Source organism: Nicotiana sylvestris, chromosome 7, assembly GCF_000393655.2.
Source record: "Nicotiana sylvestris chromosome 7, ASM39365v2, whole genome shotgun sequence".
In the NCBI taxonomy this organism is placed as follows: domain Eukaryota; kingdom Viridiplantae; phylum Streptophyta; class Magnoliopsida; order Solanales; family Solanaceae; genus Nicotiana; species Nicotiana sylvestris.
The window spans coordinates 40,728,021-40,872,199 of record NC_091063.1 but is presented as its reverse complement, the minus strand read 5'-3'; the positions used below and the strand labels follow the sequence as shown (position 1 = coordinate 40,872,199).

At 39.2% G+C, this 144,179-nt stretch overlaps 5 protein-coding genes across 6 annotated transcripts; 1 reads left to right on the top strand and 4 right to left on the bottom strand.

Annotated features, from left to right (window-relative positions):
* The first annotated feature begins 31,612 nt into the window (after positions 1-31,612).
* On the top strand, positions 31,613-34,772 carry LOC104248366 (uncharacterized). The gene is made up of 8 exons (XM_009804617.2): positions 31,613-31,817; positions 32,715-32,931; positions 33,014-33,151; positions 33,307-33,385; positions 33,683-33,751; positions 33,903-33,978; positions 34,311-34,373; positions 34,460-34,772. The coding sequence occupies exons 2-8, from the start codon at positions 32,770-32,772 to the stop codon at positions 34,536-34,538; spliced, it is 666 nt and encodes a 221-aa protein (XP_009802919.1). The 5' UTR covers positions 31,613-31,817; positions 32,715-32,769; the 3' UTR covers positions 34,539-34,772.
* A 6,026-nt stretch (positions 34,773-40,798) lies between these two features.
* Positions 40,799-56,113, bottom strand: LOC104217617 (ubiquinone biosynthesis O-methyltransferase, mitochondrial). The gene is made up of 9 exons (XM_009767911.2): positions 55,814-56,113; positions 55,638-55,727; positions 54,578-54,656; positions 54,360-54,437; positions 52,674-52,722; positions 51,295-51,344; positions 42,009-42,158; positions 41,255-41,335; positions 40,799-41,154 (listed from the first exon to the last, which is right to left on the bottom strand). The coding sequence occupies exons 1-9, from the start codon at positions 56,077-56,079 to the stop codon at positions 41,029-41,031; spliced, it is 969 nt and encodes a 322-aa protein (XP_009766213.1). The 5' UTR covers positions 56,080-56,113; the 3' UTR covers positions 40,799-41,028.
* Positions 56,114-75,427: 19,314 nt separating this feature from the next.
* On the bottom strand, positions 75,428-77,245 carry LOC104217616 (receptor like protein 29). Its single transcript, XM_009767910.2, has one exon. The coding sequence runs from the start codon at positions 77,022-77,024 to the stop codon at positions 75,651-75,653; it is 1,374 nt and encodes a 457-aa protein (XP_009766212.1). The 5' UTR covers positions 77,025-77,245; the 3' UTR covers positions 75,428-75,650.
* Positions 77,246-78,747: 1,502 nt separating this feature from the next.
* Positions 78,748-88,684, bottom strand: LOC104217614 (serine/threonine-protein phosphatase 5). Of its 2 annotated transcripts, XM_009767908.2 has the most exons (13): positions 88,493-88,684; positions 88,223-88,392; positions 88,055-88,126; positions 86,265-86,415; positions 85,093-85,305; positions 83,856-83,964; positions 83,654-83,771; positions 81,865-82,012; positions 81,129-81,377; positions 80,469-80,594; positions 80,238-80,338; positions 79,334-79,408; positions 78,748-79,169 (listed from the first exon to the last, which is right to left on the bottom strand). In XM_009767908.2, exons 1-13 carry the CDS (start codon positions 88,569-88,571, stop codon positions 79,110-79,112), a joined length of 1,671 nt encoding a protein of 556 aa, XP_009766210.1. In that variant the 5' UTR covers positions 88,572-88,684; the 3' UTR covers positions 78,748-79,109. The 2 variants fall into 2 exon arrangements, with proteins under 2 accessions (XP_009766210.1, XP_009766211.1); XM_009767909.2 differs by lacking the exon at positions 85,093-85,305.
* A 4,000-nt stretch (positions 88,685-92,684) lies between these two features.
* LOC104217613 (uncharacterized) lies at positions 92,685-94,163 on the bottom strand. The gene has a single exon (XM_009767907.2). It carries the CDS (start codon positions 94,161-94,163, stop codon positions 92,685-92,687), a length of 1,479 nt encoding a protein of 492 aa, XP_009766209.1.
* Between the last annotated feature and the right edge of the window lie 50,016 nt (positions 94,164-144,179).

Genomic DNA, 144,179 nt, shown 5'->3' with positions numbered 1-144,179 from the left:
CTCTTCGAAACCTATTTGCACATAATTAAGCCATCAAAACTAAATCTCTCTAACTCAACCAAGCCACGAAGGTCACCAAAAACCCAAATGCATTGCCCCAAAATACCTGCAGAAACCCACCACATCATAAGCACCCAAAGAACTGATCATATACATTATCATGTCGATCCAACCTACTACTAAGTTGTCCTATTCCTATGAGTTCCTTCTGAATTACCTTCAAATTGATACTTCTCCTCGCCATAATACCACAATCCTTAACCAAAACTAACCACACGAGACCCTAGCATAAAATCACACTGCACTAAGGCTCATAAGCCGATGAATGCTCTCTTAAGAACCCCAAAAGTACCATAACCGAGATACCTACTATGAAGAGACCTTCTGTGAATTTAAAGTTGTTCATTTTACCTTTCTGATACTGAATGTAGAATCCATATAATATAGAAATATTGTGAGTCTTGACACCATCCAATGTAATTCTCAGTTTCTAGCCATGTACAAATACACAACATTCTCAATTGCCACATATAAATCTTGAATTCATTAGAACTATTCTCGAGAGCCATCCACTCTGCTCAAATCTCAATTAAACTGATCAAATGGATTGAACGACGTATGCCCATTTGCACAGCAACGCCGTAAGAAGTAATCCACACTTCTAAGCAACTGAGTGAATCCTTACTCCATACATTCTATATCCTTTACGAATAGAAACTCAAACGTCCCATGATTCCCATATACCTATATAGTGTAATACAACCCGTATCCAGAAATTCCCTTACTCAAGTCATCCTCGATCTCAACCCCTACAAGTCATAACTGATTCACAAGTATACCTTAAACCAAAATCATTACAACACATAACCGTGTAATCCACTTATCAATAGCAGACTCCCCCACTTGGCTCAAAGCTAAGGAATAAAACATCTAATAACTTACAATACCCATACTCTGTTGCTGCCAAAATCCCGTACTAAAATTCAACTAAATCCTTTATAAGTTCGTGTAACACAAACCATATAATACCTCAAATCGCACAAATATAACCCACTGGTAGAAAAGAAAGCCTCCACACAACATTACAAAATTACACATCCGTAGATTACCTCACAGGTTATAACCCACCTGTTTCGCCTCAAACTAACATCTCTTTATACCCTTTCATAGCACAACTACTATGCATTTACTTAATCTTCTTGAGTCTGAACTCACCAAAAAGGCATGAGAACCTAATTCATTTCAGAGTTAAACAACATGAAAGATCCCCCCCATATACTAATAACTCGAGGCTATACGTCAAATCAAGATGGAAATCGAGTACCCAATAGTCTTTTCTACACCTCAAGCAAACCCTTCTCGTCACATTCAAACCATATAAACACATCCCGCAGTCACATCATACCTATCACGTAGCCATACAACCGCAAATTCCACTAATAGGGGCACTACCGGGCATATAAATCCAAAAGCACGTGCTCACACAATCAACATCTTTGTGCTCAAGCTACAATCAAAACCCGGTCTCAAGTCCTCCAGACTGGCCCATCATCAATACACATAAATCACATCTCGCACCTCATCCAAGGAATCACAAGCCTTCAATGCAGAGTTGATACTGAGTGCTCATGTGCGCATAGAATGCGTGGAAGGAATTCAAAGGATTACGCTTCAAGCTGAATCGATGTTGCGCGATAAGGAAAGAAAAATGGGAGGTATATCCTAAATGTCCTATATCCTCTCGAAGATAGGTATGGACATCATTATACCGATCCGCAAGACTCTACTAGACACTTGCCATGACTTGTAGAACCTATGAACCTAGAGCTCTGATACCAATATGTCACGATCCAAAATCCACTAGTTGTAATGGCATCTAACCCAACCCGCTAGGTAAGCCAACTAATATCTTTCTAGTTTCAATGATATTTAACAGGATAATTAATCAAAAAAATTATCTAAATCTTATACATTCCCAAAGACTGGTAGTACAAATTATGAGCTTCTAATAATAGAGTTTACAAAGCTGATATAAAGTAAATACATCTTCTGTTTGAAAAGTACACAAACGGAGTTTTATAAATCTAAGGCTACCATGAATAAGGGGCAGCTGAGTCTGGATCACAGGTGCACCTTCAATGCTAGCTCTCACCATGCATAGTAACATCGACATCTGAAATCTGCACGCAATTTGCAGGAAGTGTAGTATGAGTACAACTTACCCCACGTACTCAATAAGTAACAAACCTAATCTTAGGTTGAAAGTAGTGATGAGCTGGAACAAAGGTCGGGTCAAACACCAATAACTAACAGCAGTTCATAACAATGTAACGCAAGTAAATAAAGAAGTATCTCAGAGATAACATGCTCAACCTTTTCATAATTTTCCGAAAAATAGTTCCACTTTTCAAGTATATCAGTGAAAACCCAAATCTTTTACCAAAAACTTAAAAAACATATGAGATATTTTGAAGACTGTAATTTTTCCCAAAAATTATTTCCATAATAAATAAGATGTTTCATTTCTTCTTTCTAGATAACAAGTGTGAAATACCTCACTATGCCCACATATCAATATGTGTGAAATTTCATGAATAACGTGATACCGTACAACACGAGGAAAAATGTATCTATATGGTGGTATGTCATGTGTGCATGTCAATGCCATGTATCTCAGAGATGAATCATGTACTCGCACTCTCAGAGTACTCAACCTCACTATCTCGCATTATCTCTTACCGTACTCAATACTCAACACACTTAGTCATCAGCACTGTACAATACTCGTTGCGGCATGCAACCCGATCCACAAACATATACATAGTTGACTGCGCTCATTGTGGGTGTGCAGACTCCGGAGGGGCTCCTTCAGCCCAAGTTCTATAATCCTCAAGGATAACTCACGTGCTGCACAGACAACTCACGTGCTATAATATCAAATCAAGATCCGCACGAACAACTCACGTGTTGGACGGACAAATCACGTGCCATAGTATCAATATCAGGATCCGCACAGACAACTCACGTGCCATAGTAACAATATCTCAAATCAAGCCCTTGGCCTCACTCAGTCATCAATCTCTCCAGCCTCTCTCTCTCGGGCTCACAATGTCATAAAACTAGCCTAAAAATAATGATATGAGGTATCAGTAAATAACAACAGAGATTGAGATATGATATGCATATGAATGCGTATGACTGAGTATATAAAGTAATGAAAGCAAATAACTCAACAACAGAAATGACCTTAGTGTATCCCAACAGGATAAGCACGTATCCTAGACATGGTGTCTAACATGGATCACAGCTTAATTACTTTATCACATGGTGAAAATACAGATATCAACAAAATAAGGCCATTATTCAGTGCCTTGGAAAAACGGAGTCACAATTCACAAGGTGCACACCCACACGCCCGTCACCTCAGCATCAATCACATAACACATAATTCAGGGTTTCATACTCTCAGCACTAAGTTTAGAAGAGTTACTTATCTCAAACAAGCCAATTCTAAACGTCGAACAAGCCAAGCGATGCTCCAAGAGTGCCATCTCATGCGTAGCGACCTCCGAACGGCTCAAAACTAGCCAAAAGACAACTAAAATACATTAAAAAATGCTAAAGGAACCAATACCAATCGAAAAAGGTCGAACTTTAATCACAAGCCCAAAATCGGCCAAAAAGCCCAACCCGGACCCGCACCTTAGAACCCGACAAAATTTATAAAATCCGACAACTCATTCAATTATGAGTCCAACTATACTAGTTTCACTCAAATTCGACTCCAAATCGGTGTTCAAAACTCAAAAATTTGCTTTATGAAATTTTAGACAAAACCCCCAAATTTCACTTTGAAATCATCAATCAAATGCCAAAAATAAAGATGGATTCATGAAATATAACCAAAATCGAGTATAGAACACTTACCCCAATCCATATGGTAAAAATTCCCTCTAAAAATTGTCCAAATTCGAGCTCCCCAACTCAAAATATGACCAAATGAACAAACCTTCCATATTAAGTAATTTTGCTTGGTTGTTCTGCCTTGTTTTGCAATCCAAACGATCCTGAAACTTGCTTTTAATACCTCCAATGGATTCCTTGTAAAATTTCAGTCAAGATAGGCTTTTGAATCACTCCATTTGACCTTATAATGAAGGAGATATGTTGGTTTCAATATTTGAAAATAATGCAGATTTTTAAATACGAAGTCAGTGGCAATTTCGTAATTACTCTGAAATATATGGCAACCCAATTTTTAGTAAAATGACCATAAAATCCCCATACGATGGCCAGATTTGACGATTCTTTTTGCTATGCCTCCGAAATTACGATATGGACTTAATTCTTCAATCAAAACAGAAATTGGAGCTCATTTGCTTAAGATGGTACCATTTATGCTTGAAGAAACGATATCGAAACATAAGAAAAATGAGCGCAACACAGCCCAAACCTATCTGAAACTCACCCGGGCCCCTCGGAACCCCATACAAACATATCAAAACGTCCCATAATATAATGCGGACCTACTCGAGGCCTCAAATCACGTATAACAACATCGAAATGACAAAACACACCTCAAATCAAACTTAATGAACTTTCGAACTTTTGACTTCCAAAAACTCGCGCCGAAACATATCAAATCAACTCGGAATGAACTCAAATTTTGCACACAAGTCCTAATACATCACACGGAGCTACTCATGCCTCCAAATTACCGAGCGAAGTGCAAATGCTCAAAATGACCGATCGGGTCGCTATAGTTATAGATGTCCGTTTGGAATTTAGAGTTTGAGAATAGCTCCGTATGGTGATTCCGGTTGCGTCCGGTAGTGGATTTGGAGGCTTGCAGGTCATTTTAGAGTTGTTTGGCGAAAGTTAGAAATTTGAAAGGTTTTGAGAAGTTTGACCGGAACTGGACTTTTTGATATCGGGGTCGAAATCCGATTCCGGAAATTGGAGTAGGTCTGTAATGTCAAATGTGACTTGTGTGCAAAATTTGAGGTCAATCGGGCATAGTTCGATAGGGTTCGGCATCAAATGATGAAGTTTGAAGTTCTAAAGTTCATAAAGCTTGAATTGGAGTGTGATTCATGATTTTAGCGTTGTTTGATGTGATTTGAGGCCTCGAGCAGGTCATTATTATATTTTGGAACTGGTTGGTGTGATTGGACAGGGTCCCGGGGGCCTCGGATGGATTTCGGATGGTTAACGGATCGAAAATGGAATTTGAGGAAGGGCTGAGGCAGCTGGGCACTGGTGTAATCGCACCTGCATGAAGAGAGCCATAGGTACGAGCCCACAGGTGCGGGAAAGGACTTGCAGAAGCAGATTTTGCTAGGGGAGGCGTGGACCGCAGATGTGGTAGAGTTCCGCAGAAGCGAGACTGCACCTGCGCACGTGGAGCTGCAGGTACGGGATCGCAGGTGCAAGCCACGAGCCGCAGAAGCGAAGAAAGAATGACAGGCCCGGGCACCACAGGTGTGGAGGTTTTGGCGTGCACCTGCGGGACCGCAGGTGCGAGGTAAGTGGTCGCAGGTGCGGGCATGGGTGCAGATGCGGTCCCTCGAGCTCGTAGGTGCGAAGCTTGGCCAGTAGGGGAAAATGTGCACTTGCGATGGCTTCTCCGTAGGTGCGACCAAGGCACTGCAGGTGCGGAAAAGCTGGAGGCAGTGAAGTTCATTTAATACGGGACTTAGACCAATTTTTACATATTTTCACTCACTCCTTGGGCGATTTTGGAGCTTCTTGAGAGGGATTTTCACCTAGCTTGTGGAGGTAAGTAATTACTACCTAATGTAAGTTAAATACATAGTTTGTGAGTAGATTATAACATGTAAGTTAGTGGAAATCATGGATTAAAATAAAAAATCTAGGGTTTTGATAAAAATGAGATTCTAGCACGTAAATGATTATGAAACTTAGTGAAAATCATATATTATGTTCTTAAGGTTATGGGTAACAATTTTCTTTGAAAATTTCCTGAATCCGGGCATGTGGGCCCGAGGGGTAAATTTTAGGAATCTTGCATTGAGAGTTGAGAAATTTCCTTAATAGTTAGAATATGAACTCTTGAGCATATATTAATTAGTTTTTACACTATTTGAATAGTTTTGGATCGTTCGGCTCCGATTTGAGGGGTTGAGCGCATTCTTGAGTTTGGAAGTAGGCCTTGGAATGAGGTAAGTCTCCTTTCTAACCTTGTAAGAGGGAATTAACCCCATAGGTGAACTAAATTATTATGTGACTCTATTTGTGGGGGCTACGTACACACGAGGTGACGAGAGTCTGTACGTAGCTACTAGCTATGCCTATGTCCGAGTAGTTTTAGGCTTACACCATGCCTTGTTGATATTGTTGTTAATTTATGTTTATTGTTTGTCTTGAGATGAAGCGAGATTGAGTTAGCTTATCAAATGTTTTGAAAGGAGTTGAAATTGAGGAAAAGTTGGGAACTTAAAGGTTTTTCATTTGAAATTCGTAATTAAAAAAAAATTGAGGAATACTTTAATAACTTAAGAAATCTGTGTGTAACCATGTCACATTTATGTTTCGCTAGCGGGGAAAATTTCCTTAAAAGCTTCACGTCGAATTGTCTTTATTTTGAAAAGAATTAAGAAAAGGATTATGATTTATTAATAAATTTATATTTGACCGCGTCGCATGTATGATTCGCAACCGGGGTAATTCCTTAAATTTATATTTGACCGCGTCACACGTATGGTTCGCGAGCGGGATATTTCCTTCTACTACTCTCATGGGAGCGGGTCGATCGCCTCGGTAGGTTAATAGATGCATCTATGGTTCGCGCTGTTCGACCCTCGTCAGTGCATAGTTTACTTTTATGTTGGATCGGATCGTACGCCTCGGCATTTCCTATATATATATATTATCCTCATGGAATCTTGCGTAATATTTGGCAAGAAGCTAGTGTATCTGAGGGATTTTTCCCTGAATTGAATCATGAAACTTCTTTGATAAAATCCACTATATCTATATATATGCCTCTATTACGGAGGGAACTTGCTAGTTGAGAGCTTGAGTAAAATTATAAAGAGGGGAATTGTACCACATATTTTATACGTGTGTGTTCAGTGGCCTTTTGGGTACAGCGGCATGGTTGATACAGAGACTTAGGTGAGCTGCATCTTATGAGACGATTCGCACCAGTAGAGTCTCCTTCAGAGTACTTGTATTTTTTCTTTTCTGTCCAAATTTGTATTCCGGACAGTTATTGTATTGTATTTTTAAATTCCTAGTAAATGTTTATGCACTTGTGACACCGGGTTTTGGGATGATTATGGGATATTCGGTATTAAGATTTGAAAATATTATTAATTATTTTGCAAAGTTCATCTTTTTACTAGTTAAATTGAAGGAAATTTATGATTTCAAAATATAAAAATGAGAATTTAATTAACTATTTAGTGTTGGCTTGCCTGACAGAGATGTCCGGTGCCATCACGACCTTTAATGGATTTGGGTCATGACAACATGGTATCAGAGCACTAGGTTTACGTAGGTCTCACGAGTCATGAGCAAGTATAGTAAGGTCTTGTGGACCGGTACGGAGACATCTATACTTATCTTCGAGAGGCTACAGGACTGTTAGGAGCACTTCCCTTCTTGATTCCTCATCGTGCGATTTGATTCCTTTGAGGCTTATGCCTTTGTTTCTTTCCTATTCAATCTTATGCGACGCGAATTGCTTGTTATAAATCGGGAATTGAGGAATTGTAATGGTACTACAGATGTGGTGCAGGATGTTTCTCCCTGCGTATTTGATTGGGCTATTGTCTTCGCCTTGCGGAAGGCCGTTCTACCGTTTCAGCTCAGTATCAGTATTACCTAAAATTTTAAGATTTGGCATTGATTTATATGACGATTTGTGCGTTGCTATCGCATAGTGTGGCGTAATGGTAAGATGCTTGTCTATGTGTCGAAGTAGTGAATGACTTGGAAGGATGTTTACTCAGTGCAAGATTCAAAGATCCAGTATTTTATTTTTGACGGAGGAAAGGCAACTGGACTATGAGTGTTCAGGTTGGGTCGATGGAGTAACAATACTTGGTATTTTCGAGCGCGGTGGAATCTGCATCTGTTATGTGGTGTCATCGTCGTTGATTGAAAATAAAGTGTTAAGTTTGTCGATGTTATGGTTTTCTTCAACTCGCCTTTGGAACAGAGTATTGTGAAAGGTGTGGGGGAAGCGACTGTCAGAGATCACAGTATGCAGATCGAATCGGTGTTCCTAATGTTGATGGCTCGAGAAAGATGATTTTCGGAAGGGTTTACAGCTAGTGGCGATCTATTAGTTCAGGTGCTACAGAGATGGATTTTGACTTAAGGCAATAACTGGGCAACGAAGGATGAGGAAGGACATGTAGGAGGTGCCTTGCGGTGGTTAAACTTCTAGAAGGCCAAATGTGAGAAGCAGGAGTCGAGTAGTTGCTTAAAGGATGAGTTTGCCAAAGTGGGATAGTGGCGGAGTAGCATATGGGTTCTGTGGTAGGATGACTATACACCTTGAGAAAAATGTAGAGAGATTTGGGATTCATGGTGGACAGTGACTAGGTCTACAGACTTAATTTGGAATATTGGCTATTATAGGGGGGATATTAGATACGATAGGAAGGAGTTGCTTGATATGAGGAAGGATATAACATGACTTTGGATTTGAATATGTCATTGCACCTTTAGTTTATGTCAATGGGGAGTGAACAAGTTTGTACAGCTGGTGAATGGGCACGGACCCGGGATGGTTTATTGGTTTCGTAGTGATTGTGCTCGGTGCAGCACCGTCGGAAGGTTTCGAGGAATTTGGCAGGTCGATGGCGCGAGGTCATGTCAGAGAAGAAGAATGAACCTTGGTGATTTCCAAAGTTAGGAAATAGTAGCTTCAAGCTAAGTGGGAGAGCCCCACTGCCTGTAATTAGATTGCATGGTTATCTACTTGTGAGGTTTCTAATTATTGGTATATAATTGGTGGGTTATTACGACTAAGGGAAAGGAAACATCAGTGGTGATTTGAGCAAAGGATTTAAGAATGTGTGCTATATTGGGCCTTGTTGGTTCATGTGCTAGCAGAGCCTTGGAATTGATTATATTCGGGACCAAGTCAGAGTGGGTAACTCACAACAACGGTCCTAGTGAATTCAAAAGTTAAAATGCGGTGCCTAAGGATTTCAAGCCCGTAGTATGGTTAAGAATCGAGTTTTTGCAGCGGATTATGAAAAAGGGGCTTGGAGTGTTCTATGTTATCTTCGGCTTGTAGTGTAGCATTTGGAGGAATGAGGGAAAATGACTTTGGATTTATAGAGGAAATTTTAGAATGGGTGTACCAGTTGAGGATGTGAATATGCGCGCAAGGAGGGTATAATGTGGTTCGTGGGATTTGAGACTGCATGGTCTCGTGATATAAAGTCACTCAGGATGAGTGCAGAATTGGATTAGTGATATTTTGAATGAAGTTATTATTATTCCTAAGTCAAGTCTAGAGTAAATTAAAAGAAGTCGGATCGGTTAGCAATGGTTGGATTGGCATGATGGTGGCAATGATCAGTTTCCTCAATGTGTTGAGTTACACATATGCTTTGTGGCGGTACGTGCGAGGCTTGACGACCGCCGTAATTGATTTTATTTGGAGGCATTCGAGTAATATGGCATGTTATGTGTAGATGTATCTCGGAAGAGTTATGGTTGTTTAGACCACTACTTGAGGTCGGTATTTTCTGCGGATATGAGAATTCAGTCACGTGTTGCCATGGTTCTTTTGAAATGAGTTGAGTAACAGGTTTCTGTATGATGAAGTTCTTACCCTATTAGTGATTCAGGAGTTATGATGCAATTCTTGTACTCTTGCGCATTGGCATAATTAAGTGCATCGAGTAGCATGGGATTTGAAAGTTGAGGATCAAGGTTGTAGTTTGGTGTCGACGAGAATGTCACCAGCTCAGATGAGCAGGGAAAAGGGATTCAAATGGTTAGAGTTGTAGACATGTAATTTTTTACCCTCCCCAAGATTTTACACTTTTGTATTTAAATATTTAGTTTAGGTGTAATATAGTTATTTTAACTAGTTTTAACCCTTTTACTTTATTTTATCACAAAATAAAAATTACAAAAATATTTCTTCTTTTTAGTTGCTTTTAGTTTATATACTTTTCGTAGTACCTTATTTTTATTTTAATATGATATTTAAAAATACCAAAAAAATAGGTTTGTTTTAACGGTTAGTCTTATTTTAATAGTTATTTTACTTAAATAGGATTAATTAGTAAATGAGGTCGTATTTTAGTATCGTTCACGGAGAAAGAATAAAATTTGGGCTCAAACAACCCATTTTAGGCCTAATTTTAGGATCTAGCCCATAATTCTCAAGCCCATAATTCCTAAGCTCATACCCCCCTAACCTAAAAATAACCCAAAACCTAATACTACTTAGAGCTATCGGCCGAAAATAACTCAAAAACGGGAGCACCCCAATTCCAAGACGAAAAAGAATGGCAGTCCTCTAATCTCCAAGCTTCTGCAATATACTTGATTGTGCCTATTGTAGTAACTGATCTTGAGAAATAGGAAAAGTAGTGTCAAATATTCACTACCCAAACTGTTGTAGCTAGATTAAGGGTGTGAATGTGGAAAATTTAATATTTCAATCACAATCAAGAGAAGAATGGCACTCACCCTTCTCGACGCCTAAGCCAACCACCTCCGTCCACTGTTAGATCTAGAACTCTTTGGGTAAACACACGCACACAGGCATAAACGGAGGCAAGAAATAGTGAGAGAACGAGAATAAGAGGGAGCCAGGGAATTTCAGTCCAAAACTCGAGTGAACAATAGCGAAGTTCAATCCATCGAGGTCGCCGGTTCAGAGTTCAATCAATAGCTCGTCGGGTATTGGTCCATCAACCGATGAGGTTCATAACGTAGTTTCTGCTCTTCAGCAGTGAGTTTTTGTGTATTCCTTTTTCTTCCATATTACGTTTCTTTTATTTGATTAGAATTTTGTGGTATTTCTTGAAATTAAATGGCATTTCTTTTAGAACTACTTCAATTCTAGTATAATGAGACCATAAACAAGTTTCTTTTGTTTTCTAATAGTACAAAATGATCTGTCATATTTATTTGGTGTGCTTTGGTTGAATCTATAGAAGGCAGTAGTGGAAAATCCTCCCGTGCAAAGAAAGATATTGTCAAATCTCTTTGGATAAATGCGGGAGTTTACTGAAGTTGTGCTAATTCTCGTTAATTAAAGTTTAGACTTTTTTCACAATAATTTTCCACAACTTTAGCCTTACGATAATCTTGAAGTATTTTAGGAAAATAACTTATGAATATCGTAGCTTGCTTTAGGCATGTTTAGTAATAATAAATCATCGTAACTATGGGTACGGTTCCCGTGGCATGGACACGATACGTAAATCTCAATTCGGGTGTGAATTTCCTGTGACCCATCCAAAATTTTGATTAATAATTAAAATAAATATGTTGTAAATCGCGGGTGCGTTTCACGTGACGCGATTCGAAATGTGTACCAAAACAACAAATGTACGACACTGTAACTTGTTCCAGAAATAATTCCATAAATCTTAAAAAGTGGTTAAATAAATAAAAGCGGTTATAAAGTTAAAAATGCACAATAGATTTAAAATATGTAATAAATTAGATAACGAGGCCAATTATTAATAGTTGAGCGACCGTGCTAAAACCACGGAACTCAGGAGTACCTCACACATTCTCCCGGGTTAACAGAATTCCTTACCCAGTCTTCTGTGTTCGCGGACTATAAATAGAGTCAAACTTCCTCAATTCAGAATTTTAAACTGGTGACTTGGGACACCATAAATTATCCCAAGTGGCGACTCTAAACTTGAATATAAATAATCTCGTTTCGATTATTGTTACTTTAATTTGAAAAACTCCCATACATCCTTTGCGGGGGAGAAAAAGGAGGTGTGACAGCTCTGGCGACTCTGCTGGGGATGAGAACCAAGAACCTCTGGATTAAGATTCAGAATTCGAGCTTAGAATAACTATTACAGTTGGCTTTTATTTATTATCCGATTTTTACATGTTTGAGCTTATTGTGCTAATTGCCGCTTTTTACCTCTTTGATATTATTTGGACTGTATATAAATTGTTACGAAACTCTCCTCTCTCTGAGTCTTCTAAATTATCTGGGAAGGGTGCACTTCGTGTAGCTTCTCTTCTGTTAGAGTCATATCCCAATTTTAGAACAAGGTTCGGACAAGTTGCAAAGCCGGTGAAACTTCTGTATTCCCGGTACGCTGCCCCTCGGCTCGAGCTGTCCGCTCGGGTAAGCCAGGTCTAGAACAAATAAACCCAGGTTTTAAAACATAGTATAGCATAGCCTCATGCCGGATCCCTACTAGTAACACTTGTTTGCATCACGTGCATTTGACTTAGGGGACTCAACACAGGGGTTGGGTCAGTCTAGGACAAGTGTACCCCAAAAAATAAAAGACCATCCTGATGCATCCTAATGTGCTACATGTTGCAATCTACAAGGGTAAAAGGGATTATTTGGCGGACCAACGAGGGTTGACGATAAATGAAAAAAAAGGGTGAAGTGTAAAAAATAAAGCAAGTAGGGCCCAGTTATGTTTTTCTTCACATTTTTTTAAGAAAAAGACAAAAAAAACATAAAATATCCAAAAGATTTTGCACTTTCCCATCATTTTCCAAAAAAAAAAAAGGATCACAAAAAAGGAAAAAGAAAATCCAAAAAGAGTTTACATGTTTCATCATTTTCACAAAGACAAAAATATATTTTCTCTAAATTATTTGTTAATTTTTAATTCTCGCCCGTATCCAATCTGCCCGAACTACGCATACTGATTCTCGTCTTTTGGGGGGTGATACGTAGGCAACCCACATAGGGTCCGGTCTTCCTAGTGAGTCTTAGGTTCTTGGCTTCGCAGGGTCTTAGCCAAATCTTACATTTTTAGCCACTTTTAGCCACATAGGTTAATTTTAAAAAAATAGTCACAATCATGTCTTGCATGTGTCCAACAGGAAAGGTTATTATCTCACATAGTGTTCTAGGTCTTTAACTTTATTCGGTCTTAATTTTCTCATATAGGTGTGAGTCTACTTACCGGAGTTTGAGCATGACAGACACCCCGTGACCATCCAGTCAGGATCGCTCATTCAGGAGTTGCTTAAGGAGATTTATTTTATTTTTTATGTTTTGAGTCTGTTCTTCATTTTATGTCGTCTTTCACTTTCTAGATTTGTACAGTAATGTCGAGTCTTTTGTTATTGTACTTTCTACTTTACATTTGAAAAGTGTGTTGTAACTCAAAAATCCAAAAAACAGAGTTTCACATTTTATATTTCTGTTAGAAGTATTCTTTTGAATACTAATTCTAGAAATAAAAAAAATCATTTGAGGTAGTTTTCCTTTATTGAATTAATATCTAGAACTCAAAATAAAATTACTTTTATATTTCCTTTTAGTACATTAAGACTAAAAATTAAAAAAAAAGGAATTTTCTTTTAGTACCTCTTTAAAAGTTTTCTTTAAGATCTTAATTCCAAAAATTCATAATGATTTTCTTTTGAGATTCTTTTTTGGCAAATTAATGAAAAATGAATAAAAAAATATATTCTTTTTATTTTCACTAGAATTTTAGGACATTATGCATAGAAGAAAAAAAAACAACAAAATAGTTTTTATCTTTTTCATTTCTCATTTCGAAGTTTTTCTTTAGAGTTTCAAATGAACATTCAAAATATTTTTCTTTGATTCATACTTTAGATTTCCTTCCTAAAAAAAGAATCAAAAAATATTTTTCTCTTCTAGAGTTTTTTCCTTAATAATTTCTCATAGAGTATTTGTTTCAAAAAGAAAAAAGAAAAAAAATATATGCTCGTTTAAGCTTGAGTTTAGAATAGGTTATAGAGCATTAAGTCTATAAAATTCAAAAAAAAGGATTTGCTTCTTTTATTGCTCTTTTCTCATCAGAGTAGTCATTAAGGTAAAAAAAGAAAAGAAAAAAAAAAGAACGTTAATTTGTTTACTTTATTCCCCATCTCCCAGAACTACGCTTGGTCTGATTCATGCGGCGTCATAATACATAGGCGATCCCTATAGGATTCGATCATAACCGTGAAATGAAAAGAAAAAAAAGGAGAGAAAACAAGAAAATTGCGGGGAAAGAAATAATGGCAAAACAAGAAAGGAAAAATGAGAGAATAAAGAATAAAGACAATAATCAAGCAAAGAAAAGCAGGAATGAAAATGAGAGAGAGAAAGAAAATTGCAAAATGAAAATTAGTGAAAGCCGGGATGACGCAAGCAGTCATTCAAATGCATAATAGAAATGGTTAATTGCTTAGGTGCATTGCATCTCCAATGTGTGGTTGCCTTTCCATTAAGCTCTAATCGCTAACAAGTTTGTTTGTTGTCATCAAGTACAGGCAGGTGGTTAGTTTGTTCGGCATTCTGGCAACCCACCTGTACAACACCAGGTCTAAAAACATGTTGATCATGGCTGGCCAAGAGCTGATGGTTGAGTCAGAATCTGAGTTGAGAGAAGAGGTTCTAAGGTTGAAAGGACAAATGGTCGAAATATACCAAGCATGGATTAGTGGGCGTCCCCCACCATCAGTTCCCACTAACTGCACTGAAATCCTTTTCACCATTCCGCCACTGTCACAAGTCCAGGATATTTCCTCACAACCTTTTCACACTCCACCCCCAGAACCACCTCATATCCCGCTCCTTTGACCACTCATGTTTTTGTAGCTCATTCACCTGCTATATTTCCTCGATCCTCTAGCGAGACTATGTTCAAAATCCCTGATGCCCAACACTATGCTCCAGAACCAATTTTCAAGGTCTCAAGTCTATACTCTTACGCTCCTCATTTTGAGCCTCCCAGTGAGACTACGAAGCCTGCTAAGACAGTGGAGCAAGATGAGATATCCAGAAAGCTGAAAGGGTTTAAGATGCCAAAGTTTAATTTGTATGATGGGCGTGGAGATCCAGTAGCCCATCTGAGGGGTTATTGCAGTGAAATGAGAAGTGTTGGTGGGAAAGATGAGTTGTTGATGGTGTATTTCAGTGAGAGCCTGACTGGGGAAGTTTTGGAAAGGCATACTCGTCAAGATGTCAGTAAGTGGCATACATGGGATGACATGGCTCAAGATTTTGTGCGACACTTTCAGTATAATATATACATTATCCCAGACTGCTCTTCCCTATCTCAGATGGAAAAGAAACCCGAGGGAAGTTTTAGGGAGTTTTGGCTCAGATGGAACTAACAAGTTGCTCGGGTCAGTTCTCCGATTGATAAAAAAGATGTTGTTGATTCCCGCCAACGACAGGATCCAGTGGGCATTCCTGCTAAACGCTTTCAGCCTCAATACCGACCCTATGAACATCCCCAAGCTCCACATAATCCACCCCAGTATTATCCTCTGAACAATGTTTGGCCATCTTTCCAACCATTGGGTCATTCCTCATGGCGAGCGCCAGCACCGCATAATGCACTTTTGCCTTCACAACATTTTCGAGCATCCAACAACCCTAGAAAACTAGGGCATGGAGGGAAACAAAGGCAAAAAGATAATTTCACGTCCATCGGAGAATACTACACCAACTTGATTGAAATGTTAAAACATTTTGGCCTGATTGAGCCGCTCCTCGGCTATACGTCGGACCCATATGCAAAAGGATTTGATCTTACTGTACGGTGCATATACCACTCTAATGTCCAAGGGCATAGCATTGAAGATTGTCGTGCTTTGAAAAGGGAAATAGAAAGAATGATTCAAGAAGGAATAATTGTGGTCCAAGGCAGTAATACCCCAAGTGTCACACATAATCCTCTACAGGTACATGACAACGCACAGATTGTTGGGATGGTTTGCAATGACGAAGGGATGGTCAAAGGAGTCAATGAGGCACTTGGTGAAGTTAATGATATTGAAATTGGTAATGGTCTTGGTAATATTGATGTGGAACTCAGTGGCTAAGATGCCAAGCTTGGTAATTGGAAAGACACTCCTTTCTTAGCTAGCCAGGGAAGAGTCTTGGTGGTTCATTTTGTTGTCATTTCTGTTGTCCGGGTTATTTCAGGGTTATAATCCGGATATTGTCTTGTGATTCAAACCCTTCTATCCTTTTATTTTGCCTAGTTCCTTTAGTCGTAGTAACTCATTTAGTGTTATCTAGGTTTATTCCAAGGTTGTACCCTAGTTTATTTTGCTTGTTTTGTTGTTCAAACCCTTTCATTGACTGTCTAATGCAATTTTCTGTTTTCTGTTATTTCTAGTCATTTTTGTTTAGTTCTCTTCTCCTTTTATAGTTCTTTTCATGCTGGTTCTAGTGACATGACATGCACGCATAATTCTAGGCTTGGTCTTAAAAGTTAGTTTAGTCATGAAGCAACGAAGTAATTTTGAAGATGATAGGGACACTTGAGGGAAATAAGTACAGATTTGGACATTTTGAGATCATTTGAAGCCCGAACCATGTGAAACTAGAGCAGATAATTTGGGAAGTTAATAGGGTGACAAGAATTCGTTAGGAGAGTGCATCCCGGACGATTTGAAGTAAGCAACTTTGAGTTCAAGTGCATCTCAAGTTACAAGATAAAGTCAAGAAAGTCTTCTCCAAATTGACGGAGGATATCCATTGTGAAAAAGGAATCACCCAACGAGGGTTCTGTACTTGACAAGGCGCTAAAGAAAAGTGGAAGGCATATCAGTGATATCAATGACGAAACCGCAAAAGAAATATTGTGCATGATCTTCAATTTTCATTTTAAGTTGCATGTGTTGTACTTGACATTTTCAGGGATTGGGAGGCTCTTTTTCAGCTACCTAAACACTTATACCATTTGATACCCTTTTGAGCCTGTACTAATTTCTTTGACCTCCCCTCTTTTGGAATCAAGTTAGAGTCATACGAAAAAAAAAGTTTATGTCCCCATAGGTTTATTTTAAAAGGTTCATTCCAAAAGAAAAATTCAAAAAAAAAAAGAAGAAGAGAAAAATAGAGATCAAAAAAGGGGAAAAGAAAGAAAAAAGAAAAAAAGAAAAAGGAAAATAGTAACAAGAAAGTATCTTTGTGAACTACGTTTGACCCGATTTTTGTTACCACAAGATACATAGGCAGCCTTATGGTTCGATCATATCAAATAAAATATTTCATAATCCCACGAAGTCGAGAGTGGGGCAATTTTTCTTAGTAACTCCATCAAAAGAAAAGAAAAAAAAAGAATCAAATTCCCTTATTTTAGAAATTGGGGCAAAGTTTTTCGAATGAATTCAAAAAGTTGTAAATAAATTAATCCCGTTGTCTTAGTTATTTTGAGCCTTTATGATATCCTTTCTTTCTAAACCTGTCCAAAAGCCACATTACAGTCCAAAAAATACCTTCCAGATAATCTTTGAGAGTGCTGAGTTTAGACATGCCAAGAGTATTTGATATTTTTACTATGGTTAATGCCTTGTCATCTGCAGAATCAAAGGAAATAAGAAGAAAAGAACAAAATGAGAGAGTTTTATTGATGAAAACCTTCACAGGTACCATAAGGTGATGGTGAGTTGAGAGAAAGAACAAAATGAGATAGGCTTGACGATGAAAACCCTCCGGGCACTACAAGTCAAATAAGGATCGTGAATCAGATAGGATAATCGGAGAATTGAAGCCGAGTTTCACGGTTTAGGGGGTATAACAAGAGTTGAACACTAGACTTGCTTGACAGATTAGGCCACTTAATCCAAAGGTGCATGTCATGGTCATTAGAGTTGGTATCCACATCTGATAAGTTTCTACTTTGTAGTTTTCTTGTTAGGAATCATCTCTTTCCGTTGTCCTTTACTCTGTTCCTTTTGTTTTGTTTACTTCCTCTTCCAGAGTCTGTTTGTTTAGAACAAGTGAGAAATGACTTCAAAATTTGCCACCAGCTTTCCAATTGCACAAATCGGGGTCTGGCTAGCATATCAAAATGGCATAAGTTAGGAAAGAACAGCATGCGCACTGAGTTGGTAACAATCAACATGCTTTGGAATTCATGTGAAATACAAAGGTTCGGTATATGTCAATTCATGAACAATGCAATAGATAGAGGGTGTTGGGTTTGGACGGATCAAAGGTATTTTCTGTGATAAGGTTGACAGAGAAAGTGGTTAACCAATAACAAGCAAGGTCTTTCAAATGGAAATCAAAGTTATCATGGCAAGTGAAGGAGCAATAGACCTCAAGGCCAAGGCCAGTGGCCTACGTCAAGAAAGAATAGTAAGCGCACTGAGTTGGTAAAAGTCAACGTGTTTTGGGATTCATGTAAAATACAAAGGTTCGGTAAATGTTAATTTATGAGCAAAATGCAACAGATAGAGGATGTTGGGTTTGAACGGATCAAAGGTATTTTCTGTGATAAGGGTGACAGAGAAAGTGGTTAGTCAATAAACAAGCAAGGTCTTTCGAGTTGAAACCAAAGTTATCATGGGAAGTGAAGGAGCAACCGCCCTCAAAGTCAAGGCCACAAACCAACCACCATATTTATAAACTCACGGGTTTTCTTTGTTTGAAACAGGGATGAAAATTGTGTCCAAATCAAAGCTTGGAAGTTTGAATTTTTTCAAGTGTCGTGCCCAAATTTTGTCAGCACAAAGATAGTTTGAGAAGAGGAAAGAAAAAATTGTTCGATCTGTAGGAACCCTCCATGAGGAAAAGCATGGTTCAAAGGCAAGGAATTTTGTTCGTTTTGCATAGATCTTCCAAGAAGAGAGCATGGCTCAGGTAAGTTCATTCTCGGCTTTTCAGGACCCTCCTGGATAATGGAATTTAATTTAAAATTTTCGGGACCCTCCTGGATAATGGGAGCTAATTTTAAAAAAAAAAAAGTTTTCATGACCCTCCTGGATAATGGGACTTAGTTGAATTCTAAGACCTTCATAGATAACAAGATTTAGCATAAGTTCTACCTTTAGGAAATATAAGTTAACTTTGAAGTTTTCACTCTTAAGATGAGATTTAATTTCAATTTTCAGGGCCCTCCTGGATAATGGGATTTAGCTTTTAAATTCTTAGGGCTTTTTTGGGTAACATGATTCGATTAACACTCACAGATGTGCCCAGATACAAAACTGGGGCAGAAAAGTTTCTTTTGTTTTGTCTGTTTTGTTGTAATCAGGCACCCACCTTGAGAACAAGGGAATACAGCTCAAGTTTTGGCAATCAGGTGCCCACCTGGAGAACAAGGGAATACAGTTCAAGTTTTGGTAATCAGGTACCTGATCAAGGCCAACCCTGCACTACTATTGAGTAGCGAGAGAGGTCGAAGCAGCTTTTACCCGATGAGGTCAGGATCAATTTCCACAAGAAGCCAGATATTGGAGTTAAATGTCTATCTAAAGTGGAGTTGTGTATTTGTTCCAAATTACACTTCAAAACATTTTGGGTTTTGATTTTACTTCTAATTGTATAATACTACGATGCTAAATTATGCTAAATAAAGCTAAGATTAGACTATTAAGAATTGATCAAATAGATAAAAGGCACTAGGGTAGTGACTTTCTCCTAGGTGGTTAATTAACGGATTCTTGAGTCTAAGGCTAGATTGTCATATTTGGGGAGTATGATATAACCATTGCACGATTCTACTCACTCTACACCTCTCGGTGGTTCAAGTGATTTTGCCCTAATTGACATTTGTGCAAGCAATTGAGGTTCAAGTCGGGTATTACTATCTCTAGGTTTAACCCTTTAGTTGGGGCTATCAATCTCTTAAGTACGCCCCAATTCCTCATTGGACTAATTTCATGGACTTAGGCTCTCTTTCTCAAGAAGAGCCAAAGTCTACTAGGCATAAACTAGTGTTTGCAACCACTAATTCACCATTAAAACCCTAATTAGCCCAAATATCAAACACCCATAGACAATCAAGCATCAAAACACAAGACCCATCAATTACACACACTAGGGTTGAGCCACAACCCTAGCTAATGGGTCTAGCTACTCATAATTAAAGAAGAAAATAAAGCAATAGATGAAGAAAAGCTCATAATACTTAATTGCTTAATTAAAGTTGAAGATTCAATGTTGAAATTAAGCTAAAATTACTCAAAATAGGTAAGAGAAACGAAGTCACGAGCGCAACTCTGAGTACAAAACTATCTGATGACCTAAAAATGGGAAAAGAATCTATTTATACTAGGCTGAAAATTCTGGATAAAATACCCTTGCGGGGCTAGTGCAGACCGCACAAAATCGAGTGTGGTCGCACTAAGGCTCTAGGCTTGAATAATCATCTCTCTGAACTTGGGCAATATGGACCGCACAAAGTCGAGTGCGGGCGGGGTGGCTTCTAGTGCGGTCCGCATGAAATGGATCGTGGACCGCATTGGGCTTTATCCTCCAAAATGCCACCTCTCTGAACCTTGGCTCTGCGTACCGGATGAAATCAAGTGCGGCCGCGGTGAACCCAATGCGGACCGCACAAAAACCTTTGTGGCCGCATTGCCTTATGGCCTGAAAAGTAACCTCTCTGAACTTCACTTTTGTGGACCGCACTGAACGGTGTGCGGCCGCACTGGCTTCTATTTGACTGAGCTTGATCTTATCTTGGTACTTGTGCAAGTTTCACTCCTTTTTGAGCTGGTTTTTGACACCTTGTCACCTTGTTGATCAAACCTGCAATCAAGCACAACTTGTGAGCCTTTAGGACTTATTTTGTACACATTTCTAATTAAAACTTAAGCAAGAAGGAGTGTAAAATGCATCACAATCCCTATTTATCAGCACCCACCTGGAGCACAAGGGAATACAGTTCAAGTTTTGGCAATCGGGCACCCACCTAGAGAACAAGGGAATACAGCTCAAGTTTTGGAAATCAGGCGCCCACCTGGAGAACAAGGGATACAGTTCAAGTTTTGGCAATCAAGCGCCCACCTAGAGAACAAGGGAATACAGTTCGAGTTTTGGCAACAAGGCGTCCACCTGGAGAACAAGGGAATACAGTTCGAGTTTTTGGCAATCAGGCGCCCACCTGTAGAACAAGGGAATACAATTCAAGTTTTGGCAATCAGGCGCCCACCTGTAGAACAAGGGAATACAGTTCGAGTTTTGGCAATCAGGCGCTTACCTAGAAAATAAGGGAATATAGTTCAAGTTTTGGCAATCAAACGCCCATCTGGAAAACAAGGGAATACAGTTTCAAGCTTTGGTAATCAGGCGCTCACCTGGAGGACAAGGGAATACAGTTCGAGTTTTGGCAATCAGGTGCCCACCTGGAGAACAAGGAAATACAGTTCAAGTTTCGACAATCAGATGCCCACCTGGGAAAACAAAGGAATACAGTTCAAGTTTTGGCAATCAGGCGCCCACCTGGAGAACAAGGGAATACAGTTCAAGTTTTTGGCAATCAGGCGTCCACCTGGAGAACAAGGGAATATAGTTCAAGTTTTGGCAATCAGGTGCCCACCAGGAGAACAAGGGAATACAATTCAAGTTTTGGCAATCAGGTGCACACCTGGAGAACAAGGGAATACAGTTCAAGTTTTTGGCAATCAGGGGCCCACCAGGAGAACAAGGGAATATAGTTCAAGTTTTGGCAATCAGGCGCCCACCTGGAGAACAAGGGAATACAGTTCAAGTTTTGGAAATCAGGCTCCCACCTGGAGAACAAGGGAATTCAGTTCAAGTATCGACAACAGGCACCCACATGGAGAACAAGGGAAGTCATTTCAGAATTCAATTCAAGTTAGAAGTAGCAGAAGTTCGCGGCAAGAATGCAAGTCAACAGTCCGAGATGATCAACTAAAGTTAGCCACAATGCAGAATAAAAAAAGAAGAAAAAAGTGAATCCAAAATGCAGAAGTAGAGAAAGATGTGAACTGCGCAAGACATGGCTAAAATCACGAGCATTGCATGTCCGGTTTTGATCCGAAGAAGAATGAACTAGCACCTACAGCTATCAAGCGTCAAGATTCAAATCTAAAGTCTGCAGGAAGAACCATTCAAGACTCAAGATCAAGCTTCAGAAGACTTATAGATAGGAGTCTTGTAACTTATAGTTGACAGGCTTAGCTAGTTTTTCATTTTTGATTTTGATGTAATAACAGGACTGCGGACCGGAACCTTGACGGAACGGCACCTCGACCGGCTCTCCACCTCAGTATACTCCATCACCTCATTCACTTTTGAACTACACGTGGCCTAATTCCTTTATAGCTAAAGATATGTAGGCAGCTCAGATACTGGGGCTCGGTCACATTCTCCTTTCTCTTAGTTTTTGGTCTCCCTAAATAGGGGTCGGGTCAAAAAACCTGTCTAGTCGTTCTTTGTCTGAAAATACTTTGTGTTTCCAGTCAAAGAGGGGTAGTTGTAGACATGTAATTTTTGACCCTCCCCAAGATTTTACACATTTTTGTATTTAAATATTTAGTTTAGGTCTAATATAGTTATTTTAACTAGTTTTGACCCTTTTACTTTATTTTATCACAAAATAAAAATTACAAAAATATTTCTTCTTTTTAGGTGCATTTAGTTTATATACCTTTCATAAAATTAAAAAAATATAAAAATATTACTTTATTTTTATTTTAATATGATATTTGAAAATACCAAAAAATAGGTTTGTTTTAATGATTAATCTTATTTTAATAGTTATTTTACTTAAATAGGATTAATTAGTAAATGAGGTCGTATTTTAGTGTCGTTCACGTAGAAAGAATAAAATTTGGGCTCAAACAACCCATTTTAGGCCTAATATAATTCTCAAGCCCATAATTCTTGAGTCTATACCCCTAACCTGAAAATAACCCAAAACTAATACTACTTAGAGCTATCAGCTGAAAATAACTCAAAAACGGGAGCACCCCAATTCCAAGATGAAAAAGAACGGTAGTCCTCTAATCTCCAAGCTTCTGCAATATACTTGATTGTGCCTATTGTAGTAGTTGATCTTGAGAAATAGGAAAAGTAGTGTCAAATATTCACTACCCAAATTATTGTAGCTAGATCAAGGGTGTGAATGTGGAAAATTTAATATTTCAATCACAATCAAGAGAAGAACGGTACTCACCCTTCTCGACGCCTAAGCCATCCACCTCCGTCCACTGTTAGATCTAGGACTCTTTGGGTAAACGCACGCACACAGGCATAAACGGAGGCAAGAAATAGTGAGAGAACGAGAATGCGAGGGAGGCAGGGAATTTTAATCCAAACATCGAGTGAACAATAGCGAAGTTCAATCCGTCGAGGTCGCCAGTTCAGAGTTCAATCAATAGTTCGTCGGGTATTGTTCCATCAACCGACGAGGTTCATAACGTTGTTTCTTCTCTTCAGCAGTCAGTTTTTGTGTATTTCTTTTTCTTCCATATTACGTTTCTTTTGTTTGATTAGAATTTTGTGGTATTTCTTGAAATTAAATGGCATTTCTTTTAGAACTACTTTAATTCTAGTATAATGAGACCATAAACAAGTTTCTTTTGTTTTCTACTAGTACAAAATGATTTGTCATATTTATTTGGTGTGCTTTGGTTGTAATCTATAGAAGGCAGTAGTGGAAAATCCTCCCGTGCAAAGAAAGATATTGTCAAATCTCTTTGGATATATGCGGGAGTTTACTGAAGTTATGCTAATTCTCGTTAATTAAAGTTTAGACTTTTTCACAATAATTTTCCACAACTTTAGCCTTATGATAATCTTGAAGTAGTTTAGGAAAATAACTTATGAATATCGTAGCTTGCTTTAGGCGCGATCAGTAATAATAAATCATCGTGACTATGGGTAAGCTTCCCGTGGCATGGTCACGATACGTAAATCTCAATTCGGGTGTGCATTTCATGTGACCCGTCCATAATGTTGATAAATAATTAAAATAAATATGTTGTAAATTGCGGGTGCATTTCACGTGACGCGGTTCGCAATGTGTACCAAAATGACAAGTGTACGACATCGTAACTTGTTCCAGAAATAATTCCATAAATCCTAAAAAGCGGTTAAATAAATAAAAGCGGTTATAAAGTTAAAAATGCACAATAGATTTAAAACATGTAATAAATCAGATAACGAGGCCAATTATTAATAGTTGAGCGACCGTGCTAAAACCACGAAACTCGGGAGTGCCTCACACATTCTCCCGGGTTAATATAATTCCTTACACGGTCTTCTGTGTTCGTGGACCATAAATAGAGTCAAACTTCCTCGATTCAGGATTTTAAACCGGTGATTTGGGACACCATAAATTATCCCAAGTGGTGACTCTGAATTTGAATATAAATAATCACATTTCGATTATTGTTACTTTAATTAAAAAAAACTCCCTTATATCCTTGTGGGGTAGAAAAAGGAGGTGTGACAAGAGTAAGCTGGTATTGTCTTTAGCGTCACCTGAGATCGGTGTCATGTGTAAGAGCTTTTGAGTATTGATTTGCGGATCCTTGATTCACTTTACAACATTAGTGCGGCTGGTGGTATGGATGTGCAGACTTGTTTCCTGATACGGAAGATCGTGGAAGTGTATCCACAGGAAGATGGTATAAGTGTGACACGTAGTCACTTAATTGATTAAAGATTGAAAACCAAGTATGGAGATTGTGGTACTATCATTAATGTGAGAATTTATTCCTAAAAGGTGCTAGGTTCATTTGGTGGTGGACTATGAAAGTTTGTTCCGGATTTGATGGTTGTCCTTGTATGTCATAGTAAAGATTGTGGTGAATCCTTGGAAGGTTACTAGCCTAGTGCGGTATGATCAGAATCGGCTTGAGGTCTATGGATGGATCTAAATGTGAACGTGGGTTCTATATCAAGCTGGATGTATTCATTTCAGCATAGCACTCCTTATGGAGGAGTATTCGGACATTGGATGTTGTTTCGTCGTCGGCTATTTCATGTAATACTAGATTGTGCCATGTGAGTTGTGAAATGGCTTGATAAATTTCATATGTGTTGAGGTTCCGCATAGCGATGGTGTTATGTGAGCAGGATGACTCTCGAGATTCAGATCATATATCGCACCATAGTTGTGCTTGAGTTTTTGTAGCATATGGATCTATCTGTCTCCCCAGGGATGGTATTATGCACTTGGCATGCTTGTGGCCGATATTCGGGTATTTTTATAGTAATGAGCATTCTAGCTCGGTAAGTATCTCCTTATATAGATTTTATGTGTAGATCGGGTGGCACGCCGCCACGGGTATGTTGTTTGTATCGGGTTGCACGCCGCAACAGTGTGATGTTGAGTACAGTCCCCTATATCTATTCTTGTGTTTTGTTTCCCATTTTCTGAGGAAGTTTCATAACATCCTTTCGGTTGTTCAATTAGTTATGTGGGTCGAGTGCTTCTTTCCAGAGTTCGTTCTCCTTATGTATTACGTTTGAGTTTGTAACTTGTTGGCCCATTGTGGCATCATATGAGACTTTTGGCAATGTCTGAGGTGGCTGGGTGAGACGAGATTATTGGACCTGAAATCAGTGAGATCAAATTTATATGAAGTATATTAAAGAGAAAATATAGTTATTTGGTTCATAATGAGGCAATGGTTCTTGTCAAGAGAAGGAACTCAATGAATTATTGACTCAGCAGTTGGTCATGAATTTCTACATATCTCTTATGTCGTAGCAGTATTGCAAGAGTTGGAATAGGACTTATATGAGTCATGAGGTATGTGTGAGCATCAGATTCGTGGAATGTTGACTATTATTATCAGAAAATGTTATTATGGTCATGTGAATTATGCGGTGCATGGTGTTAATTCAGCAAAGGTATGCAATCATGTTTTGGTACGTTGTGTGGTGATTGATATAGTGTTCGTATGTTGGAAACAGGCCTGGTAGAGAATTCCGGGTGTTGGAATTTGGCTCTAAGGCTTATTTGGCTTAGTAAAAAGGGAGAATCTTTAGATTTTTTCGAGCAAATGTGCTCAACTGAGTTGTGGTAGCACGGATAGGTGCACGAGGTGTTAGCGATTTCGGACAATTCCAGAACAGTTCTTAGCACGTTCGAGGACGAACGTACGTTTAAGTAGGAGAGAATGTAATGACCTGACCGGTCGTTTTGAGCTCTAGCGCATCGTTTGGCCGTTTAAAGCCATGAGCAGCTTCACTTTAGGCATTATGACTTGTACGCCTGGTCGGAATTGAATTTCGGGAGGTTCGGAGTTCAATTGAAAAGAAAAATTCTCATTTCGAAAGCTTTAAGCTGGAAGAATCGACTAAGATTAGATTTTTTGAGTAAACGGCCTGGGAATCGGGATTTGAAGGTTCCACCAGGTTTGTATAATGATTTTGGACTTGGGAGTATGTTCGGATCGGGTTTTGGATGACACGGGAGCGTTTCGGCGCCTATTGTGGAAGTTAGCATTTTGGAAGAATTTCATAAATTTGGGTTGAAGTGCATTTCAAAGTTATCGATGTCCGTTTGGAATTTAGAGTCTGAGAATAGCTCTGTGTTGTGATTCCAGTATTGGGAGCGCATCCGAAAGTGGATTTGGAGGTCTATAGGTCATTTTGGAGTCGTTTGGCGAAAGTTAGAAATTTGAAAGTTTTTGAGAAGTTTGACCGAAAGTGGACTTTTTGATATCGGGGTCGAAATATGATTTTGGAAATTGGAGTAGGTCCGTAATGTCAAATATGACTTGTGTGCAAAATTTGAGGTCAATCGGACGTGATTCGATAGGTTTCGGCATCGAATGAGGAAGTTTGAAGTTCTAAAGTTCATAAAGCTTGAATTGGAGTGTAATTCATTATTTTTGCGTTGTTTGATGAGATTTGAGGCCTCGAGTAGGTCCACATTATGTTTTGGAACTGGTTGGTGTGATTGGACGGGATCTCGGAGGCCTCGGGTGGATTCTGGGTGGTTAACGGATCGAAAATTGAATTTGAGGAAGGGTTGAGGCAGCTAGGCATCTGGTGTAATCGCACCAGCGTGAAGAGGGCCGCAGGTGCGAGCCCGTAGGTGCGGGAAAGGACTCGCATAAGTGAATTTTGCTGGGGGAGGCTTGGACCGCAGATGCGGTCGAGTTCCGCAGAAGTGGGACAGCACCTGCACGCGTGGAGTTGCAGGTGCGAGCTACGAGCCGCAGACGTGAAGAAAGAAGGATAGTCCCAGGCACCACAGGTGCGGAGGTTTTGGTGCACCTGCGGTCCCTTGAGCTTGCAGGTGCGAAGCTTGGCCAGTAGGGGAAAATGCTCACCTGTGATGGCCTCTCCGCAGGTGCGGTACCGCAAGTGCGGCCAAGGCACCGTAGGTGCGAAAAAGCTGGAGGCAGTGAGGTTCATTTAATACGGGACTTAGACCATTTTTTTTTACACATTTTCACTCACTCCTTGGGCGATTTTGGAGCTTCTTGAGAGGGATTTTCACCTAGCTTGTGGAGGTAAGTAATTTCTACTTAATATAAGTTAAATACATAGTTTGTGAGTGGATTATAACATGTAAGTTAGTGAAAATCATGGGTTTAGATAAAAAAACCTAGGGTTTTGATAAAAATGAGATTCTACGACGAAAATAATTATGAAACTTAGTGAAAATCATGTATTATGTTCCTAAGGTTATGGGTAACAACTTTCTTTGAAAATTTTCGGAATTCGGGCATGTGGGCCCGAGGGTCAATTTTAGGAATCTTGCATTTAGAGTTGGAAAATTTCCTTAATAGTTAGAATATGAACTCTTGAGCATATATTGATTAGTTTTTATACTATTTGAATAGTTTTGGATCGTTCGGCTCTGATTTGAGGGTTTGAGCGCATTCTTGAGTTTGGAAGTAGGCCTTGGGAGGAGGTAAGTCTCCTTTCTAACCTTGTAAAAGGGAATTAACTCCATAGGTGAACTAAATTATTCTGTGCTTCTAATTGTGGGGGCAACGTACGCACGAGGTGACGAGAATTCGTACGTAGCTACTAGCTATGCCTATGTCCGAGTAGTTTTAGGCTTACACCATGCCTTGTTGATATTATTGTTAATTTATGTTTATTGTTTATCTTGAGATGAAGCGAGATTGACTTAGCTTATCAAATGTTTTGAAAGGAGTTGAAAGTGAGAAAAAGTTTGGAACTTAAAGGTTTTTCATTTGAAATTCGTAATTTAAAAAGAATTAATGAATACTTTAATAACTTAAGAAATCTGTGTGTAACCGCGTCGCATGTATGTTTCGCGAGCGAGGAAAATTTCCTTATAAGTTTCACGTCGAATTATCTTTATTTTGAAAAGAATTAAGAAAAGGATTATGATTTATTAATAAATTTATATTTAACCGCATCGCACGTATGATTCGCGAACGGGGTATTTCCTTCTACTACTCTTATGGGAGCGGGTCGATCGCCTCGGCAGGTTAATAGATGCATCTATGGTTCACGTTGTTCGACCTTCGGCATTGCACAATTTACTTTTATATTTGATTAGGCCGTACGCCTCGGCATTTCCTATATATATTATCCTTATGGAATCGTGCGTAATATTTGGCAAGAAGCAGTGTATCTGAGGAATTTTTCCTTGATTTGAATCATGACAACTTCTTTGATAAAATTCATTATATATATATATATATATATATATATATATATATATATATATATATATATATATAGAGAGAGAGAGAGAGAGAGAGAGAGAGAGAGAGAGAGAGAGAGAGAGAGAGATGCCGCGGTTACGGAGGGAACTTGCTAGTTGAGAGCTTGAGTAAAATTATAAAGAGAGGAATTGCACCACGTATTTTATATTTGTTTGTTTCATATGTTTACTCTGTCTCATATTTATTCACTTCTTTACTGTACATGATATTATTGGACCACTAATAAGTGTCGAAGTCGACCCCTCGTCACTAATTCTTCGAGGTTAGAATGGATACTTACTGGGTACGCGTTGTTTTCATACTCATATTATATTTACTGTACATTTTATTGTACATGCACATATGTGTTCAGTGGCCTTGTGGGCGCAGTGGCGTGGTTGATACGGGGACTTAGGTGAGCTGCATCTTATGAGACGATCCGCAGCCAGCAGAGTCTCCTTCAGAGTACTTGTATTTTCTTTTCTGTCCAAATTTGTATTCCGGACAGTTATTGTATTGTATTTTTAAATTCCTAGTAAATGCTCATGCACTTATGACCACCGGGTTCTGGGATTATTATGGAATATTTAGTATAATATTTGAAAATATTATTAATTATTCTGCAAAGTTCATCTTTTTACTAGTTAAATTGAAGGAAATTTATGGTTTCAAAATATAAAAATGAGAATTTAATTAATTATTTAGTGTTGGCTTGCCTGACAGAGGTGTCCGGCGCCATCACGACCTTTAATGGATTTGGGTCGTGACATTCGCATACATGGATTTCATATTGGCAAAAGTGGAACATGACAAAAACTACTCATCTTTTCCTATAAATAGCAAGCTCTCTTTGTATAAGGATATCTAATCTTTGCAAGACAAGAACTAGTCCATGTCTTCTTTTTTTGTAGTAAAAATATTTCTAATTTTCTAAATATCTTTTTAGCGTTTATTACTCCATAATGGAGTAATCTCTTTTCGTTGGGATAGTTGATGAAGCTTGATATATTTTATAATACTATCTCAGTTTTTATATATTTTTGGCTTGAAACTTCTTATTCACATTTCATAATGTACTGGAATGATAGTTTTTAATTACTCTATTATCATGTCTACATATTTTATCTCTAAGTTATACTTATATTAAGTTTGTAATTCTCACGGAGCAAAATTAATATATAATAACTGATGAATAAAATAGTAGAGTGAAACTAATTTTTTAGTAGACTATTATTTCAAGTCAGTAATGTTATTTTCCTCAGTTTTAATTCTCACAGAGGAATTATTGTAGGCAAGATTATCGATCCTTAGTAAAAATATTCTCACGAAGTTTTTACTTTCTTTTAGCATAATTCAAGCAAGAAAAATATTTCGGTTTAAACGTCACTAGTCTTAAGTTGATTAATTAATATAATCCTCACAGAGTGTTATTAATTGGTTATTTCTTAGTGATCAAATATAATTGTATTAAAAATAAGCAATTATTCTTTAAAGAAATAAATGTAGAAATTGCGATTTTATTATAGTAATATTATCAAGTGAATTCAATAATTCCCATCTCTTTTTAAAAATTTTAAATCTTCCAAAAGTTATTTATTTTGTTTAAGTAATTAACAATTTTTAAACCTCACTCACTTTTCATCAATTTGATTCTCTCAATAGTAGTTAAAAAAATACAAGTTGTAGCATAGATTATCCAGTCTTTGTGGGACGATATCTTAAACTATAATAGAATTTGACAGAGTATGAGCAGGAAATTACAATACACATTGGCCTCGTCATGGCCCCCGTAGGGCCACATTGCCAGTTCGTCGTAATCACCACGACCTGCATAGCTCGCTCGATTGTTTCGACCACAACGAACAAAATCCACTCATTGACCACGCCAGAAGCCGGCTTCAATAAGCGGAGGGACTAACTGTATGGGTCAAAATCTGTCTTTAGAATATTTTAGCCGAGATAGTATTAAAGGAAGAGTTCTCAAGTCGTCGTTCGTCTAGATGGCCCAAGAAGCAGCGAAGTCTGTAGTCGAAGAGTCAACGAGAGTCGAAGTCGAGGTGTCAACAAGGGTCGAGGTCGAGTAGCGTTGATAGAGCTGTAACGGCTAATTTTTCAGGATAGAATATTCTAGTGAATATTCTCTACACGTTGTGCTATTAAGGTTTCTTATGAATATGTCCCATATAAATAGGAAAAGAGGCAATGGTAGGGGAATTATGATATTCATTTGTAAAGAACACACTTTGACTTAAAGATTAGGCTCTCACTTGCTAAGATACAAACATCACCTTTTCACTGAGATTTTTGTCCATACTTTTCCATCAGATTCGAGAATAACTCGAATATTCAAGGATTTGTCTATCATTCATCATTGTCCAGAGGAACATCCACTTATTCCTTCCTTTCTTGGGTGACTCATTCACTCTATTTACTTAAATGTCATTTATTGTTGTTCTTTATCATTAAATGCTATTTTGTTATACCTGGTTTCTAAAGTATTTATTGCATGTTATCGCCATTATTCGACCAGATCTACCTAATATTTGTTGCTTCTTTAAAAACTTCGTCTAGTGATATTATTATTAGCTAAGATTAACCCTTATTTCTATAAATTTAATTATTTGAACCAAGATCTATATTTTTTGGTCAAATACTCGCACCTATGCCGCCCCTCACCGCTTGCCATTCCTATACGCAGGAGAACTTTCCATACGCTAGAGTTCTAACATAATATGCTGCAAGTTTTTACGCAGGAGCTCCTAATTGAGCATATTATGCTGAAACTTTTTGTGTTTCAGTAAAATAATGATTATTTTTCAATGACTTTGAAAATGCTGACTATTTTTAGTTACTAGTCTGAAAATTGGCTAGCCCGTGCTATTTTCACTAATCCCGTACGAACTGTAAGCCAATCACACAAGGAGTCCGCTTCTTTTCTTCCAAAGCCCACCTGGAGACTGCTTTTTTACTAATTTGGGCCCGAATTTTTCAATCCAAATTCGAAGGCCCCATATTTACCTGCCAGCCACAGCGCGTACAAACACGTGCTCCAACCCCTTCGATATTACTTTAGGGGATATACCAACCTCTCATCGGCGCCTTCGTCTTCTTCCATCAATCGATCAATTCTTTTATTTTCAGTATTTTTCATGAATCCTCCGATGCATACAAGTTTGTAAAAATCATATTTGCAATTCAAATTCCTTTTTCCCAAGTTCAGATTTCAGATTTTTCTTTGTCGGAGTCCGTCGGCCGAATTTCAGCTCCGATACGTGCCGGTGAGTTTCAGTTCTCTTTTAGTTCCTGTTTTCAGTAATAATTTGATAATTCGATCCGTAAATTTATATACCTGAAGTTCTTATGCTTAATTCACGCTTATTTGATTGCAACTTCAATGTTATGCCTACAGCTTTGTGAAATTCAATGATCCAGTTGATTTGATCTGTTAATTATAATTACCGTTGACTTATAATCTTCCGGACGGTTACTGTAGGATTAATCGACGCCTTAGATCATTGCTTTATGTATAATCCACGAATTCTAAATTTCTGAAAATTTTACTCTCTCCATGTCAATTATGTGAACTATTTGACTGAATGCGGAGTTTAAAAAAGAAAGAAAGAAAAAAAGACAACTTCTCAAATACGGAGTTTAAAAAAGAAAGAAAGAAAAAAAGACAACTTTTGAAACTTATGTGTCCATTTGTGTGGCTAGAAAAACTTCTCAAGGTAAATTGTTTTCAAATATAGGAAGGGTCATTTTTTTGGAACGGACCAAAAAGGAAATATGATCAAATAAACTGGTAAAGAGGGACTATTTTGAGTCTTTTCTAGTATTTCCTAAAGCAATAATTTTTTAAGTGGAGTCAGAGGTGTGCTACATTACTGAGAGTTGCTTAAGTTTCAACATGTGTGGAATTATGGAGTAAGGAATATACAGAAGCATCGTTTCGTAACTTTTCATAACCTGTAACGTGAAAGAAGAAAATTCAACTATATATGTGCAAAAATTATTTTTTGGAGTACAGCAAGAAAAGTGCAGAAGGTTAGAGGCCTCGAGGCAGGAAGTAGTTGTTTGTCTGGACTCTAGCTTACTATTGGATCTACTAAATGTTTCTAAATTTGGATTATATTCTGCCAATTTTTTCTTGCTGCTGATTAGCTTTTCCTGTGAAGGTGTAACTGGCCAGAATAGATTGGAGCACTTAGTCGGCATAAACAACGTATAACAATGAGGCGTATGGTTCCTTCACTGGTAGATTTATGTGTTCAGACAGCTATAGATAATGTCAGATACCTAGGGGATGTTGGTGAAACAGATTCTCATCTACTAGAGCGCATTTTGCCTCACTGTTCTCTTGAACAGTTAATACATGTGGAGAATTCGACACAAGTAAGAAACTCTATGTTTAGGTTATCCTCTTGCCGTGTTACAGAGCAGGCTAAAAATTTTAACTTTTGAATTCTTCTTTCAGGGAAGAGATCTCAGTCAAGTGACAGATAGACTTTGGAAGAGGTTCTACCAGATTCAGTTCGGTGAGAAGAGCACCAATCAGGTGGTTGAGAGAATGAAGCAAAAGAAAGTAACATTTAAATGGAAACTGTTGTATGAGGTGATTTATCGTTTCATATCTTGTTCTCCCATTCCATACTTTTTACTCCTTTATTTTGATGTATGTCAGTATGTTTAGTATTAGATCGTATCTTTTTCTTATTGTGGTTATCAAATCATTCAACATTTACAAAAGGGTATAAAATTTACTTGCAGGCAAAGTCAAAAGAAGTGGAGGAGACTCAACAAAGGTCATTCGAAAGAATCAAGGAATTGTATCAAAAGGAAGATGCAAGTATGTGCTTTACTTCTGTTTTCTTTGTTCTTTGATTTGTTTTCCCAGTAAGTATTACCATCCTCTCCTAGTACTTTTAAGAATGAATTACAAAATTCAGTACCAGCTCAAGAGTATTTAAGCAAATCCCCTCAGGAATTTTAATTTGGTTATTATGGTGATAGGTTGTGTCGTGATCACATCTGACTATATCTAGTTCTTGAAACTTGCTTAGTTTATTTCTGTTGTAGTGGAGATATGGTATAAGTTTACCATTATATTTGGCTTATAGTCGGACTGTCTCTTTTGTCTTTGTAGAACGGCAAAGCCGACAAGTTCGAGTTTGCACAAAGGTTCCACCTTCTAGCAATAAAAGAAGCTTTTGGGGTACGCTTCATGTTTTCTTCAGATCCCTTTTCATTGTCAAAGTCAATACATAATGTTTATTGGAGAATGTATGGTATTTTGTCATAAGATACACCTTACAAGGTAATAAGTTACTTCTCTATTTGTTCCTGAGTAAATAGGTAATTTGTAGGTAGTGGACCTGGTAGCAGTTTTTGCAACACAAAGAGTACCTTGATGAAGAAGGCAAAAATAGAGTTTGTAAACAGGTAAGTTTGGCCTCCTTGGAACACATGGTTCTGATATTGTATTCATGCAACTATAGGCACTCTTTCCCCCACTCCATATTGGATATCTTTCCCAGTGTTGGTGTTTGTGTTCTTAAATTTGTCCTCAACTGTCTCTATGTTCATGGGCCTGTATCGAATGTATCTTCTTGGTCTTCAGCTTATATGCAGTTTGATTGGAAAATTTTGCGTTAAGAAGTTTAACATTTCTAGTAACTTGTATGTGTATTTGTGTGAGTTGCTCAATTAGCTCTGCTTCTTTGAAAGGGCCTCTTTATTCAGGTAGCTGATTCTGTTTCTGCCGTTTCTTACAGTCGAGAAGTAAAGAATCTCGCAGCTATGAAGAATAAGGCTGTGCAAAGAAATCACAGCCACAGGTAAAGATCTACTTACAGTTTTGATGCTTCAACATACTGTATTCTATTATTCTCTAATCTTCTTTTTAATTTTTCAAATTTTCCAGCCAAATTTCTCCTGCAAAAAAACCAGGTGGTTTTTCCTCTATGGCTTCTTCCTCAAGATCAAACTTTACAAGCCGGTAAGAGAGATTCTACACTGGCATTGAAAGCATCAAAGTCGGCTGTTGAAGAAAATGATGATTACTTTGTTTTCTGCAACATCAAAGTGCAATTCTGTATTTATTCATAAAACTTTTGCGGGCTTGAGTGTCATACTTTCCATTGTTTTCAATCCATAGTATTGCAAATAGTGCTTTTGGATTTCTTGTAAAATAGGAAATTGGAAGTCTGAGGACATCAAATAAAACTAGTTTCATATGAATAGTGTAAGAGGGGCGCAATGCGAGATGTTTTACCTGATATAGGGCAAGGCATGGCATTCGTCCCGATGCATGGTACGCCTTGTTAAGTTTTAAAAATTAACTATTCATAATTTAATAAAGTAGTAAAAGAATTCAAAATGTTGAAAATGTGTTACAAATATTTCAAATGTTGAAAATTTAACATATTATAGAAGCATGCAAACCTAGTACTAAGAGTATAAAAATACATTAAGGTACTAAATAATTACAACATCCTAACAAATCAAACAAACATTGATAAGAAAAAACCATAAATTATATAAAGATAATATTATCAGAGTGTACACCATACCTTCTTATGAGTAAAGAAGAATTCTCCTCGAACACTATTCCTTCAATATTGTTTTCTAGTCTGGGATGTAACCAAATTGCCAAAAAAAAAAAATGTGTTTTATCTCCAATTGAAACAACTTAAAATAACATTATATAACCCACGTGTTATATGCTCCTCAACAACGTGTTAAGAGTCAAGCAATAACTCTTAGTACTGTAATTCAACTATGGGTATTGAGGAGTCAAGAGTTGGCCAATTTAAGTTTACATTTATGGTTCTCGGGAATTGGTACCTCCCGTTCTACTGTTTTCCTTTTGGTTTTAGCTAAATTGATGTTACTTTAGATCACAATAGTTAAATCATCCAATAGGTGTACAGGTAGTCACTTGTTTCCTTCTAGTTTGATTTGTTGTCCATTGTGCACTAGCGAGTCTTTTGTAGATCTGTCGTAGGTGTAGTGGCGGCGGTCTGGGATGATAGATTAAAGGCATGTCCTCAGGTGGGGCAGAGTGTGGGGCAAAGAGTGGGCCCGGGGTCAGGGGGTGGGTCAGGAGGCAGGGGAGGTAGAGGGGGCCAGGGAGCCTATAGGTTGAGAATCGGGTCATGGAACATAGGTTCGCTAACGAGTAAGTCTATAGAGTTGGCGAAGATCCTTCAGAAGAGAAAGATTAATATAGCGTGTGTCCAAGAGACTAGGTGGGTCGGATCGAGGGCGAGAAACGCGGATGGGTATAAGTTGTGGTATTCTGGAGTCGTGAGGGGTAAGAATGGAGTGGGTATCCTAGTAGATAGCCATCTTAGGGAGTCGGTGGTAGAGGTCAGGCGTGTGAATGATAGACTAATGACTATTAAATTGGTGGTGGGTGAGTGTACTTTAAACGTCGTTAGCGCGTACGCACCGCAAGTAGGTTGTGATGAGGAGATTAAAAGGTATTTTTGGGAAGGGTTGGATGACATTGTTCGTAGTATTCCGCCTTCCGAGAGGTTATTCATAGGAGGGGATTTCAATGGTCATATTGGGTCGTCGGCAGGTGGTTATACTGAGGTGCATGGCGGCTTTGGTTTCGGGAAACGGAACGGAGGGGGCACCTCACTGCTGGATTTTGCCAAGGCATTCGATCTAGTGATTGCAAACTCGAGTTTTCCGAAGCGAGAGGAGCATTTGGTTACTTACCAAAGTTCGGTGGCGAAGACTCAAATTGACTATCTCCTCCTCAGGAGATGCGACAGAAGGTTGTGCGAGGATTGCAAAGTTATCCCAGGTGAGACCCTTGCAACGCAACATAGGCTCTTGGTGATGGACGTTAGTATTATGATAAGAAGGAAACAGAGGTCAGTACGAGGCCGCCCGAGGATTAGGTGGGGCGCCTTGACTAAGGTTAAAGCCCAGGAATTGGAAGGAAGGTGGTCGGCAATGGGAGCTTGGAGAAGTAGTGGGGACGCAAACACTATGTGGTCGACGACGGCGGACTATATAAGGAAGGCGGCGAGAGAGGTGTTAGGGGTATCTTCAGGCCGCACCGGTGGCCACAAAGGAGACTGGTGGTGGAATGCAGTTGTACAAGGTAAAGTGGAAGCGAAGAAGGTGGCTTACCTACGGTTAGTGGGGAGCACTGGAGAGGAGGAGAAGAGAGCGAACATTGCGAGATATAAGGTAGCTAGGAAGGAGGCAAAGATGGCAGCTTTTGCTCGTTTGTATGAGGAACTAGGGAACAAAGGCGGGGAGAAGAAGTTACTCCGACTCGCTAAGGTGAGAGAGAGGACGACTCGAGATTTGGACCAAGTGAGGTGCATAAAAGATGAGGACGGCAAAGTTTTGTTGGGGGATGACCAGATTAAGAGGAGATGGCAGACCTACTTTCATAAACTTCTAAATGAGGAAGGGGATCAGAATATTGTACTAGGTTAATTGAGGAACGCCGACAGCCCCCATGAACTAAGTGATTGTCGGGACATTGAGGTCGATGAGGTCATGGAGGCAATGCGTAAGATGAGAAGGGGCAGAGCTACCGGACCAGATGAAATTCCGGTTGAGCTTTGGAGGTGTGTGGGTAGAGCAGGCTTGGAATGGCTTACTAAGTTGCTTAATGTTATATCCAAGACTAATAGGATGCCCGAAGAGTGGAGGTGGAGTACAATGGTCCCGTTGTATAAGAACAAAGGCGATATCCAGATCTGTAACAACTATAGGGGTATTAAATTACTAAGTCATACCATGAAAGTTTGGGAGAGAGTGGTAGAAATGAGAGTGCGAAGGACGGTGTCTATTTCAGACAACCAGTTCGGGTTCATGCCGGGGCGATCTACCACAGAAGCTATCCACCTTATTAGGAGGATGGTGGAACAATACAGGGATAAGAAGAAGGATCTCCACATGGTGTTTATCGATCTAGAGAAAGCGTACGACAGGGTTCCTAGGGAGGTCTTATGGAGATGCTTAGAGGCTAAAGGGGTCCCGGTTGCCTACATTAGGGCGATTAAGGACATGTATGATGGAGCTAAGACTCGGGTTAGGACAGCAGGAGGCGATTCCGATTATTTTCCGGTTATTACGGGGTTGCACCAAGGGTCTGCGTTCAGCCCTTTCCTATTTGCCCTGGTGATGGATGCTATAACGCATCATATTCAAGGGGAGGTGCCATGGTGCATGCTATTTGCTGATGACATAGTCCTAATCGACGAGACACGACGCGGCGTCAGCGAGAGGTTAGAGGTTTGGAGACATACCCTTGAGTCCAAAGGTTTCAGGTTGAGCAGGACGAAGACGGAATACCTTGAGTGCAAATTTGGGGCAGAGCCGACGGAAGCGGGAGTGGAAGTGAGGCTTGATTCTCAAGTCATCCCTAAGAGGGGTAGTTTCAAGTACCTGGGGTCGTTTATTCAGGGGTCCGGGGAGATCGACGAGGATGTCACACACCGTATAGGGGTGGGGTGGATGAAATGGAGGTTAGCGACGGGAGTCCTGTGTGACAAGAAAGTGCCACTGTTACTGAAAGGTAAATTTTATAGGGCAGTGGTTAGGCCTGCTATGTTGTATGGGACCGAGTGTTGGCCGGTGAAGATCTCACACATCCAGAGGATGAAAGTTGCAGAGATGAGGATGTTGAGGTGGATGTGCGGGCATACAAGGAAGGATAAGATTAGAAATGAAGATATTCGAGAGAAGGTGGGTGTGGCCCCCATGGAGGACAAGATGCGGGAAGCAAGACTCAGATGGTTCGGGCACATTCAGAGGAGGAACACTGATGCACCGGTGAGAAGGTGTGAACGACTGGCGGTGGTGGGTACGAGGAGAGGTAGAGGGAGACCTAAGAAGTATTGGGGAGAGGTGATCAAGCAGGATATGGCGCGACTTAGGGTTACTGAGGACATGGCCCTAAACAGGGAATTGTGGAGATCGAGCATTAAGGTTGTAGGTTAGGGGAAATTGTGATGTCTTTTTTACAGCGCACTAGAGTGAGACTAGCCAGTTAGGAGTTAGTCTTAGGATGCTATTGATCAACTACTGATGATGGGCTTTATCTGCTGTGTATTAATACCTTATATCTTTCTCGTATTTCCTATATCTCTTATATTGCTGTTACTTTGTTTTTTATGGCATTTATGTTATGTTATGGATTTCATGGTATTTTATGTTGTTTTATTATGAGTCTATTGATAGTACTAATATAGTGTCTCTTGTTGCCTCTTTGAGCCGAGGGTCTCCTGGAAACAGCCTCTCTGCCTCTCGGGTAGAGGTAAGGTCTGCGTACATATTACCCTCCCCAGACCCCACTTGTGGGATTACACTGGGTTGTTGTTGTTGTTGTTGTTGTTGTTGTTGTATTTATGGTCATCAAAAGCATACGAGGTGTATCTCTCACGTCGACAAAAAGTTTCTCTCACGTCTGCTTCATGGTGTTAAACGACGAGATCCATTTTAAGACATTACATTTGATTATTAAGGGTATGTTTGAAAAGCCACCAATTAATTGAAATTGGTGTAATTACTATTGTAGTAATTATACAACCTAGTAATTATATAGTTGTGTAATTACGACGATACGTTTGTTTGTCATAGTGTAATTACTCGTTTACTGTTTGATTGCACAAGTATAATTACACAGTTAGACTAAAATTTAAATGAAGTAATTATCAAAACTTAAAAGTTAATATTTATGCCTATAAATTTTATGAGTATAAATGATAATATTTGGTATTTAAGATGTATATTTTTTCGTGAAAATACATTAATTAGTAATAATATATTTAAAACTAATATTGAAAAAATAATTTTTATATATATTTCAAATTAATAATATTTAGTTTAGATACTTACAAAAACTAAAAACATACATTTTGTAAGAATATCATGGAATTCTTGTTTGATAAAATAAATTAATATTTATAAATATAATGTCATAACATTATTCAAATATTTGAGAAAACTAATCTATCAATTCTAACTAAAAAATGAACAACATGCAATGTGAGTCAATACTACTAAAACAAGTAAATTGGAACCATGAATATAACACAATTTTAAAATCCAAAAAAAAAAAAAAAAAAGTTTAACATATGTCAAATTCCAACATAATAATAGTAAGTTCCACTACAACTTAAGATTAGGAAACATAATAAGTTTATAACTACATCCAACAATGATATTCCGCTTTAATTGCATCACTCATTATATGTCAAGTTTGTTAATGACTCATTATTTCTAATATTAGGAGGTGTAGTTTCAAAAAATAGAATAACAAAATAAATAAATAAAAATATAAGCAATTACATGAAATGACAAGAAGTAAAGGTAGAGAAATAAATAATAAATAGTGTACAAAGAAAAATATATTTTAAAATTTCAAAAGAAAAATTAAAAGTAAAAATAAAATAAAAAAATAGAAATAAAAAGTTAAAAAGAAAATAAATTAAAATAAAAATAAAAATGAAAGAAACTAAAAGGCAACCTTGTAATTACACAGTGTAATTACCATCAATTCTCACCTCCCCTTGAGAATTGGAGAATGTAATTACACCCCTCCAATTACATCCAATTTCATGTTGACCAAGTAATTACTTGGCCAAACAAACATGCCAAACTATGTAATTACATCCAAATCCAATTCCTAGATGACTTTCCAAACATGCTCTTGTCTTTGTTTACCTAAAAATCGTCTCAAACTTCCCTAACATTCACCACAGATCAGAAATCGCGGTAAAGTACGATGCAATCAAATAGTACCACGAAGTTCACCACGAGGTTCTTTAAAATCTGTCTTAAAGATCCTATACCAATGTCTGAACCCCACCAATTCTCGTCACAGGACTTACATGGATCTTGTACTTGCTTGATTCTCAACCTGCTACGGGAGGTCAAGCTATGAGCCATTAGCTACTGAGACAAGGCTTCTTGTCTTCTGATTGTAGTTGCATCCCCGACTAACTATACATATTCTTGATGGACGAATATACTTACCCTACTAGCTCGATGAATACAATAAATAAGATGAAAGAAACCTCACAACAAAGAAAAACACAAGCTTCGCCTGCAATAGAAGGAAGCCTGCCATGAGTTGCACAAAGCAGCGACATGGGTGTGGAGATGTTTGGAACGCACTCCCTTTTTCCAGGCTCATGGTACTGTATTATAAGAAAAGATTTCTTCGAAAAAATAGTAACAGAAGTGGCCAGACTTTAGTCTCCTTACACTATTCCCAGTTTTGAAATTTGTCTATAACTTGATGTATTTCCCAATACCATGATTTTTGCTAGTAATTCAGAGTATTCAAAAAGAAAAATTACATAGCTCAAACCCTCCAAGGGAAAATAAAAAATGTGAGAACAGATGGTTGGGCATTGCATTCACCATCCAACAAAGTGGAAAAAAGAGATTACATACAATTGCAGGATGGCTTAAGAGATAAGAGCAGAATTAATTCGGCAACTTTATTGCAACTTAATCTAGAGTTTCATCGCTATTGGCTGGTTTTGTTCCCAAAGCAATATAATTAACACTGATGTCATCAGATAAAAACCAACGACCTGTCAAAGGGTTGTATACAAATCCAGCCATCTCTTGCACCTAACAAATGCACAAGATTACCATTCCGAGTGGCGCAAAAACACAGAAATGGGGTTGATAATGATTTAGCTGTAAACAGAAAGGCAGGTAGTCCACTTACAGTTATAGAAGCACGTTGAAGAATGAGGACTAGTTCTTCTGGGGTTACAAAGCTTGACCATTGATGCGTCCCTTTAGGAAGCTGCAAAAGTCCATTTAGAACTATTAGAATATGTTTAGTTAAGCTGACAGCAATATGATCAATGTACAACCATTATGTTCTTGGAATGGTAAAATCAATCTAAACTCTTCCTCTCTTCTAACTCTATGAAAGCAAATGCAAGAAGGCGACAAACAAACACAGACATGGGAAGCAGGGCTGATACTCGAGGAACACCAACTTTCCATATTTCCTTGCTACAGATAATCAGCAGAAATTTTCCGTTTAACATGGCAACTCTTGTGCACAGAAAACGATAGTATATATCAGCAAGATGAATCCTAGCAAATTCAATAGCAGAACGTAATTGGCATACCTTGAAGCATAATCATCTTTAAATCCAGGAGATAACGCGCTAAACAGAATTGTTTCCATTTACACGTATGATAAAGCAAGAACATTAACATGATCCGCATAAATTGAAAGTTCAATTTAAGCTAAAAGAAGAAATACATAGAGAACTATCCACAAACACCTTTCCTTTAACTGGCTCCATAGTTTTAAAGTGCACCAGCAATCCTCCATACACAAATATCATATATGCATAGCTATGGTTCATTTTGGGATCATTTAAGTTTTGCAAGAAATCAATCCATCTGAGTAGACATAAACCAACAATGACCAGAATTTAGTAGGAATTACTAAATATATGTACCCAATGCAGGAGATACTCTGCTGCAACAATCGTTGTTGCATATGCTCTCATTGAACGATTAATTGTGGATATAACAGTAGCGCCACCAGGGATGGTCAATGCTGATAGTGACTTGCAGAATCCAGCAGGATCTGCTACATGCTCAATCACCTACGCAAAGACGAAAATAAGATTCACATATTAGTATAGATCGGATCAAAAGTTGGGAACTCAGAACAGGAGAAGTTTTGACCCGAATGTTGCATTTTCACTTCAGCATTCAGACTTCCTAGCTCATGTTCATTATGTCCATCGCTTTGTAACATGTCATTTACATTCAACCATTTAAGAGGTTACTTATACACTACTCCAGTATATGCTTGTTTATCGGCTTAAATAAAAATCAAAATAACCAAACCCAACTATAAAAATGCAGAATAAAAAGATAATGCAAATGGACCTTTAAAAAGAAAAAAACAAGGAGTTGAAATCACCTTAAACTAGGCCCAAATATTCTCTTCCCACACCCGCATGCTTGCCTACTCGTCCCGGCCTATTTGTACCCCGCTACAATCTCTTCCCTTATAAAAGAAAAAAGGGCCCCTCGGCCAATCGTCACTCAACAGCTCGAAAGCGGATCAGTACAAAACCATGTGATTTGTAATTGTTTACGCACTGCCCCTTAGGCCTAGGGCTTCGTCGTACCCTACTTACTCCTCTTTCACTTTCATTGGCTTCTACTTGTCTTTTTTTTATTGGCTTATTTATAAAATGGTATCAGCATTTGAGACGACTCTCCCCGGCCAATCCTCAGTCGTCCGTCCTTGCTTAGAACCACTATCTCTTGATTGATCTGTTTTTTTTCTACCTTTACAGCTCGCTTTGTAAGTTCACTAGCAATACACCAATACAACACTAGCTATAGCAGTAACTAGTACAATGAGTCAGGAGTCGGGTGAATTCAATAATAGACGCCTGTTGGCATTCCAACCTTCCTTCTCCTTTCAGGGAGAGCTAATGCGGGTATTTTGGTTTGTAGGTAATAAAACCTACTATTCCGCTATGAGGGAAAGGAGTGAAAAACTATGTGAAGTCAAAGAGGAGTTAAGAAAAAGTCTTGTTTATTAACATTTAATAATAATGAAAGTAGTTATTTTTTATTTTTTAATTCACATTTGATTTTAATTCAAAATTACAATTATATCCTATCTCTGTAAGGTGAGAGTGGAATTTCTCCTTTATTTTGTCCTTTCCATTCACTCGGATTTCTTCCGTTTCATCGATTTTGTCCGGATCCCACCTTTCTTCCGAAAAAAGGGAAGGAGTCGGACGACTCTTCAATAACCCAGGGTGATCCAACCCCTTCGATGCTTTTTTTCGATGTATACCCCATCTATCTTTCGGAAGTGGAAGAAAGGGTACTCTAATTTGAATGCATAGTAGGGCCTAGAACGCTAAAAGGTGGGGGAACAAGAGTTGTCACGATAGAAAAGATAAATAAATAAATGACTATAAGGAACCAACGACTCTCTCTTCTTAAACAACCTATATCCTCCACACTTAATCAGCATTTGATAGATTATCCAACCCCGAGCAATCTTAGTTATTGGTGGGGGTTCGGTTCGTTAGCTGGTATTTGTTTAGTCATTCAGATAGTGACTGGCGTTTTTTTAGCTATGCATTACACACCTCATGTGGATCTAGCTTTCAACAGCGTAGAACACATTATGAGAGATGTTGAAGGGGGCTGGTTGCTCCGTTATATGCATGCTAATGGGGCAAGTATGTTTTTCATTGTGGTTCACCTTCATATTTTTCGTGGTCTATATCATGCCAGTTATAGCAGTCCTAGGGAATTTGTTCGGTGTCTCGGAGTTGTAATCTTCCTATTAATGATTGTGACAGCTTTTATAGGATATGTACTACCTTGGGGTCAGATGAGCTTTTGGGGAGCTACAGTAATTACAAGCTTAGCTAGCGCCATACCTGTAGTAGGAGATACCATAGTGACTTGGCTTTGGGGTGGGTTCTCCGTGGACAATGCCACCTTAAATCGTTTTTTTAGTCTTCATCATTTACTCCCCTTTATTTTAGTAGGCGCCAGTCTTCTTCATCTGGCCGCTTAGGTCAACTAACACAAAAAAGATACAGTTCACTCAACGATTGCCTTTGGGTTCCGAACTCCATATGGGGAAGGAGCGTTGTTGTTTGCGAGGTCTTGATCATTTACATGGACCCACTTTTCATTCCATTTGTGGGAATTTGATGATCTATAAACCGTCCCTAACGAGCGATCGGCTCATGTTTGAGCATGATGAATCACTTCGTGCCGACCTGTTGCCAATCCACTTTCCGGCCTCATATGAGAATGGAAAACTGGAGCATTTTTTCCATCGGTGGATGAAGAATCGCGAACATAATAATTTCTGGTTGACCATGTTCCCAGAAAAAAGATACTTTCGAGAAAGGACGAGCACGACTGAAGTGGCTATACATACAAATCTATTTACGGATCTATATGCTTCGATTGGAACTGGAAGTTCCAGAACAGGTGGCTGGTATACCACAATAATAAAACTTCCTTTTATTTTTTTTATTCGGATCGGATTTATGTTGGCTTCGTTGGGAGGCTCGCGTAGTTTGTTACGTCAGCTCCAAAAGGATAAGTTGCGTTGGAATTGATAAAGTTCCGTGGAGTTCATAATTGCATAAAAGGAGTCAAAGTAGTGGCTGCGGCGCGTTGAGGCACTTCTTCGACGGTCCCCGTACGCCCGGCCTGCCGGCCCGCTCTGAAGAATTCATGATTTATATATGTTTCAGGCCGGTGAGAGGGAGTGCGGAATAAGGATTGATTTCACTGTATCCATCGTAGCCCACCCCATCTACCTATTGTAGGAGGTCAATTGTTGCTCCCTCTCTCGAGATTGCAATCCCTATCGAGTCGGGAAGGAATGAGTAATGGGTCGGGGAATCGGGCATCGGCCCTCTTGGATCCGGTAGGAGCAGGAGTAGGTAAGTTAGTATCGATCCGGTGAAGAAAAGAGAATTTAGTTGATAGAGACGTTAGATCTGGAGGAAGCATCTGGTCACATATCCCAAAACCTTCACGGGAAAGGAACGGACTCACTCGCCCTACTTCTAAAGATAGATAGAAAAGGTTAGGGAGTCCCAGCTGCTGAGGTGGCGTAGTGACAGGTGAGAACAATAACAACAAAAGCAGCAGAAGATCCTGCATTAGTATATTCGGTAGTTTGCGGTGGAATAGATTTAAGCGTCCGGGCCAGTAGATCCACAGCAAATAGGCGTTGACTTAGTTGCTTTTGCAGTTTATTTTAATCCCGATGTTGATCCGACGCAACTTACCGGTGATAGTCGCAGCACCAGGAGCTTTCAAGGGAGGGGGCCAGGATCTCTAGTTCTGTTCTGGAATCAAAACTAAAAATCTAACTAAATAGGCAGCGAGCCGTTCAGATGAGACCCGAAGACCAGGAAGAATAAATAAGCAAAGGGAGGGGCTTCTTCCTTCAACAGAGGTAATGCTTATTCTTCTCCTTCCTGGTACTCTTGAATAAGGCAAGGCTTTTCCCTATTCCCTATCAAAAGCACTTTCAGTAGAAAAATGAATTCGTCTCAAATCAAAAGAAGAAGACTCCGCACCTTCAACTAATTCAAGCAATTCAGTCAGTAGGAAAGTCATATCACTGAACATTGGATTATATACAACCTCGTGAACATTACAACCAATCAATCGAGAGTCTTCTATACATTTAGAAACTTTCTATTTATTCCCGAACGCACAAGAAAAGGTAGAACCTTTGGGAGGTACTTTCGTTCTACTTTACTATAGCTGTTTTAGATCTGCCGGTCGCTCTCTTGCAAGTGTGAGTCTAGCTCCCTCTCCTTGATCTCTTCTTTTTGTTTTTAGCCGGATTTGGCCTTTTAGCCATCCCTTCGATCAAATAGAGCTTCCTATCCTACGTTTTTCTTTTTTTCCCACGGTAGCGATATTCCTTTGCTACTTCTTTCCTCGGCTAATGGAAAAAAATCCTTCTTTTTACCCTGTCTGGCGCCATCCATCTCCAAATAGTAAATGCGCTGCTGAGCTCAGATGTCCGCTCGTCTGGCAAGTTGGCAGCAAGCACTTCCTCCCCTCTTTGTGTGGAAAAGCTTCTGAAAGCCTATTAGTTAGTATTAGTAAAAAACCTAGTTAAGGGGTCCGTAGTTGTCGCAATCGCTCATTGGTCTTCACCTCAAGTGCTTTCTTCAATGAGTCCAAGTCTGCCTTCGCGGATAAGAAATCAAGGACTTGTCGGTAGATCAGCTAGCTCGCGCTCTAGTCTTTCATTGATCTTTTCTACCCCTCGCTCTATGAGGATGCGCGCCTATCCAGAACGTGCAAAGTAAAATAGCGGTAGATCAACTGGGTATAGATCGACACATAGGCTGCTGGCAGAGTGGGGGGCAGAATCACACAGCAAGAAAGCTTCCTGTCAATCCAAAAATGTTAGAAAGAGAATTAGATCTAATCTCGTCAAGTGGGCTTATTCAATTTCTGAAGTTAGATTGAAGATTGAGAAAGCCGGCCAGTAGTGCCTTTATTCGTTTCATATGTTCATGTGTAATGTATAGCTTTGGGCCGACTGAGGTCTGTTTGTACTTTTTCTCTCTAACGTCTCTTTACCCATCACTTTGTCACTATATCGTCTTCCACCGTCGTGAGACCATTATCACGCCGACGTAAATCCGGCGACCTCTCACCGGGTACAGGTAAGTCCTCCTCTCTTTCTCTTTCTCTGTATCTTTTCTCCTTCTTCTCTTCTCTCTCTTCCTCCCTCCCCTCCTCTTTCTTCTAAACTCGTCAGATCTGCCCCTCCCGTTTCTTTCTCCTTTCTCTGCTTCTTCAGCTACTTCACTTCTAAGGTAAACACATTTCTTCAAGTATATTAATAGTGTAATAATATACTTGTAAGAATCTAATTCCCTTTGTTTTGAATGTATAGATGAAAATATTTGCATTATCCTAGATAATTTGGCATCTGGGTATTGTTATTTTATTATTATTTTTTGTATATTTTGGACGCGTTCTCGTTACCGGTGCCGCCGGATTCTTCTTTTGACTATTATTTACTTATTTATTTATTATTTAATTTACTCAAAAAACAATTTAAGGTTTTATTACAACATTTTTGCGCTCCTTTGCTACGGGTGGGGCCTCACCAGTGGTAGCAGTGACAACCCCCATTGTTTGTCTTCGTGGTGTTTGTGTGTATTTCAGGTTAGGGACTGTGGCTATTAGCGGTGAGCGGTACGTGCGTGTGCAAACATAAGGAACAATCCCGGCGAGGGTCAACGAGGGGCGGCGTGAGCTGGACAAGAACGTGATAGGTGGACGCAACGTTGCATATACCAAGGCAATTCCCAGGTTCTACTTGCGGGAGTTGGTACCTCCTGTTTGTCTTTCCCCTTTATTGTGTTAGTTAAATTGTTGCAATCTTAGTTCCTATTAGTTTATCCACAGTATTAGTGCGCCTTTAGTTGCAGCCTGTCTTTGTCTAGCTTGGTCTGTTGCCTTGTGTGTGTTAGTGATTTTCCCTTAGTCTGTTGTAGGTATAGTGGTTGTGGTCTGGGATGGTCGAGTGAGGTCATGTCCTTGGGGGGAGCGCGGGGTGGGGCGGGAGGTAGGGCAGGGTTTAGGGGGTGGGTCGGGAGGCGAGAGAGGCAAAGGAGACATGGGTGTCTATAGGTTAAGAATTGGGTCATGGAACGTGGGTACACTGACGAGTAAGTCTATAGAGTTGGCGAAGATTCTCCAGAAGAGGAGGGTCAATATAGCGTGTGTCCAAGAGACAAGGTAGGTAGGGTCGAGGGCGAAGGATGCAGACGGGTATGAACTTTGGTACTCGAGAGTCCAGAGAGGTAAGAATGGAGTGGGTATCTTGGTGGATAGGGAACTTAGAGTCTGTGGTTGAGGTTAGACGAATGAATGATAGATTGATGGTTATTAAGTTGGTGGTTGGAGAGTACACCCTGAACATTGTTAGTGCCTATGCGCCGCATGCAGGCCTAGATGAGGAGGTTAAACGACGCTTCTGGGAGGGGTTAGATGAGATTGTGCACCAGGTTCCGCCTACAGAGAAGCTATTCATAGGAGGGGATTCAATGGTCAAATTGGGGTGACTGCAGGTGGTTATGGCGAGGTGCATGGAGGCTTTGGTTTTGGGGAGAGGAACGGAGGAGGTACATCGCTGTTGGACTTCGCTGAGGCTTTTGGGTTGGTGATTGCGAACTCTAGATTTCCAAAAAGGAAAGAGCATTTGATTACTTCTCAAAATGCGGTAGCGGAGACCCAGATCGACTATCTCCTTCTCAGGAGGTGTGACAGCGGGTTGTGCAAGGACTGCAAGGTGATTCCAATATCCAAGTGAGACACTCGTGTCGCAGCATAGACTTTTGGTGCTAGATGTTGGTATTAGGTTAAAGAAGAGGAAAAGGTCTGCTCGGGGAAAACTAAGAATCAGGTGGGAGCCTTGACTAAGGATAAAGCCCAAGAGTTGGAGTGCCGGTTGTCAACTATGGGAGCTTGGAGGAGCAGTGGGGATGCGAACATTATGTGGTCAGCGACAGCAGACTGCATAAGGGAGTCTGCAAGAGAGGTGTTAGGGGTCTCGACCGGTGGCTCTGGTGGGCATAAAGGAGACTGGTGGTGGAATGAAGTGGTCCAAGGTAAAGTGGAAGCGAAGAAGGCGGCATAGCTGAAGTTAGTTGGGAGCATAGGTGAGGAGGATAGGCGAGCGTGCATGGAGAGTTATAAGGTAGCTAGGAAGGAAGCTAAAATGTCGGTCACGGAGGCTAAGACTGCGGCTTATTGTCGCATGTACGAGGAACTGGGAAAAAAGGCAGGGAGAAGAAGTTATTTCGGCTGGCCAAGTTGAGAGAGAGGAAGGCTCGAGATTTGGACCAAGTGAGATGCATCAAGGATGAAGATGGTAGAGTACTGGTAGAAGATGCCCAGATTAAGAGGAGATGGCAGACTTACTTTTATAAACTTCTGAATGAAAAAGGGGATCGTGATATTGTGCTAGGCGAATTGGAGCATTCCAAAAGTCACTGTGACTTTGGGCACTACAGGCGTATCGAGGTCGAGGAGGTCGCGGGGGCTATGCGTAAGATGAGTAGGGGCAGAGCGACCGGGCCAGACGAGATTCCAGTGGAATTTTGGAAGTGTGTAGGAAGAGCAGGTGTGGAGTGGTTGACTGGGTTGTTTAATGTTATTTTTAAGGCCAAGAGGATGCCGACTGAGTGGAGGTGGAGTACGGTGGTTCCATTGTATAAGAACAAAGGTGATATCCAGAGTTGTAACAATTATAGGGGTATCAAATTACTAAGTCATACCATGAAAGTATGGGAGAGATGGTTGAAGCGAGGGTGACGATGACAACGTCTATATCCGACAACCAGTTCGGGTTCATGCCGGGCCGTTCCACCACAAAAGCTATACACCTTTTTAGGAGGTTGGTGGAACTGTACAGAGAGAGAAGAAGGATCTGCACATGGTGTTTATTGACCTAGAGAAAGCGTATGACAAGGTTCCTAGAGAAGTTCTCTGGATATGCTTGGAGGCAAAAGGTGTGTCGGTTCCTTATATTATGGCAATTAAGGACATGTATGATGGGGCTAAGACTCGGGTTAGGACAGTAAGAGGCGACTCTGAGCATTTTCCGGTTGAAATGGGGCTACACCAAGGCTCTGCGCTCAGTCCATTCTTATTTGCCCTGGTGATGGATGCGATAACAAACCAAATTCAAGGGGAGGTGCCATGGTGCATGCTATTCGCTGATGACATAGTTCTGATTGATGAGTCACGAGCCGGTGTTAACGAGAGATTGGAAGTTTGGAGACAGACTCTTGAGTCTAAGGGTTTCAAACTAAGCAGAACGAAGACAGAATACCTCGAGTGTAAGTTCAGCGCTGAGCCGGGGGAAGTGGACGTCGATGTGAGGCTTGAGTCACAGGTTATCCCAAGTAGAGGCAGTTTCAAGTACCTTGGTTCGGTTATCCACGAGTGAGTGGAGATCGACGAGGATGTCACACACCGTATTGGGGTAGGATGGATGAAGTAGAGGTTAGCATCTGGAGTCTTGTGTAACAGGAGAGCGCCAATGATACTCAAAGGTAAGTTCTACAAAGCGGTGGTTAGACCGGCCATGATGTATGGGGCTGAGTGTTGGCCTATTAAGAACTCACATATCCAAAAGATGAAAGTAGCAGAAATGAGGATGTTGAGGTGGATGTGCGAGCACACTAGGATGGATAAGATTAGGAATTATGATATTCGGGAGAAGGTGCACGTGGCTCCCATTGAGGACAAGATGCGGGAAGCGAGGCTCAAATGGTTCGGGCATGTACAAAGGAGAAGCCCAGATGCTCCAGTAAGGAGGTGTGAGCGGCTGGTTGTGGATGGCACGAGAAGAGGTAGAGGGCGGCCTAAAAAGTATTGGGGAGAGGTGATCAGACAGGATATGGCGAGACTTCAGATTTCCGAGGACATGACACTTGATAGGACGTTGTGGAGGTCGAGTATTACGGTTGTAGGCTAGGAGGTAGTTGAGTCTTGCGTTACTTTATACCTTTGTGAGCCTAGTCCGGTAAGGTTTTGTCTAAGAGAGCTAGGGGCAATGTCGTGTCTTACTATTTTATTTTTCGACGTTGGATCCATTTACTAGCCACCGTTTTTGCTTTGCATTTTTCTTCTGCATTTTATGTTCCTATTTTTCCTATGATCTCCGTGATGAATCTAATATCCTCTCCTTTTGTTTCTTTTTATTATCTTGAATCGAGGGTCTTTCGGAGACAGTCTCTCTAGGGGTAAGGTCTACGTACACACTACCCTCCCCAGACCCCACTTGTGGGATTTTACTGGGTTGTTGTTGTTGTTGTTGATGTTCATGTGTAATGTGTATACAAATGTTTATATCTGACCTGTTTGATCCCTATCAACTTCATCTTATTTAATTATAATACAAGTATCAAATTACATAAATCCATCTGCATCAGTAAATGTAACAGTCTGACTCTAACGGCCTCCAATTATCAGACGAGAGAAAGTGCATCAAAGTTAAAAAAGAGTAAATCTGCTCAAAAGACCAAGGACTTTACTCAATGTACTGCGCAAAGTCCAAATAGATAGTGAAAGCTTGCGAATCAAAAGATACAAATGATGTAAGTACAGCTTACTAGAACTATTGGATTGCAATTAAGAAGTTAAAATATCTTAGAACAGAGTCAGGTATTACTTACTAAATCATACCTCTAAAGAAATTACAGCATCAAATTGTCTCTGTTCTTCGACCAGGTTTTCTGTTGACATAACATTCAATAGTGTCATTTTTCGAAGAATAATCTTGAGATCCAGATAAACACAGGATTTTAAAATAAGGTTACTAAAATCTATTTTCCTGCAGTTTCAAGACATATGTCATCAGCCAAGGTTGTTATACAACATAATTAAAAACCAGCAACATACACAAGCATCAAATCATTAATGTTTCCGTGTCTTTGTGGCATAAGAGTAATTGCCATATAACTAAAACGATTAGCTTGATTCATGATCTCTCAAACATTTTAAGGAGCTGCTCTGGAATTTAATTAGGCACAGGCGCCATGGCAAAGTCAATTTCTTTTTCTACTATATAATTTCTTCAGGAAAGCAAACATAACGACAAAGAAAAACATTTTTAGAATTTAAAGGAGAGACACAAACAAGTAACGAACAACTAAGATTACCCCAAAATAATTATTGCATACCTTTTTTCTTTCACGAGGAATCTCACGCTCCAATAATTTTGCAAGTTCAAATACCATTATCGGATATGCAATCTGTTTTTAATTCAAGTCTTTCTGAAGCTTGATGATTTTAGTCATATCTTTTTTGATTAATAAGTGTTTTTTATTATGTTACACTGAAGAAAGCATTCATGGAGAGAAATAGATAAAGTGGACAGAACTTAATATAGTAGACCAAGTACATGACATTTCAATTGAGTTTTTCTTCTCTGCATTCATCTGCTGGAAGGTGAAATTCACAGTGAGGACATCACCAACCACGCAAGTACTGAATGCAGCGAGTTAGGGTTTTAACTCTTATGTTGATTATCATGAAGCTACAAATAATTAGCACACTATCTCGACCAATTACCGACCTCCATAATCTCCATAAGGAAGAAAGAGGTTAACCAATTATGATCCGAGGATCCAACAAATCATGAGCACTTTCTTTTGTGGTTCACACAGTTAAATGGCGATAATTTCATACTATTGCAGCTCAAATCAGAACCACACAAAATTTGCAAAAGGCAATGACATACAACAGTTTTGATCAGAATCCACTTCAATTATATAGGAATGAAAGTGAGGGATGCCAAAATTCATTTCAAATTGATAGGTTGAGCAGATAAAACCAGTGCTTGATCATTGACATGGTTTCATAATGATAGCTGATGTAATGCGGACTACTTCTCCAATTCTCAATTAAAGAAGGCACCAACAAATTCCGGCACCTAAACCTGCTCATAGATCTGTTCCTTTTTAAATGGTTCCGATCACTGTATATTGTAATAGAAAATTAACATGCACATAGAAGTCAGCAATATTTGAACTTAATTATCATCAAACAAGACAGACATGTACCAGCGGTTGTGCACCGATATTCAATTGAAGACGCTTTTGGATCCAAATCCTGAAAGAAATATTAAAGTCCATAAGTATCCACTACATAGCATGGATACGGGTTTGACTGTCATATTTGTATAGGTATGACATGGAGACACACGAAGATAATAGGCAGAACTGACACCAATTAAACACTATATCATGTATTATATGTCATTCTCTACATAGCAGAATCAACAAAAAAGATACTGGAAGAAGCATAAGAATATATAACTTCAAAAATAAACAATATCAATTTTTTATTCTTAAAAAAAATGCAAAATCAATTTTAACAGAATTTAACACCAGAACATGAATTCTAGGCACACACCCATAAAACTATGATAGAATTTAAGATAGGATTTACAGCTTAATAAACAGCAAAAATAATGCTGAATCTTAATCAGTTCTATAAAGTTGTTTCGATTACTTCATCACTGATATGATTTTAGAGAATACGCCCTGTGTTTTTCATTTCTTAAACTACTGTTTGGTACATAAAGACCCGAAGTTGTCACTGAAAATTGTTGTCGCGGGCTCAAGAGTTGTGCTTTGGTCTCTTGGAAGGATAAGCACATCTAGATATGGGGATATGCTGTGCAGAAAATATAACGTAAAATAAGGAACTCCTTTTTTTTGTTCACATACCAAAAGTTAGTACCCTACATATATTTTATCCAATACCTACATATATTTTATCCAATACGATTATGACACAATTACATGGACTAAAGTTCAGTAACTGTGCACCTTAAACGCAATCTTTTGAAAATATTTTTCTGGTATATATCAATCATGGGAACAGCTAGAGTGAAACTTTTGGCGAACATCCCAGAACATCATAGCATATATTACTGCACGAAAACAAAGATCTAAAGGATAATCTGGCTTGTTCCCATTTTATGCAAAAAGGAAGAGACTCGTAGAATGGAAGAGGCAGACAGAGCTTTGCACATTTTGGTTAAAACATGACATCTTAATCAGAGCCTCTTGTGCCAAATTTACTAAATGCATAAGTTGCTTATCCCTGGACTTTGTAATGTGTCTACTTTATCTGCTGGCCAAACTTATGACACTATTTCTATGCCAGCAGCATGAAGCACTGATCCGAATGAATATTGCTCCACCTCCCTCAATAATGCCTAAGATTTAAACATTTCTTTATTTTCAGATCACCTAAAAGGGCAGAAGAAAGATCTCGTTTCTTCAACAGTTACATTGCTTCATCTCTACTGGACCTTTAAGTAGGATTCAAAACCTAGACAGAAGAAACATCAGATAACCAAATGTTCTATATTGGAACTTTTCTTGCATTTTCTGTCAACGTTGGGTACTTCGGATTCACAGTAAACATTCTAGTGATAAGCTCAAAACCTTTCTAAATGTTAAAATCCTAGTACCTCTTTCTTCCAGATCTCTTTGACCATCAAACGAACTATAATTCTGACAGGAGCAAAACTGTAATTGTCCCTCAAGGTAAGGTCGTAAGGATGTCTACAGAAAACTCAAAATCAATAAAAAGACTCGTATATTTTTAAATGTCATGCTCGTGATATTTCATGCGTGAAAGAACTTTAAAGAAACTGTACATTAACCAGACAAGACTTAAAAGTTAAAACAGCAGTTTAATAGTGCACAATGGGAACATCTAAGAGTAAAACATACCGCATGAAGGCGAGCAATCTTAATATTTTTGTCCACAGCGTCAACTCCCATGATGGTAGCTCCCATTCGAGCCAAAGGCTGAATTAAGAGGGAAAATGAGATGTGACAAGCCATACGTTTCAAATAGGCAAATAACTATATTCACAGGAGAAAAGTAATCTGCCATCTGCAAATGTAAAAGTGAACTTAATGGAGTACTAAGCTTAAAGAATGTATACCTCAGTTAAAATTCCCCCTCCACAACCAACATCGACAAACTTTAATCCTTCAAAAGGTCTAGTGCAATTTGGATCCTTTCTGATACAACAAAAACAGATTAGCTTCCAGGGATACAACAAGAGTAAAAACTGCATGTAGAGCAGTGTCAAGATGTACATAATAAACTGCATGAATAAGAACGCACCATCTCAAATCAGAGTAATTCACTCAGCTTGAGCCACACATTGTATTGGTGTTATGTGCATTTTAATAGTATTAAAATTATAATATTAAAGTGCATTAACTTTTGTGATGTTAGTGGCTATAAATTGGCAAGAAAGTGGTCATTATCTTTGGTTTAATTCATATAACCACTAATACCATGACCTATCACTAATTACCCACTAAAGCTTAAATCTGTAACCACCATCCCATGATCTAAAATTTTACTATCCCACTACCTTGTAAGTCTTCAACTTATTCTCTACAATAGAGAAAACTATTTCCTGAAGGAAGGTGTTCATTTTTGGTGGGGCTTTCCACTCAATAACTTGTCCGGAGTTTGTTCAATTCATACGACACTGTCATATGGAGGGGACAAGTCAATAGTGTTACTGCTGTATCGGTGAAGATTCTATCACAATGGGCTTGAATCTCCTTAAAAAGAGCGACATATCCGTGCCTAAGCTGGAGAATGTTTATTTATTTTTCTTCATCTTATTTTTTCAATTGTAATTCCTTGTATTTTCACCAACACATTGTTAGGACGTTGATACACTAAATACAAATGCTTCTTTATAAATACATGCACTTCTGAGAGTTTTCAAGTAGAGCCAAAGGTAGGGATAATTTGATTTTCTGTTTTTTATTTTAAGTGCAAATTTTGTAGTAACTTTTTCTAGAAAGTATAACGGAAAATAGGAACAAATTTGCTGATTACCCCATCTGACAAGGGAGGGTTTGTTACACACAAATTGCAAATGAGGGAGGTCACTGTACTAGCGAACTCTAAAACCAGCCCAGCATGATTTTTTTAACATAAGCCTGAAAAGAAGGCCGCTAATATACTATGATAATTACCTGAAATGGCGACAAAGAGAGGACCTAATGAAAGCAAGTCTCGTAGGGTTCATCATATGTAATGGCTTAAACGGTCCTTCTGCATCCCACCTGATTTTAAACTCAAATTCAGTACCAAAAACAACTATGCCTCAATTAAAAGAACAAATTGCGGAACTTTGAACTTTATATAATACCAGGTCTCGGAAATGGCGGAGAATTTAGCAAGTTCAAATTCATTGAGAGAACTTGTAGAGGTGGTGGAGGGATTAGGGGATGGAGGTGGTGGAGGATTTATAGGAGTTGGCTGAGAAACTTCCGAATAAGATCGCCATTTTACTTGATTATGTAACGACGGGAAGTTGGAATTGGGGTCTCTGAGTTTATTATTGAAACGAGCATTGCTGAGTTGAGAGATTCTGCATAGGGATCTCAGTCGGTTATGAACGAGTTTCGAAGCCATGGCTGACGAGCTCGAAAATATGGTGTAACGTGTTGCTAATAGGACAACAGCTTTGTCACAACTCTTTTATGTTAGGTACACAGTCAGGTGACCCCGTCATCATTGGGCCTGATTGGGTCTTTGGTCCAAACTTGTTTACTTTCTTGGGCCGTCAGAAATTTATAAGAAAAAATGACACTATAACCGTTGTAAAAATAATAATTAAAAAGATGTATAAAATTTGTATAATTTTTTTATATATATATTTTGTATGTTATATACAAAAATTATACATATTTTACACATTTTTTCGGCTAAAAAATGAAAATAATTTCTGGCGAGGGCTAAAAGTAATAATACACAGTCACTTTTGGGCAGCTAATCAAGCTTTAGCCACTATTTCAAAAATTATTACACATTTTGCCATTCTTTTGACGCAAAAAAGGTTGAAGAATTAACCCAAATAGCCATCCACCCAATATCTTAAACTAAAAATGGCTGATGGAGGTATAATATATGCGTAATTTATGTATTATATATGTATAATTGTGTATAATTAATGTATAAACTGTGTATATGACTAAAAAAAATATGGACGGCTGTTTGTGACAATACTCCAAATTAAAACAAGAAACAACTCCACCATACTGGAGTTTAAAAATTTGTTGGAGTTTCAAATCTCAGAAATTCTCATGGGGTTAAAACCTTTATAAGTTTAAATTCACAATCTAAGTATAAAAATTTGTCGTCATAAAATCGTAGTGACTCAATATTTCTTGGCTCCAATGTTTTAAAACCTTGAATACGTATTTTCTTCCGCCTTTATCTTTTTTGTCCACCCCTTCCCCTTGCCGGGGACATTGCTAGTCTACAAAGGGCACTTGCATTATTCAATGACTGATTTGCCCACGTGAGGGTGTGACATTTACTGTGTTTTCTTCCTCTAATAAAAATAATAATGTGTCTATGTGAGGACCAAATGGTGAGTAGTAATAGTTAGTGCTTTGTATTTATATCAGCCAAAAATAGGTATTCTTTTGCCAAAAAAGTAAATGAGATTTCCCACAAAAGCTTTGCGACCTGTATTGTGTTCTCCAGTTTTTTGTTGTATTTAAGCTATCAAGTAACAATCCTTTTCCAAAGGCATTGTATGGGTCCGAATTTGATCGACCACGACCTATGGTGGGTACGGCAAACGACCAAAAATCTATGAGTCGACAAAGAGATACGACCCTGTGAAGGGAGGAGAGATACCACCGCATTGGCAGTAGATTCGGCATGTTAGGTGACCTAGGGAATATTCATTAGATATTTCTTAATTTGTCGTCCATACGATTATGGGAAAACCCCTCAGTATATAAGAAGGGTGAAAGTCTTGTAAAAGGGGGGATTTTTGGAAAAAGAACCACTGGCCTTGAACTATTATCATCTCTCTATTATTGTCATCCTAGAGTTTATTATCTTCGGCTATGATTTACCCCTTCATCATTGATTGATTTGATTAAAAAGGGTTCGAAATCTTTTTAGTCAAACAATTTGGCGACGTCTGTGGGGATTTCCATAGCTGAAATCATAGTTCTCATCTAGGTTCTTGAAAGCGACAATCATTGTTCTTCAAACCCCATAAAAACCAACAATGGCGGAGAAAGAAGCGAGGTCGAAGATGATAGCAGATGTCTCAAACAACCTCCTGAACTCCCTCAACAAAGCTGGTAGAGAAGACATCGAGAATACAACACCAGGGGTTGCACCTGAGGGGGAAATCTCACCTTCTCCATACGGGGATCTAACGATCCTGCGCGAAAGGAGAGCCTCCACGTCTACGGCAGGAGAAACTCCACCAGTAGTCAAAAAACTGCTAGAGGAATGGTTGACAAGTGCTCTGAGCGACATGCTCGAAAAAACCCCTCAAGGAAATGTCGAAGACCTACCACCTACGGAAATCGCAGTTACCGTCAGCGAACTAAGCACTACACGAATGGGCAGCACCCGCACTGTAGCTGATGCAGGTGGTGATGCACTCGTAACCATCTTAAAGAAAATAGGAGAGATGGAAAACGAGAACAAGACGCTCCGAGATCAAATGAAAGAGCATCAGGAAAGAGTTGACAAAATACCAGGTGCCCTAAGCTATTGCCAAAACGCGATGTGGGCCGATTCGTCGAACAGCCATACAACGAAGGGGCTACCCCTCATCCTATTCCAAAAACTTTCAAGATGCCACCATACCTGAAAATATACGACGGGACCACGGACCCGGAGGATCATCTAATCCATTATGTTACTGTGGTAAAAGGCAACGACCTGTCAAAGGAGCAAGTACCATCTGTGTTGCTAAAAACGTTTGGCGATACTTTGACGGGGGAGCACTGACATGGTATTCCCAGCTGCCAGCACGATCAATATCAACATTTGAAGAGATGGCGGATAAGTTCGCCACCGCTCATATAGGGGCGAAGAAGGCTGAAGCTAGGGTCAATGATATCTTCGCGGTCAGGCAAATGGCGGGCGAAGGACTTCGGGATTTCTTGGCTCGATTCAACAGAGTAAGGATGAGCCTCCCAAACGTATCAGAAGGAATGGCAGTGGCAGCCTTTCAGAATGGGTTAAATAGGAACGGATCGAAGGCAACCAAGAAATTGCTCAGCAAACTTATGAAGTATCCCCCACCACGTGGGAAGAGATCCATAATGCCTATTGCGCGGAGGTAAGAGCAGATGAGGATGATCTGAATGGCACGATTCAGCGATTAACGTCAGTTCAGACCGAGGCAAGGAGAGGTCGATGTAACGACGGGCGAAGAGACCAACCACCACGCTTCAACCGATAAAGGAATCAGCCCTATATTCGAACATCCAACGTGCCCCCTCCACGACACGCGGAAACCATGCAACGGCACACTGCGCCTCTCCGAAATGAAAGAGGTATGCCTCCACTACTATCTGCTCATAATTTTTGTGTTTCCCCTTCAGAGATAGTGTACGCACTAGAGAAGCTGTGCACGAAGGTACAATGGCCACAAAAGATGAAATCGGACCCGAGCACTAGGAGGTCCAACGTTCTCTGCGAATTCCACCAAGAAAGAGGACATAAGACCAAGGATTGCATAGGTCTACGCCAAGAAATAGTTAGGATGTTGAACCAGGGGTACCTGAAAGAACTACTCAGCGACAAAAGAAGGACCAACTTCGCCAGAGGACGTGATTCATCTCAAGGACCTCCAAAGCCATCGTCGCCAGCACGCACCATATAGATGATCATTGGAGGCGGCGGCGACATGGTAATCAACCATGTAAAGTTCACCACCATGCACAAACTCAAACGGACGGTTGCCCACGAACTGCATGACGACTTCGAAGACAGTATCATCTTTGATAAGTCCGATGTCGACGATTTGTCTTTCCCTCACTATGACGCTTTGGTTATAACTTTACGCATCACTGATACCGATGTAAAAAGAATCATGGTAGATGACAGAAACGGCTCATGTATCGTTCACCCAAGAGTTCTCATACAAATGAGGCTCGTGGATAAAATAATACTGCATTGCATAACACTAATGGATTTTAACAATGTAGTAGAACTGACATCCGGGGAAATAATGTTACCTGTCCTAGCAGGGGGAGTCACGCTGGAAACAACACTCCACATCGTGAACCAGGAAACAGCCTACAACGCCATCATAGGGCACCCATGGATACACTCCATGCGAGCCGTCCCGTCAAGCTTCTATCAAGTGGTCAAATTTCCCACCCCGTAGGGAATATTCAGCATCCAAGGCAAGCCGCGCACCGCCCAGGAATGCTATCGAATCGCCCAAGATTGCACGCACACCAAACAACTGAAAGGTGCAAGTACAGCAATCAGCCATGTCAGGAACCAAACCCAACCCACCAATAGAGGCCATCAAAGACCCAGACATCGTAGAAGCCTGCAAGGCGACTATAGAGGACCTCGACCCAGTCCAATTGAACGACGCCGACAACACAAAAAAGGCTTACATAGGGCACAGCCTATCAGAGCCAGGTAAGTATCGTGAATTTTTAACTAACAATGCCAATTTATTTGCCTTTTCCCATTCAAATATGCCAGAAATCCCAAAGGACATCGCCACTCATAGGCTGAATGTCGATGCACTCTATCCGCCGGTACGGCAAATGAGGAGAAAGTTCAATGCCACAATCAATGAAGTGGTCAGCGAGGAGGTGGATAAATTACTCGCCAACGGTTCCATCAGAGAATCAAAATACCGCCAATGGGTCACCAATGTGGTCATGGTCAAAAAGAAGAATGGGAAATGGCAAATGTGTATGGACTTCACCGATCTGAACAAAACATGCCCTAAAGACTCCTTCCCGTTACCCCATATCGACCAGCTGATCGATGCGACGGCGGGGCACGAACTGCTGAGTTTCTTGGACGCCTACTCCGGATACAACCAAATTCTAATGGCCGAAGAGGATCAAGAGAAAACGACGTTCATCACTCACCAAGGGACTTATTGCTATAAAGTGATGTCGTTCGGACTCAAGAATGTAGGGGCCACTTACTCTGGAGGTTAGTCACCAAAATGTTCAAAGAACAGCTCGACAAGACCATGGAGGTCTATATCGATAATATGCTGGTAAAGTCGACCAAGAAGGAAGATCACATTAGCCATTTAAAAGAAGCCTTCGAGATATTGAGGCACTACGGGATGAAGTTGAATCCGGAGAAGTGCGCCTTCGGTGTGGCCTCAGGAAAATTCCTAGGTTTCCTCGTGTCACAGAGAGGAATCGAAGTCAACCCGGATCAAATCAAAGCCATCAAAGCGATACCAGAGGTACTGACCAGCAAAAAGTAGGTGCAAAAATTAATGGGGAAAATAGTCGTCTTATCAAGGTTCATTTCACGATCCTCGGATAGATGCCACAAGTTCTTCAATGTGCTGAGAAAAGACCTCGGGATGCAATGGAACGAGGATTGTGTCGACGCCCTGAGAAAATTAAAAGCGTATCTGTCTTCGACGCCATTTCTCGTCAAAGCGGATCCAGGCGAGTGTCTGCTCGTGTACTTGGCAGTCTCCGAAGTTGCGGTAAGTGCAGTCTTGGTCCGTGAAAATAAAGGTACGCAATCTCCGATTTATTATATCAGTAAAATTCTCATCGATATCGAGACAAGGTACCCTCACCTTAAAAAGTTAGCCCTGGCACTGGTCGTAGCTTCGCGAAAGCTTAGACCGTATTTTCAATGCCACCCCATAAAAGTAGTAACGACCTCCCCCCTAAGAGGTATCCTGCACAAACCCGAACTATCGGGTAGACTAGCCAAATGGGCCATAGAATTAAGCGAGCACGATATAACATATCAACTGCGAACTGCCATTAAGTCGCAGGTGCTCGCAGACTTCGTCGCTGATTTTAGCATGGAGATATTGCCCGAGGCAGAACAAGAAGCACTTCGCGCCTCCACACACACCGACCTCTAGGTCCTCTACACCGATGGAGCCTCCAATGCCTCGAGATCGGGACTGGGACTCGTCCTCGAGGTCCCTAGGTGCGAAGTGATTAGCCAGTCCATAGGATGCCCCGAGATGACTAACAATGAGGCTGAGTACGAAGCTGTGATTGCAAGATTGAAGCTAGCCCTCAAATATGGTGCCTGGCGACTTGTCATCCACTGTGACTCCCAACTCGTGGTGAACCAAGTCATCGGGACTTTCCAGATCAAAGAACAGAGGCTACAAAGGTACCAGTCAGAAATCCACAAGCTACTGCCAGAGTTCGACGAGTGTCGCCTCGTCCAGATACTCAGGGCACAGAATATCGAAGCAAATGGCCTTGCTAAACTGGCTGCGGCCACCAAGAATATCAACAAAGAGAACGTGACACACCTTCATTCTGAAATCGACCATGTTGAGGTACATTCTATAAACTTAACTTGGGACTGGCGTAAACGCTTCGTAGCATATTTGCAGGATTGAACACTTCCACAAGACAAGAAGGAGGCCAAAAAACTCCGGGTACAGGCAGCCCGATACAGCCTAATAAACAATGATCTCTATAAAAGAACATTCGGCGGCCCTCTGGCTAAATGTCTTGGACCACATCAAATGAGACGGGTACTAGAAAAAGTACATGAAGGGCACTGTGGCGCCTACACGGGAAACCGCGCCCTCGTCCGATGCCTCATCCGCACCGGTTATTACTGGCCCACCATGAAAAAAGAAGCCGCAGGTTATGTCTAAAAATGCGAGCAATGTCAAAAGTACGCCCCCATAATACATCAAGCAGGAGAACTCCTCCATTCAGTCATTTCGCCATGGCCATTCATAAAATGGGGAATGGACATTGTCGGCCCCCTCCCAGCAGGACGCGACAAGGTATGCTTCCTTTTGGTTTTAACTGACTACTTCTCTAAATGGGTGGAAGCAAGTGCATACACTCAGATACGTGAGTAGGAAGTCATCGCCTTCATTTGGAAAAATATTATATGTCGTTTCGGCATCCCCAAGGAAATTGGTTGCGACAACGGACCTTAATTCATTAGAAAAAGAACGACTGAGTTCTTCGAAAAATGGCACATCAAACGGATACTCTCTACGCCATATCATCCTGCCGCCAACAGCCAAGCCGAATCCTCCAACAAAGTGATACTGAACATATTGAAAAAGAAGCTCGAGGAAGCTAAAGGGCTATGGCCCGAACTACTACCTGATGTGTTATGGGCATACCGCATTACGCCGAAATCCATCACAGGAGAAACGCCATACTCACTGGTCTACGGGACCGACGCAGTCATACCCGTTGAGGTCAGGGAACCTAGCCTAAGATACTCCAACGTAAGTGGGGCAGATAACGACGAAAGTAGGCTACAAGAATTAGACAAAGCCGAAGAACGAAGAGACATGGCCCACGTAAGAATGGTAGCCCAGAAGCAGCAAGTAGAAAGATACTACAACAAGAAAGCCAAGGTACGATCACTCAAAGTGGACGATTACGTCCTCAAAACCAAAACACAGGCATCAAAGGATCCAAATGAAGCAAAGTTAGGAACAAACTGGGACTGACCGTATAAAATCGTAGCAGTAGCAAATAAAGGGGCATTCCAACTAGAAACAATGGAAGGAAAACTATTCCAAAACAATTGGAACGTCGCCCACCTCAAGTACTTTCACTTCTGAAAGGCGTCACCTAAGTTGTACTCTTTTTCCCTCACCCGGGTTTTTTCCCAATCGGGTTTTCCCGGGGAGTTTTTAATGAGGCGACGAAGGGGACGCCCTGCGGATCAGAATGTTATTTATCACCTCGGCCCATCGATACAATCTCCCGGGCGAAGTGATGAAGGGACTACACAATCAAATTGCCATCGTATGTATGAAATCAAATCGCCATTGTAATCGTTATTGTATGTATGAAATCAAATCGCTATCGTATGTACAAAATCAAATCTCCACTAATCGACATTAGTTCAACCTCGTTCGAACCACGACGGGATACCACTTCGGCGACAGTCGAAGCAAAATCCTAATGGCCAAGGCCATCGACATTAGTTTGACCTCGTTCGAACCACGACAGGATACCACTTCGACAGTCGAAGAAACATCCTAATGGCCAAGGCCATAGACATTAGTTCGACCTCGTTCGAACTACGATGGGATACCACTTCGACGACAGTCGAAGCAACATCCTAATGTCCAAGTCTATCGACATTAGTTCGACCTCATTCGAACCACGATGAGATACTACTTCGACAGTCGAAGCAACATCCTAATGTCCAAGGTCATCGACATTAGTTCGACCTCGTTCGAACCACGACGGGATACTACTTCGATAGTCGAAGCAACATCCTAGTGGCCAAGGCCATCAACATTAGTTCGACCTCGTTCGAACCACGACGGGATATTACTTCGACAAGTCGAAGCAACACCCCAATGGCCAAGGCCATCGACAACGACAGTTCGACCTCGGTCGAGCTATGATGGGATTCTACACAATAATCGAAGCAACATCCTAATAGATGCCCAAGTGTCATGCAACAAACAAAATAAGAAACGACGAACAGAAAAACCGACAAAAAGTAAAGTTTATATTATAACAAAAATATCATTTACATTTTCTCTTATAAACAGACCCTAGCACGGCCCGTGCCAAAAATTCCCAAGCAAAAAATGTAGTACAAACTAAAAGTACACATCATCCCAAGCGGGGTAGGCATCTTCATACCACGAATTCGAAGCAAGGTGATTCACATCATCAGAATTGACACCTTCCCCGTCGGGAGTGAGAGGGTCATACCCATACGACTCACGGGCTGCACGCACTTCAACATGCACCGCCCGAACCTCCGCTTTTGTTGACCGGCCCTCGGCATGAAAAGCCTTATACACATCGAGCCGAGCCTCCGCATGGACCTATAACTCATACAAGCGATGAGGTGAGCCCTGACCAGTTGAAGGACGAGACGTTGAGGGCTGGGAACGACGGTTTACCTCCTCCGACCTCAGCGAAGCCATCTGCCCTTGCAATGCGGCCAACTCTGCCTCCAACTCCCTGACACGCCCTTCAAATCCCGCGATTCAATGACCGAAGTTTTCCCTCTCCCCCATAAGTTCCGACCTGGATAGGTGGAGGGCATCCTCCAAAGAGACCGTCTCAGAAATGGCAGCAGCCAACTTATCGGCACTGGCGTTCAACTCACCCTTAAGTCCGTCGATCTCCACTGCCTTTGCATCTAACTCAACGGTCAAGATGGCCACCTTTAGCTATAAATCGGCGTTCTCAGACGTTACCCCCTGACTCAACTCAAGATCGTCCTTCTTCGCCTTAAGAAGGGCCTCTAATTCGCTATTACAGGCGATAGCCCTCACAAGCTTCTCGTCTCTGTCACGCCCCAAACTAGGGGAGGCACGACTGGTACTTGATACTGTATTGGATCGAGTTAGCCACTAAACATACTAGCTAACTAAACTAGGGACCCAACAGATCGGGAAGCACAACATCTGAAATACTCAGCCTGGACCATTAAGGTGATGACCTGAATAACAATAAGCGATATAAACAAAGGTAGACGAGCCAAAATAATAAAGTACTAGCTGGCCGACGAGGCCGCGATTGGAGACATACATGCCTACACACATATATATACATGTCAAGCCTATGGGCTGGAGACTGAAAGCTACAAAAAGAAACCCAGAATATTGTGTCCACAATAGCCTCTAAGAGTGTCATAAGCACTGTCGGAACAAGGCCCCGACTATACCCAAACTGTACACAAAAGTAACCATCCTATGAAAGCTCCAGGAAGAGGTGGAGCTTACCAACTCATAGGAACCCCGAAATCCTAGCGGAGGGGTCGATCAGAGTCTCTACCTAGATCTGTATGCACGAAACAAAAATGCAGTGTCCCCAGGCAACGGGACATCAGTGCGAATAAAAATGTACTGGTATGTAAGGCAGAAAGTAGAATCATACATAGCTAATGTAAAAAAAAATAATAGTGAAACCACCTGACACTGAAACTCTTATAGCCTCCATGACCGACATCCGACCTCATAGTAATCAATTATGCATGGTATGCTCGTGTAAGCGTATGTCATGAATACATATATATTGATGCAAATGCATGACATACCCAACCAAATGCTAGCAATGGCGGTCTCTCCCGGTAGCTAACGGGTATCATATTGCCAACCTGTGGCCATTTGTACAATATATATAGTTTTTCGGGCAAATAGGCCCCTTACCTCCGATTATAGCTCGAAGTCCATGCATAATATGCCATGTACGATATGAACTTTGAATGCACATAATAGGCCATAACAAGAACCTAGTCTATCTTGGCTCATTGGTACTCTTATTCTTATAATCTCATAATCACCTTCGTATCGCATACAATTGTCTCGTGGAACCTCATATGTTTTCTTTGATTAAATAAGCTTGAAAACTTAACTCGACTTTTAGAAAGATAACTTAACTCTAAAGATGTTCATAAAAAGCTTAAGGTGCTTCACTTAGTCCTTATACCTGATTTCTTGATAATTAGTAAAGGAAAGTATATCAAAAATCAAGTGTTTTAATAGTTTAAACGTAAAATTTATATTTGAGATTTTTGAAAATCGATGTGTCACTTTAGAGATTTTAAAATATACTTTAACAAGGAAGAAGGACTGATCGTAAATACTACATGCCTTTATTTTATTTAGTCACACAACCCAAAGACGAATAAGAATTCATATATATGGATAAGAAAACCGACAAAATAACATATATAGAAGTCGAATACCCTAATTAACCGAACGAGTGAAATATCAACCTAATAGCATCATGAAAATACTTCAGCTACGATCCCAATGCCTTTCACAGAAGGTCTTTCTAGCAATAGAATAGTAAAATATCACATTTGACGTCTTAGGAATTTCCAAGAATTCGTGCAAAAAGGAAGGACGGAGCTTAGCCTTAACATACCTTCCCAACGAACGTCCGAATGCCTATAGTTCCTTCACGAAAGTTGTTCCTTACGTCCTAAGCTTCGCAAACACTATATATATGCAGCTTATGCACACCTATAAACAGTTCATAATTGATTTTAAATCGGTAGATTTGCTATATGGCCCTAACTTGACGAAACGTCCGTAGAACTTTGTAAAAACGATCATAAAAGAGTCCCAAGATGGTTACCTTGGAAAATCAAGTATAAAGCCTGAAGAACCAGCAAGAACAACAAATTCCTATCTTCCAAAAATAGCTCCAAACACAGCTAATAGAAGGGGGAAACGATTGCAAAGCGTAGAGATTGAGTTTCTAGGCACGGGGACAAACTTTAACGGTAGAAATCGTTAAAACATACCTTAATCACTCAAGAACACCATGGAACCCTCTCTTCATCTCCCTCACTGTTTTGGGACGAAAATTAAATGTTTTGGGGTCTTACAAGTTGGATTTGCCGACTTATACCACTTATTTGACCCGACTCGGTTCGCGACCCGGTTTTAGCCTGGACAGTCCGGGGTAAAACAGTCATAACTTTTTACTCCAAGGTCCGTTTGATGTGAGATTTTTTTGATTGCAAACTAGACTTGTAGACCTTCAATTTGATAGGTTTTGGGTCCCAATAACTCATTATATATTGGGAGAAATGATCTGATACATGTGACCCAAAGTTTAGAAAAATTATTAGAGAAATTTACGATAACCTTTGCCGACCTTTATTTTGCAACTTGCTTGACTCTAAAACTTAACATGTGACCCGTGTGATATTATAATACCTCATAATACACTATTATTAGCATATTAGACACTCTTAGTCTTATCCCACAGGTGCAAGTTAACTTAAACCTTCCGAACACGCGGGATGATACCCGAGCCATTTCTTTAACCACGAACCTTTGTTTAAGGGATTCCTTTGACCTAAAGCTTTAGTTAGTTCCTTGATATTACCACACATTTTCAGTCTTATTCTCCCAATGTGCTATACCCAATCGTATATATCTAATATAACCACGCCACGTTACGTATATTATGTAAGAGAAGAGAAAAAAACACATGGGGTCTCACAGTCCCTCTCCTTCAGCTCCTCTACCCTGCGCTCCAATTGGTCCTCCCGCTGCTTAAGTCCCTCGCGGAAAACCTGGAACTCGGGATCCTGATGATAGATATCAGACATCGCCCGGTGCTTAGCACGATACTGATGGTATTTCGACGACATCTTCTTATAGAGGCCCGTCCTTCTCCGTTCACGACGCTCTCTCTCCACCTCCATGACGAGGGTCTGACAAAAGAGAGGAGCAGAGTTAGACTAAATACATCACATTGCCACACCAACCCCATAACACAAGGAAAAGAAGAAACATACCTGCAAGGCCATACCGACGACCCTCCGAGATAATTCCGCGTCACTCATCGTCCCAAGTGTCTCGCTTTCAGGGGTGGTGCATAAAGGAGCGAGGGCCGACGCAACCTGCTCACTATTCAATAGAAAGTTGTAACTCCCGGAATTACCACATGACGGTTGGATCCGTCTGTCCTCACCTCCACACGGGTATGGCGACCCAAAAATTCATCAACGTCCTCCGGGGCGACATATGAGCCCGATCCATCCTCCTCGACACAAGGTCCTCCGACATTGGACGATGCACCCCCTTCAGCGGAACGCACTAAACCGGCTCCCCGGCCAACTCTCTCCATTCGGGAAGACCTCCCCGAAAAAATGGCGTCGGCCATAAACACGGGCACCGGGGCCATCCGAGATGCCCCACTTCCGTCGGCCTCAGTGGCCACGCCCTTTCCCAGCTCCAACTTTCAATTTTTTTCTCTAACGACTCGTCTCCATTAGAAGATTCATCAACAGGATGCGGGGTCGGTGCCAATGAGGCCTTTTCCCTCATGACCTCAGTCCGAGACTAGTCTCCCTATTGAAGAAGCTGAGGACGACCTCCCCGAAGAGACTCGCACAAAACGAATCGTGTGTCCATGGTAGCAATGGATCATCTAAAAGTAGGGACTGGCACCCTTCGCCTAGAAGCCCTCCGACCTGTCGTCACAGAGGGCTATATAGTTAGGCAGGGTCGCACAACCTATGAGTTAGTAAGGCAGAAATTTACCTGAAGAAACCCTAGTGCCATAACGTTGTATGAAGACAGACCAAGTCCAAGTTTCCTCCGCATGGGGCAGCAGGTTAGCGACCTAATTCCTAAGACCCGTAATAGGGTGGGGCAGACGACCTATAGTTGCAGAACAACAAATAACCAAAAGTTACGCTAATTACAGAGGACGGGGGGGGGGGGGGGTACATAATGAACGACGATTCTTACGAGTTTTATTCCACCGCTTTAGAAATCCGGCAGGGTTAGAGGCGACGTACTCGGTCTTGATGAAAAAGTACTTGTGATAAAATTTACGGCTCGCCCGGTCGTCCGTTCCGACCACCAGCCCTTTTGTACCACGAAGTCTCAAGTGCACCATGGTACCCCTAAGGAAACCAGGTGAAAATAAGTGCAAGAGATGATGAACGGAGACGTCGCATTCTGCTAATTCCGCGTACTTGGTCAGCAGCAGAAGCACCTTAAGCGTGTACGGCGAAAGCTGAGCCGGGCAAACATGATAGAATCTGCCGAATTCATCCGCTAGAGGGAAGAGAGGAAGGCTGTAACCGATCACAAAAGGATATTCATAGAAGGCACAATACCCAGGCCTATGAACGTCAACGTAATCCCCCTCCGCCAGAGTCATCTCTCTGTGGGTAGGGATACCATATTTTATGCGGAGGGCGTCAAGGTGAGTCTGACTCGTCTCAGAGAGTACGGGGTTCGGAGTAAGGGGCGGGTCTTTAAGGAAGTCACTCCGAGACAGGGGATGCCTCGGTAGTAGCGCCTTCACTATAAGAGGACTATCACCCTCTTCTATCTCCACCTCTCCACTGCCGGAAAGAGGTGCTGCGTTCGATGGAGCGGCCTCAGGAACCCCCTCATCAGTGCGACAAGACATTGGCATGATTTTGTTTAAGAAGGGGTAGTTACACAAATAGAGTAAAAGAGAAGGAAATTTCCGGCCAGGAACGGAAACAAAGAAATGAAAAAGCAGAAGAAGGAGACTGAAGAATTATCAAGAACGGCCAAAGTTTTTCAAAGGAATCGAACCCTTCACCTATTTATAGGGTTAGGAGGCGCCAGAATCGAGGCGGCACGTTTCAAATCAGCGCGGGAAACCAAGTGCCAAACCGTCAGTCTTTACCTCAGAAATCCGCGTAATGATGACGCATGTGGAAGCTAATGTCACCCCGGGTGGCGTGTACTCTTCGATATTCCGCCCAAAATGACAACCACCTCTCGCTGACCACGTCATAATATCCCGACAAGTCAAATTCCTCTTAAGGGAGGCATCGAGTCCGCTCATCGAGGACGCACCCAGTTGCGACCTCGACAGGAGGGACTAACTGTATGGGTTCGAATTTGATCGACCACGACCTATGATGGGTACGTCAAACGACCAAAAACTTATGAGTCGACAAAGGGATATGACCCTGTGAAGGGAGGAGAGATACCATCGCATCGGCAGTAGATTCGGCATGTTAGGTGACCTAGGAAATATTCATTAGATATTTCTTAATTTGTCGTCCATACGATTATGGGAAACCCTTCAGTATATAAGAAGGGTGAAAGTCTTGTAAGGGGGAATTTTGGAAAAAGAACCACTGGCCTTGAACTATTATTATCTCTCTACTATTATCATCCTAGAGTTTATTATCTTCGGCTACGATTTACCCATTCATCATTGATTGATTTGATTAAAAAGGGTTCGAAATCTTTTGAGTCAAACATGCATAATGTGGCAAAACTGTATCAAGGCTTGGGAAAGCTCATTCATTGTATATAACATGAGTATAGTAACCCTGGTGCCATAACGTTGTATGAAGACAGACCAAGTCCGAGTTTCCTCCGCATGGGGCAGCAGGTTAGCGACCTAATTCCTAAGACCCGTAATAGGGTGGGGCAGACGACCTATAGCTGCAGAACAACAAATAACCAAAAGTTACGCTAATTACAGAGGACGGGGGGGGGGTACATAATGAACGACGATTCTTACGAGTTTTATTCCACCGCTTTGGAAATCCGGCAGGGTTAGAGGCGACGTACTCGGTCTTGATGAAAAAGTACTTGTGATAAAATTTACGGCTCGCCCGGTCGTCCGTTCCGACCACCAGCCCTTTTATACCACGAAGTCTCAAGTGCACCATGGTACCCCTAAGAAAACCAGGTGAAAATAAGTGCAAGAGATGATGAACGGAGACGTCGCATTCTGCTAATTCCGCGTACTTGGTCAGTAGCAGAAGCACCTTAAGCGTGTACGGCGAAAGCTGAGCCGGGCAAACATGATAGAATCTGCCGAATTCGTCCGCTAGAGGGAAGAGAGGAAGGCTGTAACCGATCACAAAAGGATATTCATAGAAGGCACAGTACCCAGGCCTATGAACGTCAACGTAATCCCCCTCCGCCAGAGTCATCTCTCTGTGGGTAGGGATACCATATTTTATGCGGAGGGCATCCAGGTGAGTCTGACTCGTCTCAGAGAGTACGAGGTTCGGAGTAAGGGGCGGGTCTTTAAGGAAGTCACTCCGAGACAGGGGATGCCTCGGTAGTAGCGCCTTCACTATAAGAGGACTATCACCCTCTTCTATCTCCACCTCTCCACTGCCGGAAAGAGGTGTTGCGTTCGATAGAGCGGCCTCAGGAACCCCCTCATCAGTGCGACAAGACCTTGGCATGATTTTGTTTAAGAAGGGGTAGTTACACAAATAGAGTAAAAGAGAAGGAAATTTCCGGCCAGGAACGGAAACAAAGAAATGAAAAAGCAGAATAAGGAGACTGAAGAATTATCAAGAACGGCCAAAGTTTTTCAAAGGAATCGAACCCTTCACCTATTTATAGGGTTAGGAGGCACCAGAATCGAGGCGGCAAGTTTCAAATCAGCGCGGGAAACCAAGTGCCAAACCGTCAGTCTTTACCTCAGAAATCCGCGTAATGATGACGCATGTGGAAGCTAATGTCACCCCGGGTGGCGTGTACTCTTCGATATTCCGCCCAAAATGACAACCACCTCTCGCTGACCACGTCATAATATCCTGACGAGTCAAATTCCTCTTAAGGGAGGCATCGAGTCCGCTCATCGAGGACGCACCCAGTTGCGACCTCGACGAGCGGAGGGACTAACTGGGTCCGAATTTGATCGACCACGACCTATGATGGGTACGACAAACGACCAAAAACTTATAAGTCGACAAAAGGATACGGCCCTGTGAAGGGAGGAGAGATACCATCGCATCGGCAGTAGATTCGGCATATTAGGTGACCTAGGAAATATTCATTAGATATTTCTTAATTTGTCGTCCATACCCTTCAGTATATAAGAAGGGTGAAAGTCTTGTAAAAAGGGGGAATTTTGGAAAAAGAACCACGGCCTTGAACTATTATTATCTCTCTACTATTATCATCCTAGAGTTTATTATCTTCGGCTACGATTTACCCATTCATCATTGATTGATTTGATTAAAAAGGGTTCGAAATCTTTCGAGTCAAACATGCATAATGTGGCAAAACTGTATCAAGGCTTGGGAAAGCTCATTCATTGTATATAACATGAGTATAGTAACCCTGGTGCCATAACGTTGTATGAAGACAGACCAAGTCCGAGTTTCCTCCGCATAGGGCAGCAGGTTAGCGACCTAATTCGTAAGACACGTAATAGGGTGGGGCAGACGACCTATATCTGCAGAACAACAAATAACCAAAAGTTACGCTAATTACAGAGGACGAGGGGGGGGGTACATAATGAACAACGATACTTACGAGTTTTATTCCACCGCTTTGGAAATCCGGCAGGGTTAGAGGCGACGTACTCGGTCTTGATGAAAAAGTACTTGTGATAAAATTTACGGCTCGCCTGGTCGTCCGTCCCGACCACCAGCCCTTTTGTACCACGAAGTCTCAAGTGCACCATGGTACCCCTAAGAAAACCAGGTGAAAATAAGTGCAAGAGATGATGAACGGAGACGTCGCATTCTGCTAATTCCGCGTACTTGGTCAGCAGCAGAAGCACCTTAAGCGTGTACGGCGAAAGTTGAGCCGGGCAAACATGATAGAATCTGCCGAATTCGTCCGCTAGAGGGAAGAGAGGAAGGCTGTAACCGATCACAAAAGGATATTCATAGAAGGCACAGTACCCAGGCCTATGAACGTCAACGTAGTCCCCCTCCGCCAGAGTCATCTCTCTGTGGGTAGGGATACCATATTTTATGCGGAGGGCTTCAAGGTGAGTCTGACTCGTCTCAGAGAGTACGGGGTTCGGAGTAAGGGGCGGGTCTTTAAGGAAGTCACTCCGAGACAGGGGATGCCTCGGTAGTAGCGCCTTCACTATAAGAGGACTATCACCCTCTTTTATCTCCACCTCTCCACTGTCGGAAAGAGGTGCTGCGTTCGATGGAGCGGCCTCAGGAACCTCCTCATCAGTGCGACAAGACCTTGGCATGATTTTGTTTAAGAAGGGGTAGTTACACAAATAGAGTAAAAGAGAAGGAAATTTCCGGCCAGGAACGGAAACAAAGAAATGAAAAAGCAGAAGAAGGAGACTGAAGAATTATCAAGAATGACCAAAGTTTTTCAAAGGAATCGAACCCTTCACCTATTTATAGGGTTAGGAGGCGCCAGAATCGAGGCGGCACGTTTCAAATCAGCGCGGGAAACCAAGTGTCAAACCGTCAGTCTTTACCTCAGAAATCTGCGTAATGATGACGCATGTGGAAGCTAATGTCACCCCGGGTGGCGTGTACTCTTCGATATTCCACCCAAAATGACAACCACCTCTCGCTGACCACGTCATAATATCCCGACGAGTCAAATTCCTCTTAAGGGAGGCATCGAGTCAGCTCATCGAGGACGCACCCAGTTGCGACCTCGACGAGCGGAGGGACTAACTGGGTCCGAATTTGATCGACCACGACCTATGATGGTTACGACAAACGACCAAAAACTTATAAGTCGACAAAGGGATACGACCCTGTGAAGGGAGGAGAGATACCATCGCATCGGCAGTAGATTCGGCATGTTAGGTGACCTAGGAAGTATTCATTAGATATTTCTTAATTTGTCGTCCATACGATTATGTGAAACCCTTCAGTATATAAGAAGGGTGAAAGTCTTGTAAAAAGGGGGAATTTTGAAAAAAAAACCACTGGCCTTGAACTATTATTATCTCTCTACTATTATCATCCTAGAGTTTATTATCTTCGGCTACGATTTACCCATTCATCATTGATTGATTTGATTAAAAAGGGTTCGAAATCTTTTGAGTCAAACATGGCAAAACTGTATCAAGGCTTGGGAAAGCTCATTCATTGTATATAACATGAGTATAGTAACCGATGATTGTTGTACCCTTGTGACAAGTGATTGAGTGAACATTACACTCACTTCAATTGGAAAAAAAATGGACTTTTGCTTTTGTTCTCTATATACAGAAAAAGAAAAGGTAGGTATTATATATGTTCTTTTCAGAAATACTAGTTTTGATCTCCCTTAAGTTACCTTCTGAAAACATCATATCACATATAAGTCATTTTATTTTTTCATAAATCATAAATAGGGTCATTTAAGTTCCCTTTTCCCAATCTTGAGTTAATATAGCACAGGTATGGTATCCGTGCGTTTGATTTGACTCCATTTTTTATTTTATCTTTGTTTGTGTAACAAAGAATATCAAACTAATTATGTCAAATCAAATAAAATTAAAAGCGTACGTTTGAGCTGCATTGTTCATTGACAGAAATATTAGCCTGCAATATGGCCAAGTGCATTGTTCATTGACAGAAGTATCCAACTGATCCATATTTTATAACCAAGTAAATCTTGATAGTTTTAGAAACAGTGAACTGAATCTCCTTTAAATAATTAATGTCCTCGTGTTCAATATGAAGGTTTTGTCTCATAATGGATAGCAAGTAAAGCATGACTTGTCTCATAATCGAGTTTGAGTTTTCTGAAGCTACCAAAAAGATGATTACAAGAGGTAATAAGACAAAAGTGTGTTACTGTTACTAAACGTGCAGTGAAAAGAACAGGCTGTGGCAGACTGAGTTTATGAGGTTTTGTACATATAATAATGCACGTTCATAGCAACAAATTTTGAGAATTGATCAACATCCCCAGATTTCATGAATCTCCTTTTCTTTTACCACCCAGTATCCGGTACCCGCATTACTATATTCGGATTCGCGCCGCTTAGGACCCCATTCGTGGGGAAGTGCACCAGGACTCGAATCCGAGACGTGGGAAGAGCAGTCTCAAGGTTCAGATATTTCAATTAAAGCAATTGGAAGGACAACTGGGGCACTTACACATCACATCTTCACAGAAACCGTACCAGTGCACGACTCACTGTTTATGCAATAGTGAACTCCTCAGACCCTATCTATATGTCACCAATTTTACAAGCCAGAACTTGGGATCCTTTGGGACTATAGAAGAGGCCCATACAAAGTTGTAATCAATACATTTTGCTTACTGAGTTATATTACATCAATCAACAACGCTGATTAACAACCAATTGCAACATGCTAAAGTTATATTGTATGAAAGCAAAACTTGGAATTAAGTTGGTGATGATCATTTTCTTTTATAACAATAGTATCCGGGCAGTTTGCGCCCACTTCGATTATTGGGACAAGTACACAAGTAGTCATTGTTAGGGATACTATTTAAAGATTATTCGGTACTTATTTTATCCTGAAATTATAAACTAAACATCGTCCCTAAAAATTAAATTGAAAAACTGAAATTCATGACGCACCGGCTAATTCATTTTACTCGATTATTCCACGTAATATCTGCTACTCATGTCGCTACAAGTACTAGGTAACTAAGCAATATGCATCAGGGCTTAAAAGAAACCACCCAGCATCTTTTATCTCTTGCTAGAATTTTCACCCATTTCATCGACCGTTAAGCAAGTGTTTTAATGGCAATGGTCCTTAATCATCATACAGATTATAAGGATTAAACATACACTTTATAAGAAATTTTTGGTGAAAACTTTTAGTTGAAAGAATAACAAAATACAACAAGCCTACACTAGTGAAAATAGACAATGAAAAGCCACAATACCTAAAGCAGCGACAAGAAAGGATGATATGTTATATTCAGATGGAGCTTCAGATTTCTTAAATGGCATGGTTATGGAATTATTAGTGTTGTTGCTCCCACAGACTCCAACACCAATGAAGACTGCATGTGCTTCAGATGGACTCAAACACAACCCTGAATTACCACTAAGGTCCAAATTCCTACCTAATCTTTTCAAGAAAGTAGAATTAAAAGGAACCACACCTCCCAGAAAATTCCTGCTCAAATTCAAGTGATATATATGTGAAAGACTGGAAAATCCAACTGGGATTCCCCCTGTCAATTTGTTATTTTGTAATGACAAGGTGGTTAAATTCAAGAGCTGTGAATAGCTTGATGGTATTGTGCCTGAATAACCAGAGCCAGCAAGTCTTAATTCTTGGAGTTTCTTCAGCTGACCAAATTCTACTGGTAATGGTATGAACATTGGATTGTCATCCATAAGAAAATATTGCAGACTCTGAAGCTTTGGTAATCTTTTAGGAAACTTCCCACTTAATTTGTTGTTGCTTAAAGCCATGAAACTCAAAGAAGCCAAGTTCTCAGTGCTCTCTGGAATAATTCCAGTAAATGTATTGGAGCTCAAGTCCAGTTTTTGGAGCATACCAAGTTGGCCAATTGTGTAAGGGATTGGCCCTATGAACTTATTATAACTCAAATCAAGGCCTACAAGATTTTGGAGATTGCCAATTTGGTCTGGAACTTTCCCTGTAAGCTTGTTGTAGCTCAAATCAAGATGTACAAGAAAGCTCATACTGAAGATTTCTACTGGAATTTGTCCAATTAAACTGTTCTGAGACAGTGTAAGAACTTGAAGTGACTTTAGTGAAGAGAGTTGAGAAGGGATAGAGCCAATGAGTGCAGGGTTTGATCGTAGACTCAGCTGCTGAAGTGAAGAGCTGAAAAGTCTGTTTCTTGAAACAGATATGCTTGTCCTGCTGTGTGTGAAGCATTGGATAAAGAAAACAGATTCAAGATTTGGGAGTTGGAAAATAAGATTAGGGAATGTGGCTGTAGCCTTGCATGTTGGGTTAGGACGTGTGCCAAAATCAAGCCTAGTAACATGGGATTTATTATCAACACCCTTCTTGCACTCAATACCAAGCCAAGATGAACCTGGTTTACAAGGATATGGATGTGAAACTCTCCAGTTTTGATCAGAGGAAACAGTTTCCATAATCTTGAAAAGTGTTTCCAGCTCATGAGAATCCATGTTTGTTGACTGTTGATTGGTGGAGACACAAAAGGTAGAAAGAAATGAAATGGACATGATGAGCAGCAGAAGCAGAGGAAGAGAGAGTGAAAATGAACAGTACATTGTGTTGAACTCTGTGAAAATCAGATCAGTTGTAGGAGTTATATCTGGTTTATTAAGAACAGAATCATTTTGAAAAAGGTTGTGTATGGGGTTTGGTTTCTTTGGCCAGGGGAGAGGGGTGAGAATTTGGTGGGGTTGTGAACTGAGTGCAATGTGATTGAATGATGGGTGGGGGACATAATATTCAGTGAGAAATTGAATCCTAGGTAGGGTCAGAAAACTCTGAAAACCTTAGTGAGGGGAGACAGAGATAGAGAGAGTGGATGGAAAATAACAGAGAATATGTTTTCATCTTACTAGGTTTGTTTTAAATGGACCACATAGAAAGCATATCCAAATGTAGGAAATTACACAATTTTAGGTAGCTTAATTTTTTTTACTCAAAACACTAATGGCTTTGCATCTTCATTATGTAAAAAAGGCAGCTTGATGCACTAAGCTCTTGCTATGCGCGGGATTCGGGAAGGGCCGGACCAAGATTGCAACTTCATTATGCAATCTTGCCAAAATTGAGAGGAGAGAGGAGGGCCAACTCCTAAACCTCCTTTTATAGTATAACTTTTTCTTCTTTCTTTTTGACACTTTTTTCTTGATTACTATTAGCATCTAATCCTAGACAGTTGAGATTAGCAGATAAATGTAATATTACTTGTCCTAACGCTGGGTCCAAAACCTTCAGCTTTCCCTCCATAAAACTTGATGCTAAATGAAATTATTAATGACTACGCATGTTTGACAGATTGCTTGACTCAATTTCCAATGGCTGCTACTCTGAAATGATAGAATAAAGGGAGGAAAAAAACCGGTATTATATGACATAAAAACCTTCAAAGCAAATTCCTTTTACACCTAAATATGGAACCTAGACAGATGCACGAGTTCCTAGTTTCCGTAGGTAACTAAGAATCAATTTTAACTTATAAAAGAGAAAGAGAGAGAGCATGAAACAAAGGAAGAAATTTTTACATCTCGGTGAGATAAACTGACTGGTAGTTGGATTAAAGACCTACTAAATTCTCCCAAATTTACCTACCCAGTCCCTGTACGAAATTTTGGCAAAAGATGCACAATGAATACCTGTTGGAAAAGATGGATTTCAGTAAAAATTACAAGCAAACAGCAAACGGTTAGATTTCACTAAAAAATACAAGCAAATAGCAGACAGATTTCATTTAAAGTTACAAGCAAACAGCAGAATGTAACATCTTGTAAATCAAGCTGTACCGCAAACGGTGAAAAAATGATTCCTCGACATTGGCCACATGCATTAAGTGCTAGATTGCGCTGAATTATCAATGATCTATTAACACTTTTTTTAGGGAAAGATCACCAAGAAAATATTCCAGTTCATTGAAGGACTGATTAAGTATTTACAACAGCTCAATTGTTCAACTCTTAATTGCTTCTTTACAAGCCTCGGACCTCGCCAGAACATAGCATGAACTTATTTCCCCATGGAGAAACCTGAATGGCACCAAGGGGCAAAGTTGAATGTTTTGTAGCAACACTTGCTCCGCATGGCAATTTACAACGCAGCACCTTTACAATTTGATAGAAAATTTGCATTCGCTCATTACAAGCTGTTATGTATTATTATTATTATTAAAGAACCAAAAGCCAGGAAATGCCAGTGACCATTGACCAGTAATCTGCCCACAGGCACAGAGACAAATGACAATCCAATTATCAGACAGAGGTTGTCACACCTATTGAATCGAGAAAATAGAAAAAGGAAAGACCAAAATTTCAACTGATCAAAGTTCCCAGTTTGGACATTCTAAGAGAAATGAGAATTGGGACAATCTTACGCAGAGGAATATAAATAATACAAGGGACAATCCACCAAACATCTTACACAGCATTGTTATTGAAGTGTTTACACCTTAACCCAAGTCTTTCTGTCCACACAAAACAAACGAGGTGAGGATCCTCACCAGCTGCGGGCAAGTCAGGAAGTTGTCCAGAAAATGACACCGCAGTAATTGCCTGTAAGTTACTAACTCTTCTGCCTCCTGATGTTTATGCACTTGGTCAGTGAGACAAAAGGTTGCATCAATTGTAATACTGCAAGTTAGGTTTCAGGGTTTAAGAGAACATTCTAAGGAAGTTGTTCGCATATGCCATCGGCTTGACATCAGGATGTGGCTGCATATAATGCAAAGCGATGAAGATGCAAAGAATTAGTCCAGTCTTGGCTTAAACTGAGCCAACCCATGAAAGAATACAGAGACTTGAGGAAATTTCATATATTTCTAAAAGTGTTAGTATCGAGGAGTAAAAAGGACATTTCAAAGATAAAAGCCACTAACCACTGCTGAAAATGTCACAATGTTTGGCTTCATATCGGGAGCCTCAAACCGTATAAAAGCACCCTTGTTACCCATCTGCAACATGCAAAGCAGTTGTATTTGAGTATATTGATTAAATGATTTCCATCCACATCAAAGGAACTTCATGTAGGAAACAAAACTGCGAGTACTGAGAAGTAGCACGAGCAGAAATTACGACAAATTGCAGGATACTCGCTCTGATTGAAAGACAAATGTGTAGAAAACACTTCAAGCTATCAGATTATCCTGTCATATTTAATCACCACTTATGTCCCAGAGAGTAGCAGATAAAATGAATATATGTACTTAAAATTATATTATGAGCAATGCACAAAACTCACAATGCTTTGGTGTATCAAGAATGACCTCAAGGAACAGGATACCATGCCATTTACCAAATATGCTCACAATGGCATCCAACAAAGTTGCTGATAAAGACAATATCAAACAAATTCCAGATCCACCGAGAAACAGAAATGCCTCCAGAAGTTCTTATCTTAACAGACTAGAGTACATCCTTCTGGAGGCACATAACATGATTTGTTCTAATTTCATGTCTAGCAGCTTTGACTTGCCATGGCACAGTTACTTTTTTATGACATTTCCCCTAATGTTAATATCCTAAATGAAGCAATAAAGGCACTATCTCTTTGGGCTGTCCTCAGGCAAATCTTCAAGGCTAAACTTGACCGACAAATCGCATAACTACAAAACCTATACATGGAGGAAACCCAGTAGAGGTTGGATGAAATGTTACATTTCAACCTAAAGGCAGCTTTTAACCGGAAGGTGTTTCTTTACTAGCAAATTGTAATTTTATTGACCTTAAGTTGCATTGAGCTCAAACAAGTTCCTGAGAGGAGAAAACGTAGAGACAAATTACCTGGTCACAGTAATTTGGAGCAGAAAACACCGTGATGAGCTTGCCGTCATGCTCAATCTCATAACCTTCATCCTTCACTTCATGAGATCGGACCACTAAATCTGCAAGCATGCACACTTGTCAGCATCGAATATATGTGATAAAATCCATCAGGAGGACAGAAATAGAGTGAAATGTCGATTCTCTGCATGGTCAAACAACAGAATAGGGGAGAAAGGAAAAGATAAGTACCTAAATTATTTTCCTGCAAGAATCTTTTAGTTATATCCGCCCCGAAAGAAAGACCAACACCTCGTTTACTAGGTCCTCTACCAGGCTGAGGTTGTGGATCACTCCATAGCAATTCACACATTAACCCTGAAGGAGATCAAACAAAGCACCAGTTATTACCTAAAACAACTTGGTCATGTTACTATGTCTGACCAAGGTAAGAAAATATAAATAAACAGCTGTAACAAGTCAGCAATTTTTTTATTTTTTATGAGAAACAAGTCAGCAAATTGATACTAACTATCAAAAGAGTAAGTCAATATATTAACTAATAAAGATGACGCATAGCTGGAGAAAGCTCCATGTTGCTTGGCTGACAAATCATGAATCAAATAATAGTCGAGTCTGGACTGAGTCTCTCTTTTAGCATGTATCAGCAAAGTGGCGTGCAGGAACAATGTGTCAATGATGATAACTACCATGCAAATGAGAATGGCCAGTTTTTTATATTACAAACATGTTGGCATGCATAGTTTTTCCTAGCTGTTGTTTTGGAAAGTTTGTCAGATGATTAATGGAGCATCAAGGATCTCAGAACAGAGTAATTAGCAGTTTGCTAAAAGCAACAATAGAATATTGAAAGGATAAACAAAATACTTCTCTACTTGCATTAGAACTTACCCTCCTCAGGGGGCTCACAAAACCGATCGATTGCTCTAATATCAGAAAGTTTCACACCATCAACACTGAAAAGGCCTCCATGAACTACAAAGACTTTCCCATTTATGACATGAGCCAAAGGCAAGCAACAGAACACTTCTGCAAAGAGTTCCACAAAGGTTTCACTTAACTTGGATCTGACCTCGCCCTCAAACCCATATATCTTGTTCATGCTCTTGCTTTCATGATTTCCTCTCGCAAGGTATATAGCTGAAAATTTGAAGTTGTTAGCAAGATACAATTGGCCCATCTAAACAACTCTAAAACCAGCGATAAACTCACTGAATCAATGAAAAGACGAATTACTTTTTAGGTCATGCTAGCAGAGAACTGATAAAAAAAACATAGCTTTGATGTAAAAAAACAAAATCATAGCTTTGATCTTAGAGCTTAATGTATTGCAATGTCAGTATGCTCAAACAAAAGCATTAAGACACCACTTAGACCTACATGGAGCCCAAAATGGCACATTCACTTGTTAGATCTAATTGATGTACCAAAAAAAGAGAAAAATAGAAAATGAATAATAGAAAAAAGAAAAATGACTCGAAAAGATTATTAAGGTTAAGTACAAAAAAGAGGAGACTGGAACTTGTGTCCAGAAAACCTTTAAATGCCACCTGATACTAAATGGGAGTAAGAATATAAAAGAACCCGAGCTTACAGCATTGAAGAAGAATGAGGGCAAGTGGTCTACCTGATGGACACATGCACTTGAAGGCAAATAATGTCAATATGACCTCTAGAGAGAAAGACCCTCTATCAACAAAGTCACCATTGAACAGATACGGATTGTCTTCAGATGGAAGCCCATTGAGCTCGAAAATATTTAGAAGGTCATAAAACTGCAATGACAAAAGTTTAGAGCCATGTTGAGACTTATCACAAGGAATTAAAAGGAGTAAGTCATTCAGCCACCACAAAAATGGAAGACCCAGCAAAATATGTTCTTACTATATAAACAGCAAGGAGAGAATAAAGGACTAAATGTTATATCGTGCAGGCAGCAGCACATCTCCAAAGGCACAAACAAGTTCTCTTTAGGATCTGTTCCTTAATTGAATCAGAAAAAACTACTTTTTTTACCTAAATCTTACTGGCCACTTATTTGTTTGTCAAATATTTTTCCAGTTAGCTTGACAACCACACAAGCAAGCCGAATTTCATTCACAAGACCAGCAGCGGTGCCTGTAAAAGGGGTTCCCAAGCCTATGCTCAGGTTGAACAAATTAAACAAACGATGGCATTTCTGATAAAGGTAAGTAAGAAAAGCAAGGGAAAACGACAGGAGGAGGTTGAGGGTAAATCATGACGAAAAGATACACTTTATGTAGGGGTTTTTGGTACAAAAATTTGGTGAAGAGCTTAAAACGACCAAGGTTGGATGGTCTGGAAGTGGGTCAATACAAATGGTTGTTTACAGTTAAAGTAGAAAGGTTTCTTAAATTCCCTTCAAAAAGGGAAGCCGGCCATTTTACCGAATGCCAAGCAAAGAGTGGCTTTCAAAAGGATGGAGTAACCCACTGATCAGGGAGACAGTTCAGAGTTGGTGTTGGATAGAACCTGGATTAGACCTGTGGGCTTGCCAGCTCAGTTCTGTAGCCCAGGGATTCTGAGGGTTGTTGGACAGGCCAGAGTGTTAATCAAAGTTGACAAAGAGACAAGATTGAAATTTGGATAGAAGGTTCATGATACTGTGTGGAAACCTATACAGGCTCCTCGCCACCTTCTACCAAAATTAAAGTTCAAGAGCTTTTATTTTATACTGTTCCTTTCTGAGTGGAAAGAGAAGTGCATACTAAATATGAAGGTGACCCAGTCTGGTAAGAAGGTGAAGATGCTTCTCCTGAGTAGAGAGAAAAAACTGAGCCGGTGGGGCCACTGAGTATGTCATCAGGGAAATCCAAATTCGGATTTCAGTGAAAAAGGGAAAAAGGGATGTTTCGGCCGTGCAACAAGAAGTATAAGAGAAAGGGACTGCGCTTCACATATCGTAGATAGGCCTTACGTATTAAATCATATGAACGCTAGAATTTTAGCTCACGAAAGAGCTCTAATCTTTAATTAGGGAGGGGGGAGGGTAGACGGACAAATATGACAAAGGGAAAAAGCCCACGATCTCTAATAGGTTCCAGCGCCTTAAATTTGCTTACAGGTTGGAGCCACTCAGAGTCCATCTTTTCTGACAATAGGATTCCACCCTAAAGTTTCTCCAGAGAGATTGGTGAACCAAGCAGCAAAGTTTGAAAAAAACAACAGTTTCCTGTTTTAGCTATTCTTGCATGTAATAGTACTACTAGCAAGCAACCTGAAAGTTCTGGGGCTTTCTATAAATGCATGTTCCTTGGTCGATATCATTTGATGGCATAACAATGGTGTGCTAAAGGCCGAGGTAAAACTGGAAAAACAGAACAAAAAGGACAAGAAGTTGACAAAGATGACAGCAACAAGCTTTAAGAAGGATCCATCATTAGGATATTCATTACCTGACCATGTACATCACCACATACAGTGAAGTGTTTCCCTTCAGGAACAACGATATCCACGAGGGAGGGCAATGCTCGCAGCATGTCTCTTGTTTGCAGAACTACTTGGTAGGCATATCTACCAAATAAGAGCATATATTGAAAGATTGAGAAGCGTGTCAAAAATTAAAGAGAAGATTATGACCACATAAACGAAACATACCTTTTATGTAAATTCTTCTGGTTTTTGAAGTCATCCAGCATCTTCTTTACAAAATCTAATGTTACAACATCTCCCTCTATCCTTGCACCGGTATACTGAGGCTCCACTTCTACAATTTAAAACACCAAACCAACATGGTAAATCCATGTGCAGCAAAGGCAGCAGATTCTCATTCATTGAATTAGATGACAAATAGACAGTACTAAACTATTAATAAAGCTTAAGCCATTGACAAATTGCCAGTTCCCCAACACAGACTCGTCACCAGGAGGTCTAACTACGTCAAGACAAATTGTGGAGTGGAAAGGGTCTCACATAAAAAATGGAAAACCTGAAGACATTTTTAAGGGAAAATGATCACATGGCCTCTAAGAGTATCATAAGTAAAACAAAGTTGGCACATAAAAGCAAGGAAGAATCAGAAGGAAGAAGCATCAGAACATGCACACATCCTCAATGTCCAATTCTCCTAAACGAGTCTTTACTAACATGTCCAAAATGTAATGGACGAGGACCATCAAACTGGCAATTACTGCATACATAAAGCTAACGCAGTAAATGCATAAGGCAACAAATGAATGTCCTCAGCAAGGGGCAGTTTAGACTTCTAAGCATGAAGTTCAAAAGGAAACCTACATAGTAAAACATTGCTGTGTTACTTCACGCAGAGAGAAAATCTACATTCCCCACGAAATACAATAACAGATGTGATCCAAGCATTGAAATGTATCACGGTAATGACGGGGTGAAAACTGTTAGCTGTTCCAACTAAAGATATAGTAGTATCTTACTACCAAACTTTAATCTTTAATGGTTAGAAAGTAAGGGTGCTGCGGTACTCTAGGCAGTACGGTTAAACCAGTGATTGATAACCCACTTATAATCGGGTAACAAAGGTGAATAGTTAACATCATACCATATGGCCATAGGAGAAGGGTAAAAGAATCAAATAACTACTGTCAACACTGAATATAGGGGGAGGAAAATGTTTTTCGTTGGAATACCATGCTCCTGGCAATTGGATACATAGAACATAGCATCAATTAGACAGGAACAGCTTTTACTCAAAATGTAACATAATGCAATGCAACATAAATTAAACTATGAACATTTGGTTCAGTTTGCAGCTAGTCCTTTTTTAGCTATTCCTTTGATTAATTATGATGGAATTCCTTTTTGGAACTACCACTGACTTGGGTTATTTACTTGTTGACTTTTTTCTTAGAAAGGCTCAAACCTAATTCAAGTGTTCGACTCTTGGTATCATTGAAGCGAGCCCACCGAAATGTTAGCAAGACCATCAATAAGGCTGCCAAAGCTGCTGCTGCCACTGCTGTGACTGCTGTGGCTGCCTTAGTCCCCATATATACCACAAGTACTGCCATTAGTGCTGCTGCCGCTGATACAGCAGTTACTTTGGTGGAAACATATGATGAGCCAGGGCCAGACCCTATAAGGATGAAATAGGTAAAATCGTACTATTAACATTTACTTTTATAAGAACGAAAACTATATGGACTAACATGAAAGGTTGAAAGTTGACTAAGCTTGAAGATCCCTTTTTTCTTTTTGAGAAGGTTACTAAGTTCAAAGATCTTTATCTTGTCCTGTTATTTGAAATGAAGGTTTATTGTTGAATCATCTAAAGGGGCAGGCCCATGTCAATTCAAATGGTCATTTAACTAAAAAAACTATATTAGTAGCTAAAATTTGATTTAGAAGGTTCTACATTTCCTAAATGGGTTAGGAGAAGTGAGCAATGGCTCAATTAGAGTTAATTAGTCGGAAATGCATCCTTAACAACATGATGTTATGTTCTTACAGAAAGTAATGAAACAACATATCATCACCTGTAACGAAACAAGGATGTATAAAAGATCAAAAGATTTATCTTTATTTTGTCATGGTAACTTCAAATGGAGCATCTGAAAGAGGCGGTAAGAGATAATTCAACATTTCCTACCATCCATCATCAGCAAAATGATGTCTGTGCAGAAACACCAACCTCTTCGACAAAAAACAATCTAACCTATACCCTATAGACTGAGAAGTGAAAACAAATGGAGAAACTAAACTACTGATGCATCAGGATACACAAAGATGCACAAACTCCTTCTAACCCCCACTGATAAATAGAACTCATGACAGTAAATTCACCATTTTAAGGATATAGATCAAATGTGTATGGCAACAAGAAGCAGTAGAAATTAAAAAAGGAGAGGGAAAGAAGCCTTTTTCCATTATAGTAACCATGTTCCATGCACCTTGCGAAGTGTAATGACATGTAAGAAATTTACCCAACAAATATAATCATAAATGAAAGAAAGAAAACTTCACGAAAAATACATGCTAGGAAGAAATTTACACCGAGACCAGTTTGGAAGAAAGATCAGCTTGGAGCTATCATACCTACGGTGTGATAATCAATAGAATCAGCTACTGAACATCTCTGAGATTCTGGGACAGAAATAGCTTCTTCAAATTTTAGCTTCATGACAGCCTTTTCACATTCCTTCAATTTCTTGGTAGCATCTGGGTCGTTTGGACATAACTTCTTGACCTGAGTGAGACAATAAAGAAACAGGTCCCATAAATTGCAGATAGGTAAAACCTTCCAATATGCTCTGCCTAGAGAAAATACGGGCATCTTCTGCACAAAACTATAAGACAGACTTCAAAGAGACATGCAGACAACATATTCAGAGCACATAAAATGTAGAGACACCCAAGAACTCCACTTAGGAGACACGACCATATAGTTAAGTTCTCCAAAATATTTGTCAACTTTTGTGACCCATAATTAAGAATAAAACACTTTTAATAGTCTGAGACAAAAAATAATAAATCGATACCTTTTATCATAGGAAATCAGCAGTCTAAAAAGATTACTTGATATCTCTTCCAGTGTCCAAACACTAAAATTGTGTATGTATGTGTGTTTATGTATATATATATATATATATATATATATATAAAGTACCGTTTTGGACTAATGTTTTCATATGTATCAGAGAGAGGAATCTTTATATGTGGTGACTAAGCTAAGACTAAAATGCAGTGTTGTGATACACGGCGAATAACCCAGCTAACAGTTCCTCCCGTTCGCCGCCACATGCAATAAAACAAACTGGATATTTTTACATGGGCTAGAATCACTCATAAGAGAAGGTTTGATATACATGTGAATTCGGCCTTTTTCCGCCATTGCACAAACCATCAAAAGAACAAGTTGCCAAGACAATCCAAATGCCAAAAACACCTAAGGAACAAACTGAGTTTAGAGCTCTATTGTGCACGGGTAAGTTGATGATGTCAAAAAGGGGGAAAAGGCACACCCCTAAAGTAAATTTGAGTCAAAGCACTTAAGCTGCCAGTCAAAAATTAAACATTGCAGCTGTGAGTTACTTCTACACCTATTCTCAGGCTCACCCAGACTACTAAGAAATACATCAAATAACATCATGGTGCATTCCCTTTTTTTTCCCCTTTTTACGGATGATTAGCCAAATTGATAAAAAATGCAATATCAGTATGTATCTTGCATGTGGTGCTATTATCCTGACTCCTGAGTAAAATATCAGCTTTGGAATTCACCTTAGCCGTTATTTGCAGTATGATTTCTTTCTTATATCATTATCTATAATACTCTTCTCTAATTTTTGCCTTCTAATTCCCACTTTAGCTGATCTTGTAGTTAGAGAAGCAGCATTGCTCAATACTTCTCCATTTAACCAACTACCTTCTTGCCGGTAAATGAATATCTCATAACTATGTACCAAAAAGACAAGCCAGAAGGCACAAACTTACTGTTGATGACATTAAACAAATTGCAATTTAGTACAAACTCTGACGGTCTGACCTATTTTATTCTTCACCAACATGTCATTGCACTTGAATTTGATGTCAAATGTTGTTAGTCTTAGTATTTCTGGATAACTTATTTAGTACATCTGGAAGTTGCTAGAGCATAGAATTGGCAAGAAACCTAAAAAGGTCACAAATGACATAGTGCCCCCACAATTTCACTGGGAAGGCATCATTTTCTCTTCTAATGCATTCGCTATTTAAACATGCAATGTTTTTCTCGACGCATTCCTCTTTGCCCAATTAAAGCTTTAAAAAAAATAAAAATTTGATAATACACAAGCAATTTGCAGCTGATATGACTGAAGAATTACAAAAAATAATACTCCACCAACCTGTTGAAAATCCTTGAGCGCATCTTTGAACTTCCCCATTGCCAAATATGCAGCCCCTCGCCTATAATAACCCTGCAACCCCAATCAAAACCCCTCAGGGATTATTTTGAGAATAATAACAAGGAAAGCATAATTCTTTTTCCTTATTTTCACAATTTGGAACTTAACCTTTGAATATTTAGGGTCAGTTTCAATAGCCCTAGTTGCATCCTGTATTGCGCTGCCATATTCCTCCAATTTGGTATGAGCAAACGCACGATTAGCCCAGTACACCGCATTCTCACTGTTCAACTTAATCGCTTGTGTGTACAAATCAATAGCTTGCGAATACTTGTGCCCTAAAAACTCATTCAAAATCAAAAATAGACTTTTTATTTCGGATTATGCATAAATGGCCACACAGTGAATAAAGGAGGTTCAAATTTGTGTTATTTTTACCTTTGAATGCTTCATTTGCGAGTTGCTTGAATTCTTCAGCTCTACGGGTGTTTGAGTTCTCTGTTTCCATTACGGGCATAATAATGGGAGTACGGAGGCTAGTGTTTGTTATGTGCAATCACAATACAGGAACTTTCATGAATATGTGTGTGGGGGGGGGGGGGGGGGGGGTTTGTCAAAGAAGACTGAAAGACTTTGCTCAGTGCTTTCTAGCCCTAGTTTATAGTTCCGGCTCCTACTCATTGTTATTTTCTATTTAATATTTTATTTTTAAATATGATAGTCCATTTTGGAGTTGTAAATGGTAAAAATATATATATGGGGTTCGAGTAGATTTATTTGTATTGATTTATCATTCACCATAGAAATAATGGATAACTTTGCCAATAAATGTTTGAATAAATTGAAAAAATTCTCAGTTGTATGAATATATTTTTTTTTATTTGTATTCTTCGTATCTTGAATCATTTTTATTATTTTTGTTAATAGTATCTAATGAATTAGATGACATATTGTTTCACAAGATCTATTTTGGTAATTGTGTGAAGGTTTGAGATGCACCATATTAAAAGAATTTAATGATTTTTAAAGAAGTGTTATATGGTTAAAGTATCACATAATTTGTCAAATAATAATCATTCAATGTACTAGTAAAAATAATTTACTTTTAACCAAATAATCGAACAATTATATGTATTTGTACACCTTATGTATTCATAAATTTCACGCAGTTTCACAAGGGGAAAGAACTATTACTCCTGTAATATGTGTGAATTGTGATGTATTTCTTATTTTAAGAGTAAAATCCACTTTCCCCCTTAACCTTTAAGGGTTGGAAACAATACCTCTCACGTGTTGAATGGGAAAGAGAACCCCTTTTACGTAATTTTTTTTTTGTGAGAGAATGTTTTTTAAAATAAAGATTTTTTTCTCTCTATATCCTTTCAAAGGTGAAGTATCATATTTTTCATCCAAACCAATACTTGAATTTCGTCTTTCTTGCTTGTAAAATTTAAGATATTTTTCTATTATATTGAAGTTATATTAAGGTTATTGTTAAAATTGTTGCAATAAAGGAAAAAAATTGCATACGAAATTCATCGCACATTCACCATGGATGCTTTAGCATTTCATGAAGGAAAAAAGATACATTGAAAGAGTCAGTTCTTTGTATACTAAAGCAATTATTAAATTTTACTTATTTTGAAAGTATCTTTATTGAACAAAAATTATAGTTGATAATGTCATATTTAAAAATATATTATGGAGCGCTTTTTACATTACATCATATTTTATAGTATGTAGGAAGAAGGCCAACGTGGAACTCCATAAATTATATAGATCTTAATTGTTTGTAGCTTTTGGCTATAATAAAAGAACTTGGTTAGTCTAAAATTTATCTATTCAAAAAAGAAAAGATTTGTATTAAAAAAATTATTTCACCGAAAAGCTATTGCACAGGGTGTTCCCTTTCCCCTTCAAAATGTGAGGGGTATTGTTTCCCAACCTTTAATAGTTAAGGGGGTAAAGTGAATTTGACTCTATTTTTAATCGATGGTAATTGACATTTTAACGAGAATTGAATTCTCCACTAAAGTTGGAGTATATGGACTTGTCTTACACCAAGTTGGGAAAAAAACAACCAATCTTATGACCAATGATAAAAAAGGAAAAGGCCAACATAATAATTCGACTAGTGTACATATTTGGTATATACTTACGCCAAGTTGGGGAAAAAACAACCAATCTTATGACCAATGATAAATAAGGAAAAGGCCAACATAATAATTAGACGAGTACACATATTTGGTATATACTTACGCCAAGTTGGGGAAAAAACAACCAATCTTATGACCAATGATAAATAAGGAAAAGGCCAACATAATAATTCGACCAGTGTACATATTTAATATATATATGTTTGCTATGAAATACTTTGATGATCATCTTGTTTTGATGTTTGAAAACCTTCTGTGAGGATGTGGGAGAGATGTCCCCTTGAAGAGGGAGTGGGAATTCATATGTTACGTCACAAGAATGCAAGATATGGAGTAGTAAAAAAACCTTTTCCAACTTTCGAATTGTCAAAACAAACTGTGTGAGATTTGAAGCCTCATGTCCGTTTATATATAAAAATATATCTTCGATGTTGTCATTTCAAAATGATAGAAGGGTTTTGCCTTTTGAAGCACCAGTCACATAGGAAGGGTTTTGCCTTTTGAAGCACCAGTCACATAGGGCGATCGGGCCACGCCAGTCAATTTATAATCCTCCACTAGTTGGATTAATTGATTGTAAGGAGTTCTAAAATACGTATACATATTGTATACACCTAATTACCCTATTTCCTTTGTGGGGAAAAAAGAAAATTAAGGAATCCGCTAATACCGTTATCACTCCTATAACCGAAATCAAATGCATTGTGTAAGGTACTAACTCTAAAAAGAGGAAATAGCCGAGCTACAAAAAAAATCCCGCCGCTACCTATTTTAGTCCACTATAATAAATTTCTATCTTCTCACTATAGTTAGTAATGATAAACTTAGTTTTATGTGGTTATGCGGCAATTGCATGTCCACCTATCTTCAGTTGCAGTTCTCTAATTAAAACACAGAGAAATGTCAACCATGGAAAAAAGTCCAGTCAGGACTTCAGGTACGCTTTGCCTATCTGCTGTAGGTCCAGAAATGGCGTTACCTTGAAGTGAAGCAACAGTTGTACTTCTGTTTTCCTTTTGGATAGGGGCATAGCGGCCGTCAAAGCAAGAGATGCCCCTGTCCAAAAGGAAAACAGAAGTACAACTGTTGCTTCACTTCACATTCTTCAACTGATACATAAATACTCAAAATATAACAAAAGAAACATTACTCAAAATATAACAAAAGAAACATTCTCATATCATCCACGTTCTACTATTATCATAAAATACTTTTATGTTCAACCAAACACCGGAAAATATTCTAATAATTAGTTCTAAAGCATAAATTTGCACGAAATGATATACATTATACCGAACACATTATCCAACCTGGTTTGAGCTTTCGAAAGTTTATATTGGAGCTGAGTGCTTAGAGAAACCATCTAAAACAAGTATAGTTAGGCCATATAAAGCAATTGCGCGCATTCAGCTAGTGGTACCTGAGCAAGCCCTGGCGAGGAAGCTTGGCAACGAAACATGTTAGACCACTAAATTTAATTACCTAGTTGTTGTAGCTGAAGGAAAAATATGAAAACACAGTTCGCAGGATTAATGTATTTGTTTCACTAGCCAAACAGTGTAGTCACATGTCAATAAACACGGATTACACTAAAAAGTTAACAGTAGCTAAGTCTCAACCAGAGTACAGTAGGTTGTCATGGATCAGGATCCCCTCCTAGCTGAATCAGTGATCCATTGATAATTATCAGGATATACAGAGATATGAGAATACAGGTAGGAGGACCATGAGCTCCGCCTCCGTAGTCTCAGTAAATAATGGATATAGCCATTTTACAATAAACTGTCTTTACATAGTTGTGGCACTTCATATGTTCTTAGGATTCAAGTGACTAAATCAAAATCATGGATGTTGCATCTTATGAAGTTTAAGGTTCTCGTAGGTAGAAGATCCTCACATTTTCTGTAAATATAAAGTGCTCATGTTTGCCAACGAATTTACTTACCTAGAAGCAATGATGAAACTCAAGGCCCTGTTTGCATGATCAAATATTGTATCTTTATTATGTCTTCCCGGATTGCCATGGTGCTAGATATTCCTTCTCGCTTGCTTTCATAATGAAGAATGGTCAGTTTGCACTTTGAAATCCGATAAATATCTCCCAATACACATAGCTGTTACCAAGGGGACAGAGTAGGCTATGGTCATATTTCCTCCTGTATCTCTCAAGACCTCTATCGCTCACACCTATTGGTAGTGGAAATAAGCAGCATCAATACAATCTGCACATGGACGACACTCTATAGTGTGTATCCTCCCATTGCCTTGAACTTTTTCAGCCCAAAACTTGTCAGCAACCAACTCTACCATAATGAAACAGGAATAACAGGAAAGATAAAACTAATCCATTTAATAGAGTATAAGAAGATCATCGAAGGGTAACCTTAGTGTAATCCATATTTTCCAGATCATCGAAGGGTCTTTTCCGACTTCTACTACCAAAGCTCAAGGGTTTACATCAAATACTTCCAAATTTAATTCTCATCAGATACAGCATCTTCTTTTAGTTCATCTTTCTCACCAGACAGCCTTTGATAGAACTGCAAAACCTTGGGGTGCGCCTTGATCTTTGACGGGTTGAAATTGACTAGATGAAGGCCATCCAAGCTTTTAACGCGCGAAAGAGCAACATATACCATCCCAAAGCCAAAAACCCGGTAGAGATCTGTATGGAGGTTGTTTAGAGTCATTCCTTGACATTTATGAATGCTTAGAGCCCAAGCCAGTATTAGGGGAATTTGCTTTCGCATGGCAACAGCTTCATCTCCATCCATTACATACCATTTTTCTAGACCAATCATCAATTCTTGCCCAGAATCAAATTTAACAACAGGTAGCAGGTTGCCATTTATGCAAATGTCAGAAATTTCATGGTCATACAATTTATGGGAATCTGGAACAACAGCAAAATCTAAGATTGTACCAGTGGCACCATTCACAAGTCCACCAATAACATCAATGTTCTTTGTCAAAAGCACCCTAGCTCCTACACATAATTTGAGCAACTCAGGTGCAATTCCATTCTTAAGTTGCTTCTTCCAAGGATCCTTACCACTGTCAAGAGCTTGATAATGAAATAGCACCTCGTCTAAACGGTCGAGTCGATCGGCATTCACTCTGCTGACATCCTCAATTCTTGGGTAAAGCTGAACAGCTGAAGCATCTGGCTCAACCTCTGAGCAGCATTGATCCAAGAGCTGCAAATCCTCAGAATCATACTTCCCTTTCCTAATCCCCTGCAGCAGTTTTATCAGTTGTGCATCTGATTGCCTAAAGATAGTTTTAAGCTCAATTTGCATGTCAAAACTAGCATTCCAACACTCAGCTTCAAAAGCAAATTCCTTGTTTTGTCCCTTCTTATTGATAACTGGTGGAAGCTGAAAGAAGTCTCCACTCACAACTAGTTGTATCCCACCCCAAATCTTGTCCTCACACCCAAGTTCATCACTTCTAATGCTCCTTGCAATGAACTCAAGATTATCAAAAACCTCACCACTAATCATGCTAATTTCATCAATAACCAAGGCCCTAACTTTATTCCATCTTCGATACGCTCTCTTATCCAATGTAACCCTAGAGAGCAAATCCACATCACTAGCATCACCAAGTCCAATTCCAGCAAAAGAATGAAGTGTTTGTCCATTGATGGAACAAGCAGCAACCCCAGTTGAGGCTGTCACGAAAACCCGAGATTTCCCATGAATCTTCCTAAGTTTAGTGATGATATCCTGAAGTAAATAGGTTTTTCCAGTGCCTGCAGACCCAGTAATGAAAACAGAATTCCCATTTGAAATGGCTTCCAAGATTTGATTTTGTTGGTCAGTTAACTTTACTCTAGGCTTTTTAGGGCTTGTGAGTTTTACCTTGCTTTTTGCAGTAGCTTGAGACCAACATGTAGCTTTGGAGCTCAAGAACCTGTAGGCTGTTTTAGCTGTGTACAATGACAACTTCATGTTTGCTAACTTCCCCCCTCACCCCTTATTCAGTTAACTCATAAAAATGAATTCTTCGGTAATAACAAATTTCATCACACAAAATGGTATTTTGACTGTAAAGAACGGAAAAATGGACAAAAATTTAAACTTTGTTCATTAGAAAGAGGGTTAGGGCGTTAGTTCTCTGCTGGGGAACAAAATATTTCTCTATATAACAGTAAACAGCATTTAGAATCTTGGGTATCAGATATTATAGGAAATTTAAGGAAAAAATAAAAATAAAAAGAACTCAAACGTTCAATGTTAAAGGGTTTGTTTACCGAACTGAATGAGGCTTCATCCTGCTTCATTTCCAGTTGAAACAGAAAAGAGAAGTTAAGTTCGTACTGATGTAAGACGATATCATGGGCTAGTCTAATTTGGGCTCACTAGAAGAGGTAAACGGGCTTATTTCTTAATATGGGCCTCAAATCTCAATTAAGCTCATAATGGACAAGTGGACTCCCAGTATAATTTGGTAGAAATGACACTGGGTAGCCACTTTATAGGACTGCTATTTAGGAATTAGCCAGTGCATCTTAAATTTTAGTTTTTCAGTTCAGTTTTCCATGATAAAACTGTCCTGAAGTTAAGATTTTTAGTTTAAAATTTTATGACAAAATATATACTGGCTAATCTTTAAATAGCATCACTGAAAATGACTATTTGTGCACTTGCCCCTATAATTTGTGCTGGCACTACCATTCATATAAGGGCTAAATGCACAGTTAGCGACTAATAACACATGTATTTACTTTTAAGCCACTATTTAAAATGTCTTTAGTTTTTAGCCATTGCTTATTTTACCCGTCCGGACGAAAATACCCTTTTGCTATAATAATTTCACTGAAACCTACGCTCCTTATTTACTATCAGCAGCAACAACTTACGTGCATAAACGTCTGCAGAGAATTCAGAAGCTTTTCTCCTCAAACTTACGATCAGCAACAGCTCAAACTTACGTCCAAAATTGTTGTGATCGTCCAAAATTACAGAAGCTTTTCTCCTCCGATTTCAAACTAGAGAATTCAACTTTCTCGTCCAAATTTCACCCTAAAATTACAGTAAAAGTTCTAAAATTTCAGATATCTCTATATGTTTTTGTGTGTTTGTGTGGATCGCGTCCTTAACTTTATGATTGTTGTGTAAATATTGAGGACATAACATCCTTAACTTCATAAAGTTTATGACATGATGTCCTTAACTTCATGAATGTTGTTCTATATATTAAGGACAAAGTATTGATAAAGTTTAGGACACGATGTCCTTAATAAATATTAAGGACATAGTGCCCTATATTTTGCAACTTATATATAAAGTTAAGGACATTGTGTCCTTAACTTTATGATTGTTGTGTAAATATTAAGGACAAAGTGTCATGTATTTGCAACTTGTATTGATAAAGTTTAGGGCATCGTGTCCTTAACTTCATAAAGTTAAAGACATTGTGTCCTTAACTTCATGATTGCTGGGTAAATATTAAGGACAACGTGTCATGTATTTGCAACTTGTATTGATAAAGTTTAGGACATCGTGTCCTTAGCTTCATGACTGATGTATAAATATTAAGGATAAAGTATCCTGTATTTTCAACTTGTACTGATAAAGTAATAAGACATCATATCCTTAACTTCATGACTACTGTATATATATTAATGACATAGTGTCCTGAATTTCTCATTTTCTTGACTTGCAGGATGGATACAATATGTATTATAGTTGCTTTTAATGATAGATGGACTCTAGACTATAACTATCTAGATCATCAAACAAAGTTTGTTCTAGTACCGAGGGCAATTCGATTTGAAGATTTTGTCAATCAGGTCTTTGAAGTTATTGAATTGGATAGAGACAAATTTGAAGCAATGATATGTTATTATATAGCAAGATCCACAACAACCCTTTTTAAAGGGTTATTATATAGGAAGCTCAAAATCAAGATTTTCCTTATTTGTATCAGGTACAAGCTCCAAAAGAGCATTTGCTACTGGCCTTAACACAAACACTTCTTTCACAAAACTTCCTAGAAACAAACTTCTGAAGCTTCAAAGAGCTAAAGACACTACCTTTAACAGCAAATTCACAACAGGAAGAAAACGAGTCATGACATGAAATTAATAAAATGATGCCTTCATATTACTGCTAAAGCAGTTATTTGGCAAAGATGCGACCAAACAATTATGCTATGCAAACAAAATAAAGTGGCTTATGAACAATTTACAGGACATTTCAGAAATATACTACTAGCAATTCCATTACAACTGACTTTCTATACTACTACACTACAGCTCTATCACAACCCAAATTTTCCGCCCTCGGGAGTCAAGATGGCGCCTACTCGTGAAAGCTAGGCAAGCCGACAATTACAGTTGCTACCACCATTTTTATTCATCACACTAAATCAGATATTAGCTAAGCAGAATAATTAAGAAATACGGAAGTGATATAGCAAACCGATAGTCTAATACATAACTACCCCAACGATCGGGTGTCACAATCCACGAACGACTAAGATTTTTACTACAAATACAAGTCTGAAAGAAGTATAACTCTTCTCGAAATAGATGAGAGAGAAGAAAATAAAATGGGGAAAGGGGAAACTTCAGGCTCTGCGAACGCCATCAAATCTACCTTGGTCTCTCTGGACTGAAGACAACTACCTCAAGCTACTCACCGGGTCCGACATCAAAATCTGCACAAAAGAATGCAATATCAGTACAACCGACCCCACGTACTGGTAAATGTCGAGTCTAACCTCGGCAAAGTAGTGACAAGGCTAGGATACGACAAACATATAAACCTGTGCAATTAAATCATATACGAACAGAACAAAAATGACAGGAAATAGCAGATAAAGATGGGAGGGGACATGCTACGGGGAATATCAATTTCTAACAATAAACCCATACACTACAAAAAAAACTGGATTTAGCTACGAACGTCGTCGCTAATCTGTCGCTAAAATGCTCGTTGCTAGAAGAATCTTTTGATAATCCGTCGCTAATCCGTCGCTAAATGAGATTAGCGACGGATTTTTCTGTTTAGCTACAGATTTTGTCCGTCGCTAAACCCTGGGATTTTTAGTAGTGATAGAGAAGCATAACGAACATCATATTTGTATCAACAAGAACAAGGAAACGGTAACACGTGCACGACATCACCCTTCGTGCTTTTACTCTCGTCCTCATCATATGAAATAATAGAAATGGTACGACATCACCCTTCGTGCATTACCTCTCATAATCATGACACGACATCACCCTTCGTGCATTAACTCTCAAATCATAGCACTGCATCACCCTTCGTGCATTAACACTCACAATATCGGTACGGCATCACCCTTCGTGCTTTACACTCTTCCTCACCCAAATAATAGAAACAATACGTTCCGGCAAGGGAATCAACAATGTAAACAATAGTATCTCGGCAAGGGAATCAGCTATAACCAATCTCGTTTCAACCGTTACTTTACAAAATGAATCTCAACTTGAGCCAATACTCAACAATGGTCAATTACCAAGAAATTATCATGAATCATGTTCAACATTGGTAATCATCGACCCAAGTATGGACAATACACAATAGAGCCACAACAGCATGGTATAAGACACACGGGCATGCTTGACACCAACGTATAGATACTCCTCACCACATCTATACGTCGTACTCAACATCCACACGTAGCAAATAAGACCACAACTGCTAATCCCTCAAGATAAGGTTAGACCCAACACTTATCTCAATTCCAAGGATAAAATCAAGCCTCAATTAACGCTTTACCTCTCGATTCCACCTCTAATCTGTTTGTATCTAGTCATAATTACTTAATAATATCAATATATGCTAAATAAACCAATTATAATGCATGAATATAAATTTCCCAATATTTTTCCCAAAAAGTCAAAAATCAACCTAGGGCCCGCTTGGTCAAAACTCGAAGTTCAAACCAAAACCCGATCACCCATTTACCCACGAACTCAAATATGTAATTAGTTTTGAAATCGGACCTCAATTTGAGGTCCAAATTCCCAAAATTCGAAAAATCCTAACTTCTACCCAAAAACACCCAATTTCCCATGAAAACCCTTAGATTTTGAAGTGATATTATGTAAAAGATGAATTAGATTGAAGAAGATGAGTTAGAAATCACTTACTTATGATTTACAGAAGTTTGAGCCTTTGAAAAATCGCCTAAGGATGTTTAGGGTTTGAGAAAAGCAAAAAGTGATGAAAAATCCCGTTTGAAATCTCACTTAACAGGTGCGGTTATCGCAATTGCGATCAATTACGAGCCCTATGAAATTCTGCTATCTTCACATTTGCGAAGAAAACGTCGCATTTGTGACATTGGGGCCTTCGCAATTTCTAGCCCAGAGTTCGCATTTGCGATGAGGGCCTGCCCAGGTCTGGTTCGCATTTGCGACACATTTGTCGCATTTCCCAGGCTTGTTCACTTCGCAATTGCGAAGCCTGATCTCGCAATTGCTAGATCAGAGGCCTTTGAAAAAATACCAGATGCACATCTAAGTTTTCCTAAGTCCAAATCACCTCGTGGCCTATCCAAAACTCACCCGAGCCTTAGGGGCTCTAAACCAAACATGCACGCAAGTCTAAAAATATCATACATACTTGCTCGTACGATCAAATCATCAAAATAACATCAACAACTACGAATTTAACCTTAAATTTATGAAATTCTTTAAGAACATTAAAATTTTTATTTTCTCAACTAAAGGTCCGATTTATACCAAATCAACTCCGATTCTTACCAAATTTCATAAATTCGAGTTAAATTTTATTTTAAACCTGTACCATACTCCGAAACCAAAATACGGGCCCGATACCATCAAGAACACACATCATTTCATTTCCAAAAGTCTTTATATTTTCCAGCAAATAATTTTCTTTTAAAATACTTTTCTTGGGCTATTGACCTCGGAATTCGATTTCGGGCATATGCCCAAGTTCCATATTTTACTACGGATCCTACGGGACCGTATTATGGGTCCGGGTCCATTTACCGAAAATGTTGACCGAAGTCAACTTTAATCAATTTTAAAGGTTAAAATCAATCTTTTTCTTAAATTTCACATAAAAGCTTTTCGGAAATATGTCCGAATTGCGCACACAAATCGAGGTGAGACAAAAGGAGGTTTTTAGGCCTCGAAACATAGATTTAACTTTTAAAACAAGAGATGACCTTTTGGGGTCATCACAAGATCCTTCGGGCAAGAAGTTTCATTTTCACTATGAGCACGTGATTTTTGTTTACGCGATAATCACTCCAAAAGAAATAAAAAATAGCAAATGGTCTTGCTGTACAATTTTTGGATTTTACGTGGCAATTTTGTTTAGTTACTTGTAATCTTGTCCATTTTTGGTTTTTATCAAACAAAAATACAAAAAAAAATGTGTCCGGTTATTAAAAGGAAAATCACAAAATATGCATCGTTTGTCCTATTTGTTGCCTTGGTGTGATTTTGCCTATTTTAAATATTCGAATATGTGTATAATAATTGTATTAAGTGTTAATGGGTTTTAATTTTGTTTAATTAGGTTTTGTGTTTTAAAATGAGAAATAAAAGAAAAGAGTGCAAAATTGGTCTGAAATTAGGATTGGGTTTGCTTCCCATTTAAAATCTGAGGCCCAAAAAGAGCAGCCCAAGACAACCGGTCCAACAGACCCATCCCCAGGACTCCAAAACGACGTAGTTTGACACCAAAACTACGTCGTTTCAGGGGGGCAACCCATCTCAGCCGTTCAAGCCACTCTGATCTAACGGCCCTCATCATATCCCCCGTACCCACATACAAACCCGACCCATTCAACCCCGAACCAACCCGACCCCAATACTAAACCAAACGACACTGTTTGGATTAACCTTTGAATCCAGGCCGTTGATCTCGAGTGATCTAACGGCCAAGACCCAACCATTCACCCCGTATAAAAGCCTCCATCTCATACCCCGCCCCCTATCCAAACACCCCTCCTTCGTCCTCATCCCCTTCACAGACCCAAAACCCCGGAACCCTAGAGCCGCCCCCTTTCCCCTCACCAAAAACCCGGCGGCATGGACGCCGGTGACCCCCACCTTAACACCATAGGACCGCCTCACCACCCTGAACATGGATCTGTTGTCCCTTTGCCTCGAATCAACTCCTAGGTTCTCGAATCTTCCTTTGAAGATTCGAACAAAAACTCGATCTACACCAAACCACCCCAGGTTCATACCAGGCCCTCCTCTGACCTCCCTCGTGACCAAACCATGCTTGGTTTGGTCCGAATCTAACCAGGGAAACATAAATCCCAAATCTGCCTTTAGGAGCCCTAGGAGTCCTCATGTCTGATCTGTGTCCGTTTGAGCCAAATGATTAGGGTCTAATGGACCTTAATCGAAGTGTTCTCAGTTGAGAACACTTCGATTAAAGCCCGTTCAACCCCAAGAAAGGTCGATTCAAATCCGAGCTAAGGTTTGTTGATTTTTCCAGATTTTAAGGTATTTTTTGCGTTCTTTTTTATCAGTTCATGTGTTTGTTGTAATTGAATGTCTGTTCATTGCCCCAAATGTTTAGTTGATTTTATTTTTGAATTGTTTGTCGACTGTTTCTGTCCACCTTGCCCGTACCTCTGTATTTGGACAAATCTTTCTTCATTTGCTGATAATGTGTGTATGTGTAAATTGTACAACCAACTGAAATTGAAATGGATCGATTAATTAGTTCCCAGGGTCATTTTGTTTTGACAGTGCAATCTGAACCCCTTGTTCGATATTGTTCGATCCCAATCTTTGGCTATTGATTGTATATGTTATAATTAGCATAGTCGATTCGATACGTGTCGTCGATTAATTTCAGCTGTTTGAATGGTAACAATTTGATTTATTTTCTGCTGAAGTCTTACTTAAATCAAATTAGGAATGGAGTATAGCTACTTATAATTGGTGTATTTGAATCAGAAAATCTAAAGATTGGTTTATTAGCTGCAGTCTGAATTGATGGCATGTGCACTTGTGCACAGCATGTGCATTAAGGCCTTTTTAGAGATTAAAATAACTTGACAGCATGTGCTGTCAGGTTATATTCTTGCTGCCCATGTCTGCTTTTAGTTTAATAAGGTGATTAAAAGGGCTGTCAGGGAATCTCATGGGAGGGTTTCTAATTTTAAATGTTTGAGTGGAAAACAGCAGAAAAGGAAGGGGTTCTGATTTGTCCAACAGGCTGTAAATGACCTAATGCTAGGCTATAAATAGGAGAACTTCCATGAGAAGAAAGGACTGGATTTTGAAAAGGAGGAGATAGAAAATAGAGAGGGATACACATTGAGAGATACACACACACATACAAAGAGAAGCTGAAACTAGACAGAAATAGTTTTTTTTTGAATAAGAAAGAGGGGTTTCAGAAATCAGGGAGGGAGATAGAAAAGAAATTCTTGTTTGTTCGAAACTGAAAACACTGTTGTTCCTCACCCTTTTTGTTTGAAACTTAGCATCAAGTTGCTACTGGTTCTGTCAGCCTTAGGATTTTCTTTTGAGTTTTTTTTTTGAAAAATCAACATTGGGTATTATATGATTGGATTATTGCTTGGTTTATTCTGCCTGGGATCGTCATTGCTGTAGTTACTGGCTTTTTACTAAGTCATGCTGTGCTGTTGCTCGTGTATGCTGCTACTGCTCTACTGACTTTCTGCCTATTCAATTGTAAGCACTTTCCAGGTACACATTTGAATTTCACACTGATGTAACAATGAAAGCATGAAATTGAAAGATCTGAAGGAATTGCAATCATCTGCTGCCTTACTTATATTTTCTTTTATATAAATGTTGTTAAATCGTGTAAATTTTAGTCTGTAGTTCAATAGAGAATACATTAGTAAGTTTGTACTTAATTAAAGCTTATGCTAATCTAAAATCGCGATATGTTGATTCGTTTAGTGGTATACAGGATGTAACTATATAATTCAGGGAATGTGCAACCATTCAGTATAATCATTAATTCAAACTTTTCTTCAGTTGTTTTGAGCACGTAGGGTGAAAGACTTTTAAATCTCGCCAAATACAATACAGTTTAGATTCTCGAGTTCCAACTTCATTTGGCAGTTTATAAGATGAGTTTTGAATACCAATAGTAGCATCCTTTAATAAGGAATCCATTAATCCTGTTTAAATGAGTTAATTTAAATTTAGCTTAAGGAGTGTTTGGAGTAAGTGTAGCATTTCATCAATCTCGTATGTAATTCCTTTTATCAAATTAAAAGTATGTTCCATGAGGTACAACATTCTTCACCTTGTAAATAATCAATCAGATAACTAATAAGAGGCCGGGATTAGCTAAGCATGCAATTCAATTAGCGTACATTTTTTTTCTTCTATTTTTAGAGACGAACATAATAGACAATGTTGTCACTTTAGGATATCCCTTCTAAAATAATGAGACGAGCCTCGCCAAATAAAAAATGCAAATTGCGGGGCCCTCAATAATTGATCATAATAAACACATAGGATTTGGGATGGACTGTCTAGTAAATTTCACTCCTTCCCTAAAGATAATAACGCGTTAGGCTCTTTAGGCGCAACTTAATCAAATCACATTCCTAAACTCGGGTGCACATTGATGTGACCCAAATCCAAATCTCAACGGAGTCGAAATGTGGTAACAACTACGGGTGCATTGATTGTGACGTGGTTCGAGATGCATTTTCATGACGTTGCAATTCTATAAAAATAAATAATAATAATAAAAGCGGTTTTAAATTCAATAAAAGCATATAAGTCACGACATGTATTTAAATCAGATACTTAGTCATTATAACAATTTAAGCGACCGTGCTAGAACCACGGGATTCGAGGGTGCCTAACACCTTCCCTCGGGTCAACAGAATTCCTTACTTAGAATTTCTGGTTCGCAGACTTCATTTGGAAAAGTCGAAAATTTCCTCGATTTGGGATTCAAGATAAACCGGTGACTTGGGACACCAAAAGCCAAACCTTTCCCAAGTGGCGACTCTGAATTAAATAAATAATCTCATTTCGAATATTGTCTCTTAAATTGGAAAAACTCCCTCGCGCATTTAACCCTTCGGGGTCGGGCGCGCAAAAAGGAGGTGTGACAGCTCTGGCGACTCTGCTGGGGAAAAAAAAAACCTAGAACTACTGGTTCAGGGTTCAAGAATTCGCGCTTAGAATAATTGTTATATTTGGCTTTATTATCTGATCTTTATTACATGTTTTGGCATGACGTGCTAAATGTTGTTTTTACCGCTTTGATATTATCTGAATTGTATATAAACTGTGCCGAAACCCTTCTCTTCTTACCTCTGGGGAGAAGCTCGCTGGTCGAGGCTCCCTATTCTGTTAGTGTCAATACTTGAAATAAGAAAGAGGACGGACAAGTTACGAAGCCGGATGACCTTTTGGTTCCCGGTAAGTTGCCCCCTCCTCGACTCGAGTTGTCCACTCGGGTACACAGTCTAGAACATATACCCAGGTTATAAACCTAGTATAACGAAACCTCATGCCGGATCCCTAGTAGGAACGTTTATTTGCATCATGTTGCATTTGACATAGGGGACTCAACACAGGGGTTGGGTCCGTCTAGGACAGGCAACCTGAAATGAAAAGACCATCCTGCTAAATCTTGTTTGTTTTACGCATCTATTTGCTTCGGATCTGCATGCCGACCGGTTTCTAAAAGATTTTCAAAAAAAAAAGAAAATAGAAGCGTAGGGAGATGATTACTTCTTTTTGAAAAAAAAAAAACACTGTCCAAGTAGTGTCAAACCTCGCCGGAATTCAAGATAAAAAAAATGAAAAAAAAAAAATTGTCTTGTGGCTGGATTTATTAAAACATAAAAAAAAATTCACTTTCAAAATCAAAAAATATATATATTTAAAAAGTAAAAAAAAAAAATGGAAAATTCAGAATTCAAAAGAAAATGTGTTGTTCTTTCGTAGTACCTCTTTTATAAATTCAGACTAATAGTTCAAATACTTCCTTAAAAAATATTTTTCTTTGGTTTTTATCTCTTTTCAAAAAAATAAAAAAAAAATAAAAAAAATATATTCTTGCTTTAAAAGATTGTATTCAAAAAAGAGTTTAATTGATTTACTCTGTTCACAATGGCCCGAACTACGCCGGTTTGATTCTCACCAGATGTGAGATACGTAGGCAAACCTCATCGGTTCCGACCCCAATTTTCAAAAATCCAAAAAAAAAAATATTTTCCTTTAGTTCCTTCTTTATAAATCTTTCTTTAGAAAATACAAAAAAAAAAAAGAAATAAAAATAATATAGAAGTTTTTTTTAACTCAAATAAAAAAAAAGGGTTTCCTTCTTTCTGAAGTCTTCCATACGAAAAAATGAAATAAGAATTAAAATCAGCAACAAAAATCCAAAAATACTCTTTTCTTTTTAGTCTTTCTTTTGTAAATGTCCATAAAAAAAATATTTGAAAAATTGAATTCCAAAATATTAGGGCTTTTCTTTAGAAGTGCTTTTGTAAATAAATAAAGCTCAGAAATTCCACATCATTTTCTTAAAAGTCCATCTTTCAAAAAATTTAAGAGGCAACATCATAAATCAAAAAATATATATTCTTTCTTCCGTAGAAAAAGGTGAAGCAAATGAAAAAAAATCAACCAAACACACTTTCTTTTTTGTTTAAAAAAAAACAAAAAAAATTCCCAAAGTTCAAGTCAAAAGCAAATAAATTTTTAGAAGTCTTTCTTTAAAAAATAAAACAAAAAATATATATATATATTTTCTTTCTTCTTTTAAAACATTTCTTTCAAAAAATTCCAAAAAAAAAAAGTTGTTAGTTTAGTTACTCCATTTTCGATTTTCGAACTACATAATGATCTGATTCACGCGGCATCGTGATACGTAGGCAATCCTCATCGGATGCTGTCACATTTTTTTTAACTGCAAATATTGAAAACAGTAATAAAAAAAGAGAATGAATGAATAAATAAATAAAATAAATAAATAAATAAATAAATAAAAAATAAAAAATAAAAGGGGGAGCCTAAAAGAAGCCGGAATGACGCATGTCTTCGTTGCAGACATGTAGAAATTCATTTAACTGTATAAGTGCATCATGCCCCAACGTGAGATTACCTATCTGTTATTTGTTTCGAACTAACCACTTGTCTGCTGATGAGTCTTCCAGGTTTTTAGAAAAGTGGTTGGTTTGGGGGAAGTCTGGCCTCGCATTCATATTTCACAAGGTCAAAAGGGAGTGTTCAGTTACCCGCTATTAAGACAAAAGGGGGTATTCACAGTTACTTCACAAGATCGAAGGGGAATATAGCGATGTCTTCGGAAACTCCTTTGCCGACAATTCCCGTCCCTGAGGAGAGTTCGATCTCGGCCGTCCCAACTTTCGAGTCAGCAACTGCTGAGGAAAACAGAATCCTGAAGCTCCGCATGATGGAGATGTTGGATGACTGGCATAATGGAAGGGAACCACCAAGTGTTATCCCTGGATTCCCTGAGCTGTTCCACAGAACAAGTGGGACTTCGAACATTCCCATAAGCTACCCAGCTACCCCGTTCGGATACCCGGCCATTTCAGCCCACTCCGCAGGATCACCCTCAGAGTCTTGCCCTTGGATGTCAACGACGGATGTCGCTACAAGCATCTTCACCGCGCCGCCCTGTCCAATCATGGCACATCCCACTACACACAGGCCCAATTTTGACTCTTCCGCATTCACCTTTCCAGCACCCTCTTTCTCACTGGAACCAACTCGATTCACCACAAACACTCCCCCTCAACAACCTCAATACGAGTTTACACCTGAACAGGACCAAAACTCCAAAATTGCTGAACAGGATGAGATGGCCAAAAGAATGAGGAGCCTTGAGCAAAACTTGAAAAACATGCAAGGTTTGAGCGGACAGAAAAGCGTCTCCTATACCGATCTATGCATGTTACCTCACGTGCATCTACCTGTGGGTTTCAAAACTCCAAAGTTTGAGAAGTACGACGGGCACGGCGACCCCATTGCTCATCTCAAAAAGTATTGCAACCAACTGCGGGGAGCCGGAGGCAAAGAAGAATTGTTGATGGCATACTTCGGGGAAAGCTTGGTAGGAATCGCTTCAGAGTGGTATATGGACCAGGACATATCTCGTTGGCATATATGAGATGATCTTTCTAGAAACTTCGTAGGGCAGTTTCAATATAATATTGACATCGCACCAGACATAAATGCCTTGTCAAACTTAAAGAAGAAACCCTCGGAAAGTTTCGGAGAATACGCCATCAAATGGCGCGAGCAAGCGTCAAGGGTGAAGCCTCCCATGGACGAGATAGAAATGGTCACCACTTTTCTCCAGGCTCAAGAGTCCGACTATTTCCAAAACATGATGTCAGCCATGGGAAAGCCTTTCGCAGAAGCAATTAAGATTGGAGAGATGGTGGAGAACGGTCTGAAAACGGGTAGAATTTTGAGTCAGGCAGCCATAAGGGCAACCTCCCAAGCCGTCCAAAGCGGGGCTGGAGGAATGGCAAGAGGGAAGAAAAAGGAAGAAACATCCATGGCGGCATCAGAGGCAGGAGAATATCATAATCCCGGGATTGGTTCTTCGGAAAGAACCCCGCAACATTATTTCCCCCACCAAAATGTGACCTACACTCCTCAGCCATACATGGTCATGAGCACCCAGCCTTACGTCCAGCGGTCACAGCCAGCCAATCGGGGCCAAGCTCCCCCATCCCAGAAATTAGCCTCCTCACCAAAACCACTACAATTCTCGACCTTCTCAGAATAATTTCCGTCCTCGGGAACCACCCAGGAGACCCAACTATACACCAATCGGTGAACCCTATTCCACCCTATTCCCTAAGCTTATCCAGATGAATTTGTTGTAGCCCATACCACCAAATGGGCAGAACCCGAGATCACCATCATATCAGCGGGGTGTCAGATGTGCATACCATTCAGGGGTAGAAGGGCACAACACCAACAACTGCTGGACATTGAAACAAGCTGTAGAGAATCTGTTAGACCAAGGGAAGATTGTGTTGAGAGACGAGGATGTCCCAAATGTGACCAATAATCCGCTGCCCACCCATAACAACGAGCCGATAATTGGGATGATTTGTGAAGACGAGGAAATTAATCCAGCGCTTAAAGCCATAATTGCTATTGCTAATACAGAAAGGGAGCTCGGGGCAACTACGGAGCGAGAAAAAGGAATAATTGATGTATCCAAGCAGGCCTATATGGTATGGGGACGATCAAACCACCTCGGCCGAACGAGCCAGTGTTTGTTGGACGCATACCACAGAAGCCAAAATACAGCAAAGAGGAAGATGATAAGGTGTTCCCGCTCGAAGAGAGTGAGGAAATATGTGAGGTAATGAGGGAAAAGCTATGCGAAGTACACATGGTCCAGCCAGGAGAGGGCACTAGCACCGCTGAAGTATCGTACATGGGACCAAGCGCCAAGCTTCAAAACTGGAAGGCTACGCCATTCTTGATCAAATGGAAGTCCTAATGAACCTGTCTTGCCACTTTCTCTGCATTACGAGCTACCCCAGGGCGTGACTCAGATGTTTTCTTTAGTTTCATGTTTTTAATTTCCTGAATGTCAACCTTTTTTCTTTATCTGCCCCAAAATTCCAAGAAATGAAATCTTGTTTCATCGCTCACTTTCTTCTTCTATGTTTTCTTTTTGTGTTCTCTTCAATTCTGATAATGCAGCTTTAAATAACATGACATGCTTGCGGACTTCATGCCCGGATCACGAGAACTCCGTCAGACTTCAAATAATGAGTCAAAATTTGAAATATAAAGAATTTGAAAAAATAGGAACAACTAAAGAAAATTGGTTCATGGTTTGGAAAATGTCCGTCACTAAAGCAGAGTTTGAGGGCAGTAAATGGGTTTAGGCCCGTACAGAATGTTAACCTTAATGACTGCGATTTGTCACAAGCAATTGTACCAACAAAAAAGGGTCCATACGTCATTGGAAAATATTGCCAAGAGGAGCATTCGTATCTGAGCGACGTCGAAGGAAATGACGTCAACCCTGCTTGGAAAGCAGATGCAGTGATATGTCTAAATCGCTTTGGCGGTATCTTTGCACAGTTAGAGATGACGAAGGCTTTCATTCTCGCCACCCAAACACTATCAACCCTTTTCAAACCCAATTGAGCTGGTTACTCTTCTTTGATTACCCTCTTTGGAACCTGAAAAATTATTGAAAATAACAAAAAAAAAAAAAGGAAATTGAAAAAAAAGAGTGAAAAAAAGAAGAAGAAAGAATTGGAAAAATAAGAAAATATATATACAAAACAAATAAAAAGACAATGAAAAAGAAAAAAAAGGAAGTGAAAAACAAAGTAAAGCAGAAAAAAAAAATCCAAAAAACAAAAGTGGCCTGAACTACGTTTGACTTGATTCCGAAAGGATACGTAGGCAACCTCTCCTTGGGGTTCAGTCACACCAAAACAAAAATCCAGGAAGCCCCTCGAAAGTAAAACTGGGGCAGAAGTTATATTGTTTCGGCAATGATCCCGCCCAAAAGGTTCCAAAGTTGTAGTTCAATCCACATTCTTTTCACCCCAAGCCTTTGTCCAAGTCCTTCTGATCAACCAGCAAAGCGTTTCAAAATGGGAAGATGGAATTATTCGGGTCTGATACAACAAAATGAGAAGAATAAAATGAGAGAGTCTTGTAGGTGAAAACCTTTGGGCACCGTGAGGCGACGCGAGAAGAGAAATCGAAAATGAGAGAGCTTGTTTAGTAAAAACTCACAAAGAGTGCTATCAGGCGACAGTAAGAAGAGAAATGAGAGAGGTCGACTAGCAAAAACCCGTAAAGGTCGTTGTCGGCTAAAAAGATGATTCCACCTCAGAAAGTCCTGGCAAGGTTCCCGGGTTTTGAAAACACAGATCTGTTTTGATTCATGAGGAAATGCAAGTTCTTGAAGGTCGGGCATCCAGTCCAAAAGGCATGTCATGTCAGTTTGAAGCCAGCATACACTCCAGATAAGTCCTTCTTTTCTCCCCGAAAGGGACGCTTCTCTTTAAACTCATATGCTTTCCTTTACATAGTTTTCTTTGAGTCCCTTTTAATCTAACTCTTAATTCCGTAACAATTACAAAGAAAGGTGGCAGGACCGATTTTTTTACAGGGCCCCGTTTGGCAAGAATCAAATAAAATGTACGGCCTCAGTGGCGCGTTAGTCCCATCCCGACTGGCCATGGTAGTTGATTTGCTTCCAAAGTAAATACATTCGAAAGAAAAGAAGAGCCTACGAAGGCAAAATAAAGTTGGAGAAGTTAAGTCCCACGCGATTAGCCACTACGGTTTAGGTTTGAGGATCGAAATCCCTGACACAAAACCGACAAATCCCCACAGGGTCTCCCTTTGTTACAAATCCCCACGGAGTCTCCCCTTGTACAATTCCCCAAAGAAGTCCGCCCCAGCACATCGCCAGCGAGTCTGCTTTAATCAAAAAAAAAAAAAATCCTCACAGAGTTCACTTTAGACAAATCCACGGAGCTTCCCTTGTACAAATCCCCACAGAGTCTCCCTAATAAAATCCCCACCGAAAATACCCAAGCAGAACGAGACGGAAGAACCAAAGCCTTACAAGGCAAATCGTCACAAAATCTGGAAACGCAAGTCTGAGTAGTCCAAAGGGTTTCGCATGTAAATCCAATCAATGGCAGAATTTCTCAACAAGAATTAGGCCAAGACAGAGCAGTTGGAACGGTCAAGGCCCCCAAACCAACCGCCGTTTTCAAACTGACAATTTTTCTTTGTTTAAAAAAATTGAGACAGGTGCGACCCAAAGCAGCCGTGCAAGAAGCAGGTACAGCCCGAAAGAAGTGAAATGCACGAGCATTGAACCAGCTTTGCAGTGGGAGAACAACCAAAAGTAAGTTTCCCCAGAATTCTTTCATGCATTTTGATAAATAAAAAAGAAATAAAAAAAGAGACAAGAAAGAAAAATGAAAATCCCCAAAAGAAAAACAAGTCATGGTAGCATAGGACCTCATTCCTCAATTATCCCGGTATAAACCACGGATCTCCCTGGCATAACCCAAGGAGCCTTTTTTTTTTATCCAAATCCCCGGCATAACCCGAGGACTCTTTCCCTTTTCCGGCATAACCCGATGACTTCCCCGGCATAACCCGAGGACTCTTTCCTTTTTCCGGCATAACCCGATGACTTCCCCAGCATAACCCGAGGACTCTTTCCCCTTTCCGGCATAACCCGATGAACCTCCGGCATAACCCGATGATTTCCCTGACATAACTCGAGGACTCTTACCTTTTTCCCGGCATGATCCGATGAATCTTCCGGCATAACCCGATGAATCTTCCGGCATAACCCGATGAATCTTCCGGCATAACCCGATGAATCTTTTCGGCATAACCCGATAAATCTTCCCGGCATGATCCGATGAATTTTCCGGCATGATCCGATGAATCTTCCGGCATAACCCGATGAATCTTTCCGGCATAACCCGATGAACCTCCCAGCATGTTCCGATGAATTTTCCGGCATGATCCGATGAATCTTTCGGCATAACCCGATAAATCTTTTCGGCATAACCCGATAAATCTTTCGGCATAACCCGATAAATCTTCCCGGCATGTTCCGATGAATTTTCCAGCATGATCCGATGAATCTTCCGGCATAACCCGATGAATCTTTCCGGCATAACCCGATGAACCTTCCGGCATGTTCCGATGAATTTTCCGGCATGATCCGATGAACCTTTCGGCATAACCCGATGAATCCTTTTGGCATAACCCGATAAATCTTTCGGCATAACCCGATAAATCTTTTCGGCATAACCCGATAAATCTTTCGGCATAACTCGATAAATCTTCTCGGCATGTTCCGATGAATTTTCCGGCATGGTCCGATGAATCTTCCGGCATAACCCAATGAATCTTTCGGCATAATCCGATAAATCTTTTCGGCATAACCCGATAAATCTTTCGGCATAACCCGATAAATCTTCCCGGCATGTTCCGATGAATTTTCCGGCATGGTCCGATGAATCTTCCGGCATAACCCGATGAATCTTCCGGCATAACCCGATGAATCTTTCGGCATAACCCGATAAATCTTCCCGGCATGTTCCGATGAATTTTTCGGCATGATCCGATGAATCTTCCGGCATAACCCGATGAACCCTCCGGCATAACCCGACGAATCTTTCCGGCATAACCCGACGAATCTGTCCGACATAACCCGAATAGTGTCCAGCATAACCTGGCAGCCTTCCCAATTTAGGGCTCTGATCCCTAAGTTGAACTTTTCCCCAGTTAGTCAGCATTAGGGCTCCAACCCTAAACTGAACTTTTTCCCTTTAGTCAGCATTAGGGCTTCAACCCTAAACTGAACTTTTTTCCCAGCTAGTCAGCATTAGGTCTCCAACCCTAAACTGAACTTTTTCTCTTTAGTCAGCATTAGGGCTTCAACCCTAAACTAAACTTTTTTCCCAGCTAGTCAGAATTAGGGCTCCAACCCTAAACTGAATCTTTCCCTTTAGTCAGCATTAGGACTCCAACCCTAAACTGAACTTCTCCCCAGTTACTCAGCATTGAGGTTCCAACCCTAAACTGAACTTTTCCATTCAGTCGGCATCAGGGCTTCAACCCTGAACTGAACTCTTTCCATTTAGCCAGCATTAGGGCTTCAACCCTGAACTGAGCATTGTCTGTTAGTCAGCATTGGGGTTCAAACCCTGAACTGAACTTTTCCATTTAGTCAGCATCAGGGCTCCAACCCTGAACTGAACTCTTTCCATTTGGCCAGCATTAGGGCTTCAACCCTGAACTGAGCATTGTCTGTTAGTCAGCATTGGGGTTCCAACCCTGAACTGAACTTTTCCATTTAGTCAGCATCAGGGATCCAACCCTGAACTGAACTCTTTCCATTTGGCCAGCATTAGGGCTTCAACCCTGAACTGAGCATTGTCTGTTAGTCAGCATTGGGGTTCCAACCCTGAACTGAACTTTTCCATTTAGTCAGCATCAGGGATCCAACCCTGAACTGAACTCTTTTAGCCAGCATTAGGGCTCCAACCCTGAACTGAGCACTTTTCCGTTTAGCCAGCATTAGGGCTCCAACCTTAAACTGAGCATTCTTACCTTGTGGCAATATTAGTGATCCAATCCCGGAGTTGGCATTTTGTAGACTGAAATTTTCCAATTCCTTCATCAATTCTATAAGCTTCCCGGCAATTAACTCACGAAATTTTCCTAGTGAAACTGGGGCAGAAAATTTCGTTCGTTTGTTTTTTCCCGCAGGTCTAACCTCGAGGCACATGGATCGAGACGACCCACGAGATGAGTCTCAACCAAGATACTTGGAAAAACGAAAGGCGGGTCGCCCCAAGATTCGATCAAGGTCCCGAGTTCTACCAATCTCGTCTCACTCAGTGTCGCAGAAATAAACAGGCGCCTCCAACTTGCAAGCATCAAGATTCAGATCGAAGTCTACAAGCAAAATCAGCTAAGACCCAAGATCAAGTTGCAAAAGAATCATAGATAGGAATCTTGTAACTAGCAATTTACAAGCATAAATAGTTAGTTCAGTTTTCAATTTTCCTTTGGGTGTAATAAGACGGTCGGTAAGCAGTAGTTGGCAACAGCAGCAGCAGTAACAGCAAGCATTGCAATCCCATGGTAGTCCCAGCTACCAAAATTTCCCGAACTACATTGACATGATTCCTATTTAGCCCAGGATATGTAGGAAATCTTTGAAGCAAAGATTCGGTCAAATCTTTCAAAATGTGCTTCACACGGAGTATTCCAATAGGCAAAAATCGCTCATATCCGCTCACTTTATCTTTGCACGAAAACTCTTCGTGTTTCCGAACAAAGAGGGGCAGCTGTGAGCACGTGATTTTTGTTTACGCGATAATCACTCCAAAAGAAATAAAAAATAGCAAATGGTCTTGCTGTACAAGTTTTGGATTTTACGTGGCAATTTTGTTTAGTTACTTGTAATCTTGTCCATTTTTGTTTTTTATCAAACAAAATACAAAAAAAAATGTGTCCGGTTATTAAAAGGAAAATCACAAAATATGCATCGTTTGTCCTATTTGTTGCCTTGGTGTGATTTTGCCTATTTTAAATATTCGAATATGTGTATAATAATTGTATTAAGTGTTAATGGGTTTTAATTTTTTTTAATTAGGTTTTGTATTTTAAAATGAGAAATAAAAGAAAAGAGTGCAAAATTGGTCTGAAATTAGGATTGGGTTTGCTTCCTATTTAAAATCTGAGGCCCAAAAAGAGCAGCCCAAGACAACCGGTCCAACAGACCTATCCCTAGGCCTCCAAAACGACGTAGTTTGACACCAAAACTACGTCGTTTCAGGGGGGCAACCCATCTCAGCCGTTCAAGCCACTCTGATCTAACGAACCTCATCATATCCCCCGTACCCACATACAAACCCGACCCGTTCAACCCCGAACCAACCCGACCCCAATACTAAACCAAATGACACCGTTTGGATTAACCTTTGAATCCAGGCCGTTGATCTCGAGTGATCTAACGGCCAAGACCCAACCATTCACCCCGTATAAAAGCCTCCATCTCATACCCCGCCCCTATCCAAACACCCCTCCTTCGTCCTTATCCCCTTCACAGACCCAAAACCCCGGAACCCTAGAGCCGCCCCCTTTCCCCTCACCAAAAACCCGGCGGCATGGACGCCGGTGACCCCCACCTTAACACCATAGGACCGCCTCACCACCCTGAACATGGATCCGTTGTCCCTTTGCCTCGAATCAACTCCTAGGTTCTCGAATCTTCCTTTGAAGATTCGAACAAAAACTCGATCTACACCAAACCACCCCAGGTTCATACCAGGCCCTCCTCTGACCTCCCTCGTGACCAAACCATGCTTGGTTTGGTCCGAATCTAACCAGGGAAACATAAATCCCAAATTTGCCTTTAGGAGCCCTAGGAGTCCTCATGTCTGATCTGTGTCCGTTTGAGCCAAATGATTAGGGTCTAATGGACCTTAATCGAAGTGTTCTCAGTTGAGAACACTTCGATTAAAGCCCGTTCAACCCCAAGAAAGGTCGATTCAAATCCGAGCTAGGGTTTGTTGATTTTTCCAGATTTTAAGGTATTTTTTGCGTTCTTTTTTATCAGTTCATGTGTTTGTTGTAATTGAATATCTGTTCATTGCCCCAAATGTTTAGTTGATTTTATTTTTGAATTGTTTGTCGACTGTTGCTGTCCACCTTGCCCGGACTTCTGTATTTGGACAAATCTTTCTTCATTTGCTGATAATGTGTGTATGTGTAAACTGTACAACCAACTGAAATTGAAATGGATCGATTAATTAGTTCCCAGGGTCATTTTGTTTTGACAGTGCAATTTGAACCCCTTGTTCGATATTGTTCGATCCCAATCTTTGGATATTGATTGTATATGTTATAATTAGCATAGTCGATTCGATACGTGTCGTCGAATAATTTCAGCTGTTTGAATGGTAACAATTTGATTTATTTTCTGCTGAAGTCTTACTTAAATCAAATTAGGAATTGAGTATAGCTACTTATAATTGGTGTATTTGAATCAGAAAATCTAAAGATTGGTTTGTTAGCTGCAGTCTGAATTGATGGCATGTGCACTTGTGCACAACATGTGTATTAAGGCCTTTTTAGAGATTAAAATAACTTGACAGCATGTGCTGTCAGGTTATATTCTTGCTGCCCATGTCTGCTTTTAGTTTAATAAGGTGATTAAAAGGGTTGTCAGGGAATCTCATGGGAGGATTTCTAATTTTAAATGTTTGAGTGGAAAACATCAGAAAAGGAAGGGGTTCTGATTTGTCCAACAGGCTGTAAATGGCCTAATGCTAGGCTATAAATAGGAGAACTTCCATGAGAAGAAAGGACTGGATTTTGAAAAGGAGGAGATAGAAAATAGAGAGGGATACACATTGAGAGATACACACACACATACAAAGAGAAGCTAAAACTAGACAGAAATAGTTTTTTTTTGAATAAGAAAGAGGGGTTTCAGAAATTAGGGAGGGAGATAGAAAAGAAATTCTTGTTTGTTCTAAACTGAAAACACTGTTGTTCCTCACCCTTTTTGTTTGAAACTTAGCATCAAGTTGCTACTGGTTCTGTCAGCCTTAGGATTTTCTTTTGAGTTTTCTTTTTGAAAAATCAACATTGGGTATTATATGATTGGATTACTGCTTGGTTTATTCTGCCTGGGATCGTCATTGCTATAGTTACTGGCTTTTTACTAAGTCATGCTGTGCTGTTGCTCGTGTATGCTGCTACTGCTCTACTAACTTTCTACCTATTTAATTGTAAGCACTTTCCAGGTACACATTTGAATTTCACACTGATGTAACAATGAAAGCATGAAATTGAAAGATCTGAAGGAATTGCAATCATCTGCTGCCTTACTTATATTTTCTTTTATATAAATGTTGTTAAATCGTGTAAATTTTAGTCTGTAGTTCAATAGAGAATACATTAGTAAGTTTGTACTTAATTAAAGCTTATGCTAATCTAAAATCGCGATATGTTGATTCGTTTAGTGGTATACAGGATGTAACTATATAATTCAGGGAATGTGCAACCATTCAGTATAATCATTAATTCAAACTTTTCTTCAGTTGTTTTGAGCACGTAGGGCGAAAGGCTTTTAAATCTCGCCAAATACAATACAGTTTAGATTGTCGAGTTCCAACTTCATTTGGCAGTTTATAAGATGAGTTTTGAATACCATTAGTAGCATCCTTTAATAAGGAATCCCATTAATCCTGTTTAAATGAGTTAATTTAAATTTAGCTTAAGGAGTGTTTGGAGTAAGTGTAGCATTTCATCAATCTCGTATGTAATTCCTTTTATCAAATTAAAAGCATGTTCCATGAGGTACAACATTCTTCACCTTGTAAATAATCAATCAGATAACTAATAAGAGGTCGGGATTAGCTAAGCATGCAATTCAATTAGCATACATTTTCTTTCTTCTATTTTTAGAGATGAACATAATAGAAAATGTAGTCACTTTAGGATATCCCTTCTAAAATAATGAGACGAGCCTCGCCAAATAAAAAATGCAAATTGCGGGGCCCTCAATAATTGATCATAATAAACACATAGGATTTGGGATGGACTGTCTAGTAAATTTCACTCCTTCCCTAAAGATAATAACGCGTTAGGCTCTTTAGGCGCGACTTAATCAAATCACATTCCTAAACTCGGGTGCACATTGATGTGACCCAAATTCAAATCTCAACGGAGTCGAAATGTGTTAACAACTACGGGTGCATTGATTGTGACGTGGTTCGAGATGCATTTTCATGACGTTGCAATTCTATAAAAATAAATGATAATAATAAAAGCGGTTTTAAACTTAATAAAAGCACATAAGTCACAACATGTATTTAAATCAGATATTTAGCCATTATAACAATTTAAGCGACCGTGCTAGAACCACGGGATTCGAGGGTGCCTAACACCTTCCCTCGGGTCAACAGAATTCCTTACTTAGAATTTCTGGTTCGCAGACTTCATTTGGAAAAGTCAAAAATTTCCTCGATTTGGGATTCAAGATAAACCGGTGACTTGGGACACCAAAAGCCAAACCTTTCCCAAGTGGCGACTCTGAATTAAATAAATAATCTCATTTCGAATATTGTCTCTTAAATTGGAAAAACTCCCTCGCGCATTTAACCCTTCGGGGTCGGGCGCGCAAAAAGGAGGTGTGACATTCACTATCATAGCCGTCACCGACTTTTTCTGGTAGTGTTTCATAACCAGAATTTCTTTTCCACTCTCCATGTGCCCAATGATTTGCTGCAAGTTCTTTTCTGAAGTTTGATATGTCCTTAGATTGGAATTTCTAGACATCCTTTCCCATTATTAACAACTCAACATACTTGATTAGGAATACACCACAATCAGTCCTAAAAAAAGATAGGGAGTCAATTAAATAATATCTTTAATAAATAAATGTAAAGTACATATAAATTATATAGCAAATGACAACACTTACGATCTTGTTTGTTTCGGTGATCTTTGCCACTGGATATCAAATTTACTGAATGCATTTCCAAAAGACTTATGATTTTTTCTCAAACTGCGATAACTTTAGCAAGTGAGGGATCATGCAAGCATACATTTCAATGTGTTTCAATCTATCCTCATATGGTTCACTATATATAGAATCGTACGTATCAAACTTTTTCTCATTCAAGTCCAATACCCCCAAAAAGAAAATGCGTCACATCATTATCATTTTCTGAAGGTAGCCGACATGGAAAAAAGATTTTATCAACCTCTGTCCAAGCAATTCCAAATCTATGATTGTCACCCCACACATATGGTGCGAGAACCAATTGATTATCATCACACAAAAACTCATCTGAAGCATCTTCATTGAAATCCTTATACACAAGTAACATATATTTATCAAAAATTATATCTGTAGTTGTGCAACGAAATGGATGGGTGCAAGGGTGGTAGCATTCCTTCTTTCTCAAATAATACAAGACAATGTCAATATGCTTCATAAAAAAGGCAACAAAAGAAAAAAATCCATCAGTCATAAATAATTAAAAAAATAAATTAAGAACAAAGAAAAGAAATGTCTTGTAAATTATCAAACCTTATCATCAAGTACATAGCTGCTATCTGAAAACTCAAGGAAGAACATTTTGCTATTGATTTTTTGATTGTACAATTTATATGGATTCTTTCTCATACTATTATCCTCAGCATATATATCAGTTTGTCCCCTGAAAATTTGAAAAAATCAAAGTTAGTCCTCAATTCTTAATTAGAAGTGCATAATTTCAAAAATTAAGGACACTTGGTCTTGACGTTAGAGTTGGAAGTTCAAAAATTAAGGACAAGTAGTCCTTAACTTGAAATTAAGGACATGTAGTCCTGAACTTAGAGTTACAAGTTCAAAAGTTAAGAATACTTGGTCCTTAACTTAGAGTTGGAAGTTCAAAATTTAAGGACACATGGTCCTTAACTTAGAGTTGGAAGTTCAAAAATTAAGGACACTTGATCCTTAACTTAGAGTTACAAGCACATAAATTAAGGACATGTAATCCTTAACTTAGAGTTACAAGCACAGAAATTAAGGACAAGTAGTCCTGAACTTCGAGTTCCAAGTTCAAAAGTTAAGAGCATGTAGTCCTGAACTTAGAGTTACAAGTTCAAAAGTTAAGGACAGATAGTCCTAAACTTAAACTTACAAGCTCATAAATTAAGGACACTTGGTCCTTAACTTACAGTAACAAGCTCATAAGTTAAGGATACTTGGTCCTGAACTTAGAGTTGGAAGTTCAAAAATAAGGACACTTGGCCCTTAAGTTAAGTTACAAGCATAGAAATTAAGGACAGTTAGTCCTAAATTACGAGTTCCAAGTTCAAAAGTTAAGGACATGTAGTCCTGAACTTAGAGTTGGAAGTTCAAAAATTAAGGACAGGTAGTCCTGACCTTAGAAGTTGAAGACACAAATGTAAGAAATTAAGAAATAATGAATACATTTAGAGACTTACACTTTTTTGCGACCTTTCCTTTTCTCCTTGCCCAACCACCCAATAAATTTCTTCAATAATTTTTCATCATCTTTGGCATAATGAAAAATACATGTACGAGTATATTTTGATTTTATCCAACCCATATACTCGGGAGTATTTTCATTGTGCGCCATTGATATTCCTCTTTTGTTTTTCTGTTCAAAAGGAGATTTTAATTGCCAACTAAGCTTCTTATTCATTTTCCCTCGACCAAGCTCTTCTTCAACATTTCCTTCAACATCCATAGACAAACCCTCATCAATGCTCATTTGTATAGTCGGAGGAGTGTGACGACCCAGCCGGTCGTTAAGAATTAACGCCCCGATCCCCTATTAACTGCTTTCCCCAAGTTTGCTAATTTGATTCGACGGGATGTTCGGTTGTGAGTTTCGGAGAGTTTTGGGATACTTAGCCCCTGAATGAGAGCTTAAGTGTTGGAAAATTGACCGTAGTTGGAACAGTGTGAAGACGACCTTGGAATGGAAATCCGATGGTTTCGTTAGCTCCGTTGGGTGATTTTGGGGTTGAGAGCATGATCGGAATGTGTTTTGAAGGTCCGTAGCTAATTTAGGCTTGAAATGCCGAAGTTTGAATTTTTGAAGTTTCCGGTTCGATAGTGAGATTTTGATCCGAGGGTCGGAATGGAATTCCGGAAGTTGCAATAGTTCCGTCATGTCATTTGGGATGTGTGTGCAAAATTTCAGGTCATTCGGATGTGTTTTGGTTAGATTTTTGATCGAAAGCATATTTGGAGGAAATTGGAGTTCTTAGGCTTAAATCCTTGATTAATTCGAGTTTCCGATGTTGTTTTAGGTGTTTTAAGGATTGGTACAAGTTTGAATAAGGTATTAGGTGATGTTGGTGCTTTTGGTGGAGGCCCCGGGGGCCTCGGGATGATTTTGGATGGTTGACGGGAAGGTTGAAGAAGTGTTGCAGCAGCTGTAGCATTGCTGCTTCTGGTATTTTCGCATCTGCGGCTTAGGGACCGCATATGCGGCTAAGGAGACCGCAGAAGCGGATTTTGGTTTGTTCGGTAGGTTCCGCAGATGCAGTGGATTTTTCGCAGAAGCGGAACCGCATCTGCGAGTGGATGACCGCAGGTGCGGAAAATTGGCCATTTAATGAAAGTCGCAGATGCGACACTTGTTCTGCAAAAGCGGGACCACAGACGCGGTCCCAGGGCCGTAAATGCGGAAATCGCTGGGCAGAACATATAAATAGTTGCCTTTGCAAAATTTGGCTATTCTTCCACCATATTCATCCGGGTTTGGAGATTTTGAGAGGGATTTTTGAGGAAGACAAAGGGAAATCGATTGGATGTAATGTCCTTGACTTCATAACTCGTTTTTATGTGATTAAAGACCTAATTAATGGTGAGAAATTTGGGAAAGAGGGTAATTAGGGCTTGAGTTTAAGAGACCTTTGATTGAGTATTTGAGGGGCCATTTGGACTCCGATTTCAGTGTTCTTGTTATGTATAATCTCGTGAAAGTACGAGGTTTCTGAAAATATAAATTTCACCCGATTCTGAGACATTGGTCTGAGGGGCATTTTGGTAATTTTACATGTTTTCACGTATTAGTTTAGAATTTGATTATTGAATCAGTTACTTGAAGTGTTATTCACAATATGCAATTGAATTAAATCGATTTGGGCCATTTGGAGTCGGATACTCATGGCAAAAGTGTGGTTTCAAGTTGATTTTGAGCCGGTTCGAGGTAAGTGGCTCGTCTAACCTTGTGTGGGGACCTTTCCCCTTGGGATGTGATACTTGGTAATTGAATGCCTTGTACGTGAGGTGACGAGCGCGTACTTGAGCTAATTGTTGAAAATCCAGTTTTACTTTAAGTATTTAAACTGAGTTCCTTTCTTACCTGTTTTATTCTACTTGCAAACATAGCCCGTGTTAGTTTAGAAAAGCATGCTTAGTTGACTTAGTTGCCTATTTACTTAAACTACCTTAATTGTATTTCATGAAGCATGTTAGGCTAGAATTAACTGTTCACTTGTTACGAATTTAGTATTTACCTTAATATTCTTGAGCGACTGCTGTATGTTTAAAATTTGGGACTATGGGACGGCATCCCGGGAGATCCCCTGCACATATTTATGATTTGGACTGAGGTGAGGGATACCAAGAGATCCCTGGCATATATATTGAGTATACCAAGAGATCCTCGGGATACCAAGAGATCCCTAGTGTTCATATTGAGAATACCAAGAGATCCTCGGGATACCAAGAGATCCCTAGTGTATTTATTGATGCTACCAAGAGATCCTCGGGAAAGAGATCCTTGGCATATATATTGAGGATACCAAGAGATCCCTAGTGTCCATATTGAGGATACCAAGAGATCCCCGGTTGTTATCCTTGGTATGAGCGGTGTTTTCCTTGTGTTATGCCTTTACTTCTGTTTTCGTTATTGTACTCTTATCATACTGTATAGGTTATTACTGTGGATTCTCATTTATACTGTTTATCTTATCTTGTCATGCTTATTATTATTTACCTCAGTAGGGCCCTGACCTTCCTCGTCCCTACCCAACCGAGGTTAGGCTTGACACTTACTGAGTACCGCTGTGGTGTACTCATGCCCCTTTCTCTGCATGGTTTTCATGTGCAGATTCAGGTACCTCTATCCAGGCTTATCACCCTTGAGGCAAAGAGATCTTTCGGAGACTTCGAGGTACATCTGCCACGTTTGCGGACCAAGAAGTCTCTATCTTTATTATATCCTACTGTTGATGTAGACATTCTGGGGATTAGAGCACTTTACTGTATTTCTTCTAGCTTGTGTTCCCGTGAGTTTTCGGGTTTTGGATAGTGATGTAGAAGTTGAGATGTTGTGTTGTATATGCCGAGCGACATCCTATATACTGCTTTCACTTGGTTATTCTTAGCTTTTAAATTTACCTTTCCGCAAGTTTATATATACTTTTCCGCATTGTTAGGCTTACTTAGTCGTAGAGACTAGGTGTCGTCATGACAGTTCATAGAGGGCGAGCTGGGGTGGTGACAAGGAGTTGGAGTAAGAACAGCAAATGATGGACCATCAAAACCAATACTATCTCTCTTCCTTTTCCTAGTATATTGGTTAACGACTTCATTTGTGTTTTGCTCTGCAAGCAATATTACATATACATTAGTTTGCTACAAGTCTTCAATTCTAGGACAAATTGTCAAATGAAGAGACAAAAACTCAGGACATAATTTTTGAATTGTCCTAAAATTTGAAGTATGAATCTAATATTAAGGACACAATTCTTCAAAATGTCCTTAACTTCTGGAATTTCACCTGAATAATTGAACGTAATGCTTGGGTTGGCCACCTTGTCTTCTTGTATTTCTTTAACAGACAATGGGGCTGAGATATTGCTTATGCTTGTTCCATCCATTGCATTTTCTTTATCTTGCAACTGTTCTCCATGTTCTTCGCTTGCAATTTCACAAGATTTTGCAAATATTTACAAGAGCTAACACAATTAGTACTTGTTACTAATCTTTGACTAAAACTAACATGTATAAGATGAAAAAAAATTCCGTCTAACTTTTTGCAACTATCAAGATCATGCCAGTTAAATCATTATCTTGACTAGCATTGTCTTTAAGAGAGAGAGGTGTAGAGTTATCATATGTTCCTTCTATACATTTGTAAACAATCTCACTTATGCTTGTTCCTTGGGTATTTACTATGTGTTGAGATTGTCCTCCATTACTCTCTTTTAAAATTTCATCATCTTGATGTTCCACTCCATCTTCATTTCTTTTAATTTGCTCTGCAAGCAAAACTATAATAATAAGAAGGGTAAAATTAGCAAATCATGCCAGAATACGGCCTCGTTGAGAGTAAACTGGGTACAAATTTAATTTTTCAAAGACAGAACTTAATACCTATGTTGTCCACCCTATCTTCTGATATTTTTTAAGAACTGACAAAGTTGAGATATTTTATGTTCCTTCAGCATATTTATCTTGAGATTGCACTCCATCTTCTTTCCTTGCAGCTTCACAAGATTCTGTAACATTTACAATTAATACTTGTTACTAATAGTTTACTGAAACTAACATGCAACGGATCACGAAAATTTCATCTAACCTTGATTAGCATCATTTTGATTTCCAAAATTCTCTCTAAGGGAGAGAGGTGTAGATAGATCACATACTCCTTCTACACATTTGCAAACAATCTCACTTATACTTGTTCCTAATGGATTTTCTACATCTTGAGATTGCACTCTAGATTTACAAATTATTTCTGTTACACTTCTCTCTTTTGGATTTTCCTGATCTTGACATTCCACTCCATCTTGATATTCCACTCCATTAAAAGATTCTACACATATTTGTAAGCGCAAAACAGTTAATATTTATTATGCTATTGAATATAAACTTACAATGACAACAAATTCAAAAACTCTATCTAACCTTTCTCAATTTCGATGCCCATATCAGTTTCATCTTCTAGATGCACCTCTATAAAAGCTTTCATCTTGTAGATGCATCTCTCTATCATCACATTGATCATCAAAGGCATCTTTGCTAATTGGAACACTAGGTTATCTCTCTTTGTTCCTTTCATGAGGTTTCTCAAGAAGCTTCAACAAATTATCAAGCTTTTACCCTTGGTTTTTCTTTAAAGCATGTGAGATGGTATTTAAAATAAGAATCAGAATGTTAGATACTTATAAGTTAAGAACATGTAGTCCTGAACTTAGAGTTACAAGTTCAAAAGTTAAGGACAGGTAGTCTTAAACTTAGAGTTACATGCTCAAAAATTAAGGACAAGTAGTCCTGAACTTAGAGTTACAGGTTCAAAAGTTAAGGACATGTAGTCCTGAACTTAAAGTTACAAGTTCAAAAGTTAAGGACAGGTAGTTCTGAACTTAGAGTTACAAGTTCAAAAGTTAAGGACAGGTAGTCCTAAACTTAGAGTTACATGCTCAAAAATTAAGGACAGGTAGTCATGAACTTAGAGTTACAAGTTCAAAAGTTAAGAACTCCTGAACTTAGAGTTACAAGTTCAAAAGTTAAGGACAAGTAGTCCTAAACTTAGAGTTACATGCTCAAAAATCCTTTTTGCTTGGGAACGGGGTGCATACAACATGACAAACATGAAGTAACTTTCTTAATCTTATTTCTGTAAGAAGCTCTAGAATCCTATGTCATGGCTAAAATAGGCTATCAGTTGACAACCAACTAGCATCTCTTTCACATTATTAGTGTTAACCAACAATGAAATAAAACAAGCAAGATACCTCTGAAATATTATCAGTTGAAACTTGGTACTAAACCTTTTATGCAATCTTTGTCTACTAAATGTTCATACTTGAAAGCAAATATGTCCCATCTGATCTATGTGACGACACAAAACTGTATGATTTCAGACAATAATATCTCCACAATAATATCATTTTCTTCTTTATGCTCATCATAGTCAAACCGGATAAAAATCAAGCTAGAAATAGAGAGACTGATCCAATACTCAATAGACTTAACAGCAGATATAGAAGACCAGAAGAACATAATATACCATTGTACATTTTGTAGATTTTGTCCCCTCAAATACATATTTGGAGCCAAACAGGATAAACATACATGTTTCTCCCACTTTTAACTCTCATGTAATTGCTAGCAAAATAATGATACAAGTTCAAAAGGTAAGGACAGGTAGTCCTAAACTTAGAGTTATATGCTCAAAAATTAAGGACATGTAGTCATAACCTTAGAGTTCCAAGTTCAAAAATTAAGGACACTTAATCCTGAACTTAGAGTTACAAGCATAGAAATTAAGGACATCTAGTCCTGAATTTAAATTTAGAAGCTCAAAAATTAAACACATGTTACCTTGATGTCATTTTGAATTTTTTTCTGATAAAGTTATTTTTTGATGTATTCTAGCACTTTCTTTCTGCAAATTCTTTTTGAACTTCTCCGATAATCTCTGAATCGAAAACCATAAAAACAAAAAAGCCTCTTAAGAAAAAATAGGCAAATAAATAAGTAATGGCATTCAAAGACAGGAAACTTATATTAACAATTTCCTTAAGCAAACCTTCATCAAATTGTGGTGAAGGCATTGAACTTTGATCTTGAGATAATGGCACATGCACACTAGCAAGCTTCGCATCTTCTTCAGAAGAAAGAAATGGTACCATCTCGAGCAACTGAAACACCTATTATATAAGGGAGGAAAAACGTAAGTATTTAGAACCAAAGTGTCATGTGTTTCAACAAGAGATAAAGATACTTTAGATTGTACTGAAGAAAATATTTTGTTCCTACTTTATAGCTGCTAACATTAAGGTGAAGACACAGGCAAAGTAGAACGCACTGAAGAAAACATGTGGAACTAAAACACATAAACAAAAAGATAGCTAGTAATCCTATTAACTTACTTTTTCATTATGAAAGTATTTTTTATATAGGATGTCATATTGTGGAGATTTCATATCCGAATAACATAGCATCCTAGGGAACCTACATTATCTGAAGTTCACAAACATTTTTTCCTGAAAAATTGGGAATACTTCCATAATCCAAACACAGAAGGCGAAAGGGAAGCCAAGTATAGTATAATTATCCTTCTCTTTATCTTTCTATTTTTTTTCTCTCATTTTCATTCTCATTGTCTGAAGTATTTTGTTTGGGCTTCAAGCAACTCTTCAATGATTTGAGTAACTTTTCATAATAAAGAGATCCCCAATTGAAATAAGAGCAGAGTTCATCGTCATCTACGATTTTCATTACCTGCTCAGACACATTCCGATTCTTGCGCTTCCTCATCAATACAGATTCAACAAAATAAATTGTTGCCAACTTCACCGTGTTGTCATGGCTGCCTATAAATGATGCAGACCATATGGGTGACTAGTAATAAAATGCCACAAATCGCGTAACTCGATTCTATCCTTTCCAGGGAAGTAGATTTTCAAAAGCCTATTATCTCTTTCACTCAAAACTTTGAAGTCCACTGAAGAAGAACATTTCAACCCAATAATTATCTGGAATGCTTCACGTGTAAACTTCACTTCATGATTAAAAACCTTGAATGTCTGTAACGACTCGACCGATTATTTTGAGTATTTGCACTTCGCTCACCAGTTCTCGGGCATGACTATCCCCGTATGATGTATTCTGACTTATGTAAATCATCAGTTGTGATTTGTAGGTTAATCGATATAGATATGGAAGAATGGTTCTCAGCTTGAAGCTTTAAATTTGAAAGGTTTGACCCAGTCTTGACTTCTCAGTATTCGATATCAGATTTGGATTTTTATGATATGGTTAGCTTCGTTGGGTAATTTTGAAATTAGGAGCATGTTCAGAATGTCATTTGGAGGTCAGTGGTAGATTTAGGCTTGAATTTGCGAAATTAGAAATTTGGCATTTTCCGGTCGGAGTTGAAATCTTGATATCGGGGTCGGAATGGAATTCTGAAAATTAGAGTAGGTCCGTTATGTCATTTGTGATGGGTGTGCAAAATTTCAGGTCATTCAGATGAGGTTTGATAGGTTTTTGGATCGGTTGCGAAATTCAGAAGTTTTTGAAATCCTTAGGCTTGAATCCGAGGGTACATTTGGTGTTACGATGTTGTTTTGAGTGTTCCGAGGGTTGGTATGAGTTTGAATGATGATATGTGACTTGTTCGTATTTTTGGTTGAGGTCTTGGAGGCCTCGGGTTGACTTCGTATGCGTAACAGAAGATTGAAACTTGGAAAAATGCAGTAGAAGCTGCTATGTTCTGTGAAAACCGCACGTGCGGATTGGGGACCGCAGGTGTGAGGCACAGATGTGAGAAGGAAACCGAAGGAGCAGAATTTGGAAACCTGAGGCTGGATTGTAGGTACGGAAGGGGAGCGCACCTGCGGTTTAAGAGGTTTAAGTGACTTTCGCAGATGCGGATTTTTGGGCGCAGAAGCGGCCTGCAAGTGCGAGATATTGTCCGCAGATGCGGAAAATACTGGACAAAAAGTATAAAAGGCTCCGTTCGCAAATTTTTTGTCATTCTTCACCATTTTTGGCCGGGATTTGAGCTTTGGGTAGTGGTTTTCAAGAGGAATCAAGGATTTTCAGCTGGGTAAGTTACTTGGGCTTTATTGTTTGTGTTTGTGATGATTTTTCCACTGTTTAATCAAGAAATTAATGGGAATTTGGGGTGAAGTTTAAGGGATTAGGGCTTGAGTTTTGGAGAGTTTAAATTGGAGATTTGAGGGGCCATTTGAGGTCTGATTTTGATGTTCTTGGTGTGTATAGGCTCGTGGGAGGATGAGGATTCTTGTGATGTGACTTTTATCGAATTCCAAGACATGGGCCCCGAGGTCGGGTTTGGCCAATTTCGGGATTTTTGAGTTAATATGATAATTTTCGTATGGGTTTCATTCCTTTAGCGTATATTGATGATAATATACTGATTTTTGGTTAGATTCAGGGCATTTTGAGGCTGAATTGAGAGGCAAGGGCGTCGCGGGCTAGAGTTTGGCTTGACTTGAGGTAAGTAACGCTTCCAAACTTGGTTCTGAGGGTTCGAAACCCCCAACTATGTGTTCTATGATTCCTATTGAGGTGACGCAAATGCCAAGTAACGGGCGAGTGGGCGTGCACCGTGAGAATTGCGTCCTGGATCATTCCATGGCACCGCTGAGTAACTCTTTCTTGTTAATATCCGTATTTTTATCATGTGATTAAGTAAATGTGCTGTAAAAACATGTTAGATATCCTGTTAGGGCTTCACGCCGATATTGTTGAGAGTCGAGTGGTCGTTATGCAAGATTGAGAGTCGAGTGGTCGTTACGCAAGATTGAGACCCGAGTACTCAATCTTGCTCATGCATATTATATCATGTCTTAGTATCAGTTATTATTGTTTGGCACATCATATCATTGTTTCAGGCTAGTTTCATGACATTGGGAGACCGTGTGTGTGACACTGGAGAGTGATGACTGAGTGAGGCTGAGAGCCTAATTGTGAGTGACAGTTATGGGATCGGGCTGCATGCCGCAGCGGTTTATTGATATATGCCTTTGTTGGCTTGTGATAGTGCTTGGGCTGTAGGATCCCCTCTGGAGTTTGTAACACACCCCCAGTGAGCGCGGATGATTATATTCAGGGATGGATTTTCTCCATGAGGCTAGATGGCCTGTTCCTCGGTACCGGAGACCGATGGTCTGCGAATGTGTATATATTCCGGGATGGATCTTCCCTAGGCCTTATGAGCCATATACAGTACCAAATGGTTGTGATGTTGTTATCATTATTCTTATTATATGGAGATGGATCTTCTCCCTAAGCTGGATTGGCCTTCCTCAATATTGAGTGACTGCTGTCAGAGATGTATATATTCCGGGATGGATCTTCCCTGGGCCTTATGTGCCATATACAGTACTGAGTGGACGAGCATTTGAGATTGTGGGCACATGAGCACTCAGCATGGTGCATTTCATAGAGCATGTGCATTGACATGTAGATGTAGCAGAGTCATATCTCTTTACCATGTTCTTATCTGCCCTATTCACTATTTTGAACCGTCTACTTAACTGAAAGCATGCCTACATTTCTGTACATTATTCTGTTATTTTGATGAGGTTGAGTTCGTCACTACCTATCAGTCCATAGTTTGGACTTGTTACTTACTGAGTTGGTGTACTCATGTTATCCCCTGCACCTTGTGTGCAAATCCAGGTATCTCAGGCTGCGATAGCGGATGTTGATCATTTTCAGTCGCGGGCCTTCATTGGAGATAGCGAGGTAGCTGTAGGCGATCGCAGTCCCGCTTTTCTCCTTCATTATCTTCCTCTTAGTGTGTTGTTGGCTATTCTCAGGCTATGTTAGTCTTGTTTTATTTCGAACAGTCGTAGTATATTGCTCATGACTTAGTGACACCCGAGGCCGGGCTTGTATTTTCTTCTGTATTTTTTGGTTTTGAATTTATTTCTTTTATGGGATTTTAGTATGAAGAAGGTTAACATCTGGTTTTTAAATAAAATATTGAACGTATTTGGAAATGTGTCAGCTAGCCTAGTTTCATGATAGGTGCCATCACGATCGGGTCAACTTTGGGTCATGACAAGTTGGTATCAGACCCTAGTTTACATAGGTCTCACGAGTCATGAGCGGGTTTAGTAGAGTCTTGTGGATCGGTACGAAGACGTCTGTACTTATCTTCGAGAGGCTGCAGAACCCTTAGGAAAACTTCACATTCTTGAATTCTTATTGTGCGACGTTGATTCAGCTTGAAATGCAACTCTGTGAATTCCTTCCACCCGTTCGTGTGCGTACATGAGCGCTCGATATCAACTGTGCATCGACGGCTTTTGATTCCCTGATCGAAGGGCGAGATGTGATTTCTGTGTGTTGATGTTGGGCCAGTCTGGAGGATTTGAGGTCGGGTCTTGCCTATAGCTTGAGCACTAAGGCGTTGACTGTGTAAGCACATACTTTTGGATTTATATGCTCGGTATTGTCCCTATGAGTGGAAGTGATGACTGTATGGTTATGTGATAAGTATGATGTGACTGCGAAATGTGTTCATATGATTTGAATGTGACGAGCAGGGTCTGCTTGAGGGTAGAAAGAACTATCTAGTGCTTGAATTCCATCATGTTTTGATGCATAACCCCGAGTTGTAGGTGTGTTACAGGACCTTTTCATGTTGTCTAGTTGGGAAGTGAAGTAGATTTCTTGTTGTGATATGAGTTCAATCTCAGGAAGATTAAGTGATTGTGTAATAGTTATGATTACGGAGGAGTATAGAGAGATACCGATTTGAGGCTAAGCAGGTGGGTTATCTCCTGCAGGGTGTCCTAAGGGTGTGTGATCCCTATGTTGTTTAGTAGTGAGTTTTCTTTTACTAGTGAACTTTATGTAGTACAACTTGAGTTTAGATCGCTTATGAGAATGGGCTTGTCTGTTACGAGGATGAATGTGAGATTTGCAGATGATTTGAAGTACTAGATGAGTTTTGTTGCACGAGCTTATGAATGGTTTAGTTTAATCTCACCATGGTATTATGGCAGTAATAGAGTATAGGCATTGTGAGTTCTGTGTGTTTTAACCTATGGCTTTGAGCCAAGTGGGAGAGTCTGTTGTTGATTAGTTGATTGCATGGTTATATGTTGTATTCGTTCCAGTTTGAGGTATACTAGTGTATCAGTTGTGGCTTGCATGGGCGAGGTCGAGGATGGCTCGAGTAAAGGAAATTTTAATAAAGGTTATGTTATGCTTTATGGGTGCATGAGAATCACAGAATGACTTGAGTTATTATTGGTGGAGGATGTACGGTGCATAGAGCAGGAATTTATTTGGTTGCATTAAGGTGGGGTTTCTTCCTGGGGTGGTAGAGTGCTAATGGGGTACATGACATTCAGTTCACTTGATTAGTCTAATTGAAACTTGGTAGAGTGGTTGACTCTCGAGAATGGATTTGAAGGATTCAAGATTTACTTGTAGTAATTGGAGATCCTTAGGATGTGTTGGTTACATTGGAGAGTGTCAAGACTTGTGACATTTCTATACCAATTATGTGATTATACATATCAGTATCAGGAAGGTAAAGGTAATGGCTTTGGATTCGTAAGAAGTCTCTTCAGGGTAGGTATTTTGAATGTAGTGCTTTTGGGGATATTTAAGAGAGTATTTGTCACACCTCCTTTTTCCTGAGGGATAGGGATATAGGGAGTTTTTCCAATTAAAGTGATATTAATCCAAATGGAATTATTTATATAATTTCAGAGTCACCACTTGGAATATTTATGGTGTCCCAAGTCACCAGATTATTTTAAATCCCAAATCGAGGAAATTGACTCTATTTTAAAGTCTGCGAAACCAGAAGACCGGATAAGGAATTCTGTTAACCCGGGAGAAGGTGTTAGGCATTCTCGAGTTCTGTGGTTTTAGCACGGTCGCTTAACTATTATTACTTGGTCTAATTATCTGATTTATTACATGTTTTAAACCTATTGTGCATTTTTAACTTTATAACCACTTTTAATCATTTATGGAGTTATTTCTGGAACAAGTTACGATTGTCCTACACTTGTCATTTTGGCACACATTGCAAATTGCGTCACGGGAATCGTACCCGCGATCTACATCATGTTTATTTATTTTTATTATTATTTGAAGTTATGGTCGGGTCACATGAAATGCACACCCGAATTGGGATTTACGTATTGTGACCATACCACGGGAACCGTACCTATAGCCACGACGATTTACTATTAATCGTGCCTAAAGTAAACTGCGGTGTTTACGAGTCACTTATTTTCCTAAGATCTATGGTTTGTAGAGGTTATTTACTGACTCTAACTTTGACAATCGAAGTAAAGTGATCTAAAACTTTGGAGGCATCATGTCCTCATTCTGATGTTAGATTAGATAGATCTACCTTTATTCATTCATATTTGAGATAAACATCTTGCAAAAGGGTAAAATATGGAAAGAGAATCTATTATTATAGAGGGAATTTTCTATGACATCCCATAAAGGAAAAGATCAGAATCAATCTAGAATAGAAGTAGTATTTTGAGTATGAATCAAGATCTTTGACTTTTCGACATCTTCTTGCGCAAGAATTTAACAATAATGCATTTTTAAACTAGACACATAGTGCAAAGCAGATCTATAATTGAAGAGCACTTGTTTGAATTTTAAAAGCTGCAAATCAACTTCAAATTCATTAAACTTATTTTAATCAAACACATAATCGACAACTACTTCATATTTCGTGAATTGATTAGCAATAAAAATTTCATATGTTTATAGGACATATAATTCACAACACCATGACATCATTTTCAACTTCACAAAAATAACAAATAATTATAATCATGTCATTTATTTTATTAAATTAAATCTGTTAAAACTAAGACATATAATACCCAGCAAGTGAGCAAATTCAAAAAACTTTATATCATAGGAATGTCAAAACAGTAACTACATTCTAAAATCAGGGTAAGTACCTCAACAACTTGAAATAAACTTAGAGGAGCCAAATAAATGTCGGAAGACAAAAAATCGGAGTTCAGCAACTTATCACGGCAGAAACAGCAACATCACAGCTTACTCAATATTTGAAAAACCGAAAACAATGGGTGAAACAATCTCCTTGAATCCGCAGAAATCAACCACAACTTCACTTTGAATTGTTTTTGGATCTACATAAATCTGAAAGCTCTATCGTTTCTTTTTGTTTTCATATTTTTGTCGGATTCTGGATTTGGCTCTCCGGAGCTAAATAAAATGATCGAGAGCTTTTAGAGAAGGCGCCTAGGTTTGTAAGGGGGTGGAGGGTCCGATTTTTTCTCTGTTAAAGATGAGGGAGTCCGCCATTTTTTAGAGAGAGGGTGGTCTTCTGATTCTTTGTGTCTAGGGTTAAAGGAAAGAGAAAATAGGTGTTTTAAGAGAGTGAGGAGGGGATGGGCTTGGGTAGCTGAAAGAAAATTGGGCCGAATTTTGGGCTTCAAATTAAGCTGGCCCAAACGAAATTAGAAAATCAAATCTACTTTTTTTTCTTTATCTATTAACAAATGCATGAAATAATTTGTTTGATTTTTTTATGTATTAATTCTAATAATTAAAGAGTAACTAATTCCTAAAAATGCAAATTAAACCTAAGATGACATGAAATAGAAATGTGACAATTTTTATGATTTTTCTATGATTTTAAAAATATTGAACATGCATGAAATGCAATTAAATAAAGAAAAACTTCTAAAATCTATTAAAATTATTTTTGGTCTATTTTTAGAAGTTATTTTTATATGGGGCAAAAATTAGGTGCAAAAATATTGAACGAGCCCCTCTTTGCTCGAGAACATAAAGAGTTTTCGGACAAAGATAAAGTGAGCAATTACGAGCAATTTTTGCCCGTTTGGATACTCCATGGGAAACATTTTTGAATTTTTTTTTGATCGAACCTTGCTTCGGAAGTTGCCTACATATCCTTGGCTACAAAAGAATCAGGTCAGTGTAGTTCTGGAAGTTTTGGTAGTTGGAACTACCGAATAGCTGTGATTTCACCGTTGTTCCTGCTGTTTCCGCTTGCTGAGCTCCTTATTACACCTAAAATCAAAATGAAAAAGACTAACTAAACCTATCTGCTACGAGTTACAAGATTCCTATCTATAAATCTTCTAAAGCTTGATCTTGAGTCTTGGCTGGTTCTTCATGCAGATTCTGATCTGAATCTTGATGCTTGTTAGCTGCAAGTACTAGTTCATCCTTTTCGGCCTTTTTGGATCGAGACGGGACATGCAGAGCTTGTGGTTATAGTCATGTGTTGAGTAGTCCATATTTTTTCTCCGCTCCTGCACTTTGAGTTTGCTTATTTTTCTTTTTATTCTTTTTTTCTGGCTTGAGACTCCTTTTTTTGGTCGTCTCGAACCCTGTGCCTCAAGGTATAACCTGCTCAGGCACTAAAACAAACAAAACGAATGAAATATTTCTGCCCCAGTTTTCACTAGGATAATTTCGTGAGTTATTGTAACAAAACTCTATACTACTTCATTATTGAAAGCAATAAAAATCAGGATTGTGTATCCTTGGAAAAAAGATATTAGGGAGTGGAGACCTTATATCTAAAAATGAAATCAACTAGGGATTGGAGACCTTATTATTGGAAAATCATCAACGGGGGAGTGATGACCCTATGTTGGCATCAGGTTATGCTGGCATCAAATATGGAGTGGAGACCCTATGTTAGCATCAACTAGGGAGTGGTAACCCTATGTTGGCATCAGGTTATGCTGACATTAGGTTATGCTAGCATCAACTAGGGAGTGAGACCCTATGTTGGAAAAGTCATCAGGTTATGCTGGCATCAACTAGGGAGTTGGGACCCTATGTTGAAAAATCATCAGGTTATGCTGGCATCAACTAGGGAGTGAGACCCTATGTTGGAAAATCATTAGGTTATGATGGCATCAACTAGGGAATGGAGACCCTATGTTGGAAAATTATCAACTAGGGAGTGGTGACCCTATGTTGGCATCAGGTTATCCTGGCATCATTTAGGGAGTGGAGACCATATGTTGGCATCAACTAGGGAGTGGTGACCCTATGTTGGCATCAGGTTATGCTGGCATCAACTAGGGAGTGGGACCCTATGTTGGAAAGTCATCAGGTTATGCTGGCATCAACTAAGGAGTGAGACCCTATGTTGGAAAGTTATCAGGTTATGCTGACATCAGGTTATGCTGGCATCAACTAGGGAGTGGAGACCCTATGTTGGCGTCAACTAGGGAGGGGTGACCCTATGTTGGCATCAGGTTATGCTGGCATCGGGTTATGCTGGCATCAACTAGGGAGTGATCCCTATGTTGGAAAGTCATCAGGTTATGCTGACATCAACTAGGGAGTGGGACCCTATGTTGGAAAGTCATCAGGTTATGCTGGCATCAACTAGGGAGTAAGACCCTATGTTGGAAAGTCATCAGGTTAAGCTAGCATCAGGTTATGCTGGCATCAACCAGGGAATTGGGACCCTATGTTGGCATCAACTAGGGAGTGGTGACCCTATCTTGGCATCAGGTTATGCTGGCATCAACTAGGGAATGTGGACTCTATGTTGGCATCAACTAGGAAGTGGTGACCCTACGTTGGCATCAGGTTATACTGGCATCAACTAGGGATTGAAGACCCTATATTGCCATCAACTAGGGAGTGGAGACCCTACGTTTGAAAAAATGCAGCTAGGGATTGGAGACCCTATACTACTATGACTTTGAACTTTTTCTTCTTCTTTTTCTTTCTTTCTATCTTTTTTTAAAATCATTTTCATCATCATTTTTTCTCTTAATGCGGGAAAGAATTTTGTAGGAGACTTCCCTTTTTGGAATTGTTGCTGCAAAGCTGTATTTTAGCCCTTGCGCCATTTCTTTTTGGTTGTACCTGCTTCTTGCAAGGTTGCTTTTGGATTGCACCTGTTTCCTGTTTTTCAAATAATGAACAATTTGTCAGTTTAAAATGGTGGTTGGTTTTGTGGCTTTGATAATTTCAACCACTTGATCTCGACCCCTTTTATTTGCAACTGGTTGTTTCCTGAATACCGATTGCATTTCTGAACCTGGAGAACTCTGGCTTTTTCAGACTTTGCCATGATGATTGGTCGGTGGGACTCATCCTTTTCGACTTTATTTTGCCTCTGTAAGCCTTTCCCTTCTGACTTGTTGTTTTTTTTTTCTTTCCTTTTTTTTTTCTTTTCTTTCTTTTTTTTTAAAAAAAAACTTCGGAGCATTGGGGAACTTTTGGCTCCTCAAACTTTGTCGCAATGGCTAGTCGCGGGGGACTTAACCTTTTTCAACTTTATTTCGCCTTCATAGGCCTTTCATTTCTAGCTTCTTTCTTCCAACTTCAATTTCAGAGCATTTGGGGTACCTTGGTTTTTCAAACCTTTGCTGAGACGGTTAGCCATGTGGAACTCAACCTTTTCAACTTTATTTGCCTTTATATGTACTTCAATTTGATTTTGTCCTTCCAAGAGTTTTGATTTTGAAGATCGGCTGCCATGGCCAGTTGAGGTCGACTTGATGCCCCCTAACAATGCTGGGTGACTTTTTTGCATATTAGCTTGTATCAAATGAGAACCCTGTAAATCAGTCTTGCCATTCCTTCTTTGTCTCAGTTTCGAAATAGAGTTAGACCGAAAGGGATTCAAAGGAAAAAACAAACAATGGAATGTACAAATGAATTTAGACAAGAGGTATCCCTTTCGGGGAAAGGAAAGAAGGACTTATCTGGAGTGCATGTGGATTTCAATAAACATGACATGCCTTTTGGACTGGATGCCTGATCTGTGTAAACCGTCCGACTCTAAGAAATTCATCACAACTTTTGCCTTAAAATCAAGAAACCTTGCCAGGACTCTATCAATGTTAGTGACTGATGATACTCTTTTCCAATCAGTGGTGCCATTTGCGGGTTTTCACCAGCTAACCTCTCTCATTTCTCTTTTCACCATCGCCTTATAGTGCTCTTTGCGAGTTTTCACTAACAAGACTCTCTCATTTGTAGTTTCTCTGCTTACTGTCGCCTCACGGTGCCCGTGTGGGTTTTCACCAATAAGACTCTTATTTTATTTCTTTCATTTGGTTGTATCAGACCCAAGTAACTGTATTCTCCCATTTTGAACATCTTTCGATTGATCGGAAGGACTTGAACAGGATTTGGGGTAAAAAGAATTTGGATTGAATTACAACTTTGGAACCTTTCTAGCGAAACCATCGCCGAACCATTATAATTTCTGCCCCAGTTTCAACTTTTGGGGAAATTTGGATTTTTATTTTGGTATGACTGAACCCCAGAGAGAGGCTGTCTATGTATCCTTTTAGAATCAAGTCAAACATAGTTCAGGAAACTTTATTTTTGATTTTCTTCTGTTTTGTTTTGTTTTCTCTTTCTTTTTCCTTTCCTATTTCCTCTTTTTTTTTTTCATTTTTTTTCAATTCATTTTCTTTGTCTTTTCTCTCCCCCTCTTTTTTAGTATCTTTCTTTTTCTTCTCTTTTTCATTCATCATTTTTTCAATAATAACTTTCAGGTTCCAAAGAGGGTAATCAAAGAATGGGAGTCGGCTCAAAGGGTATGCAAAGGGTTGAATATTTGGATAGTGAAAAAGAAGGCCTTCTTCATCCCAATCAGAGAACATTAATGCTATATAGAGGATCCAACATAGTACGGTTTGACTGAATTTGCATTGATAATTGTTTGAGGGACATTTCCTTCGATGTGTCCCAAGTATAACGCACTATTTTGGCAGTACTCTTGTTGCAATGTATGGACCTTTCCAATCTGGAACCAATTTTCCTTCAGCTGTTCCAACTCTTTGTTTTATTTCCTTAAACTTATCTTCATTGCGATCTAATTCTTGATTCATTATTTCGAGATCTGACAGCATTTCAGGATCTGGGCATGAAGTTCACAAGCATGTCATGTTATTGAAATCTACATTTAACAGAACTGAAAAGAGAAAAAGAAAAGTGACAAGATTAAGAAAAGAGATATTCCTGTTTTTTTTTATTTTGATGATTTTTTTTGAATTTTAAAAGATAGAAGGGTTAATATCGAAAAGTAAGACAATAAAGTAAAACATCCTGATCACACCCTGAGATAATCCGGACGTAGAAAGGATAGCAAGACTGGCTACCGAGATTTCCATTTGATAGGAAACTTTCAGGCTTGACGACTATTTTTGGCTTTCTTCTGTCTCGGTAATAGCTACAATGGCCTTCAGTGCCGGATCGAATTCCTCATTATAAGCAGGCAACAGATTGTTCGTCACATCAGGAGCCTCTTTGTCCTGAAGAACGATTCTTTCAGCTTCGATCAAATCTTCAATTGCCCTTCTGAGGGTCCAACAGTCCTCTATACTGTCTCCCACTGCTCCAGAGTGGTATTCACATCTAGCATTAGCTCGGTGCAAGAGGGACTCGGGGTTTGACCGGTTTTGGGCCACGGGCTTGAGCAGACCTCGCCTGACTAGCTTTTGGAACAAGCCCGAGTATGATTCACCAATAGGGGTGAACTAATTCCTTTTGAAAGGCTCTCTTGGGCGAGGATTATACTGGAGAACACTTGATTGGGGATTATATGGAGCTTGGTAAGGATGGGCATTTCTGGGAGGTGGAGCTCGGTTTTGTATATAATGTTGTGGCCGCGTGCAAGGTTGCGCGTTCATCACCGCATACTAACAAAACCAACCACCTGAATAGAACCTGGCTAATTTGCTCACACCACAACTTTGTTAGTTTTGAGACATTTAACATATAGGAAATCGCACGTTGGGATGAAATGCACCTAATAGTTAAACGCTTCTACCATGTGTTTGAACGATTGCATGTTTCATCCCGGCCTTAACTAACCATTTCAGCATGTACCTCTTTCTTTTATTTCTGCCTCTCTTTAATCACCTTTTTTTCTATCCCGGCCTTAACTAACATAGCTATGATCGAATCCGATGGGGATTGCCTACGTATCATTACGCCGCATAAATCAGATTTTACGTAGTTCGGAAAAATCAGGAATGGAGTAAATAAACTAACTCCCTCTTTTACTTTTTTATAACACTCAAGCAATGAAAACGTTTAAAAAAGGAACATAACTTTTTTTATTGCATTTCATTTTTTTATTGAATATTCAAAAGAAAGGCTATTAAAGAGGAAAGAAAATATTTTTGGATTTATGCTTTTTATTTTGGATTTTTTTGAAATTTTTGAAAGAAACGCTTCTAAAGAAGAAAGTTTTTTTTTTGGATTTTAATTTGTTAGTTTGTTTTTTATTTTTGAGAATTTTTGAACAGAAAGATTTCTAAAGAAGAAAGAAAATACTTTTTGGATTTTTGATTTTTGATTTTTTTTGGAAAAAAGAATTCTAAAAAAGGTAGAAAATATTTTTTGGATTTTATTTGATTTGTTTTCTTTTTTCGAATGAAAGACTTCTAAAAGAAAGAAAATATTTTTGGATTTTGGATGTTGCCTCTTAATTTTCTAAAGAGGGACTTTTAAGAAAATATTTAGATTTTTGAGTTTTTTGTTTTTAAATTTACAAAAATACTTCTAAAGAAAAACAAAAATATTTTGGACTTCAATTTTTTCAATTTTTTTATGACATTTATGAAAGAAATACTTTTAAAGAAGGAAAAGAATATTTTTCTTTGATGATTTTTTTTTTTGGAAATTTTGGGAAAAATACTTCAAAGTAAAGGAAAACCGTATTTTGTATTTTGATTTTTTACTAATTTTTCTTTTTATTTCTTTCTTTTTTTTGTATGAAAGACTTAGGAAAGAAGGAAGCTATTTCTTGAGTTTAAAAATATTTTTTTGTTTTGAATTTTCTAAGGAAATGCTTCTAAGGAATTAAAGGAAAATATTTTTGAATTTTTTTAAAAAATTGGGGCCTGAACCGATGAGTTTTGTCTACGTATCTCATATCCAGTGAGAATCAGACCTGCGTAGTTCAGTTAGTTTTGACGGAACAGAGGAAACATGACTTTTGAAAATATTGGCTTATTTTCTTGCTTCTTTTTTTTTCAAAATTTCGGCAGAGTTTTGGAATTTTTCAAACACCTACCTCTCCCTCTTGTTTTTCTTTGATGTTCTCCTTTTTTTTTCTTTCCCTATTTTAGAAGCCAGTCAACATGCAAGCCGAAACAAACATATGCGCAAGTAGCACGTAAGATGTATCAGGATGGTCTTTTAATTTGGGTACACCTGTCCTAGATGGACCCAACCCCTGTGTTGAGTCCCCAAAGTCAAATGCACGTGATGCAAACAAGCGTTCCTACTAGGGGTCCGGCATAAGGCTATGTTATTCTGGGTTTAAAACCTGATTTATTGTTCTAGACCTGACTTACCCGAGCGGACAACTCGAGCCTGGGGGGGGCAACGTACTGGTAACCAAAAGGCCATCCGGCTTTATAACTTATCCTATCCTTGTTCTAAATTAGGGTGTGACACTAACAGAAAAGAAGGCACGCAAGCGTGCACTTCCTATAAGATTTAGAAGACTCAGAGAGAAGAAGAGTTTCGTAACGATTCATATACACTTCAAACAATATCAAAGCGATAAAAAGCGGTATTTAACACATTAGGCTCAAACATGTAATAAAAATCAAATAATAAATAAAAGCCAAGTATTAAAGTTATTCTAAGCTCGAATTCTTGAACCCTGAACCAGAAGTTCTGGGTTCTTGTCCCCAGCAGAGTCGCCAGAGCTGTCACACATCCTTTTCCCCAAGGGATAGAGATATAGGGAGTTTTTCCAATTAAAGTGATATTAATAGAAATAGGATTATTTATTTAATTTCAGAGTCGTCACTTGGAATATTTATGGTGTCCCAAGTCACCAGATTATTTTAAATCCCAAATCGAGAAAATTGACTCTATTTTAAAGTTTGTGAAACCAGAAGACCGGATAAGGAATTCTGTTAACCCGGGAGAAGGTATTAGGCATTCCTGAGTTTCGTGATTTTAGCACGGTCGCTCAACTATTATTGTTTGGCCTAATTATCTGATTTATTATATGTTTTAAACCTATTGTGCATTTTTAACTTTATTACCGCTTTTAATCATTTATGGAGTTATTTCTGAAACAAGTTACGATTGTCCTACACTTGTCATTTTGGCACACATTGCAAATTGCGTCACGGGAATCGTACCCGCGATCTACATCATGTTTATTTATTTTTATTATTATTTGAAGTTATGGTCGGGTCACATGAAATGCACACCCGAATTGGGATTTACGTATCGTGACCATACCACGGGAACCGTACCTATAGCCACGACGATTTACTATTAATCGTGCCTAAAGTAAACTGCGGTGTTTACGAGTCACTTATTTTCCTAAGATCTATGGTTTGTAGAGGTTATTTACTGACTCTAACTTTGACAATCGAAGTAAAGTGATCTAAAACTTTGGAGGCATCATGTCCTCATTCTGATGTTAGATTAGATAGATCTACCTTTATTCATTCATATTTGAGATAAACATCTTGCAAAAGGGTAAAATATGGAAAGAGAATCTATTATTATAGAGGGAATTTTCTATGACATCCCATAAAGGAAAAGATCAGAATCAATCTAGAATAGAAGTAGTATTTTGAGTATGAATCAAGATCTTTGACTTTTCGACATCTTCTTGCGCAAGAATTTAACAATAATGCATTTTTAAACTAGACACATAGTGCAAAGCAGATCTATAATTGAAGAGCACTTGTTTGAATTTTAAAAGCTGCAAATCAACTTCAAATTCATTAAACTTATTTTAATCAAACACATAATCGACAGCTACTTCATATTTCATGAATTGATTAGCAATAAAAATTCCATATGCTTATAGGACATATAATTCACAACATCATGACAGCATTTTCAACTTCACAAAAATAATAAATAATTATAATCATGTCATTTATTTTATTGAATCAAATCTATGAAAACTAAGACATCTGATACCCAGCAAGTGAGCAAATTCAAGAAACTTTATATCATAGGAATGTCAAAACAGTAACTACATTCTAAAATCAGGGTAAGTACCTCAACAACTGGAAATAAACTTAGAGGAGCCAAACAAATGCCAGAAGACAAAAAATCGGATGAAAATTGGGCAGGTGAAAGAAAATTGGGCCGAATTTTGGGCTTCAAATTAAGTTGGCTCAAACAAAATTAAAAGGCCAAATCTACTTCTTTTTTTTCTTTATCTATTAACAAATGCATGAAATAATTTGTTTGATTTTTTTATGTATTAATTCTAACAATTGAAGAGTAACTAATTCCTAAAAATGCAAATTAAACCTAAGATGGCATGAAATAGAAATGTGACAATTTTTATAATTTTTCTATGATTTTTAAAATATTGAACATGCATGAAATGCAATTAAATAAAGAAAAACTTCTAAAATCCATTAAAATTATTTTTGATCTATTTTTAGGAGTTATTTCCATATGGGGAAAAAATTAGGTGCTCATAGTATTCAACAGCTTATGAGCCTTAGACGGTGTGGTTTTACGTTTTGGTCTCGTGTGGTGAATCTGGGTTGAGGATTGCGGCATTATGGCAAGGAGAAGTACCAGTTCGAAGGTAATTCAGAAGAAACTTGGATAAATAGGACAGCTTGGTAGTAGGTCGGATTAGTATGGCAAGGGATATGATTAGTTCTTTGGGTGCTTATGAGGTAATGAGTTTTTACAGGTGTCTCGTGTCAATGTTCTTGGGTTTTTGGTAACCTGCTAGCTTGGTTGAGCTAGAAGGATTCAGTCCTGACGGTTTGGTTTTGTTCAAATGGGATTCGGTGAATTTTTTATGGTTTCTACCACAGTTAGGAATGTATATGTTCTACTGGCGTGAGGAGCATGTGATGAATAGTGATTTTCTTTTAGATGAGATCAAATGGAAAGTTCTCGGCTAGTTGAGTACGTAGTTGTTTGTGGCTTGGAATGGATATGAAGTTCTCATGTTTATCCTAGGATGGTATGGTATATGCGGTATGTTGTGTAGTATTGAGATTTGCATGTGTAAGGTCACGGTTCAGTTCTGAAAGGAAGGTCATAAATTCTTAGACAGCATGGGCAGTTTCAGACGACTAGGTAAATAATATCCCTAATTGGTGCGGCTTGATGAAGGTATACATTTCAAAAAGGGCAATGTATTTGAGTTAAGGGTACTTCCTTGGTATTGCGACACTCTCTTGTTTGATCGAATGCTGATATTCGAGTTTGCTTGGTGGCATAGAAGAATTATAGGAGTATCCCTCGTGGAATGATAGGGTATTAGAGGTGTGTTATATATCTGGACGGTGGAGTTAGGATCGAATATGGTGATTCGTGTGCTATATGGATTTAAAGACTGAGAGTTCTCATAGACAGGTTATGTCGTGGTTGTGAACCGCTTGTATCGGCCTTGTGTGGTGACTATCGAGGGGTTTGGAGGTCCTAGTAGATCCATTGTTGCTTACCATGGTGGATTTTGATTTGATATTGGGTATGGATTGGTTGTCTCTGTGTCGTGCTATTCTGGACTATTACGCTAAGACAGCGACGTTGGCTATGCAGGAGATGCCACTGATATAGTGGCGAGGTTCGACGGGTTATGTTCCCAGTAGAGTGATTTCATTTTTGAAGACCTAGCTGATGGTTGGGAAGGGTTTTCTTTCTTATTTGTCCTTCGTGAGGAATGTCAGTGCAGAGACTCCTACCATTGATTCAGTTCTGGTGGTAAGGGATTTCCAGATGAGTTTCCTGCTACCGGGCATGCCGCCGGATAGGGTTGTTGATTTTGGTATTAATTGGGTGCCGGGCACCGTATCGTATGGCACCGGCGGAGTTAAAAGAGTTGAAAGAGCAGCTTCAAGAACTCCTTGATAAGGGGTTCATTGGTAGGCCAATATGGATGTGTGTTCTACATCGAGTTGGCTTTGTTGACTCCGAGTTGCTATTGTTGAGGGATGTGTTGATTCGATTGTTATTGAGCTTATTAGTGTTCTAGGAGATCTATGAGTTACCTTTCCATGTTGTGAGGCATTATGAATTATTGGTTATAGGCACATTTGGTGCGGTTCTATTGGGGTCTCATAGTGGAATTCGAGCGGGAAGAGTATTGGGTATTGCTCGGTGGATGGCGTATCAGTTGTGTCCTTTCGGGTTTGTGTGGTATTATTCCATTTGCTTCTCCGTGGTTATGATGATTTGCTTTTGGTACTAGACATCAAATTGCACGTGGTTGTTGATTTTGGACATAGTGACTTGAGGTGTTTCATATGGACCAGTGATTGGATAGGGTCGCGCATTGCAGCGAAGTTATGTGGAGGTATGATCCTTCAGGTTAGATTCATGTGTTCTGGTTCTTCGATGTGTGATGGGTTCTCAGCATTGTGTGGTGGTGGTACTGATGAGCTTTCTGTACAACTCTCTCATTTGAGTCATTTTTTCCCATGATTTGAGTATATTTGGACTGTTGCTTATTGGTGCGTGTGTCGCACGGGTTATGGATCTAGATTGTATCAATGTTTCATGTCATTAGAGTAGTCGTGTTAGATGAGATGAGGTCATTGAGATCTAGAATGAATACTATCGGATTCGATTTCAGCATGTTGGAAGGATAATATCGGGATTCGGCTTAGAAAGTTACTATGGTCCTTGCCAAAGGAGAGGAAGCTTAATGAATGGTTGATCTGAGGAATGATTATGATTATGTGTGTTTCTTTCATCATTGGAAGTATACGAAAGTGTTGGAATGAGGCTTTATTTGATAAGAGACTTATTATCGGCATTCAGTTGTTTTGAGGAACTTGCGTGATTAGATGTTATTGCTACGAGTGTTTGAGTTATGTGGTATCTCATGTACTTGCATCTAAGGTTACAAGTATGGTTTGTTACAACTTGTTCAGACTTATTCAGAGTATAGATGTGAAATTCTGATCTTATAGTTGATTTCGGAAGTGGAAATTTGGTTCTAAGGCTTATGGGTTAGATTGGATTACAAAAATTTCAGTTATGTTGTACTATCGGACCGATATGGGATAGGGTGACGTGGGATCATCCCCGGGTATGTTCCTGGTAAGGTTATACAGTGATTTGTTGGCTTTTGGAATAACTCTGGACACATTCGAGGACGAACATATGTTTAAGTGGGGGAGGATGTAACGACCCGACCAGTCGTTTTGAGCATTTGCACTTCGTTTGCCAGTTTTTGGGCATAACTAGCCCCGTATGATATATTATGACTTATGTAAATCGTCAATTGTGGTTTGCAAGTTAACTGGGATATATATGGAAGAATGGTTCTTAGCTTGAAGCTTCAAATTTGAAAGGTTTGACCCAGTCTTGACTTCTCAGTATTCGATATCGAATTTGGATTTTTATGATTTGGTTAGCTCCGTCGGGTGATTTTGGACTTAGAAACATGTTCGGAATGTCATTTGGAGGTCTCTGGTAGATTTAGGCTTAAATTGG

Coding starts and splice junctions, on each gene's coding strand:
- LOC104248366 (XM_009804617.2), top strand. CDS start 32,770: ATGAGGCGTATGGTTCCTTCACTGGTAGATTTATGTGTTCAGACAGCT. Junction 32,932..33,013: donor ATGTGGAGAATTCGACACAA/GTAAGAAACTCT, acceptor TTCTTCTTTCAG/GGAAGAGATCTCAGTCAAGT. Junction 33,386..33,682: donor GTATCAAAAGGAAGATGCAA/GTATGTGCTTTA, acceptor TTGTCTTTGTAG/AACGGCAAAGCCGACAAGTT.
- LOC104217617 (XM_009767911.2), bottom strand. CDS start 56,079: ATGGCTTCGAAACTCGTTCATAACCGACTGAGATCCCTATGCAGAATC. Junction 54,438..54,577: donor GAGGGGGAATTTTAACTGAG/GTATACATTCTT, acceptor CTCTTAATTCAG/CCTTTGGCTCGAATGGGAGC. Junction 41,336..42,008: donor CAGAGTATCTCCTGCATTGG/GTACATATATTT, acceptor GGACTTTTGCAG/CTTCCTAAAGGGACGCATCA.
- LOC104217616 (XM_009767910.2), bottom strand. CDS start 77,024: ATGTACTGTTCATTTTCACTCTCTCTTCCTCTGCTTCTGCTGCTCATC.
- LOC104217614 (XM_009767908.2), bottom strand. CDS start 88,571: ATGCCCGTAATGGAAACAGAGAACTCAAACACCCGTAGAGCTGAAGAA. Junction 88,393..88,492: donor CGCAAATGAAGCATTCAAAG/GTAAAAATAACA, acceptor ATGAGTTTTTAG/GGCACAAGTATTCGCAAGCT. Junction 79,170..79,333: donor TTGTGACATTTTCAGCAGTG/GTTAGTGGCTTT, acceptor CATTATATGCAG/CCACATCCTGATGTCAAGCC.
- LOC104217613 (XM_009767907.2), bottom strand. CDS start 94,163: ATGAAGTTGTCATTGTACACAGCTAAAACAGCCTACAGGTTCTTGAGC.